This window comes from Diospyros lotus, chromosome 11, assembly GCF_014633365.1.
Source record: "Diospyros lotus cultivar Yz01 chromosome 11, ASM1463336v1, whole genome shotgun sequence".
Taxonomy (NCBI): domain Eukaryota; kingdom Viridiplantae; phylum Streptophyta; class Magnoliopsida; order Ericales; family Ebenaceae; genus Diospyros; species Diospyros lotus.
This window is the reverse complement of record NC_068348.1, coordinates 17,853,266-17,992,573: the sequence shown is the minus strand read 5'-3', so window position 1 is coordinate 17,992,573 and position 139,308 is coordinate 17,853,266. Positions and strand designations below refer to the sequence as shown.

Genomic DNA, 139,308 nt, shown 5'->3' with positions numbered 1-139,308 from the left:
AAAACATTCTACTTCTCCTAAGAATCGAATCCACACTGAGAACTTCCAAACAATCTTTCAGCTTGCCCCTTTGCCACACGACTATGCCCTTGGGGTTCTTTTTTTTATTTCTAGTATTGGGTGTCAGATAAAGTGAGATAGAGAGACAAAGGTGATATTCTTTAACCCCGTCTTAATTTATTCAATTTGTTTTTATATTATTTATATAATTATTGAATATTTTTATATTCATTATATCATAAATATATTAATAAAAGTATATTATACTATATTTTGGATCTCCAATAATGTTATATTGTCAATATATATGATAGTATATGGACATAATGTTATATTATATATCATATATACAAGTAGATTTAAATTAGTATATAACTTACTAATGCATTACATTCACATAAGTAATATAATATCAATATATTATATATTGTATATAAGAAATATTTTTATTGAAAATATTTTATAATTAAACTATTAATATATATTAATAAGTAATATATATTTGCAAATTAAAATAAACCAAGTATGGACTTAGCCTTAGCCATAATGGGCTTCTCGCTGGGCCTTCAGAAATAATGCCTACAAACGGAGTCTTTCTTTTATTACCTGGGCTAGCCCATCACTTTAATTAATTAATTAATTAATTTTTAACTAATTTATTTATAAATCATAAATAAAAAATATTAAATTTATTAGCCCTCACTTACACATGAATAATATTGCTTTTTATTTTTTTTAACCCGTATCTATTTAGAGACAAAAAAAAATCCTCCATCACTAATTCCATCAAAAAATTAACTAACCATATAAAGATATAGTTTTTATTTTTTTATTTTGTGATGAAAATACTATTGTCACTAAATCAATCTCTAGGAAAGAAATATTTTCATCTCTAAATCTTGTTTGTACGGATAAATTTAATTGCTATATTTGTTTTTATTTAGTGATGAAAAATATTTCATCACAAATTTCTTCATAAAATTAATTAAGCATGAAATTTATATTTAATTTTTCATTTAGTGATAGAATATTTCCTTTACTATATCAATCTCTGTTTACCAATGAAAAATATTTCATCAATAAATTAATTACCATATAAATTTATATTTTTTATTTTTTGATGAAAATATTTTCATTGCTATATTAGTCTCTAATTAGCGACTAAAATATTTTAATCGCTAAATTTGTCTCTATTTAGTGGCGTACATATATTTGGCATTAAATCTGTATTTAATTAGTGATAAAAAGATTTAGTAACTCATTTCATTAAAAAATTAATTAACATATAAATTTTTATTTTTGACAAAAATATTTTCATTGCTAAATTTGTCTCTATTTAGCGACAAAAAATGTTTAATCACTAACTCTATATATTAATTAAAAATTAATTAGCATCTAAATTTATATTTTTTATTTTTCATTTTGTGAGAAAAATATTTCCCTTGCTATCTAATTAAAGACGGTGTCCAAATAGGTCTCTATTTAGCTGACAAAAATATTGTTGTCGCTAAACTTGGCTCTAATTAGAGATGAAAATGTTTTAATGTCTAAATAAGTCCATAATTAGTGACGAAAATATTTTCATGGCTAAATTTATTTCTAATTCTACAAACTAAATTTTGTCATCAATATTGAAATTTCGTTCTGTAATTGATTTTTTCTTTAGTGTTAGTTGACCAAATCAATATGTGTAGTTAACTAAAATCCTCCAATAATTAAGATAAATTTTCTTCTTGATTGTTTAGTCAGCAAAAGAGAAATTTTTAGTCAGACTAAAATTGTTCAGTGACAATTAGGTTGCTTCACTGTGGAAGTGTAATTGAACAAAGTCACTAGTTTGGTTAAATAACTCTTTTAGAATACCGGGTCACCTCTCAAATTACCTATTTAGTCAACCAAACTATTGAGTTTAGGTTGTTCTTTGACATATTTTTTACTTAAGACATACATTCCTACAACACATTCTCTTTGTCCCATAATGTATAAGCTCTTGTCCATATTGATCCAAAATATCTTTTTATTTGCTAAGAACAATTAGTTCTTCTGATAAACCATTTTGACCAATAGATTATAACGTTCTTAACAATCTTGAAAATTGAGATTTTCCTCTTATAATATAAGAAATTAGTAACTCTTTAAAGACTAAATTATTGACTCTACCTATTTCTATTTTTGAGTACTAATGCTTTGCAAAATTGGGAAGTTCTCTCCCTTATATTGACAATGACTCAATAAATAATTCTAAATTTAAAAAATTTAATCTTTATTATCTCTCGAATGGTTGGAAGCTACAAAGGAGTTTAAAAGACCTTTACCTACCACTATTGAAGACACTTATTGACTCTCAATAGTTGCATTCAAAATTGAAGGTGTCCAAGAATTCAAACATCCATTTGTGTTGTAGTTAAGAGAGCTTACATTGTTTTAGAAGGGTCTTGACTTCAAGTTTATTCTTGATTGTGAGGGGATTGTAAATTGAAATTCCAAGTTTTGTATAAAAGTTAGGGTTCTTCCTATTAGTCTATAGTTGAACTTTAAAACTTTTTCTTGAAGAAGGATGATGTAAACTCTTAAACACAAACCTCTATAAAATTTGTGTGTTTATGGTTGATTGAACTTTTATTTGAATATCCATCTCCATCAACAAAGCACGCATATAATTAAATACAATATTAAAACCAAACATTTATTGGAAAAATCTTTAAATTTTTATAAAACTCGTCTTACTCTCTCTCTCTGGTTATTTTTTGAGGCAATAAATGTAATTGTTTGAGATATAGTCGAGGTTTTACCATAACTTTGACAAACTCTCAGGTGTAGCTAAGAGATGAGGGAATGTGGAGATAGGTTGAAAGCATTGTAGGTATTTTGCCAACTTTAATGGTGTTAGATAAATAATGGTTGAGAAAGTGTAATGAGATTTGCAGAATAAAAGTAGTAGTTGCAATTTCTCATACGCAATCATGTCATTTGATTTATGTCAAGCCTAGGGTGTCAAGTGCATTTTTTTCCAATTGTTATTAACTTTTTTATATGAAATTTTTAAGGTCTCAAATGAGCCGAGCCATTCATGAATAGATCAGTGTTTCGCTATACAAAACTTCATTTGAGTTCATTCGTTAATATTGATAAGTTTGAAATGCTATGGCACACGCACTCAAGAAAGGGGGGTGAATTGAATAATTTAAAAAATATGATAGAACTTAATTTTTTTTATACAAATGAGGTTTTAGTAAATAAAAACATAAAATATATATAGAATGACAAATGCAATGCTTAAAGGATAAAAAACAAGAAAAATAAAAAAACACAAACGATTTATAGTGGTTCGACTTAAATCAAGTCTAATTCACCATCTTAGCTCCTCAATAAGGATTTTAAACCAATTCACTAAAACCTCATACTTGATCCCAAGTAGACCCTTCAGTCAAAGATTAGGAAATTACAAACCTCTTACTTATACACAAGCAGACCCTCTTGTTTACAAGATAGAAAATACAAGAATTGAATAATAAAAATAGAATATAAGAGATAAATCTTTTAGTTATGAGATCTCTCAATGTAAAATACAACACTTGAATCAAGTGAAACAAATTAAGTACAAAACTTTTGAGAGAAAAGTTAAAGTACAAATACAATTGAGAAATATGAAAATAATTTGTAAGCTCACTTCACTTTATTCCCATCCATTAGCCTCTTTTAGATTATTCTTGATTTGTATTTATAGGTGTCCTACAAGCTTCAAGAGAAATGTAGCTATTTATAGCCATTGAATTTTGAAAAACTAGTTAGAGGTTTTTAACAATGAATTCGGTCGATAGATGAAGAGAATCGATTGACAGATTGAATTTAAAGCTTATGTTAGTCGACATATTGAAATCATTAGTCGACAGATGTAGTTATGTTAGTCAACAGATTAATAGCATTAGTCGATAGATTGAAAGAAAACTGGTGTAATACTCCAAATCAAAATAAGTAATATACCAAAATATCCTATATTTCGTGATGTTAGAATAGTCAAGTTTAACGATGTAGAATATAATTTAAACATTTTAAACAGTTGAATCGATTAAAGGAAATGCCCCGGAGTGTAAATGTTTAGGGAAAATGATATGGTATTGACGAACATTTTATGTAACGACCCATTATTGGGTTTAGAATTTTAGAATGATATATTAACTTATTTTAGTTATTATATAAGTTGAGCAAATTTGATTCTTAATGTTGAAATAGATCTATGGGCTTGTATGTATGGGTTTAAATTAAATGGATGGGATAATGAGTTGGGCCTCAATTTATTTAAGGCAAATGGGCTAAGAGTTGGGCTTGGGCCTTTAAGGAAATAGAAGATGGGCCATTTATTTGGGCTTAAGCCCAATACAAAAAAAAAAAAAAAAACATCCACCATCTACGCATCATTACTTCCCAACCCCCCTTTTTTTTTCTTCTTTCACCTTTTCTTTCACTTCTTCTTTATTGTTTTTCACTCTCTCTTTTACTTCTCCTTTCTTCTTTCACTCCTCCTTTTATTTCTTCTTTTTCCTTTTACTCCTACTTTCTTCTTTCACTTCTTTTTTTACACCTTCTTTTTCTTCCTCTTTATCTCCTTTTCTTCTTCTCCCTCCCGACTTCTTCTTCTTCTTCTTATTCTATTCTTCTTCTTCTTCCTCATCTAATACGCATTCTTTTTCTTCTCTACTGCTTCTATTCTGTTAAATTTTCTGTGGCAATTGGAGCTTCTGTGCGGGTGCTTCATCTTGATTTATTCATCCTCAGGCAAGTATCATTTCTTCTTCTTCTTTTATTTTTCTCCCCTTCCATGTGTAGCATCTCTATTAAATTTTTTCTATCTACATAGTATAAAATTCCTAAATATTGTGAGTCTATTTGATGTCTCAAAAGGGGTTTGATTCACCCCAATATTATTCTGTGAATGACATTTTTCACCTCCATTATGATGGGAGTTTGTTCACCTTCATTGCTCATTGTAGTGTATTTATTGGTATATCTTATATGTGAATGATGTCTGGATAATTAATGTCTATACCCGAATGTCCCATGAAATTGTGGAAAAATATCAAGTTAATGTGTGAAAAAATTCGGATGCTACAGTACCATATAGTACCTATACAGTATTTCAATACAGTACCTATACAGTATCTCAATACAGTACCATACAGTACCTATACAGTATCTCAATAGAGTACCTATATAGTATCTTGATACAGTACCTATACAGTATCTCAATACAGTACCATACAGTACCTATATAGTATCTCAATACAGTATCTCGATACAGTACCATACAGTACCTATACAGTATCTCGATACAGTATCTCGATACAGTACCATACAGTACCTATACAGTATCTCGATACAATACCATATAGTATCTCGCTATAGTATGATACCGTATTCGTACAGTATACATACAGTATCTTGCTACAGTACCATACCGTATCCGTATAGTACCCCGCTACAGTACCCACCCGAAAATTTTTATTAATATTAATTAAACATTTACTTAATGTATTAGAGCGATTGTATGGTGGAAAAATAACAATTTTTGCCATAACATTCTTCAATGGTATTAAATGTATATTGAGAACGAAAATTTAAATTTTACATTGCTGGTAAATGCATACATGATGCATACATGTACATGATGCTCATATATATATGTTCTTAGCGCACTTATTATTTTGCGCGGAAATAAAGGGTACCCTAGGAGCGCCTGACGCGGGACGAGGTGGCCATAGCCCGGCAGGTTGTGCTCGATACGTTATGTGTTGATTTACTGATATGATGATTAACGCATATTTTGCATCGTGGCTTATGAGCCTATGGGATTTATACTTATGATGTATGCACTTGTATGATTATACATGAACAAAAATTTGAAATTTATAATTCTATGAGATATGATTTCCGACTCATATAATTGAATATTGATATGAAGTCGTTGTACACTCCTCTCGGTGCCATCATGATTTCTCTTTCTTCATACTGCTCCTTTGTACTAGAACTTGCTGAGCCTTGTGGCTCACTTGATCTTCTTATGCCATTCCAGGTAAAGGTAAAGCAGTCATTAAGGGCGAGTCCAGTGGGACTACAACCCAAGGGTAGTGGTGTACAGAGGCACTCAACTCGGAGATCCTAGTTGCGTTTTGGTGAGGTAGATTGATGAGATTTTAAATTGTTGTTTTACATTAGAGCCTCATATTCGGTTTGTATGGCCTAAGAGCCTAGATGTATCAACATTGGTTTGTAACGAAAGTTATTGATATTCCGCTGCGTGAAAATAGATAAATGTGTGTGTTTATTATGAGGTATTGTTCTATATCATCCTTGTGATGACCTCCTTTCGAATGTCCTATGCTAGCGGGCACATTCGGGAGTGGGCCCTTACATTTTAAGATAGGATTTATAGTATTAAAAGAAATTGGAATCAAGACAGTTTTCGGTACCGCTTTGATTCAGACTAAAAAACTGAATGATTGTAATGAACCTTTGGGAAGTCAATGGAACCCTAAAGGGGCTCCGTTTTTACTTAAGAATCAACCCTGAAATGGTTTTGGGATGAAACAAGGGTCCTGTAAGGGCACATAAACGAAATCGTCTTTATCGAGTAAGTCTTGAATTATTAATTTTGCATTTTGAGTATCGTAATGCAAATTAATTTGATGCTTGGGTGTAATTGCAATTAGAGAATTGTCCAAGTGAAATAGAGATGAAATTGAGATTTAAATGTATAATTTCTTATATATACATTAATGTAATATATAGTGTTACATATATATATATATATGTCCGTGTTTGTGTGTGGGAGGCCATGTCTCTGCAATTTCATAGCCATGCCTTGCAACATCATGGTTGCAAGTGGAGTCTTTTACATGCAAAGAGGGATGGGCAAGGCAGTGATGAGAATGGTGGAAAGCCTATAAATAGAGCGAGAGCTTGAGAGGAATAAGGAAGAAGAAGTGGAGCAATCAGAAGAAAAGAAGGCAAAACAAGCAATGGCGGTGATGGCTGGGCCACAATAAGAGCAGCTAAGGTTGGCCTGCGGTGAGTAAGAGTGGTAGCAGTCAGCGATGAGAAAGAGCGGTGGAGGGCTGGCCGTTGTAGCAGCCATGGTAGCACATAACGATCGCGAACGGGGAGCATAAGGTTGTTAGCGAGGTCGATGGCGGCTGACGGAGGCCCAGTGGAGGCTCGAGCGGTGGGTGGCCGGAGGGCTGGGCGCAGGTGGGTTGTTTGCACGCAAGAAGAAGAAGTATGGGAGAAGGAAGAAAGAAGAAAAAGAAAAGAAAAATAAAAAAAATGAAGGAAAAAAAGGGAGAAAAATAGGAAATATTTTGAAAAAATAGGAAATTGAGGTTTATTAATTTTTCGAGAAATTTGGCTAGGAAAGTTACTCGAGACACGTAGTTTGAGGAAAAGTATGCATACCGAAAAGGTCGAAGGGGCTTCATCGAGGTAAGCAAAAATTTCTAGAAATTTTCAGAGAATCAGGAAAATTATTTGATGAATTGTTATAGAAAAATATTTGAGAAATATTTAGTTTGGATTTATCGTTAAAAAAAGTGGGAGAAAATTTGAGGAAATTATGAGAAATTTGTGAAAATAAGATATTGAAGTTCTAAAATAAATGTAATGACCAATGATCATTGATGCGTTAAGATTTGGTCAATAGTGAGATTTCATGTCTTGACACGTCAATCGAGGTCAACGCGCATTTCGAGATTTCGGTGCTAAATTGCGTTTGAGGTAAGTGGTCCGACCTTAAACCCGATCTTATATAAATGGTTTTATCATGTTGATATGCCTTGTTATGTTATACATCATATAGGTTGCATTCACATATATTGATGATGAATTACGCATATGTACACGATGAAATTATTGGTCATATATCGCATAAGGTTTGAGAGTATAGATTGACATCGCTGCTCTACTAAGGGTGCACTCATATACCTCGGTCTAGTAAAGAGACTGTAAAAATAGGGAGCAATAGTTGGGTGCGATCGATCTCAAATGAAAGGAAAAGGAAAATGACATTTTGCATATTGCATCTATGCATAAAATATGAATTTTGTACCCTTACTTAGATGATTTATCATCTAACCTGAGTTTTACCCCTTAAATATTCAAATATTCTAGATGGAGATTGTAGCAAAAATGAGAATGAAAGAGGCATAAAATAACACTTAACAAAGTGCATGATGTATTAATTGTATGTTATGTAGCCTATATATTTAAGTTTTGCTAATTTGAATTTTGAACGTTTTAAAGAACAATGATGTATAACCTTAGTATTGGTTAATGTTAAAGTTAAGGTTCGATTTTTAGCTTTCACACGTTTATGGTGATTCTCGATTCTTAGCTTTCGCATTTGATGAAGTGAATCTCATTCGAGATAGATGAATGGAGATTTTAGGATGAATAAGGAATGATACGATTTATCCGTAGTTTTGAATATAACAAATTTATTATCCTCAAATTGTCTTAAGTTATAATACGCTTGAAAAATGGAGAGTTACAACTAGAATTTGTTTTATTATATATATATATATATATGTTTGTACGCATAAAGAAGCAAACAAGTTGATCCGTTTGCGAGCAACTCAATGTTTGGTTAAGCAAAACCTCATTCAAATTCATTCGTTAATATAAACGAGTCGAACGTGAGTTTAACTTTGAAACTTAATTTATAAATGAATAAAATTTGATCTAAGTAAAGTTCACAAAGATATTCAATTGAAGACTTGTGAATATTAATAGGTTTGATTAGAATATCGTAAACATACTTAATTAGAAGTTCGTGAACAATCTCGTTTATAAATACATTAATATATTTATTTATAATTTTATAAATATATTATTTAATATAAAGTTATCAAAGTTTAAGTTATTATAATAATATAATTAAATAAAATATGCTTAAAATTATTATATATATTAATTTAGTCATTTAACATAATATAATGTATTTATATATAATAAAACAAAATAACAAATTATGTTTAAGAAAAATAACAAGTTCTGACAAGATTGAGTCTGAGTTCGGTTCATATGACTCGAGCATGAACTCGAACTGAGTTTTAAAAAGTTTGAAACTAACTTGTAAGACGAGGCTGAGCTCAACGAGGCTGGGCTAGGCTTGATTCAATTAAAACCCTAGAAATTTCTTTGTCTAAATGCAACATTATACCTTAAGGTATCATTGAAATATGTATACACACACATGTATATACATTGATGGTATATTCATATAAGGGCTCATTTGGTCCTATTTTAGTTATACTTTTTACTTTTTTAAGTTTTAAAAAAATTTGAAATAATAAAAATTATGAAAATATGTTTTTACATTTTTCATTTCACCTATTATTATTGTTACCTTTAAACAACCTTAATCGCTAAACTCCAAACATGTTATCAAACAATAAAACGGAATATAAAAACGACTTTATAACTCACTAGATTACAAACAACATATCTTTTTTAAAAGAAAATAAAATTACAAAAACATGTTTTTATATTTTTCATTTCACTTGCTATCATAACGAACTTAGTCGTTAGAATACAAACATGTTAACAACAAAATAATAACATAAAAACAATCTTATAACCCTCTCGATTGAAAATAGATAAATTTTTTCCATGATAAGTATAAATACAATATCAAACAACAAAACAAAACAAAACATGACTATATTCGAAGTCAAATATGTAAACCATAAGTATCATTGAAGGCAAATAATAGAAATATACAAAAAAATAAAGATGAATGATTATAAATAATTGATAAACAAAACAAAAAGTAAATTAGAGTTATCAAATAATATATTACACTTTTATTTTTAAATAAAATAAAATAAAATTAAAAATTAAGAATATAGGATTAAAATGAAAAAAGTTTGATAACTACAATGAAATTGTTCATAAGTTATTAATGGTTTACCTCAAAAGTAATGACTAGTGAATAAGGGAATGCCTTTGACTTGTAGCCACATTGTGTTGGATGAGCCAACAACTTTATTGGTTGTGTAATAAATTCTATTAATTTAATCAAATGTCAAGAATAAAATTAACCGTGAGATAAATATACTCGTATAAATGACAATGAACGGTGAATATGAACTTAATGTGAGAATTTTATTTTAAATATTTTCATCAATTGTTATTGTAATTTGACGAGTTGAGTCAATCCCTTTGTGCACAAACTCTTCAAATATAATTAAATGCTAAGAATTAAAACAGTCATAAAAAAGAATAATGTCAACTAACAATGAAGAGTAAATGTGATCTTAACCCGAGGATATCGAGCTATTTAAGTAATAGATCATATAATATTAAGGGTGTTCTCTTTTTTTTTTTTTTTCACTCATATATTCAAATAGTTTTTGTTTAATGCTTTTAATAAAAGAAGTATTCTGAAGATAGATAGTGCTTTAAATATGAGTAAAGGAAAAGGTTTTATGTACAGTTAACGTAAATTGCAACCGCATGAATAAATAAATATGGAAGCACGCAGCGACACCGCCACCGTAGAGGAGAAATGGCAGAAAGTAATAATAATAATAATAATAAAATATAATAAAATAAAATAATGAATAAAATCAAAAGAAATGGAAATGGTGGGCTGTTGAGCGTTCAGACCTCGGGTGCGAAATCGAGGGCCTGTTGTTTCTTCTCTCTCGGATTGCTTCGGTTGTTGTTCGCTCGATCTGTAAGTTATTCGATTTTCTGTATCGGTGTTATGGTTTTGCCCTCTGTGATGTGTTGAATTCGAGCTTCAGTTTGCAGATTTAGGAGCTTTTGTTTTTTTTGTACCTTTGCGGTTGTGTGATTTTGTAATTTTGGAATTGGAGGGATTGACAAAACCCTAGATCTTGCGTTTTTTGTTCCGGATCTTGGGGTTTTTGGCGCTTCGTATTCGAAATTTGTGGTTTTGGGGCTGAGGACGGACGGGTTCGTTTAGGTTTTGTGGCGTACTGAGTGAGATCAGGGAGGACTAAGGTTCGTTCGATGGCTTCGAATCCTCCATTTCAGGTGGAGGATCAGACGGATGAGGATTTCTTTGACAAATTAGTTGACGACGACGACGAGTTTAAGGCTACTGCGTCGTCCGCAGTTAGTTTTGCCGATGGGAATGATTCAGATGAAGCGAAAGCGTTTGCAAATTTGAGTGCAGGTGAGGTTGCTGCCGGGTCTGAAGATTCCGGCGATGAAGGGCGGAGTAAAGCTAATAAGGGCGAGGATACTCGTGGAAATGTTAATGCTGTCTCGGTAGATGGGCATGTTGAGGAGAGTACTTCAGTGGCGTCTTGCAATTCATTCGCAATGGATGGGCATATTGAAGAGGCTACTTCACTAGTGTCATCCAGTTCTTTTGGGTTTGATAATGTGATTGACTCCAATGACAGGGCAATTGTGACGGAGGGCACTTCAGACTCAACGATTAGCAAAAGGAATGGATCTGTAGATTCAGGTGTTAAGGAGGTGCAATGGACTGCATTTAACACAGATTCAGGTCAGAATGATGGTAGCGGGTTTGGATCGTATTCTGATTTTTTCACTGAAATAGGAGATGGTGCTATTAATCCAACTGTGAAGGTGAATGATAATTATAGCATGGAATCAAAGATTGGATCTGGCGGCGCAGAACTTAAAACTGCTTATGGTGACAACAGTTATGATTATGTGCGTTATCAAGAGAGTCAACCTTATGGTGCCGTCGCTACAGGACAAAATGATACTCAGGATCTAAACGATATTCAACAGTTGGAGAATCTTTATCCAGGATGGAAGTATGATACCGTTACTGGGCAATGGTATCAAGCGGACAGTTATTACACCACAGGGAATGTGCAGGGCAGCTTTGACTCCAATTCTGCCGGTGATTCAGCGGTTTCTGACAGGACCTCACAGGTTTCTTACTCGCAGCATACTGCTCAGTCATTTATGGGTACTGTGTCTGAGTCTGGTGCCAGTGGATGTGTGACTAATTGGAATCAGTCCTCACATGAGAATGGCGTGACCGACAGCTGTAGTAATTGGAATCAGGTACCACAACAGAGCGGTGTCGCTGAAGGTGTTTTTAATTTGAATCAGGTTTCGCAACAGAATGAGTACCCAGCACACATGATTTTTGATCCACAATACCCGGGTTGGTATTATGATACAATTAAGCAAGAATGGCAATCATTGGAGACCTACACCTCTTCTGTTCATTCAGCAGTTCAAGATCATAATCAACTAAGTCAAAATGGATTTGCAGCAAGTGGTACTTTTTCCCAGAATGATGATTCAAAAAAATTTAGTGACTATGGGCAAGTGGAGAATTACAGGTCTCAGGGTTTTGGTGCCCAAAACCAGGATTACAACTGGATTGGCTCTTTCAGTAATCACAATCAGCAGCACTTGAATATGTTGCAATCTGGGAGTGTGTCCAAGAGTGAGGCTGCTGCAGATGTTAGTGGAAACCAGCCATTGGAGAATGATCACGGTTCATATATTTCTGCAAGCACCCATGTCAATCAACATAAATCTTATCATTCCATGGGAATGGCTCCAGCTTATGACACAGCAACTGTGTCTCAAAATGAATTTTCATCTGGTTCTCATGGATTTGTTCATAGTGGGAACTTCAGCCAGCAGGTTGATCAGTCAATTATGCACCAGAATGAGCCAATGTATGTCTCCAAGAATTACCTTGGCAATCAAAATTCCGTAAATTTTCCACAGCAGTTCCCAAGCAGCCAACAACTTGTTCCCACTGCAGGAAGGTCATCTGCAGGCCGCCCTCCACATGCTTTGGTTACATTTGGATTTGGTGGAAAACTCGTTGTGGCAAAAGATAATAGTTCTCTAAGTGTCTCATCCTATGGTAGCCAGGTTTGCTTGTGAACTCTTCTTGCTTAGGTAACGTAAAATTCTATCTTATATTGATGCTTTATTGGAAAGCTAAACATGTTATGCTTGCTTTGTATGAAGGGTCATGTAGGAGGCTCAATCTCTGTTCTCAATTTGATGGAAGTTGTCACTCAGAAATTTGAAGCATCAAGCACAGGTGTGGGCAGTTGTGATTATTTTGACACACTTTGCAGGCAATCTTTTCCTGGTCCCTTGGTTGGAGGGAATGTTGGGAGTAGAGAGGTGAACAAGTGGATTGATGAGAGGATTGCAAGTTGTGAATCTTCTGAGGTAGATTATCGGAAAGTCGAAGTTCTAAGGTTGCTTCTCTCGTTGCTTAAGATAGCTTGTCAGTATTATGGGAAACTTAGATCTCCCTTTGGCACTGACGCTGCTTTGAAGGTAAATTTCTTATTTGAGCCTAAAATTGGGTTTGGGTTTGGGTTTATTAGGACCTAGCTATAACTGGTTACAATCAATTGCTTTCCTGTTATTGCCGAGTTTTTACCGAAATGATTTTCACATGGGCAAGTTCCATAAAGAAATTTTGAGGCAGTTGGATTGTCTATTATAGGTGTGGCAACTTCACCAGGGAACACATGTTCCCAACCCTAATAGAGCAAGTATGGGAGTCCATTAGGTTTAGGATTTGCCATGGAGGTTTTCCAAAAACTTAATGTGGATACGATTCTGGTTTGGGTATGGCATATTTTTTTCCCAAATCAATCAAATTAAATGGATATTTATGAAATTGTAATTGATTTTTGTTAGACTAAAATACTCCTCTTACATAAGACTGAAATTTCTTTCAATCTTAATAATCCCATATTTCCGTCAAGTATCTGACCTAAACTTATACTAAGTTTAGGAGTGAGGTAAAACCACCTACACCTGATCCATTTCCATAATCCATTAGAAGGATGGCAATAGCAATTCAGGGGCTGGAACATTGGTAGTTAGTGGTAAGCATGGCTGATAGCTGCCCTTGCATTTGCTTCTGGGTGACTGCCTTCTTTTTAGGGCACCTCTTTTTTATTTATTTTATTTGTTTTAATTATTTATCTTCTTTACCCCTCTTGCAATATATATGTGTACCCTTGGCATCTTTGGACTTGAAATTTCTTACTTGTGAAATGACACCAAATTTCTTTGAAACTAGCTGAAGACCTTACTATTTTTTAAGTAGAACATATCTGATATTTGGTTCATTACTTGATGCTTTATTAATTTCAATCTGTTAGGAAGTTGCATCCTTAGCTCATATTAGTACAGGTTGCAGTATTTTTTATGACTACTTTTATTAATTTGTTCACCAATAATCAGAAAGTTTTTCCACAGACCTCCTTGTTAGATTGGAAGAAAAATGCGATGAAGATAATAAGGGAAAAGAATTTGAACCCACTTGTTTATGCTCCATAACATCATTTAATCACTCAACTCTTTCTATATTTGCCTTTTTCTTCATTTCTTTTATTATTCTTTTTCTCATTAATGCTATACACATTATCAACTAAGCTGGTCAGTGAGTATCGCGTCATCTTTATAGAAGAAAGTGGCCTAAGGCGCAAGGGCAAGGGGTTGCCCCTGGATGATCCCCTTCCCTCTGTTATCGCCTATGTGATGTACATGGAAAATGGCAAGAGTTATGCTTCCATTAGCTTAGATTGTGTTGTACTTTAGGGGTCACTTTGAGCACTTACTGAGACCAATTTTTTATTATAGAAGTTTATGGTGTTCTTCGAATTAAAGAGCCCTTGCCTTTTCTTGTAATTGCTGTATTCATTAAAAGCTGTTTCTATGTCAGGTAATATTTTGTTTAGCATTTTTTTGAATTTGGTGGCTCTTGTGAGGAGGGTGGATGAAATGTAAGAAGCCTATAGCAAAAGAGGTTGAGGAAGACCAAGAAAAACTTTGTGGCAAACTCTAGGCATGATATGAGTTATAAGGGCCTTACAGAAAATATTTCCATTAATAGAGAAAATTGGCAAGTTAAAATTCATTTACCTGATCCCACTTAATGAGGTTAATGCTTGATGTGTTGTTGTTGTTATTATTGTTTTTGACTTTGATCTGACCCGCCTAGTTGGGTTAAGGCATGTGATTGTCATTATATTCTTTTGACTTTGGTATTTGTAATAGGAAAGTGGTGTTCCAGAGTCAGCGGTTGCTAAGCTTTTTGCGTCTGTAAAAAGGAATAGCGGGCAGTTCAGTAACTATGGTGCTCTTGCCCCCTGCCTGCAGCAGTTGCCATCTGAAGGACAAATGCAGGTATTCCATGTTGCATATTATGACCCTTTACTCTTATCAGTTTATTATTCTGGGCATTAACGGTTGTTGAGTTATCTTTTAGGCAACTGCTGCTGAGGTACAAGCTCTCTTGGTTTCTGGTAGAAAGAAAGAGGCTTTACATAGTGCAAGTGAGGGCCAGCTGTGGGGACCTGCACTTGTTCTTGCTGCTCAACTTGGTGACCAGGTTTTTGTCACTGTTTCTTTGTCCTTTTCATGCTTGCCAGTAGTTTTGTCAGTATAATGATGATTTTCGGATCTCTGATGCATCTATTTCTCTCTTGTGGGTGTTCTATTGCAGTTTTACGCTGATACTGTAAAGAAAATGGCACTTCACCAGCTAGTAGCAGGCTCACCTTTACGGACTTTATGCCTGCTAATCGCAGGTCAACCAGCAGAGGTGTTTTCTGCTGACACATCTAATAGCAGCATTCCTGGTGCCATGAATACGTCTCCCCAGCTTGCACAGGTATAATATGTTGTGAAATTTTAATTGTTTCATAATTTGAGTCATACTCATTTGCTTAAAATTTACAATAGAAGGTCCTCATTTATATTGTTTGAAAGAAAAAGTGAAATAATCTTTGGAATCAATCTTGTCATCCCCCCAAAAATAATGGTCATGATGATTGTGGCTTGCTTGTCACTAGGGTCAACTTGAAAATATACTTAACTATAGTTCAATTTAGCTCACCATCAGGACAAATATCTTGCTTGTAAGTAAATGGAGTTGACTGATAAGTGTTGCAGGATAAAACAACGAGTCTTTCAGTTTTATTAGGATATAGATCCTGCTTGTAGATAAATGGACCTGACTGGCAAGTCATTCAGTTAAACATATCATTAGGACATATATCCTGCTTGTAGGCAAATGAAACCAACTTCGGCAACTCATTAGTTTAACGTATCAGTAGTACATACACCCTGCTTGTAGGTAAACGAATCAAAGCTGACTCTTTAAGTGTTACGAAGATAACAACAATAGCAACAATCATAAGCCCTGATCCCTTTGATCATTACAAGATAATTTTAAAATATTTGAATCTGCATTAAAGTTGTCCATACCTACAAAGTGTTGGGCCCATCAAGAATCAACCGGCTTCTTCCATGTAGACAAATTTACTAGATTTAATGTTATCATCCGTGGACTTGAAAAATGTAAAAAAGGTCTAATGTCAAGAGACTTTGTGAATAGATAGTAGACACTATGACGGGAATGACACAAGCTAACGCAGGAGTTTTGACATGAGAAAAGCTTTCTTCAGAAGCCATGTATAAGAAAGTCAGATCATACATAAATAGTTTTAAAGGATGTCCCCAATGCATGAATCTCCTTACCTTGTGAGGTTGGGAGAGGGTTACTTTTGTTAGCAACCTTACTCTTAGTCTTGCCAATCCCAAAGCAGCAACCTTACTATTGGTAACAATGCTCAAAATCGTTTTACATGAGGTGTGATATTTACTAATGAATAAGTTTTTTTTGATAAAAATATAAAATGGACAAGTTCCACGCAAGAGTGCTCTAACCATAGCGAAATTCAAGAATGAACTGATGTACATAAAAAGCTGAAGGTCAGAAGCAACCTTGGACTTTAATTGTCTATTGTTGGCCTCACTAATGTATAGATTAATCCATGTGTATTGGTCCCATGGTATTAACATGCTTCTGGTACTAGGGTCAAACCAAGGTGCAGCACTGCTAACATCTCTTGTTCACTACAATATTCTATGACAAACCCTCCTTAGAAAGCAAGCTCCATATCAAAATCGTACCTCCAAATCAAATCCATAGTTCAAATATATTAAGAATATCCCAAACATCTATAGCGTATCAAATTCCAACAAATCTTCAACCTGCAAAGTATTGAAATTTCCCCATGTCTGAATGACATATTTAGTCTTGAAGTCCAATGATCAGAATTTGCCCAGTATGATTTTCAACAATGCAAGGTTCCATAATATAATCCTAGGTCTAAGTTTATATAGTATATGTTTGTAATTTAATCCATATGTAAAACTTGATTCTCTTATGATATGGAAATGAGGTAAGGTGTTTTGTATCAACAATATATAAAAATACATGCATGAATATAATTGAAAACCTAAAAACATGTTCTAATGGGGCATTATCTACTTACAGTAATGTGCTCAATTTTGTGTGTATGGATCCCCAAGGAGAAGCTTGCAAGGAATCTGAGAGATCCAAACAAGAAGTTCATACATTAACTAAGGGAATCATTAGTCTAACTCAACACTAACACTAATACTAAAATCCTCAATTCGAACCTGAACAAACAAAGCAGGGGAACACCCTAAGGAGAAGTACTCAAATGAATAATCCTTATCAGCAAGTCTTGCAACTGGCTCTTAAACTACTTCAATTTTGCCTGTCATGTATGCAATAGGGAGTTATGGATGAGGGATGACTGTCAAGGAATTTGCCAATGCAAAATTAATCTCTCTCTCAGGGGGAATTCATCTAGAAACACCAGAAAATTTCCTAATACTCCAAGGTTGTTGCTTGCAAGTGAGTATCTCTAATTACTACTAAATACCTTTAACATCCTTTCCTTAATCATTCTCTAGCACCCAAAGGAGAGATCAATTTTCAGTGTGCTGTACTATAATCACTTTGAATTAGAAATAATGACTTTTTGGGAATATTAAACATATCAGTTTTAATGTGGCAATCATGAATGGGGTGGCAAGAAGCCTGCCAACTGTTGTTTAAAATCATGTCAAAGTAATACTATATCCAACCCCATCTCCTACTAGCCTCATAAATTTTTTAAGATTTATATCCATACTTAACAAGCAAAGACTCCCTAATAGGTGTAATTACCAAAAAATTCTGATCTAACTATATAGTTTCTCTAGAATCTCTAATGTAACACATGAATGTGTTGAACTCAGATTAACTAACGTGTGCATTGAAGGAGTAAGCCAAGACGTCACCACAACATTGGAAGTATGGGTATCCTATTGAGTAAGGGCCTGTTTGGTATTGCTGTTCTTTTGAAGCACAACAGCAGTGTTTGGTAAAGTGTTGTGCTTTTGAAGAACAGCTGCTTTTAAGTGAAAGCAGGTCCCCCCCCCCCCCAAAAAAAAAAAAAAAAAAAAAAACACAAATTTGTGGGAGCCATCACTTTTAAGGATTGTATTACAATTTTGCCCACAATCTTTTAACATATTTTCGGGTAAATAAAAAGTCATTTCAAGGTTTATCTTTCTTCCAACAATCTTCTTCTCATTTTCTAATCTCTGCAAATCTCTCATAAGCTGCCAGCCAGGTATGTTTTTTTCCTTCTGTTCTTGTTTGCTTTTTGACCTTTCTGGTAAGTGTCCAGATGTAAAACTATGATATTAGAAACAAGTATCATAACATGCAATTTTTTATATATTGATATAAAATAAAATATTAAAGAAATAGGCATATAATTTTTTGGATTTTGATATGCAACATTTTTTGCTTAAAGATATTTTACTTATAAATATTTTTTGTTAAAACAAATAGAGCCTTAGTTTAAAATATTTGTTTAAATGCTTAGTGAATACTAGTGTCCTTTTTTGTCATTTTGTATATCTACAGCACAAACAGCAAATTAACCAAGCACTTGTTACGTGCTTTTAGCATTAATAAATACAGCAGTACACTCAGTTACCAAAAGCTACTTTTATTAACACTGATTTCACACCACGGCACAGCAGCACCAAACAGGCCCTAAAGGTGTAGACGTGCCTGGCTCCTGCATGCCGACTCTGTTCTCTCAGTACCCCTACCTGTCTTGGCATCTATTTTCCTTATGGGCTGGGTTATAATAGGGATAGATAGTAATGTTGTTTGTATTGATTCCTGATTAGAATCTCAGTATAACTGAGGATGATCTTTTATTGTTCGACTAAGCTTATTCATATTGAAAACAAGTACAAGTCTCCTTGTAATGCTGTCTAGAAAGCAGTTTCGTACAAGTATGACATTTTGACAAATTATACTGCCTTGAGCTCTGCTGGACAAGGCACTGCTGGCCCGCTTGTAAAGAATTCCTGTGATTTGGTCCATGTCAAAGTATTGACAGTGGATTGTCCAGTGGATCCCAACCCTTGCTATGAGATTTGTTGGCATGTTGAATTCCAGGTCCTCAAACTCCATTGATCTTAGCTTTCTTGTCCTACTCATGGCCAACGTGGCTCAGCATTCCCATCATCTCTAGCAGCCATACGCAGTTCACTGCAGCAACATAGGTCCCAAAGGACTATGGTGGCAGTGGCACAGCTCTACTTATATATCATTTAACCTTCATTTGCTTAGTGACAAAGTGTAGAGCATAATGGGAGAGCTATCTAAAATGGACACTATACTGGAATATATTTATAGTAGGAGTCTAAACTAGAGTTTCACACTTTCTAGCCATCCTATATTTTGTGCTTCTGGAAAGAAAGTCTGCTGGAAAGGAAGTGCTAAACTCATCCCAAGCTAATAGATGTAAGGTTGCTATAAATCTGACTAATCTACCGTGTCTAACACAACCTCTAGGCACATGGACTGGAGGCCTAGGTATCATTGATTGTTGGCCGACAATTGTAAACCAATTCAACTTGTGTTGGCCATCATTGCACATGGGATTAGCAACACCCTGGCTAACTAGGGTTGAACCAAGGTGCACTAAGGCTAACATATGTTAGCTACAGTATTCTGACAAAGCCTCCTTCCAAAATCAAGTTTCATTTCAAAACTAGATCTCAAATCCATACTTTAGATGTACTAAGAATATTCCAAACCACATTATAGTGTATGAAATTCTAATACATGTTCAAAGTTTAAAAAGGGTTTTCCTAGTGCACAAAGCTTCCTTCTTCCAGAGGGCTGGGGTAAGGTTTTGTATACAAACTTACCCCTGATTTTCAAAGAAATTCTTTCTACAACTTGAATGCAGAACCTTTCATTCACAAAGGAACAACCTTACCACTGCTATCTGGGCTTGCCCTCAATAAATCTTCAAGGTATAAAGTGTCAAAACTTATGTTGGCTCAAATCATAGTCATAAATTAGAACAGCAAAATTTATTTAGTATCATTTGCGACATATACAAGTAATTCAAGGATCCATTAAGTTCTATAGCTATAACCCAAGGGGATAAGTAGAAGTGATTGGCCCAGGAGTACCTATAAAAACATAATAATTAAGATAAGTTTGTATGCAATATTATATAATTTAATCAAAATTTAAAACTTAGTTCCATCATGATATGGAAATGAAGCTAATGTACTTCACATTGACAATATATAAAAATATATGCATGAGGATAATTTGAAAACTGAGAAAATGCCATAATGGATATTATCAACTCAAAACAGAGTGTATCCAATATTGTGCATTCAAGCAGAACCTGAGAAGTGGAGTTCTTCAGAAATTTAAGGCATCCAAAATCATGAGAAACACATAATTTAACTAAGGGAATCATAGGTCAAATTCAACAAAAGTACAATACCAAATTCCCAAAGCAAACCTAAACTTACAACATTTCTTTTTAACCCGACACAATTTATATGGAGTAACCACCTAACATGATTATGAGGCCTCAACACTACCTGAGTGAGCAACAAGGATGGCATTCATTAGGTTTCTAGAGATTGGGTTGAATCTGTGTTGCTTAGAATTGAGTTGTTTTTTCTGTTCACCTTCTTTCTTGGCAAGCTGCATCAAAGAAAGAAGTGGAAACCTTGCCCCCGGGTGGGGGGGGGGGGGGGGGGGTGAGGTTGGCATGGAATAGAGAGAAAAGGAGGTTTACCTGCAGTTGACTGGGGCCAATTGACAGCTTCTCAGCTCTCTCTCTCTCTCTCATGTGATGTGACCCTCCCTTAGAGAAAGCAGATGGTCCCCCTTTCTAAGACAGGGCTGCCCAGCCCAACCCTTTGGTTCGCTTCCTTATCCCCTTAGAATAATGATTTGAGTATCCCATTAAGCTGGGCTTGAAATAGGCTGTTTTTTAAAGAATATATATTTTTTTTCTTGTAATTATTGTTGCTACTTTGTCTCAACAAATTTACAACTTTTTTAGAATATTTTTATAGTTTTTTTAGTCTTTTACAAATCTTATCCAGTGTCCTGATCATTGTAGCATATGTGATAGATCTCTGCCTCTTTGTATGTTCTTATTGTGTATTTGTTTAATGTCTCTGTCTCAGCAAATTGGAAACTTATTTTTTCCTTTTGTGATGTTAACTTCAGTATGGCGCAAACTTTATGCTAGATGATTGGGAAGAGAATTTGGCAGTAATAACTGCTAACAGAACAAAAGATGACGAACTTGTGCTTACTCATCTTGGAGATTGCTTGTGGAAAGATAGAAGTGAAGTATGCCTTCTATGAAAAACCCTTTTAAGACTTCTTCTCATTCTTTGTAGGAGTATTCTAACTAGTCATGTGGTATGATGTGAAAATTATGATCCAGATATTTGCTGCACACATTTGCTACTTAGTTGCAGAGGCAAACTTTGAGCCTTATTCGGACAGTGCAAGATTGTGTCTTGTTGGTGCAGATCACTGGAAATTCCCCCGAACATATGCTAGTCCAGATGCTATTCAGGTGGCACTTCACTCCTGTTGTCTGTTCAAGTGTTTTCTTTTTTCAGAAAGATTGAGAAACATTGATTACATCTTTTAACCTGTCATACATGTTTCTGTACTTCTCCATTCTTCAAGTTTGACAAGTATTTCTAGTCTTCTAGATGAGACCTGTTTTTGTTTGACCACTGTTGATTGTTAAAATGGATGATTTTGGGGGCCACGTGGTCATATTCCAGTATTGTCCTTGATTCATGCCACAGTTATGGAAATCCTTTATTAAAGCATCTGTAAATTATGTGATTCTGTAAACTGACTTCATTGGCTTGTTGGTTAATGGAACAGAATTTACCCTTGTCCTCTTTGTCCCCTGCTCACTTCCCCTTGTTAGTTACATGTTGGGAAATCCTTGGGCATTTTTTGCCTTTTCTTCAATTGGTAGACCTTCAATCTATTCATCTTGTTTTCTTGCAATAGGATTGGTTGGAAATGGCATATGATGTGACCTGATAGTTCATACCCCTAGGCCTTAACATGAAGCATGATTGTGTGGGACCAATTCATCTGAATGTATGACATGATTACCATTACCATTTGATATATACTGTGGCTTTCATTGTTCATATTGACTATAGGTCAACTTGTTTGTATCTTGGCACTAGCCTTGTTTAAGAGATCAGATGAACGTATGCTGATAGGTTCATTAAACATTTTACTTATTGATTAATATATAAATAAAGGAGTTTCACTAACCTTCTTTTTGTTGGTGGGTGTTAGAAACCGAGTTCATGCTCTTAACTTTTCATGTAACTATAACAGAATGTTTTGACACTTGGTACTAATTCTGGTACATCTTTTACTTGAAATGAATCATGCTCCTAACATTTAGTGTAACTATATCAGAATGTGTGGTCCTAACCCCCCCTCAACCCCCCCCCCCCCCCCCCCCCCCCCTTTTCTTTCTACTTCCCTTCTCTTTCCCTTACTTTTTTCTTTGCTCACTCTTTTCTGAGTGTTGAGCTTGACTGATTGTTTGCAAGTAATTTATGAGAAGGGTTAGCTATAAAAATTAGCTTAAAACAATATCATCTAGTTGGAATGAGAAATTAGATCGTTCATATGAGAAGTGAGCTCACAAGTTTAGGAAAAGCTCATTAGTTACTAAGTGGCATTTACTTGATAATTACTTGATAATTGGGGTTTTATCGATGCCTTCACACTTTCTTTTTTCTTTTATTTTCCTGTTCACTTTTGCTACAAATTATATCTATATAGTTAAATATTTGTTTGCATTCTGCAACTTTTGGCACTTTGTATGGCAAGTCTTTTAAATCTGGCAGGATTGCATAGTGTTTTGTGCCACTTGTTAAGCCTTTGATAAGCTAAAAGGGTGTGCGATGTTTAACAATTTTCTTGTTTACTGATCGTGATGATCCATCATGCGTCATAATCCGTCATGTGCTGCTTTTATTGAAAGGGAAATCTATTAATAAGCAAATTTGACAGTAGCTACTCTGATTCAGAATTTCCTGCCAATCTCTCTCTCTCTCTCTCTCTCTCTCTCTCTCTGTCTTTTAATGAAGAAATCTTATTTATATGATCTATTGGGTTTTTTGACAGAGGACAGAATTATTTGAATATTCTAAGGTGCTTGGGAACCCTCAGTTTACCCTGCTTCCATTTCAGCCATATAAGCTTATATATGCACACATGCTTGCAGAAGTGGGAAAAGTGACAGAATCACTTAAGTATGTACACAAGGACTATAATTTGAATGTTTTGTTTAGCTTTTGGTCTCTTAGCATCATGAATTTAATTCAGGTACTGTCAAGCAGTATATAAATCTCTAAAAACTGGCCGTGCACCTGAAGTGGATACATGGAGACAATTAGTGTCATCACTTGAGGAAAGAATACGAACTCACCAACAGGTATCTGTCTATCTCTTGCTTGGTATTTAATTGATACAAATACATTTTCTGATTCTTGAATCTGGACTTCATGTTAGGGTGGATACTCCACAAACTTGGCTGCAGGAAAACTAGTGGGTAAATTGCTCAACCTTTTTGACAGTACAGCTCATCGTGTTGTTGGCGGTCTACCTCCACCTGTACCATCAGCATCACATAGCAATATACAGCCTAATGTACATCATTATGAAACCATGGTGCCTAGAGTATCAACTAGCCAATCAACCATGGCAATGTCATCACTAATGCCTTCAGCATCAGTGGAACCCATAAATGAATTGACAGGTGATGGCAGTAGAATGACAATTCATACTAGAAGCATTTCAGAGCCAGATTTTGGAAGAACTCCACGACAGGTTGCAATTTCTATATCAGAATATTGCTTATAAGTTTCTTGATGTGTTCTTGGATATTCTTTGGAAACAAATATATGATGTATTCCCAACTTGATGCAAGATCAGGTAGATTCATCAAAAGAAACAACCTCATCCAGTACAAGTGGCAAAGCATCAGCCTCAGGGCCCCCATCACGGTTTGGTCGATTCAGTTTTGGTTCACAGCTCTTGCAGAAGACTGTTGGGTTAGTCTTAAAGCCCCGTCAGGATCGTCAGGTAGTCTCTTGAGTTGTTTTTCTTTGCTTGTGGTTTCTTTGTTTGCTGAGTTCTTGTTGTATCTAATCTAATGCTTGGTAACTCAATGAATATTTCATTTCATTCTCCTTCATCACCTCTTTCATTCAATTGTTTTGAAGGCAAAGTTGGGTGAAAAGAATAAATTTTATTATGATGAAAATCTCAAGAGATGGGTAGAGGAAGGGGCTGAACCTCCTGCTGAAGAAACTGCATTGCCACCTCCACCTACATCTGCAGCACTCCAAAATGGAATGTCAGATTACAACTTGAAAAGTGCATTGAAAAGTGAAAATTCGCCCAGTAATGGAAGCCCAGAATTTACAAGCCCTACAATGGAAAGAAGTTCAGGAATTCCTCCCATTCCAACTGTGCAAAATCAATTTTCAGCCCGTGGAAGGACAGGTGTCCGGTCAAGGTAACTTTATCAGCATTCTCTTGCTAGTCACTTCAAAACTGCATTAGAAAGTTTGCACGTGTGTATCAATCCACAAAAAAAGTATGTTATGAAAGTATATGCATAGGCTCTGTTCTAGTATTAGTTCCATGAAAGATATTCATTGGGTATAGAAAGAGGTAGCAGCAAAAATTGTTGGATGTTCATATCATGTAAACCAATGGAAAATGGATCTAGATTCTGGCTAGCTTGTAATCCTTGCAAGCTAGCATGATATCCTACTGATAGGGTGTGGTCAAGTTTATGGAGTTTAAATATTTCAGTTGTCTTCAGTTTTGGCAGCAGTGTTCATAGTTAGTTGATCTCCTGCTTATCTGAGCTTGTGCTATATGTGTGAATTCCACTCTTCTAAGCTTTGAATGTTAGTATATGTTGGATTAGTATTTCAGAGTCAGGTTGACCATATTAATTTTCCACTAAAGATTCCAAAAGCAAAGCAGTGACTTGGTCCCAATATATGGGAAAAGTCCCCGTAGAATATATCTATGCGACAATTTTGCTATGATTGATGTTAGTATTTAGCTGTATGGTTTTCGTTTCCATCAAATGTGTTCAAGGTGACCTGTCATATAACTTTGAAACCACACCACGTGGCCCAGTATTTGCAAGGTTCTTTTCTTGTTTTGAGAAATGATTGTTTCATAAAGGTTCTTCCTGTGCAGTCACGTTTGGCAGAAACTATGTACAAGATGGAAGTTACATTATGATTAAAAAGAGTTGATATGAGGAGAAAAATATATAAGATTTGGTTCCTAGTGCTCTGCCTTGGTAGCTTAGTGGCAAGAGTTGCTGAATAACTCTTTGAGTTTCTTGAGGAGGGCATCAGTTTCCTGACCTGGACCAGTACTTGTAAAGTTTTCAAGTTAAGAAATAATTGTTTCATACAGGATCTTCTAGTGTAGTTACTTTGGCAGAAACTATGAATAGGTGAACTTATGATTACAAATGAGTTAATAGGTAGTAGAACAAAAATGTGTGGGATTTACTGCCTTATGATGGTAGGCTTAATAGCAAAATAGCTGAATATCCTGTTTGGGTAGTAAAGTTGGTGACAAATTTTTGAATGGGTTTTGTGGCAGGTATGTTGACACATTCAACAAAGGTGGTGGCAATCCAACGAATTTGTTCCAGTCCCCTCCAGTTCCTTCCGTTAAACCTGCTAGTGGTGCCAATCCAAAATTTTTTGTTCCAACGCCAGTAACCACAAGTGAACAAAATTTTGATCCTATGGCAGCTAGTGTGAAGGAACCTGCTGCAATTAATCAAAATCTCTCTTCTCTGAATAACTGGACCGATTCTCCTGCACCTTTGTCATCAACACCTGCCATGCTTAGGTTTCCGAGCGTGGACAACATCTCAAACAATGAGACAATGGTCAAAGGCAGTGGCTCCCTTTCAGCTCATTCTCGACGAACAGCCTCATGGAGCGGCAGCTTTATTCCTGAGCATAAGGCTCCACAGAAGACCAACCTAAGACCCCTTGGTGAAGTACTTGGAATGTCCCCATCGTCATCTATGCCCAGTGAAACTTCTTCTCTGCCCCTACCATCCAGGGGTGGCAGTTTTGGGGATGACCTTCATGAAGTAGAACTTTGAGGGCATAGGAATATACACAAGAAATCTGTTGCTTGCGATCACTAATACAGTGCTCGGCCAAATCTGCAGTGTGATCTCCCGATGCGAGAAGATGGTCGTAGTTGCAGAGTAGAAGGGACAGAGATGTTTTTAATTTTTTTTCTTTTCTTTTCTTCCCCGCCCCCGTTTTTGCCGTCAGGTTATAAATGTGCGCTTATTCAATGATGTTTTACTACTGTACTTAGGAGTAGGTTTTTGTTTATTCAACAGGGAGTTGACACCGTTTACTGCTTGCTGTAAGGAGCTGGTGTTTAAAGTATAAAGCAGCAAAAGCGTGCAGTGCAGATGCCCTATCGTGTACAGTTCATTTTTTCATTTATTGAGCAAAGAAATGCCCCTTCAAGACATCATATATCAAGACATCATACACACATACACAGGACTTTTGACTCTTTACTGTTTACTGCCTTTGGGAGAAATGATGATATTTTAGCTTCCATTCTTTTCTATTGCATCCAGATTCGATTTTAACCTTCTTGCAGGGTTGGAGATATGTATGTAGTAGGACTGACTAGCCATCGCATGCAGAAGTTGTTGCAGTGTGTTTGGGAAGGGAAGGGGATGGAATAAATGGAAATGGGTGGTTAAGGGCTCATCTTGTTACTGTGCATGCATAAAATCCAATTCTATTTTTATTTATCTGTGTATTATAAGGGAATTGTTGTTATTTTTCATTCCATCTATATAACTAACCATATTCATAGCTCTCTCTAAATAAGAACAAATTATTTCATTAGGAAAAGACAATTATATTTTATAATTCTATTTCACTCTTTTCAATTATATTTATTTTCATTCCATTAGAAACTTTGCCATGAAATTTTTATATTTTTATGCCCTTGATGTTCATGATTTGTACCCAACTTCGTAAAGGTTTTTATATCTTATGAAAAAACAAGATCAGTGAATGATTGATAATTATTAGCACTTTTTCAGGAGATTTGATTAATATTTTATGATAAACATAAAGTTATAAAATTCAATTTTTTTATACCTTTTAGTGTCAATATTTACAGTTTTTTTATAAACCAAAATAAAATGTGCACTTAATATGATCCTTTGGAGGAGAAAATTTGTTACAAGTATGAAATTAGATAACTTTTAGCTAACTTTAACAGATGAATTAATTTTGATAATGATATTTAATTTTACAAAATTTTAAATAAATAGTCGTGAAATTCTTATTTTGAAGTTAAATATCAAAACTATCGACTGAGTAATGTTACATATCAACTCATTATTGTATTATTTCCTAAACAAAATTTTTAACAGTTAAAAATTGTTGACTATTGGGTTTACATGTTCTTGATTGTTTGTCGTCGATCAATACTGCATTATTTCCAATTGAAAGTTTTAGGAATTGTTGATCGGATTTTGTAAACTATCGACTAAGAAGATTTGGGACTTTGAGAAATAGTTGACTGGTTGGAAAAATAATTTAGATTTTGTCGCAAATCTTTCAATTGCTAAATGTACTTGATTTCTGCAAATTAATTTTTTTTCTCTAACGGTTCTCTAATGATTATATATTTAAGAAGGGGCGGCAAAGCTTATAAATAGAGGAAGATTTGAAGTTTGATAAGAGAAGTTGATAAGTAGGTTTATAAATTTTACATAATTCATTCTTGAGTTTTATAGTGCTTTATTTTTACTCTCATTTTTCTATCAAGATTGTTTTATTCATTGTAAAGATTCATTTAAATCTTGTTCTACAAAGATTGTTGAGAGATTTGTATCTCTTAAATTTGTTGTAATTCTTAACGATTTACTAAAGGATTTACTTGGTTATAGTATAAGGTTGTACATTCCTAGTAGTTTGCTAGAGAGCTTACATAGTTTAAGTAGGAGGTTATAGTTGATTTTGAAATTTCTAGTGGGGACTTAGAGTAGTAGATTAGGTTAGGTTAAGTCGAATCACACTAAATTTTTTGTATCATTTGCTTATTTTGATTTATATTCTCTTACTTTTAATTTACTATTTTCATATTTCTCTAGCAAACATTATAAACTTTTAAAAATTATAAACATTCAGTTCACCCCCTCAAACTCAACAATTTGTATTAGAGCTTGATCTCCTTTTTTTTACCCCCCCCTTATTTTCTGAAGTTTAATCACCTAAGAAGGATCCTAAGATGACACAATTCATTCTTAGGTATCAGATTTCAAAAATATGGAAGCCAAAGCACCTCAAAACCACTATTCTTTGATGGATCAAACTATGAAATATTGGAAGATAGGGATATCTTCGTATTTGATGTAAGATTTTAATGTTTTATGGTACCATCATGAATGGGATCACAATCCCTCCAATGGAAAGAATGAAGGAATCGATTGAAAAAGAGAAGAGGAATGTCGAGATAAATGCCGAGGCAATGAACATCCTCTTTTGCACTTTCAACCCAAAAAAATTCAATGAAGTATCCACATGCAATACCATCAAGGAGAATTGGGACAAATTTAAAGTTACTCTTGAAGTTCCAAATCAAGTCAAGGAAACAAAGGTAAATTTATTTATTCATAAATGTGACATTTTTTCAATGAAATCTTGGGAATCCATTAAGGATATATTTATTAGATTTAATAATATTGTCACAAGTTTGGAAGTTTTAGGAAAAACTTACTCAAATGGGGAGAACGTTAAAAAAATTATTGGAAGTCTACCTAATGAGTGGGGTCCCAAGGTTATGACCATTCAAGAGGCTAATGATTTAGATGTATCTTTTGATGAGTTGATTGGGTCTCCCATGACTCATGAGATAATGATGAAGAGAGAAGATAATGAGGAACTGAAGAAAAATGATAAGTATCTTACTTTCAAAGCTTCAAAATTTTCAAGTAAAAAAAAAAAAAAAAAGAGATGATGAGGATAATGATATAGTAATACTCACTAGGAAGTTCAAGAGATATATTAGAGGGAAAAAGTTGGTGAAAAGAATAAATCCAAAGGAGAAGAAGGATAAGTTTAAGGGTGATGAATATAAAAGAGAAATGAAATATTTTGGGTACAAAATATTTGAACATGTTAAAGCCGAATGTCTATTAATTAAGGAGAGTGAGAAGAAATCCGAGAATAAAGTTGTGATGAAGATTAATCCACTTCAAGTAATGAATTAAGTGATGACAATATATGATTGATAGCTCAACATGAAGATCTTGAGGTAAACTTTTGATAGTTTAGAAGATAATATATCTTTTGAAGAATTACAAGTTTTTTTTTTTTTTGAGTTAGCTTATGATTTTAAGAAATTAAGTTTGAAAAATAATTTGTTGAAAAAGAAAATTTGTCTTTAGAAAATAAAGTGAATTCTTTGAAAAATAAGAATGTACTTTTGAAAACTCAAAATGATGAACATCAAGAGAAAAACTAAAGTTTAAATATATCTCTTGAAATTGTCAACAAAGAAAATGAAGAATTGAAAAATGCCCTTAGAATAAAGAAAAGATTTTCATAAAAAAAGGAAAGGGCAAAACAATTTTATAAAAAGAAAACAATTTTTTTTTTTGCTTCACAATCAAATATTATTTATCATTATTGTGAAAAATGTGGGCATATCATCAACAAGTGTTTTATAAGAAACTATCACACAAAATTTAAATAAATATGGGTTCCAAAGGAAACTCTTTAAGCTTAGGATGTTGGATTCAAAATGGTTTGGGTACTAAAATCTAGTGAATAATTTAAAATTGTAAGTATGCTTGACATCCAAATGGAGAAGTAAGGTCAACGTATTAATAGATGAATCAATCATGACGAAAAGAGGGAAGTAGGAAATTACTCCTCAAATGAAGTACCTTGATTGTCAATGTAAGAGTAAGAAGTTTTTAAAATTCAATCTTGGATGTGATATCTCTATTCCTCAACTTTCTATGCATGTGATAATTTTTATGATTTTTGGATGATATACTTGTCTTTATGTTTTAGCCAACAAGACTACTTTCTATACTTTAAAATCATTTTCACTTTAAGAGAGAGTTGTATTGTCAAAGTTGTTCTCAAATTTTTATGTCAAAAAGGGGGAGTTATTTGTTTTTCCTCTAAGGGGAGTTATTGTTTACTTTTTGATTTATGACAAAAAGGGAGAGAGAAGTGAGTTTAAAAAAATTAATTTTGCAATATCTTTATTAAAGTTTTGTTATCATAAAAAAATGAGAGAGTATTATATTAATTTTGATGATAATATTTTGTTTTACAAAATTTTAAATAAATAACCATAAAACACTCATTTTAAAGTCAAATATCAAAACTATTGACTAGGTGATGTCACATATGGACTAATTATTGTATTATCTCATTAACAAAACTTTTAATAGTTAAAAAATGTTGACTATTTTTCAAAAACTATTGACCGTTTTTTACAAACTGTTGACTGGTTTTTAAAATTGTCGATCATTTAGTTTGCATGCTTTTGTTGTCAACTGATACTGCATTATTTCCAATCAAAAGTTCTTGGAATTGTTAATGGTTTTTGTAAACTGTTGATCGACTCTTTTAGATGTTTGAGAAACAATCAATTGATTTGAAAAGACAATCAACTAGTTTTGCTGTAAATTTTTCAATGGCTAACTGCACTTGATTTCTGCATGTTGGTTGTCTATAAAGGTTCTCTAATGGCTATATCTTTAAGAAAGGATGACAAAGCTTTTAAATAGAGGAAGATTTGAAGATTGAGAAAAGAAGTTGACAAACGGGCTTACAAGTTTTACATTATTCATTCTCAAGTTTTATAGTGCTTTATTTTTACTATCATTTTTCTATCAAGACAGTTTTATTCATTGCAGAGATTCATTCAAGCCTTGTTCTAGAAATATTGTTGAGAGATTTGTATCTCTTATCTTATTGTAATTCCTAGCGGTTTGTTAAAAGGTCTACTTGGTTATAAGTAGAAGGTTGTACATTTCTAACAGTTTGCTAGAGCGCCTACTTGCTTTACGTATGAGATTATAGTGGATTTCAAAATCTTTAGTAAAGAGATAAAGTAGTGGATTAAACTAGGTTGACCCAAACCACTCTAAATTTTGTGTCATTTGCTTATTATGATTTATATTCTCTTGCTCTTATTTTACTATTTTCTATTTGTTTTACAAACCATTATAACTTTTTAAAAATTATAAACATGCAATTCACTCCCCTCTTAGGTGTGTGGTGCCACTAAATTATATAAACCCAACATCAACAACTTTTTAAGCCACCTTATTACCCCTTTACCAAGACCCTCAATATCAAAGTTAGCACGCCAACCTTCAATCATATTCATAATACAGGAAAGAAAGAACCAACAATCTAAGAATCTAAAAGGTTTCAAACCCTAATTAACCACTTTAGTTTCCATCAAAAGATGAGAATAGTTGTGTGCATCCTAATGTATTTGTTTGAAAGGACCTCATCTACATGTTTGCCCATTAGACACATGCAAAACATAATTTGATGTGTTTCCTAGCCATGTGGTGATCCATTACTAGGCTAGAATATCCACTCACATTAAGGGTATAATTAACACTTTATTTTCGTTACTTTATCGTTTTTCTTATTTCATTGTTTATTCAACACAAAGTGAACCTACTCTACTCTTATTTATGTTCTATTCTTCTCAAATAAAGGACAGAAAACAACCTTTAGTTACTTTAATAAAGGACAGAAAACAACCTTTACTCTTGTAAGAAGTATTTTAATAATGACAAATCATATACCAAAAGAGTTCAAACTCAAAGTACTTTCTTCTAAGTGTCTCAAACTTAAACTTCAATGTTATCCTATGGTATACATGTTCAAAGAGTATTTGTTATATTTCAAGAAGTTTTTTAATTAATTCTCATCAAAGAATGCTTTAAGTCATGTTTTAGGAGATTGAAAAAACAAAGCATTATCATTTAAATTATTCTCCAATCATGAGAAACAATGTTTCTAAGATTCAAAAAGAGTCAAGTTAAAAGAATTTTTAAATAAGCTTTCTCTAAAAAGCTGTCAATAAAGGATCTAATTTTTCATGGCATCTGTCGACTAAAAAATGCATTTTGTTGACTATCAGTATTGTGTATTTTGTATTTGTCAACAAGACTTTCATTTTGTCAACTATATTTTTCTTGCTTTCGACTATCAGTATGCTAGCTCTATTCTTTGCATTGTTCTGTCGACTAAGGCATTGGTTCTATCGACTAACTTGTGTTGCTGTTGACTAAACCCATTGCTTTGTCGACTAAGCTTATTATTTTGTTAACTATCAGATTGCTTATTTTTGAATCTGTCAACTAATAGTTTTCATCTGTCGACTATATTTTAAATTTGTGTTGTATATCTGTCGACTAACCATTTTATCTGTCGATAGTTTGTTTCTCTGAAACAAATAATGGCTAGTTTGTGGCGCATTAAATGCTAACCCAACTATCGTCAAAGGCTCAATTTTTGTCTTTAAGCTTCATCATCTATAAATAGGTGGTTGAAAGAACATTTAAGGTTGCTAAATCACATTCAATTTTTTACCTACCGAGCATTTAAGTTACATCGCGCTTTAAAACTTTATTTTCTCTCTGTTATTCCTTGTGTGAGGCTTCATTGTTAATTTATAATATTCATTTTAAGCCTCTTATCTTCTATTGAGAGAACTTATAACTAAGAGTCTTTACTCTTAGAATCTCTTACTTCATTGTATTCAATTTTTACCTAGCAGTAGCTAGATGGCCTACATGTGTAGGAAGATTGTATTTCTTCCTAGTTGCGGACTAGAGGATCTACTTGTTTGAGTAGACGGTTTTATATAAATTTGATTGCAAAATCCTCAGTGAGAAGTTAAGGTAGTGGACTAGGATTAAAAAAAAAAAAAACCACTATAAATTGTTGTCTCTAGTTATTTCTTCTACTTGTCATTTCAGCTAACTTTGATTTTTGATATTCACATTAAAAATCATTTTACATTCAAGATCTTTTGCAAACTCAGGTTAAGAATTTTTTTTTAACCCAATTCACCCCCCTCTTGGGTTTCGGTGCCATTACTATACATTTATATCAATCCCAACCTTCTCTTAGTCAAGGCATTAAAGGTATAGTAGCATCTTTTACAACTAATATTTAACTTTCTTAGGATGAAAATTAATAGACAAAGTTTTGTTTTCTTTGTAGGTGAGCATGGTTTGCATATTGTTTCACGTGAGTAATGAATTTACTTGATCTGCACTTAAAGTAATGATTAGAAAATCTTCTTAGGGGGCTTTTGTTAAAATGAGCAAGATAAGAGGCATTAAGATAAACTTGGAATGCTTTCTGAATCAAGATATGGAATGGTCAAGATAAGGCTGGGAAGCATTCTAAGATTTCTATTAGACTATTGGTTAAAATTTTTAGAATCTACTGATAATTGTATTTTTTCTTTCTATGTGTTTGTTAATGCATATGATAAGTACCACGATAAGAGTTTTTTTTTTTACCAAAATATTCCTATTACCGAATTCATTCAAAATTGTTTGTTAACATCAACATCAAATTTAAGATTAAAATTGTTGCCCAGAAAAATTCAAGAGGGGGGTGAATTGGGTTTTTAAGAATTAATTAATAATTTTTAACTTTTTTAAAAACTCATAAATTTGTAATTTTAATATGTGGTGATTGCAATAGGATTAATAACAATAAAATCACACAATCATAAGGAACAAGAGAAATTTATAGAGGTTCGGCTCTAAAGAGCCTAATTCTCTCTCTCAAGACTTAACTTGAGGCTTTCAAAACTTAGATTGAGGTTCCATTAGGGAAAATCAACACTACCTTTTAATTGGAGCTAGAACCAACATACAATCACTTGCCTAAACAAGAACCACTAGCATACTATTAGCAAATATAATCCTCACACAACAAGTGAGTAAAATAATTCCCTCATACAACAAGTGAGTAAAAATCACGAACTTATAACCAGAGACAATTACAAACAAGTTACCAACGGTTGAGAATTCTACTAGCCAGCACTTCGAATCTTCTCACTTTTGTTTGAATGATCTATCAAGTTTGTTCTCCACCTTGAGCCTCCATACTTACCCTATATATATACATTTTCAAAACACACTGCCTATTAAATAAAATGTTAATATGAAGTTTGAAATTCAAAAAATGTTTAGACTTTCTCAAATAATAAGAAAACATGTCTCACCTTTAATTCAAAATAAATTTACTTTTTGCATGAGAAATCAAGATTTGAAAATTCAAATATAAGCTTTTGAGATATAAATGATTAAAGCAAAAAAAATATCTAAAAGCAATTCTTCTTTAATTAAAAATAAATTTACTTCTTGCATGAGTAAGAGAAACACATGTCTAAAAATAATTCTCCTTTAATTTAAGATTTGAAAATTTAAATATAAGCTTTTGAGAAATAAATAATTAAAACAAGAAAACATGTTTAAAATCAATTCTCCTTTAATTCAAAATAAATTTCTTTTTGCATGAGTAAGAAACATGTCTCAAAACAATTCTCCTTTAATTCAAAATAAATTTAGTTTATACATGAATAAGAAATGCATTTATCAAGATATAAAAATTTAAACATAAACTTTTGAGAAATAAATGATCAAAACAAAGAAACATGTCTAAAGACAATTCACTTTTAATTCAAAATAAATTTAGATTTTACATGAATAAAAAATACATTTATATCATAAAAATATTTTTATTATCATCAAAATCATATTTACTTACGCTTGAACTTAACAAAAATAATATTTGATGATTAATAAGAATTGTCAAAAAAATAAAATTAAAAATAATGTTTTATTTTCTAAATTCATGTCCAAAAATTAAGGGTGAGCATTCTGTTTAATCAAACCGAACTGGCTGATTTTTAGCTAACCGAACTGAACCGTTTTTGCAAGGATAACCGAATCGAACATCTATACTAACTGATTAAACCGAAACTAAAGTAACCGATAGTAAGCTTGATGTAATCGAAACGAGAAACTGAACTGATTAATCATAGCAATAACCGAAAAAACCGAACCAATTATACACAAAACCAACATAACCGAATTCCTACAAACAAAACCGACGTTGGTTCATTTTCTCACATGAAACTTCCAGTTCCAACCACTGGCCTTTTGTTAAAACCTCAAAATTCAGTTCAAAATCAAATTCAAAATGGAGCCGAGCAAGTATAAATAAGAATAATGGTAGTAGCAAATATGATTCTTTGTCATTTCCTACTAAAATTGAAACTCCCAACCAACAAAAGCCTAATAAAACGGAATGATTCAAAGATAGTATGAATAAGAATAATGGTAGTAGCAAATATGATTATTTGTCATTTCCTACTAAAATTGAAACTCCCAACCAACAAAAGCCTAATAAAATGGAACGATTCAAAGATAATATATCCACAAATTAGCAATCAGAGAAAGTGATAAGATAAGGATTGTTGTCAAATTTTCTAGCAGTAGTTGACCATTGGTTTTTTCTTATATAAGATGACAAACTTGAGCTGAGTACTACTACTAGCACAAAAAAGACATAACAAAGACAAATGGCAATGGGAAACCCAACAAAACAACAAGTCCTCATTTTCCTTTGTGTTATCTTAAATAAGAAGAAAACACAGAGAAAAACCTGGCAGTTTTGCTGCTACTGCTATGCCTATGCTATCTAAAATTGAATATATAAGCTAGCAATGTAGCTTATATATATATAACCTAAGCAAGTAAGTAACAATGTGAGTGTGAACTGACAAAAAATGAACTAAAAAAATTCAGTTCACATAAATTGAAGCCTTTATTCCAAATACTATTGTCTCTAAGATTGAATGATAGAAAATGAAGCAAAACAAGATACAAATCAAGCAAATCAATAACAAAATATTTTATTTCAGTTCACATACAAAAAAGTTTATGTTGCTACTATCTTTAGAGTTTGACAACATATCAAACCCAACTAAACATAAAAAACACAAAATACATACATTCATTGACAAATCAAAGCCAACTAAACATATCCAACAAAATACATACATTAACATATATTGTTTCCTGTTTCCACAATTGTTCAGTGAGGCATACCTTGGAAGGTGAGACGATTAACGATTTCATAAACTGCTCATTCAAATTAATTTAAAATAATTTCACACCTAAAAAATGGTTGAAGAGCAATGTTGATGCGGTCACCAATCAAGACTCGGCCCAAGGCCGACCTAACCAAACCGGAACAATGTCACCAAAATAGTAGTGCCATAATGTTATTTTAATATTTCTTAAGTTTTAGAATTCTACTTGATTTAGGATTCTACTTTATATTTCTACTTGATTTAGGATTCTATTTCATGTTTCTACTTGATTTAGGATTCTATTTCATGTTTCTACTTGATTTAGGATTCTACTTCATGTTTGATTAGGGTTTTATTTTTATTAGGATTCCAGTTAACTTTTTTTTATGATTTATTTCTATTAGGATTCTAGTTGGATTTTGTTTTCCAAATATTAGATGGATTTGGATTAGCCAAATACTATAACTATGCCTAGGATCTAGAGTTTGTAATCAAGTTTTTATTAATCAAATTTCAGCAACCTATTTGGGTTTTCTTAGCAAAACAATCTTGTTTTTGCGTCTTCTTGAAAGCCAAGCTTCGGCCATTGAAGTTTGGTCTTTCAAGATTTTATTTTGGTGTGTTTTCTTCACACTCGCGCTACGCGCTGCGTCAGGTGGTATCAGAGCGGTTAATCAACCAATCAGATGGTCAATCTTGAAGGTAACGGTAGCAACCAGCCTCATGACGGTGATCAGGGGTTGTTCGCAGTTTGGAGAGCAATCGAAGAACAGCGGGAAGTAACTCGTACTATCCAGTAACGATTGGAGTAACATAGCAACCAATTGGGCATCTTACTACGAGTTGATGATGACATGAACCTGAATAATGGGGTGAATCAAGCCGGAGCGGGAAGACCACCCATTAATCATGTCCTTGTTAATCCTAGAAGACCAGTGATTAAAGATAGCGATGAAGATGATGATTTTGGTCGAGCAATAGCTAACCCTGGTGGTAGAGGGGTTAGGAGGAATGCGCATCCGCACAACCACTGGGGCAACGATTAGTATAAACTAAAAGTTGATATTCCTACTTTTAGTGGAGATCTTAATATTGAGGGGTTCTTGGATTGGATCACTGAGGTTGACCGTTTTTTCGAATACATGGAGATCCCAGATGAACGACAAGTAAGATTAGTGGCTTACAGATTGAAGGGCGGTGCATCTATTTGGTGGGAGCGATTAAGAGAGACGAGATTGAGAGAAAGCCGACAGCCAGTTCAGACATGGAGACGAATGAAGCAGCTGTTAAGAGGTATGTTTTTGCCCTGACTATGAACAATATATGTTTGAAGCTTATCAAAGATGTGCACAGGGAATGAAGAGTGTGAATGAATATATCTCTGAGTTTCTGCGATTGGCGGAGAGAAACCAATTGTCAAAAAGTGACAATCAACAAGCAACTCGTTACTTGAATGGATTGAAGCTTGCTATTCGTGATAAAATTGGGGTTTAGATGGTTCTGAGTGTGCAAGAAGCAAGGAACTTAGCTTTAAAGGCTGAGTTAATGTTGAGTGAGAGATCTCGTAATGAAAACTATCGTCAGTATAGTGAGAATGAAAATAAACAACCAGCTTTTGACAAAGGCAAGTCGGTTCAAAGAACGCAACCCTCTAATCCACCCCATACAGTCAACCCTAATAAGGCTACAACGGGGGAAAACATTCGAGGTACTACTTCTAATCTTCCAAAATCCCCTAATCCTTACGCAAAGCCTATTCTTTTAAAATGTTTCAAGTGCAATGAGGTTGGGCATCAATCTAGTGATTGTCCAAGGAGGAAAACAGTTAACATTGTAGAAAATGAAGAGGAAGATGTTGCTGAAGATGAAGTATATTGCGGGCTTGATGGGGAGGATGATGAAGAAGATTATGGACATGGGCAATATACCTGTGTAGTGAGGAAGTTAATGCTATCTCAAAAGAATGAAGATACTACTCAACGGCGTAAGCTTTTTCGCACGAGGTGTACGGTGAAAGGAAAAATCTTTGAGTTGATTATTGATAGTGGAAGTCAGGAGAATATCATAGGAAGAGACGTGGTGGCAAAGATGCAGTTAACTCCTGAAAAACATTCAAGCTCTTACATGATTGGATGGATCAAAAAAGTTAGTGGCATACATGTGGATGAACGTTGCAGGGTGCCTTTCTCTATTGGTAAGTACTCTGACGAAGTCTATTGTGATATTGTTGATATGGATGCTTACCATATTTTATTTGGGAGGCCTTGGCAATTTGATGTGGATGCTACGCACTCGGGTAGGAAGAACACATACCGGCTTGAGAAAGATGGTGTGCGTTATACTTTGTTACCCATAGTGGAAAAGAATCAAACCAAAGCTTCTAAAGTGGAGCTTGATTTCGAAGATTATGTTGTCCCAACAACCTCAACGTTTGCAAACTCAGGTCTGATTTACGCTGCTAACATGACAGAAACTTCAAGGTTATTGACTCATATTGGGGTATTTTCCAGTCCCGATGGTTTAAGCATTGCTTCGCAACCCAAGGATGGTGGTGTTTCCTCTGATCAACTTGCGACTGTAAAGGAGATGGAGGTTATGGTAGCACATCCTTCTACAGTTTATTCAAGCTCTAGCATGGTTGAATCGAAGGCAATAAGATCTACCAGATTAGAGAAACGCTCAAGATGGAAGGCTCAACGTCTTCAATCTAACAGTAATAATACAATGGAGGCGGAGGGCAACAAACATGGTGATGGTTGGACCCATGCCAACGAAGATAGGGCTAAGAGGGGAAGGAATGTCTTTGCTTATGTTCCCTTAGCAGAAAAGTTCAAGCAGTTCAAGAAGACGTGAAACAAAAGTTGCACAAATAAGAAGTACAAGGCAACAACTGACAAGCATATGAAGCACAAGGAATTTGAGGTTGGAGATGAAGTCATGATATTCTTGAAGAAGGAACGGATTCCAGCAGGAAAGCAGAACAAGTTCAAGCCAAAGAAGTATGGTCCTTACAAGATTCCAAAGAAGACCAATGACAATGCTTATGTTGTGGATTTGCCTAATCATATGGGTATTTCTAAACATTCAAAGTGGCTAATCTCTCTTCGTACTTATCGGATGTGGATTTGTCCAAATAGGATCAAAATTCGAGGTCGAATTTTTTCTCAAGTGAAGGTAAATGATGCGGTCACCAATCAAGACTCGGCCCAAGGCCGACCCAACCAAACCGGAACAATATCACCAAAATAGTAGTGCCATAATGTTATTTTAATACTTCTTAAGTTTTAGAATTCTACTTGATTTAGGATTCTACTTTATATTTCTACTTGATTTAGGATTCTATTTCATGTTTCTACTTGATTTAGGATTCTACTTCATGTTTGATTAGGGTTTTATTTTTATTAGGATTCCAGTTAACTTTTATTTATGATTTATTTCTTTTAGGATTTAGTTGGATTTTGTTTTCCAAATATTAGATGGATTTGGATTAGCCAAATACTATAAATATGCCTAGGATCTAAAGTTTGTAATCAAGTTTTTCTTAATCAAATTTCAGCAACCTATTTGGGTTTTCTTAGCAAAACAATCTTGTTTTTGCGTCTTCTTGAAAGCCAAGCTTCGGCCATTGAAGTTTGCTTTTTCAAGGTTTTATTTTGGTGTGTTTTCTTCACACTCGCGCTACACGCTGCGTCAAATGTCATTAGCTAAGTGGACATTTACTAATTTACAGAATATAAAATATATACAACTAGAAAGTAGAAAACATATATACTTACAAATGCACAAGATCTTCAAAATCAAAAATCTAAATTTTCATATTGGATGTTGATCTGCTGCTATTTATGATAACCTTTGACAATTCTAAAATCAATATGCAAAATGAATTAGTTAATATCAAAGTAACATGTATTGAACTAACTCTTGAGTAAATTTAAAAAATAGTAAAATTGAATTTTACCTTCTTCAAGTTTTTAACATGCTCCAAATCTTCTTTAACATTTATTGGGGTGGTAGATGACCTAAGCCAATGTTGCGTACAAATCAAGCTTTCAATCACTTTAAAAGATAGAGAGCTCCCAAATGGATCAACTACTTGACCTCCAGTGCTGAATGTAGACTCAAATGCAATAGTAGAAACTGAAATTGTCAACACATCTCGAGACATCGAAGATAGAATATGAAACCTATGATAATTTGCTTTCCACCATTTCAAAATGTTGAATTCTTTAGCTAGAGACTCACGCATTTCACTGAAATATTTATCCAATTCCGAAGGCACAATTGTAGGTTCACTGCCATCACCACACTTATGTTTTTTGAAGCGAGAGAAAAAAGGGTTTCAAAGTCGTCATCATCATTCGTGACAACAGTGGGAGTAGACACTTCAGATGGCTCTCTAGCATCATCTCGAGGTTCCAACTTTTTCTTATATTCCTCATATAAAGCATGTAGGGAATTTTTTAATAATAAAACTATACCAATTACTCTCTCAACCTGATACATCTCTTTCAGTACATATTCCATATATTCTAACTTATATCTTGGATCAAGCACCACAACAATATTAATTAAGTGATTTGTTTTGTGCGGATTCCCCTAATATTTATCAAACTTTTCTTTCATTTTTATCCCCATTTCCACCATTTCAAAATCGTCACTCTTCAACCACCCCTGTAAGAGACAATGCATCTTACCAAGCTCATGAAAAAATGTGTTGGAGGTGGCATATGATGAACAAGATACTCGCAAAGTTAGCTCATAAAAATGTTTCAACACGTTGACAAAAAGTCTGACCTTATCCAATCCTCTAGCTTCGGTCTCCCATCGATAGTAATAACTTGGTTTAAATCAGTATTCCAATTACTTGTATTAATATCAAGTTTAAAACAAGAATCTTCTTCATCAAATCTCTCAAAAGCCCTCTCAAACTTTTGAGCGGTCTCTAACATCAAGCAAGTGGAGTTCCATCTAATTGCAATGTCTAACGATAACAAGCCCTTACATTCAATTTTTTCCATTTCAACACATTGTTTGAATTTTCTCAATCTTGTTAGGGATTGTCTAACATATCTCACTGCATCCCTAACTCTTGTTACCGATTCATTTAGGTATTTCAACCCATTTTGTACAACTAGATTTATAATGTGATCCACACACCTCATATGCAAATATTGCCCATTCATAATGCTAATACCCCATTTTGTCATTATTTTCTTGAAATTAGACATAACAACATCATTGTCAAAGTAAAAACTCTATCAAGTTCTCATCCCATGAGACATTTCTCAATTGCCATAGTAATGACATCACCCATATGACTAGATATTGGAGAAAAGTTTAAGATTTTTTTTCTTCAAAATCCAAGTATTGTCAATATAGTGCGCTGTCAAGCACATATAATTCATCTTTTGAATTGAAGTCCAAGTGGTAATGGTTAACCAAACTCTTTGATAAGAATTTTTTAACTCATTCACCATGTTCAACCTCTCTTCATTGAATAACTCAAAACAATCACGAGCCATATTCCAATGTGAAGGAAACTGAAATTTTGGACAAATAACATTCATGTGTTAAAACAGGTAGATTCTATGACACACACCAAGAGAGGGGGTGAATTGGTTATTTTAAAAACTTAAATGATAGAACATCAATATAAAAACTTTTTGATACAGATTGAGGATTTAGAGTTTTAAAGCGTAAACCATAAAAATGACAAATGAACAAAGATAAATATGAGAACCGAGGAGGAATAATGAAATGCTTGGAAAGAAAAATATATCAAAGAACACAAGCATAAGAAAACACAAGGATTTATAGTAGTTCGGCTTAACCAAGCCTAATCCACTACCTTAGCTCCTCACTAAGGATTTTTCAAACCATCCACTAAAACCCCTACTTAAACCAAGTAGGTCCTCTAGTCCAAGACTAGGAAATACAACCTCTTGCTCATACAAGCAAGCCCTCTAGCACCTAGCTAGGAAAAACAGCCACTTGCTTCAACGAGCAAGTCTTCTAGCACAAAGCTAGGAAAAATTTAGAAATATAGAATATGAGAGAATCTAAGAGATGAATCTCTTAGTTACAATGTCTCTCAAGATTAAACAAGGCTTAATTGAATGGATTTACAATGATAGAACAAAGCCTTGAAGAGAAAATACAACAGTGAAAGCGCAAAGATTGTAAGCTTCGAGTAAAAATGATTTGAACTCTTTAGATCAACTCGTTCCCATCCATTACCCTCTCCTTGATCATCCATGTGTTGTATATATAAGCATCCATAAAGATTGAAGAAGAAACTAGTCGTTTTTGTGATCGTTGGAGTTGAAAAACTAGCCGTTATAAAATTCTGTGAAACACAATAGTCGACAGAGAAAATGATTAGTTGACTATTTTTACATGTAAAGCAAGAAATAGTCGACAGACAAAACGAATAGTCGACTATCTTATAAGACAAATTTTCAATAGTCGACAAACACATTCCAATAGTCGACAAATGCAAAAATGTGAAGAAAATTTTGAAACTTATGAACAAAAATAGTCGACAGACCAAAAGGCATAGTCGACTATCCTTACTCGATAGTCGACAGATGCTAAAATAGTCGACAGATGCCTTGAATAGTCGACAGATCAAACAGAATAGTCGACTATTTTCAGGCATAGTCAACAGAATGAAAAACATAGTCGACTATCCTTTTGAAAAGATTGAAAATTTATCAAATTCTCATTTGATTCTTTTGAATCCTCATTTTGATTATTTTGAAAGCTCATTTTGATTATTTTGAAAGCAAGTTGAGATTATCAAAAGTATATTTTGAAACAAATCTCTCTCAACAAGCCATACTCAATATTTCCTCTATAGGATTTCATATCTTGCTTTGAGACTTATATATTAAAAATTCATTTTCTCATTCATATAATCCACATAGATTGATTTTCATATATTGATTTTTATATAGTCATTATTAAAACCATTTTATTACTCAAGAGTAAAATATCATCATGAAGTGTCTAAAATCCTCACGCTCAACAAACTTAAAAGGTAGCTTATCTACCATTAGCATACGACCTAAAGCCTTTCTTGCGAGCACTCGATCAAATTTCCAATTAACCACTGCAACAACATTATCACCACCCTCTCTCTCATCCTCTGTTGCAGTTGATTGAAAATGTAATTTCATTTGACAAGATTCTATAGCATGAGGGTGTTTCTTACAAGTTCCCATATGATTCCATAAACTTGTAGTCCCATTTTTTGGGGGATTACAATGGAACTCCTTAGAACAATAGTTGCATCTCCCTTTAATCTCATCTTCTGAATTTGTAAACTTAGTAAAATGATCTCAAACCTCTGACCTAGCTCTTATTGGTTTTCTCTTTGTCTTCCCAAATAATGTTTCACCTCTATCATTTTCTAATTGGCTATCTTGGGTTGGTGCTATTGGTGCAAGCCTTAAACTATCATCCACACTAGGGATATTTGTGGTGTGACTCATGTCTTCTTCTCTTGCCATCTAAAATTAGATTAATACAATTGACAATTGTAATTTTAATTTAAATGTATTTAAAGACTAAAGACTAAGGAGTAATTTTAATTTAATTTAAATGTTTTTAAAGACTAAAGACTATAGTTGGAAAGGGCATCTATGTACATAAATTAGGAAACCCAACACATGAAAACAAGGATCAATTACAAAAATACCATATAGGAGTATGACTTTAAGTACATTACAAGAGGAGAACGTTGAGGCTGCCATTTCAAATGAAGTACCAGTGTAATAACACTTATACTCCTTGTTACATTACAATAATATTATCAAAATTAGTCTCTTTCAAATAATAGCAATTTTATCATTACTATTATTTGAATGGCCTTGGAAGGATAACCTTAGTGGGGTTTAAATAATACCACCACTAATATCCATAGAAACCTATGTTCATAAGTAGTATACTGTTTTGTGCAATTGTGCAAGCATATTCTGCTATTATAAATTAATGATGCTGTTACTTGGATGATTTTTGAAGGATAAATTAAAATACTGCTATTAATTAAATGTATTCTACTGTTAATAACTTAATTAAATAGTGTTATTAATTAAATGTATTCTGTTAGATTACACAGAAAGAGAGAGCCAAAAAGAAAATAGAAAGTAGAAAATTCTAGTTTCTAGTTCTAATGAGTTCTTTCAATTTTACATAGATTAACATAAATCATGCATATCGATTGATTATAAATGAAGTCGGACGCTAAACTCTAGTTTGGAAGCAGAGAACAAATTAGGAATGTAAACTTTTCTCATCAATAATGAATCTCAAGACAACACAAAATAAAGAAATAAACCTTTAATTCTACCCAACCAAACACAAAAATTCCACAACTATAACACATTTTCATTGTTTGATCGGCATAAATGGATCACAACAGTGTATATGAAGTTGAGTAGCATATCAAAACTAAAACGGCAAAACCAAAATAAATCAAAAAATTCCTAGAAGTGGACGGATGATGGTCGGAAGGCGGACAAACAACAGGCAATCGGCACTGATATCTACATAATCAAAAACAAAGTTAAATACCAGAAAGAGAGACTAAGAGAGAGCAAGACGCGATGAGACTCACCTATTTGACTATGTCGACATCTAACAACAAAGGGAAAGGCGACGGACAGCGGAGGTGATGAAGGAACCGAGGGCGACTGATGGCATCAACGGTGACAATTGAAGTTCGAAAGGGGGTTAGGGTTTCGCTCTCTCTCTGAACTTGGGAAGTCTCTCAAATGGAAAATGGCAATGGTGCGTGAACTAAATTGGGGTTGGGGTATATAGTATTCAGGGTTCTAAACGCAAAGTGACGTCGTTCCATATATCGGTTGGTTTGATTTTTTCAGGTAATCGATCGAAACTAACTGAATCGAACTTCCACCAACCCTCTAACCAAATCGCTAACCGATAAGCTAAATAACTGAATCGAACCGGCCGATTCGATTCAGTGGGTTCAGTTTAATTGAAAAATTGCACAGGCCTATCAAAAATAGATTTAAAAAGAATTGAAAAGTAAAAATAACTATTATTGGAATTACAATAATTTCACCTAGATAATTAAAAATGGCCAAAACATATTTTCATAATAGATAATAAAATATAAAATTGAATAAAATAATTTAAAAATTGGTGAAAGGAATTGTATTAGTTAATAAAATATATCTATAGAGAGAGAAATTTAAATTTTAAAAATTAGTGAAATGAATGATGTCATTTAAAATTGTCAAAACAAATGATAATTTAAAAATGTATTAAATAATATTAATTATAAGACTTAAATAAATAAGTTCCTTTAATAAATTTAAAATTTTAAAATGTATTAAATGGCATTAACTATCCTATAAATGGTATATAGGTAATTGAGATTTATCTACAAAATGTAAGATAAATTTATTTGATGGGGGAGGTTAGACAAATTTATCTTGAAGGAGGGAGATAAGAGATCATGTGAGGGTTTTTTCGAAGATGGTCAGATAAGTTTAACAAACACGTTATAAAAGTCAAACATCCGAAATGTTTCCCATATCTGACATTTTCTCCCTTTTATCTTGGTCAGCAAACAACCCCTTAATAAAAAACTAGTTAGTTTAAATAAATCCAGTGCTTGTAAATTTTTAAACATCACTTCATTTTAATTTTATATTAGCAAACTCAATATGTCGTAATAAATTTAAATGTTAATTAGGATAAATCTTACATACAAAAAAGAATTGTTGCAACTCATACATTTTAAAACACCCACAAATATTTCCAATAAAATCCTTTTAATGAATATGGTACTAGACCATGTAGAATTAAAGCATAATGTTCCCCTAATGATAGGTATAGATCTTTAGTTAATACTGAATAAGTAATAATAATATAAAATAAAAATAGAAGTTGCAAATTTGTATATAAAATATTAATATGATTTGTTGATAATGATATATGCAAACTAGAGATGACTAGGGGTGTGCGAAAAATCGGATAAATCGATTTAATCGAACCTAACCGATCGGTTCGGTTCGGTTAGCCATAATACACGGTTCGGTTTTGGTTATTATTTTAAAAAAAAAATGGTTTTTCGGTTCAGTTCGGTTCGGTTATTTTGATAAAAATAGCCCAAAACCGAACCGAACCGTGGAATAAACCAAACCCCCCCTCCCCGCGGGAACTGAACCGTGACCCTTCTACGCGGGCGCAGCACCTCATGTCTTACTGCCATTTCATTTTCTCTTCGTCACTCTTTCTCTTCCTCTCCCTCTCCCTCTCTCTCGCCATTTCATTTCATCCCAGATCTGGCCGCTGGAGAAGACGTCGTCGTCGCCGATGGAGAAGATGAAGACGAAGACGAAGACGAAGATGAAGGCTCTTGCTATTCGAGGCTTCGTACTTTGTAGATCAGAGAGAATAGAAGACCCAGAAGGCGGAAGGACCGAACTGATCCTTGGTCCTTCCGTTTGCTTGCCCCCATCGTCTCCGACTCTCCTACACGGCGGCACCATCGCCCCCTCCGATGCCGTCGTCAATGCCGATGCGATGCTTCCTCTTTACCTCTGACGCCGACTTGGACCTCTGACACAGTCACACAACAACGCTGACTTCAACACCTACGACGAGTGCATCTCTCTCTCATCCGATTTCCACTACTGTGCTTGCCCTTTGGTAAGTTTTTGGCAACTTTTATTTTTCTAGAAACTTGTTTGAGTTTCTTAACCATGGAATTAATTTTTAGATCTACAAAAAACCAACCGTCCGATTAAAGTCATTTTTTGATATATGAATCACCATGGTTGGGGGAATCCAATGATCGGTTCCAATCATTGGAATCAGCAGCCGGCCAGGTGGCCGGCGGTAACAGATGTTTGGACTCTTTATGGCAAATGGGCTGGCTCGCCTCACTGCCCGGCCAGGTATTGTAGTAGACGGGTTGGGTTGGCCTGCCTAGCAAAATGCTGGTCATGCCAGGCCAGCGATATGTGGCCTGCAACCCGGCCCGACCCACCAAAAAATTAAAAAATTAAAAAATTATGTTTGTAATTAGTAATTATAAACATATTTTAAACATAATAATTAAAAATTATGTTTGTAAAATGCAAAAAATATTTTTTAAAATATGTTTATAAGTAAACAATGTTACTTATAATTTTTATGTTTGTAAAATTATGTTTATCGTAAACATAATTTTACAAACATAAAAATTATAATTATGTTTACATGTTTTCAATAAAAATAATATTTACAGTAAACATTATGTTTGTAATACAGACATAAAAATTATAAACATATTTAAAAAAAATATTTTTTGCATTTGAGAAAAAAAAATTTAAAAAATTATGTTTAAAAAATTAAAAATAAATAGCCCACGGGTCGGCCCAGATAGCCAGGCTCACGGGCCGACTCGGCTCAGCAGGACCACAGGACGGTCCGACAAGCCCCAGCCTGGCCCGGTCCGCCTTGACCCATTTATTAAGGGTCATGGGGCCGTGCCGGGCCAGAGTTTCCATTACCCCACCCCGGTCTGGCTCTCTTGTAGGCCAAATTTGGCCCGACCCACCAAATGGGTGGGCCAAGCGGGAGGCGGGCTCTCTCGCAGGCCAAATTTGGCCCAGCCCACCAAATGGGTGGCCCAAGCAGGAGGCGGGCGAGGCCGGCCCGCCCATTTGCCATCTCTAATGCAAACACACAAAAATTATATAAATATATAATCATTATATTATTTTTTTTTGTAGGTAAAAAGAAACCAACCATAGTAGTATTGTTAACTTAATAAAATCCCGTGGTTACCGGTTAAGAGGGTTGGTTTATTGATTTCTATGGGGTGCGTCCATGTGTTCACATTCATAATAATTTAGTTTGATGATCTAACTGTATATTGTTTTGAAGTAAAATTAATGTTTAAGGTTTTTTATGATAACACCAAAGGCTATCCTTTTATTAAACCCATAAATTGTATGGCTATAGAACAAGCATGGTCACAAGGGACAGTGAAAATGGTGCTCCAAAAATTCAAATATTTGACTTTGAGAGCTCACCATCCATCATTAACCACATGACTGCATGCTTTATCATTTTGATAGTACTTTGTCACTATTTATATTTTTAAAAAGAATAAATTGCAATAAACACCCTTGAGATTTGTCGTAATTTTAAAAAATACCCTTTGCATTTTGAAATTAACAGGGATCACCCCTACCATTAAAAATGAACAAAATTTGACCATTATACCCCTAATTCCCTCTCTATATTTCTCTCTTTTCTATTATCTAAGTTTAGGAAAAAATTAAAAAAAAAAAAAAAAAGCAGTGGTCTTTTGGACCTCACCACTAGTGTAGTTGATGGTTAGGATTCAACAATCTAACCCTATTGATTAGGGTTTGATTGCTAAACTTTAATAGTTACTTTTTGTTGTTTAATTTCTAAATTTAACAATCAATTATTAGAGTTTTATCGTAGTATCATCGAACATAAAGGAATAGTCATAAAAGGAAAAAAGAAAAAAAATATTAGACAACTTATATTCATCATTAGATAAACTCTCAAAATCACATTCCATCTTTACAAATCAAATTTAGGGTTTGAATTTGCATTTATTTGCAACAAATTGAATCTTAACCTTACACAAGAGATATACATAGAGATCGGTACATATATAAAAATAGAAAAAGAGAAAGGAAAAAGAGGATAGAGCAGGGAAAACTATGGTCATGAATACGATTGTTGTCGATAAAACATAAGTTGTTGATGAGAATTCGACAATACAAAATCCTATATCTATATTTAAAACATATAGAAATTGACGAATTTTAGATATAAAACCTATTGAGGTTTGATTTGATGATAATTGAAAAATTGGATTCATAACAAATCCACGTTTGATTTTCTTGACAAATTGAACCCCACGACAAACAATGGCAACGGAAAATGGCGAGCCTCAAGGCAACAACTATGGCGTTTGTTATCAAATAATAAAATAAGTTGTGACAATGAGTAGTGATGACGAATGATGATGATGATGGCATTGATATAAGAAACTCAATAAAAAGAGAGTTGTGACAATGGAGTTGATAGAAAGAGATAATAGTTTAGAAAAATGATTTTTTGTGGCTTATAGTGGTTGGTGGGAAAACAAAGATAGAGAAAAAATCGAAAGAGAAAAAAGAATGAGTGGTAAGATAAAAGAGAAATTTATTTTTGTATATAAAGGCATTTTGATATTTTTAAATAAATAATTAGAGTTAACTAAAAGTAGAAGGAAATTTTATTTTTAAACGCATTTATCGCACATTTTCAAATGCGTAGAGTACTTTCTACATTTATCCAAAATTAGAGTAACCGAACGCAATTCTCCTTTCCAAGGAACGTAGTAGTAGAAGTAGAAGTAGAAGTAGAAGTAGGAGTGGAATATATTAATCAATAATAGTTTAATACAAAGTCGTAAATAAAATAAAATAAGGGCTAAGCTATAATTATTAGAATACGAGTTTGACAATTAAGATTCAAAAATAAAAACGGTGGGGGCGGTTGTTGAATGCTGATCGTACAGACCTCAGGTGCAAAATCGAGGGTTTGTTCCCTCTCTTCCGATTGCTCCGCGTATTGTTCGCTCGATCTGTAAGTCATTTTGGCTTTCTTTATGCGTCTTCTGGGTTTCTCCATTGTGTTGCGTTGAATCCGTTCTCCATTTTTTCAGATTTCCACGTTTTCGTTTTTTACCTTTTGCTTTGCGGATTTATGGTTTTGGAATTCGAGGGATTGCTGAAACTCTGGATCGTGTGTTCTTTTTTTTTTTTTTTGCCCCGGATCTCAGGTGATTTCCCGTTTGGCGTTTAGTGCTCGAAGTCGGTGGTTTTGGGTCTGAGGAGGGGCTGGTTTCGAAGAATCTTGGTCGAATTGAGTGAGATCAGAGAGGATTAGGAACCGCTTGATGGCTTCCACTCCTCCATTCCAGGTGGAGGATCAAACGGATGAGGATTTCTTTGACAAATTAGTTGATGACGATGACGAGTTTAAGGCCTCGGCGTCGTCATCCGGGCATAATTTTGCCGACGGGAATGATTCAGATGAAGTCAAGGCATTTGCAAATTTGAGTACAGGTGAGGCTGACGGCAGGTCTGAAGGTGTAGGCGGGGAAGGGCAGAATGAAACTAATAAGGGCGAAGGCACTCTCCATAAAGTTAATCCCGTGTCGGTGGATGGGCATACGGATGAGAGTAGTTCAGTGGTATCATCCAATTCATGTCCGGTGGATGGCCATTTTGAAGAGAGTAATTCACTAGTTTCATCCAATTCTTTTGCATTTGATAATGTCATCGAACCCAATGGCATGGCAACAGAGACAAAGGATACTCCAGATCCAACGATTGACAAAGTTAATGAATCTGTAGGCTCAGGTGTTAAGGAGGTGCAATGGACCGCATTTAACACTGATTCAGGACATAATGATAGCAATGGGTTTGGATCGTACTCTGATTTTTTCAGCGAGTTAGGAGATGGTGCTATTCATCAAACTGGGAAGGTTGATGATAGCATCAGTATGCAACCGAAGATTGGATCTGACAGTGCAGAACTTACTACTGCAAATGTTGACAACAAACATAACTATATGGAATATCAAGAGAATCAATCTTTTGCTGCCACTATGGGACAAAATGATGGTCAGGATCTAAATAATACTCTATACTGGGAGAATCTGTATCCAGGGTGGAAGTATGACACAAGTACTGGTCAATGGTACCAAATTGATGGTTTTGGGACTGCAGGGAATGTGCAGGGGACCTTCAACTCCACTACGGCTGGTGATTCAGCTGTTTCTGATGGGAACTCACAGGTTTCTTACTTGCAGCAAACTGCTCAGTCTTCTGAGGGTACTATATCTGAGAGTGGCACCATGGGAAGCGTCACGAACTTGAATCAGTTGTCACATGAGAGTCGTGTGACTGGCAGCAGTACTTACTGGAACCAGGTGCCACAATGTAGCAGTGTTACTGAAGGTGTTTCTAGTTGGAGTCAGGTTTCACAGCAGAATGAGTACCCAGCACACATGGTTTTTGACCCACAATACCCAGGTTGGTATTATGATACAATTTCCCAAGAATGGCGATCATTAGATACCTATACCTCACTTGCTCAATCAGCAATTGAAGCACATAATCAACTAAGTCAAAATAGTTTTGCATCAATGGGTGCATGTTCCCAGAGTGACGATAAAAAATCTTTCAATGACTACGGACTAGTGGAGCATTACGGGTCTCATGATTTTGGTGCCCAAAGCCCAGATTACAACTGGGCTGGCTCTGTCAGTAATTACAATCAGCAACCCCTGAATATGTTGCAAGCTGAGAGTGTCGCCAAGAATGAGGCTCCCACAGATTTTAGTGGAAACCAGCAGTTGGAGACTGATCATGGTTCAAATTTTTCCACTAGCACCCTTGTCAATCAACAAAAGTCTTATGTTTCCAGGGGAATAGCTCCAGCTTATGAGACAGCAACTCAGCCTCATAATGAATTTGCATCTGATTCACATGGTTTTGTTTCTAGTGCAAACTTCACCCAGCACATTGGTCAGGCAATTATGCAGCAGAATGAGCAAATGCATGTCTCCAGCAATTATTATGGCAATCAAAATTCAGCAAATTTTTCACAGCAACAGTTTCAAAGCAGCCCTAAACTTACATCCACCGCAGGAAGGTCGTCTGCAGGCCGCCCTCCACATGCTCTGGTTACATTTGGGTTTGGCGGAAAACTCATTGTGGTGAAAGATCATAGTTCTCTAAGTACCTCATCCTATGGGAGCCAGGTTGGTGGATTTTTTTCTAGCTTAAGTCACATAAAATTCTATCTTATGTTGCCGCTTTGTTAAAACCCAAACATGTTGTGCGTGCTCTGTGTGAAGGGTCATGTAGGAGGCTCAATCTCTGTTCTTAATTTGATGGAACTTGTCACTCAGAAATTTGAAGCATCAAGCACTGGTGTGGGCAATTGTGATTATTTTGACACACTGTGTAGGCAATCTTTTCCTGGTCCCTTGGTTGGAGGGAATGTTGGGAGTAAAGAGTTGAACAAGTGGATTGATGAAAGGATTGTGAATTGTGAATTTCCTGCTGTTGACTACAGGAAAGGTGAAGTTTTAAGGTTGCTTCTCTCATTGCTTAAGATAGCTTGTCAGTATTATGGAAAACTTCGATCTCCGATTGGCACTGACACTGCATTAAAGGTAAATTACTAATTGTGTTCTAAATTTGGTTTTGGATTTTGGTTTATAATGTAGCCGCAACTGGTTACAATTTAATTTTTTTGTTGTTAATGTCAATTTTTTTTTTCCCCTCAAATCACTTTTACTCTGCCAAGTTCCATCGAGTATGTCATGGGAAAGTAGACTTCCCATTAGGAGAGATGCTAGTAGCATTTTAGGGGCTGGAGCATTGGCAGATGACAATAGTATTTGGTAGGCGGCCACAGAAGGCCATCCAGCCTTTTTGCCTACAGTTTGGTGATTGAGTAGGGAGGATCCACAAAACTTGAGGATGAGTTTTTCTCCCATCGGGGGAGATTGATAGGATAATTTTGTTTAGGTTTTAGAGTGATTTTTTTGTTTAGATTTTAGATTCTTAGACTCTTATCTTCCATGTTGTTGAGATAATCGTTGTTAGGATAATTATGTTTTTAGTTAGGATTAGATTTTAGCCTATAAATATGCTTACGATGTATTCAGAAATTGATGGTTTTGATACTGAATAAATCTGGTGATTTTTCACTCTGTATATTCTCTATTTCTCTTTGATTTTCTACAATCTTTTTTCTGTTCTGCATCACTGCCCCCTTTTTTGTTTTCAGGTGGCTGCACTCTTTCTATCTCCTTTTTGTTATACATTTTATTTTTGTTAATTCTCTCCCTCTCTCTTTTTCTTTCTTCTAATAGGACATGTTCCCTTGGCTTCTTTGAATTTAAAATTTCCTGCTTACCAATAGAAATGGGTATATTTCTTTGAAACTGCCCGAAGACCTTATTATTTTTTTATCAGATTGTGTCTGATATTTTTTTGGTTAGTTCTGTGACATTCTATATTCGCACCTGTTAGCCAATCACATCATCAGTTTTTTCTAAATGCTGGTTGGAGTGTTGTTTATCATTACTATTATTGTTTAATCCCCCAGTAATTAAAAGCCTTCCTCAGTCCTCAAGAGTTTCTGATAAGGTTGGAAAGAAAATTCAGTAGAGATAATAAGGGAAAAAACTCCCACTCACTTGTTTAGATCTATGCTGACACTTAGTCACACAACTCTTATCTATCATCATCTTTTTCTTCATTTCTTTCATTCTTCTTCTTGTTCTTCTTTGCTTTAATGCTGTACAAATTGTATCTAAAATCTGATCATGGAGTATCATGTCGTCTTAATAGAAGAAAGTGGCTTAAAGCTATCATCAGGGCTTGCACTAGTTTTGACGCAGCGTGTAGCGTGTGTGTGAAAAAAACACACCACAATAAACCCTTGAAAGAGCAAATTTCAATGGCCGAAACTTGGTTTTCAAGAAGACGCAAAAACAAGACTGTTTTGCTAAGAAAACCCAAATAGGTTGCTGAAATTTGATTGATTAAAACTTGATTACAAACTCTAGATCCTAGATATATTTATAGTATTTAGCTAATCCAAATCCATCTAATATTTGGAAAACAAAATCCAACTAGAATCATAATATAAATAAATCATAAATAAAAGTTAACTAGAATCCTAATAAAAATAAAATCCTAATCAAACATGAAGTAGAATCCTAAATCAAGTAGAAATATGAAATAAAATCCTAAATCAAGTAGAAATATAAAGTAGAATCCTAAATCAAGTAGAATTCTAAAACCTAAGAAGTATTAAAATAACATTATGGCACTATTATTTTGGTGATACTGTTCCAGTTTGGTTGGGTTGGCCTTGAGCCGAGTCTTGATTGGTGACCGCATCATTCACCTTCACTTGAGAAAAAATTCGACCTCGAATTTTGATTCTGTTTGGACAAATCCACATCCGGTAAGTACGAAGAGAGATTAGCCACATTGAATGTTTGGAAATATTCATATGATTAGGCAAATCCACAACATAAGCACTATCATTGGTCTTCTTCGTAATCTTGTAATGACCATATTTCTTTGATTTGAACTTGTTTTGCTTTCCAGCTGGAATCCGTTCTTTCTTCAAGAATATCATGACTTCATCTTCAACCTCAAATAACTTGTGCTTCCTATACTTGTCAGTTGTCGCCTTGTACTTCTTATTTGTGCAACCGTTGCTGGACATTTTCCTGAACCGCTTGAACTTTTTTGCTAAGGGAACATGAGCAAAGACATTCCTCCCCTTCTTAGCCATATCTGGGTTGGCATGGGTCCAACCATCGCCATGTTTGTTTCCATCTGCCTCCACTGTATTATTACTGTTAGATTGAGGACGTTGAACATTCCATCTTGAGTGCTTTTCTAATATGGTAAATTTTATCATAGGTCCTTCTATTTTCATCAGCTTTTTTGATTTTGACGACTCAACAGTTTCCGAATTCATCTGTAGATTTTTCTTGCCTGGAGAAGTATTAGTTTGCAACTGTTTCGAATAAAAGCTTATTCCATGACTACCAGCAGTCTCTCCATCACTTAAAATATTAATGCTTGAATCCTCCTTTGGTCTAAGCACTTGATCAGCTATAGCAGCAGTTGAGTTAACTAGCCTAGGAGATTCAACACCCCTATCCACAAAGAGACCCATGTGACCATCTTGCTTTTGCAATTGCAAAGGTGAATATGTTCTTATTGCCTTAGATTCAACCATGCCAGAGCTTGAATAAACTGTAGAAGGATTTGCTACCATGACCTCCATCTCCTTTACAGTTGCAAGTCGATCAGAAAAAACACCACCATCCTTGGGTTGCGAGGCAATGCTTGAGCCATCGGGACTGGAAAATACCCCAGTATGAGTCAATAACCTTGGAGTTTCTGTCATGTTAGCAGCATAAATCAGACCTGAGTTTGCAAACGTTGAGGTTGCTGGGACAACATAATCTTTGAAATCAAGCTCTACTTTAGAAGCTTTGGTTTGATTCTTTTCCACTATGGGTAACAAAGTATAATGCACACCTTCTTTCTCAAGCTGATATGTGTTCTTCCTACCCGAGTACTTAGCATCCATATCAAATTGCCAAGGCCTCCCAAATAAAATATGGCAAGCATCCATATCAACAATATCACAATAGACTTCATCGGAGTACTTACCAATAGAGAAAGGCACCCTGCAACGTTCATCCACATGTATGTCACCAACTTCTTTGATCCATCCAATTATGTAAGGGCTTGGATGTTTTTCAGGAGTTAACTGCATCTTTGCCACCACGTCTCTTCCTATGATGTTCTCCTGACTTCCACTATCAATAATCAACTCAAAGATTTTTCCTTTCACCGTACACCTCGTGCGAAAAAGCTTATGCTGTTGAGTAGTATCTTCATTCTTTTGAGATAGCATTAACTTCCTCACTACACAGGTATATTGCCCATGTCCATAATCTTCTTCGTCATCCTCCCTATCAAGCCTGCAATATACTTCCTCTTCAGCAACATCTTCCTCTTCCTTTTCTACAATGTTAACTGTTTTCTTCCTTGGACAATCACTAGATCGATGCCCAACCTCATTGCATTTGAAACATTTTAAAAGAATAGGCTTTGCATAAGGATTAGGGGATTTTGAAAGATTAGAAGTAGTACCTCGAATGTTTTCTCCCGTTGTAGCCTTATTAGGGTTGACTGTATGGGGTGAATTGGAGGGTTGCACTCCTTGAACCGACTTGTCTTTATCAAAAGCTGGTTGTTTATTTTCATTCCCACTATACTGATGATAGTTGTCATTACGAGATCTCTCACTCAACATTAACTCAGCCTTTAAAGCTAAGTTCCTTGCTTCTTGCACACTCAGAACTATCTGAACCCCAATTTTATCACGAATAGCAGGCTTCAATCCATTCAAGCAACAAGCTACTTGTTGATTGTCACTTTCTGACAATTGGTTTCGCTTCGCCAATCGTAGAAACTCAGAGGTATATTCATTCACACTCTTCATTCCCTATGCACATCTTTGATAAGCTTCAAACATATATTGTTAATAGTTAGGGGGCAAAAACCTACCTCTTAACAGCTGCTTCATTCGTCTCCATGTTTGAACTGGCTGTCGGCCTTCCCTCAATCTCGTTTCTCTTAATCGCTCCCACCAAACAGATGCACCGCCCTTCAACCTGTAAGCCACTAACTTTACTTGTCGTTCATCTAGGATCTCCATGTATTCGAAAAAACGGTCAACCTCAGTGATCCAATCCAGGAACCCCTCAATATCAAGATCTCCACTAAAGGTAGGAATATCAACTTTTAGGTTATACTCATCGTTGCCCCAGTGGTTGTGCTGATGCGCATTCCTCCTAACCCCTCTACCACCAGGGTTAGCTATTGCTCGACCAAAATCATCCTCTTCATCGCTATCTTCAATCATTGGTCTTCTAGGATTAACAAGGACATGATTAATGGGTGGTCTTCCCGCTCCGGCTTGATTCACCCCGTTATTCAGGTTCTTGTCATCATCAACTCGTAGTAAGGTGCCCAATTGGTTGCTATGTTGCTCCAATCGCTGCTGGATAGTACGAGTTATTTCTCGCTGTTCTTCGATTGCTCTCCAAACTGCAGACAACCTTTGATCATCGTCACGAGGCTGGTTGCTACTGTTACCTTCAAGATTGGCCATTTGATTGGTTGATGAACCGCTCTGATACCACCTGACGCAGCGTGTAGCGTGTGTGTGAAAAAAACATACCATAATAAACCCTTGAAAGAGCAAACTTCAATGGCTGAAGTTTGGCTTTCAAGAAGACACAAAAACAAGACTGTTTTGCTAAGAAAACCCAAATAGGTTGCTGAAATTTGATTGATTAAAACTTGATTACAAACTCTAGATCCTAGACATATTTATAGTATTTAGCTAATCCAAATCCATCTAATATTTGGAAAACAAAATCCAACTAGAATCATAATAGAAATAAATCATAAATAAAAGTTAACTAGAATCCTAATAAAAATAAAATCCTAATCAAACATGAAGTAGAATTCTAAATCAAGTAGAAACATGAAATAGAATCCTAAATCAAGTAGAAATATAAAGTAGAATCCTAAATCAAGTAAAATTCTAAAACTTAAGAAGTATTAAAATAACATTATGGCACTATTATTTTGGTGATACTGTTCCGGTTTGGTTGGGTCGGCCCTGGGCCGAGTCTTGATTGGTGACCGCATCAAGTTTTGTGAGTGCACAATTATGTGTGTAAGCAGTATATACATATGTGCCAAGAGATTCTTGCTAGGTGATCAGTGAATATATGTACATATATTGATATATCCATGACCCTGAAGCTTGTATTCTATAAGATAAAAATGTCTGTTATGTTGCAAAAGGTATTGGCTCAGATTACAATTTTTAGGTTTCAAGTGTTCAGTGCAACTTCCATACCTGAAGTAAATTTTGAAGCTTATTTTTAAGAAAATATAATGAATATAAATCTGGAAAGAACTATTTCAGTTTGTGAAACATATATATTTACTATGGTATGGACATTTAGTATTTATGTTGCTTTTCATTTAATTCTACTATTGCAGATAAAAAAATATGTAATGAATGTGTGCATCTTTGTGATAAAAATTAAATATGGTCTATAGTTTGACAAATACTATCAGCATGAATTTGTAAGAGAGACTGAGCAAACAAAAGAGAAGTCATTCTTGGCTAAGATTTTGAATTCCATTGCTATAGATTAGGGGAAAGAAATTTCTGATAGAAATATAGTTTTTGTTTACAAATTAATTAAAAATTTTTATTGAGGTGCTAATTTTAATGAAACTTCACAAAGAAGAGATAAAAATAAAAAATTGATTAATTGAAGTTTGCAAAATTAGAAGTTCAAATATATAACACTTCTAGATTCCCTTTCAGGAGGGGGTGGGGGTTTTGTCTGGGTCCCTGTCACTGGCTACACAATATGCACAGCAAACTGCAGGGTCATTTATCCATTAACTTGAATTCCTAAACCTTAGTGGTCACTTTGAGCTTTTACTGAGTCCGATTTTTTGATGTAGAAGATAAGTTCTTGTGATTGATATCAACCTGTAAAAAAGGGTTTTTGTTTTTTTCCCTAGTTAATATATTCTTTATGAGCTGTTTCCATGTTAGAAAATTTTGTGTAGCATTCTGTTGACTTTGGTGCTTCTAATAGGAAAGTGATGTTCCAGAGTCAGCAGTTGCTAAACTTTTTGCATCTGTAAAGAGGGATAGTGCACAGTTCAGTGACTATGGTGCTCTGGCCCACTGCTTGCAGAAGTTGCCATCTGAGGGACAAATGCAGGCATTCCATTTCTCATTTCCTGGACATTTACTTTTACTAGTTTTGTATTCTTGCCATTAATGGCAGTTGGCATATCTTTTAGGCAACTGCTGCTGAGGTACAAAGTCTTTTGGTTTCTGGTAGAAAGAAGGAGGCTTTACATAGAGCAAGCGAAGGCCAGCTGTGGGGACCTGCACTTGTACTAGCTGCTCAACTTGGTGACCAGGTTTATGCCTGTTTTCTTTGTCCTTTTTTTTTCATGTTTGCCTGTAGTAGTTTTGTAAATACAATGATGATCGTCAAATGTCTGATGCATCTCTCTCATTCTGGGATGTTCTATTGCAGTTTTATGTTGATACTACAAAGAAAATGGCACTTCACCAACTAGTAGCAGGCTCACCATTACGAACATTATGCCTGCTGATTGCAGGTCAACCAGCAGAGGTGTTTTCTAGTGAGGCATCTGATAGCAGCTTCCCTGGTGCTCTGAATATGTCTGCACAGCCTGCACAGGTAATATTCATTGAAAAAATTTATTTCATTCGCAATTTAAGTAATTTCCCTATTTTCATATTCAAGGCCTCATTCATAGTTTCTGAAAAGAAAGAAGTAAAATAGGTTTGGAAGGACTTTTGTTTATTGTCCTGATCATTGTAGAATTTTTTGTTTTTCAATAGGTCTCTGCCTTTGTATGTTTTGGTTGGTGCATTTTTTTTAATGTCTCAACGTCTTTTTTCTTCTGCTGTTAACTTAGGATGGCTCAAACTTTATGTTAGCCGATTGGGAAGAGAATTTGGCAGTAATAACTGCTAATAGAACAAAAGATGATGAACTCGTGCTTATTCATCTTGGAGATTGCTTGTGGAAAGATAGAAGTGAAGTATGTCCTCCATGTGAAAACCCCTTGAAGACTCTGTCTCATTCTTTGTACGTGTTTGCTAATCCAGTCTTGTGGTATATTCTTACATGAAAATTATGATTCAGATTGTTGCTGCACACATTTGCTACTTAGTTGCAGAGGCAAACTTTGAGCCATATTCAGACACTGCAAGATTGTGTCTAATTGGCGCAGATCACTGGAAATTCCCCCGAACATATGTGACTCCAGAGGCTATTCAGGTGCCACTTCACTGCCATTGTCTCCTTAGGTGTTTTCATATTTTTAAAAAATGGGGAAGCATTTATTACATTTTTTATCCTGTCATATATATTTCTGTACTTATCCACACACCTGACAAGCAATTCTTCCCCTCTATATCTCTTTTAGTTTGACCACACTTGATTGTTAATATGGACAATTTTGGGTGTTGCAGGGTAACATTCCAGTATTGTCCTCAAATTATGCCGTAGTTATATAAATCCTTGATTAAAGCTTATGCTAACTTTGGCTTACCATTCTCATCCTTTTCCCTCCTCCCTCCCTGCCCCTTTTTACTTTTTGGGATCCACTTGGGTTCTTTTTTTCTCGCCTTCAATTGGTAGACCTTAAGGCCATTTAGCTTTGTTTCCGTTGGACTAGCCATCGGAAACTTAACTTGAACTCTGGAACAACATATGATGTGACATTAGATGTTCGTAGCCCTGGACCTGAATATACCTCAATATGCTTGTGTTGTGATGCTACTAGCCTCATGTAAGATATATGTAACCATTTGTCGCTGGCCTGTAAAGTAATTTATATGATGTCCTTAGAGCAGTTTTGGAAAATGTTTGAGAGAAGAAGAGAGTGCAAGTTGCTTGTATATGAAGTGAGAGCTTCAAGGTCGAACAAAAGAAAAGTCGAGATGAAGAAGACCTCAAGCAGATTGATATTGAAAACAAAAATATTACAATCAACAAATGACGAAGGACTTAGACTGTCCTTATATACAAACTGAAAAACACAACGACCGCCTAACAGAAAACAAAGCATGACTTAACTGTTAACAGAATTTAAATAAGAAACACATACAAGAAACAACAGTAACTACTCTTCCACAGTATACGGCTCATTAAAGATTTATATTGTGCAATAGAAACTTATTTTAGGATTTGTGGTGAAGATACAACTACAACTACATACAAAGCCTGTATCCTCCTATATGGGGTTAGCTACATGCATTCTAGATCTCCATTCATTTATATCTGTGGCTTTATCTTTTGTAAGTCCCACAAAGATAATATCAAACCTAAATGTTTGACATTAAGTTTTTTTTTTTGTTTCAGGTCTTTTTGTACTTGTTTTGCTAAATACTTGTTCAATTTCAACCACTCTCCTCATAGGAGCCTTTATTGGTCTTTTTATCACATGATCAAACCATTTTTATCTCAGGCATCTTATCTTCAATATGAGCCTCTTTAATCTTATTACAAATAATTTTATTTCTAATTTTATTTTTTTTTATATAACTGGACATCCATCTTTATCGTTGCCTATTATAATGATATTTTGCTCATCTTGGTGCTTTACTACCCAACATTTTGTGCCATACAACAAAGCTAGTCTTATTGTTGTTTTATAAATTTTTCCTTTTAGTTTTAATGGAATCTTACTATCACATAAAATCCCATATGCACATTTCTATTTTAACTATCTTGTCTTAATTCTATGGGTAACATCTTAAATCTCTCCACCTTTTTTGGATGATTGATCCAAGATACTTGGATTTTTCTTTTCTTGGTATGACTTGATCTTCCAATTTTATCATAACATCATCCACACTTGTATTTTTATTAAACTTATATTTCATATATTTAGTTTTCACTCTACTTAATTGTCAGGTCCTTGGGTCTAACAACAGAAATTCTCTTATGAGGATGAGAGTTAGGGTAGGATTTTGAGGGAAATGGGAGAAGGATGCAGAAAGGAAGAGAAAGAACAGAGGGAGACGAGAGAATAGAAGGATTGAGAGGGAGAGAAATTGAGTGAGAGAGAGAATCAAATGCTATGAATATTCATAGGTGCCTTCTTGTTCAGTTGAGTTAGGTTTTTATAGCTAATCCTTGGCACCAAATGAACTGCCTGTTAGCCAAGGTACAACTCCAGTAGCTGCTTGAGCACAATAGCTACTAACTACCTTACAGCTGGAACCAAAATGACAAAGTTACCCCTAATACAACCGTAGGGTCTTGACAATTACCCCCCTCTTAAAAATTTTTTGTCCTTAAGAAATGGGAAGAAGCTGAGCTGCTTGAGGAAATTGTTGCAGCAAATCAGGGAGGTAGGTATTCCCAGGTGTTGTTGTCAGGGTGGAGATGAGTCCATTGAACCAACACTTGAGTGATAGGGGCCCCTTGTCTATGGATTGCCCGTCTATCCAATATGAAGGCTGGTTCCACCAGCAGAGGAGCATAATTAGGCAGAGTAGGATTAACCAGCTGGGCATCCATTGACTTCTTGAGCAAGGAGACATGAAAGACAGGATGTATGTGAGAATTGGCAGGCAGCTGAAACTTGTAAGCTGCAGTCCCAAATTTGGCCACAATAGGGAAGGGACCAAAGAATTTAGGACTAAGCTTAGAAACCTGTCTGTGACTAAGAGCCCATTGGTGGGAGTGTCTCAACTTCAAATAAACCATATCTCCCACCCAAAACTCCTGTTCACTATGCCTGTGGTCAGCAAACTGCTTCATCCTGTGCTGAGCAATGGCTAATTCCTTGCATAACACTTGTAAAACTTCCTGTTGCTGCTGTAAATAGTCACCTACAGCATCTACAGAGGTGGACTCCAAAGTGGCAGGAAGCAGTGGTGGTTTATAACCGTACAAGGCTTGGAAGTGGGACAGTTTAATGGAGCTGTGGTGATATGAATTATACCACCACTGGGCTAAGGAAAGCCACTTGTGCTAGACCCAAGGCTGAACAAAATAGAGGCAACGCAAATAGGTCTCTAGGCACTGATTCACTCGCTTCGTTTAGCCATCCGTCTCAGGGTGGTAAGCAATAGACATGTGCAATCTGATGCACACAGACAAACAATTCTTGCCGCAACAAACTAGTAAAGACCTTGTCTTTGTCAGAGACTATGGTCTGTGGCACTCCATGTAGATTGATCACCTGATCCAAAAGCACCCTTGCCACCTCTTGTGCTGAAAAGGGATGAGAGAGGCCTATAAAATGGGCAAATATAGTAAACCTGTCCACTACCACTAATATGTAGTCCTTGCCCTCTGATTTTGGTAGCCCCTCTACAAAATCCATAAAGCAACATACCCGGCCTGCATCGGCCTTTCCAAAGGCTGCAATAATCCAGGTGTTGCCACTGTTTCATGTTTACAACTCTAGCATACCTCACAGGACATCATATACTTCAGCGCACTCTTCTTTAAGTTGGGCCAATAAAATGGCTACTTAACCTTGTGATAGGTGTTCCTTATGCCCGAGTGACCTCCCACTGGTGACCCATGTAAGGCTTGCAGAATTTTGGACTTAAGTTGGTCACAATCCCCTATTATCATCTTGCCACAAAATCGGATCAACCCGTTAGTCACAGTGTAGTCCGGTCCACTAGAAGGATTAATGAGCAGTTGCTCTAACAACTCTTTTGACCAATCAGCTAGAATATAATGACACGACCCTAGGGTTTAGAATGGGATTTTGAAAGAAATGGAAGAAGAAAGAACATAATGGAAGGAGAAAACAGAACAGAAAGAGGGAGGAATTGAGAAGAAAGGGGAAGGGTATAGACAAGACGAAGAGGAGGATAAAACTTGAGAGAAATAGGATAAATTCATTCAATCAATCAATAACCCCTATTCTCCATTCAACAACCTATTTATAGGCTGTTTACATCCATGTAGTTATCACCCAACTAACCAACTAACAAACTAACAACTCAAGTACCACTACACACTAAGGGAAAATACAAACAAGAAACAATTACAACTAAAATGCCCTTCGGGTCTTGACATTTTCCCTCTCAATGAGAAAATTCTTGTCCTTAAGAATTTACAGCAACGACTATGGTTCAACCAATCCCTGCTTTCAATACTTGCTGCCTCTCTCTCATTTCTCTTTTGTTTTTTCCCTTTGAGTAGTAGAAGGGTAGTAGCGTTCACAGCCTTTGAATGTTCTGCCTCCGCCTTAGCCTTCCTTCAAACAAAATAGCCTATATAGAATGCAACTGTGACTCCTCCTCAGTGATTACCTTGTACTCATTGGTTTCTTCAAGGAAAACCACATTTTCTTCTTCTTCTTCTTCTTCCTCTTTTTCATCCAGTCTTTCCATGTTCAGTAGCAGTCTTTTGCATTGGTGGCTTGGACAAATGTTATCTCCACATTTATAACACGATCCTATTTGCCTCCTCTGCTCTGGCATGGAATTTTTGACTGTATAATGGTTAGAGTTAATCTTGGGATTTCCTTCCAGTTGCTTACTGGTGGGAGGATTATTACTTGGCAGCATTCCATGCTTTTTGAAGATTACTTCTAAAGTAAGCTCCTGTAACTTTGCCTTCTCAGTTGCCTGTTTCATCATTATAGGCATCATCATCTTGAGTATAGGCTGTAATTCACCCTTCAATCCACTAATAAAACTCGACACAAAATATGACTTGATTAAACTCGATTGCGACATCTTCAACAACGCCCTCAATTCTTCGAACTTCACCTAGTAGTCGATCACTGAACCCTCATTCTTCAATTTATTAAATTCTTCAACCACATCTGACATATTTCTTTCTCCAAACCGGTCACACAATTCTCTCGCAAATTCCGACCAATTCAATGTCTTTCCCCTATCTAGCGCCCACCCTTGATACCAAGAATCAGCTGTATTATTGAGATATGCTGTTGCTAATGTAACCTTTTGTTCTGACCTAACATGGTGGTAGACAACCTAGCAGACATGCCATGAAAACTAGCCGCGAATTCTGGAAAGCAGCACCAGAAAGTCCGCATGAATGCTGGAAAGATACCGCGACACATTGGAGAAAATTTTGGATGTAGCTGGGATCGAGATAGCCATCGCGAAAAATCCGGAGACGAGTGAACACGTGTTTGAGTTTATGTAGAAATACTATAATGATGTTTGATATAATATTTTGCCGTTATATTACAATACTTTTTGTAACAATATAGATAATTGTTGTATAACTTTAAGTTTTACGTTTTTTGTCATCGTTGTTCGCCCCCCCTACTTAAGTATTCTGGCTCTGCCCCTGGTAGAGTGGTTAGTTTTTATCAATTATAAAATCCCTCTAAAGCTAAAAGTAAAATGGTTTATTGAAGGCTATAAGATGAACAAAATATGACACATAGTATTGGGTTGGGTGGATGGCTTTGGAGAATTTGAGCATGGCTAATATGGAGATGTTGCAATGGATGTGTGGTCATATAAAAAAAGACAATTAAAAATGAAGCTATCCATAATAATGTTGGAGTGGCATCTATTAAAAGATAACATGCAGAAGACTTAGTTCAGATTGTTTGGTCATGCAAGAAGAAGACTAGTAGATGCTTCTCTCTCTCCCTCTCTCTCTCTTTTCTGCGTGCATGCATCTACACATGAGCTTAGGTGGACTAGATGGACATCTCACTATCTGATCTATTGGATGTTTGGACAGAGGACAGAGTTATTTGAATATTCTAAGGTGCTTGGGAATCCTCAGTTTACCCTGCTACCATTTCAGCCGTATAAGCTTATATATGCACACATGCTTGCAGAAGTGGGAAAAGTGACAGAATCGCTCAAGTATGTAAAAAAAGTCTATGATTTGACTGTTCTGTTTAACTTTTGGTCTCATAGCATCATGAATATAATTCAGGTACTGTCAAGCAGTATTTAAATCTCTGAAAAATGGCCGCACACCTGAAGTGGATACATTGAGACAATTAGTGTCATCTCTTGAGGAAAGAATACGAACTCATCAACAGGTATCTCTTAATCCATTGATTAGTATTTTTGATTGATACAGCACCTCTTCTGATTCTTGAATTTGATTCTCTTGTAGGGCGGATACTCAACAAACTTGGCTCCAGGAAAACTAGTGGGCAAATTGCTTAACCTTTTTGACAGTACTGCTCATCGTGTTGTTGGAGGCCTACCCCCACCTGTACCATCAGCATCACAGGGAAGCGTACAGGCTAATGCACTTCATCATGAACCCATGGGGCCTAGGGTATCAGCTAGCCAATCAACCATGGCAATGTCATCACTAATGCCTTCAGCATCAGTAGAGCCCATAAGTGAATTGAGGGTTGATGGCAATAGAATGACAATTCATAACAGAAGCATTTCGGAGCCAGATATTGGAAGAACTCCACGACAGGTTGCAATTTCTATTCACATGAACAAAATCTTGATTACAAGTTTCTTGATGCATTCTTGCAGTCTCTTTTAAAGCAAATAATGAGGTATTGCAACTAGATGCAGGATCAGGTAGATTCATCAAAAGAAGCAACCTCATCCAATGCACAGGGCAAAGCTTCAGCCTCAGCTGGGGCATCCCGATTTGGTCGATTCAATTTTGGGTCACAGCTTTTGCAGAAGACTATGGGTTTAGTCTCAAAGCCCTGGCAGGATCGACAGGTAGTTTCTTGAGTTGTTTTCCTTTGCCAGTTGTATGCTATATCTGAATAAATATTTTTCTCTTGATTCTCCATCACCTCTTTTTATTGAATTGTTTTGAAGGCAAAGTTGGGTGAAAAAAATAAATTCTATTATGATGAAAAACTCAAGAGATGGGTAGAGGAAGGGGCTGAACCTCCTGCTGAAGAAGCTGCCTTGCCACCTCCACCCACATCTGCGGCACTCCAAAATGGAACATCAGACTACAACTTGAGAGGTGCATTGAAAAGTGAAAATTCTCCTAGTAGTGGAAGCCCAGAATTTACAAGCCCTAGTCCTCCAGAACAAAGTTCAGGAATTCCACCTATTCCACCTGTGCAAAACCAATTTTCTGCTCGTGGAAGGGCAGGTGTCCGTTCTAGGTAAAATTTTAATCAATCCCTTGCTATTTACTTCAAACTGCATTAGAAAGTTCATACTTCTGCACCTATCCACAGAAAAAGTATGTTATGAAAATATATTAGTCGTGCCCCGCTCTAGTATGGTTCTGTGAAAGCTATATGTTTGTTAGACTGATATTTAGCCAACCAGTGGAGAATGGATCTTAATACTGGCTGCTTGTAAGGATTGCAGCCTGCATGATAGTCTACTGGTTTAGTGTGCTCAAGTTTCTTGAGTTTGAATATGTTCATTGTCTTGAGTGCTGGCAGCTGTGTTAACAGAATTAGTAGATATTTCTCCTGTCCTGAGCTTGTGCTGTACACCTGGGTTCCGTTTTTCTAAGTTTTTGAAAATTAGTCTCTTATGTTGGATTAGTATTTTGCAGTCAAGGTTGACCCATGTAATTCTCCCTTAAAAGATTCTGAAAGCAAAACACTGACTTTGCTGGTTAGCTGCCAACTGCTTTCTCTTATAATGTTCTTGAGCCCAAGCCCAAGACATACATAAATGTCCCGTTACAAGATATGCATGGATAGTTTTGCAATAGCTGATATTGTTAGAGATACCCAAGAGATTACTGTCCATATTCAGGGATTGATATGGATTACATTCAGTTGATCTATATTTCTATGCTGAATCTTCTTCCTAGGAGATTGTTTCTGGACTATATTTTCAATTGTATCCTACATTGTAAATATTTCTAAATCTAGATTAGAAAACTGTCTAATTAGGAAACTGCCTATATAGGAGAATAGGTTGTATATATATTTCTTGTAACCTTACAATGAAAGTGTAACTGGATTTTCTATCATTTTGGTATGGTGTTAGGGCCATAGGTTCATACCCTTAGGAGTAAGTCAATTTTTGGCTTCTAGTGGTTGTAGCCTACATCAATCCAATCTCCTTTCACAACCTTATAACCATGACAGACTTCAGTGAATCCAGTAGCATCAGAAGTTCCTTTTGCTGAAAATTCCAGCAATGGTGCAACGTCTGGTGGAGAGCTACAGAACATCTAGGCAACCTATAAGTTGAATGGAAAAAACTACTTGAAGTGGTCTCAATTGATCAGGACATTCCTGAAGGGCAAAGGAAAGCTGAGTCACTTACTTAGAACCGGGCCTAAGGAGGACGATCCTATGTATGCAGTCTGGGATGAAGAGGACTCGTTGGTTATATCTTGGCTTTGGAATTCTATATTGCCCGAGATTAGTGACATTATCATGTTCCTAAAGACTACTAAGGAGATTTGGGATGTTGTGAAGCTCACTTACTCTAAAGTACATGATGTTGCTCAGATCTATGAGATCAAGACCAAAGTAGCAGTCACCGAGCAAGGATCTCGGTCTATCACCAAGTATGCAAATCTTTTGCAAACTTTGTGGCAATAATTGGATCACTACCAATGCATTCAGATGAAGTGCAGCGAAGATGCTACTATACAGAAAAAGTTTGTTGTAGGTCTAAACTTGGAGTTTATTGCAGTGAGAGTCCAAATACTTGGAAAGGCAGATTTGCCTTCTCTAAATAAGACAATATCAATTGTACGTGCAAAAGAAGGACAGAGAGGGGTGATGCTTGAGACTACTTCTACAAATAGTTTAACACTCATAACCTTGAGGAGTTCTGGCCGGGAGAAACAACCTAGAGAGGATAGGAGGGTTTTTGATTCACCCAAAATAATGAATAAGGACACCTTGTGGTGAACATACTACAAAAGGCCCCAACATATGATGCAACATGTAGCGCGTGTGTAAAGAAAACACACAAAGCTCTTGAAATAATAAGTTTCAAGTACCCTTGAGAGAACAAACTTCAACAACCAAAGTTGGACTCTCAACTAGGCATAAGAACCGAAGCTGCTTGTTGGAAAAAACCGAATTGGTTTGCTGGAATTTATTGAATAAAAAAACTGATTACAACCCATAGCTTCTAGGTATATTTATAGAGTTTGGTTAATCCATCTAATACTTGTAAATAAAATCCAACTAGGATCCTAATAGAAATAAAACCCTAATCAAACATAAAGTAGAATCCTAAAACTTATGAAGTTTCACTACTGTTTGGGCCGCTATTGTTTGGGCCAGTTTTGGGCTGCTTGGTTTGGGTCAGGTCGGCCTTGGACCGGGTCTTGATTGGTGATCGCTTTTGGTGCATGCGGAAGTATAGTGGTTTTAAAAATAAAACTTTTGAGAGAACCACAAATGTTGGATAATATTGCAGAGCTACATCTTCTTTTTTTTTTTTTTTTTACTAAATCTAATATGGTTTCTCATTTCTTCTCTTTATATAGAGCCAAGCAACCATAAAGGCTAATCAAAGCATTTACAGTAGCTTTGGAATACACAAAGACTCCTAGAGAATTAATGCTATAAATGCTATATTGGAAAACAAAAAGATTCTACTATAAAGCCTTTAATAATACTTTAAATGTTGTGTATTTAAATGAAACCACTTTAGATGCTCCTTGATATGCTGAAAATCATAAATTATCTCACAAATTCCCCTCTTAATTTGTGATTTTCAATTGAGCTTTGAACTTCTCGAACTTTTCTGAACTGATTGCCTTGGTGAGCATGTCTGCCGGCTGCTCATTTGTACTCACAAACTTCAGTTGAATTTCACCCTTTTGTACTAAATCTCGAATATAGTGATGTTTGAGTTCAATATGCTTGGTCCTAGCGTGAAAAACAGGATTTTTTGTCATAGCAATAGTAGACATATTATCACAACAAATTATCGTAGGCACCTCTTGCTTCTGGCCTAGGTCAGCAAGCAATTTTTTCAACCAAACAGCTTCACAAGCTGCTTCCGTAACTGCAGTATACTCGGCCTCTGCTAATGATAATGCAACAGTTTGTTGCTTCCTTGAACTCCACGAAATAATGTTACTTCCCAAGAGAAACACAAAAGCCGAAGTGCTCTTTCTATCTTCCAAGGATTTTGCCCAATCACTATCAGTGAATCCATTTAAAAAATACTCTGATTCTTTATTATACCCAACTCCAAGTTTCCTGGTCACATTAAGATATCTTAGCACCCTTTTTGCTGCAGAATAATGCAATGTGCTCGGGCTACTCATGAATCTGGATAGCATATTTATAGCCTGCATAATATTTGGCCTAGTGTGGGTTAAATATAACAAGGAACTAATCAGACTTCTATACAACCCTTCATCTACCTTCTTGGACCCATCAACCTTCAGCTTCTCATTCAATGCCATAGGAGTGGATACAGATTTTGAATTCAACATCTGAAACTTTCTCAGAATATCAAGGGTGTATTTTTCTTGGGAAATGAAAATTTCCCCTTTTCCTTGCTTCACCTGTATGCCAAGAAAATACTTCATAACACCCAAGTCAGTCATTTCGAATTCATGCATCATTGACTGCTTAAAATCAGCAAGTAACTTCAGGTTATTTCCCATGTAGATCAGATCATCTACATATAAACATATCACCATAAAATGCTGTCCACTCCATTTCACATAAAGTGATGGCTCATTCGGACTTCTATGGAAACCACTTTGCTGAAAATAGGAATCTATCCTGCTGTTCCAAGCTCTAGGGGCTTGTTTAAGGCCATATAAAGCCTTCCTCAGCCTGTAAACTTTTTCTTCTTTACCCTTCAGCTCATAGCCTGGAGGTTGCCCTACATAGACTTCCTCTTCAAGCTCTCCATTAAGGAAAGCTGACTTCACATCCAGCTGATACACCTGCAACTCTAATTGGGCTGCTATGGCCAGTACCATTCTGATAGTTTCAATGCGTGCCACTGGTGCAAAAATTTCATTAAAATCCACACCGGGCTGCTGGACATACCCTTTTGCAACAAGTCTTGCTTTATTTTTTTGCATGCTTCTATCTTCATTATACTTGGTCTTAAAGACCCATTTCAAGCCAATCACTTCCTTTCCTTTAGGAAGGTCAACCAGCCCCCATGTTCTATTTTTTTTCTATTATTGCAATCTCTTCATCCATTGCCATCAGCCACTTGTCTTCTTTTACTGCTTCTTCAAATTTCTGTGGCTCACAAGAAAAAGGAGCAAATTTTGCATTTTCATTGTCTGAATAACTCCTGAAATCACCATACCTTTCAGGAGGTCTTCTAATTATACCTGATCTTCTTAAATTAGGGGGTGGAGATGAAGATTCTATTGAACTTGTGGCTCCAGAACCTGAAACCTGTCTTCCAGAAGTACTTCCAGCTTCTGTATTTGCTGGATTTTGTGTCTGATTTGCCTCTTCAATCTCTGTACTTTCTACAGGACCATAGTCAGTGACTTTAATTGAGTTTTGAGAGCTGGAACTTCATTGCCACACTGCCATTTCATCAAATATAACATCTCTTGCAACAATCAACTTGTTAGTTTGAGGATTTAACAATCTATATCCCTTGGATTCATCACTATATCCAACAAATAACAACTTTTCTCCTTTTTCATCAAACTTATCCTTGTTAGGAGATTTATTCAGGGAATAAGCAGGGCAGCCAAATACTTTCAAATTACTTACATTTGGTTTTCTCCCACTCCATGCTTCATAGGGAGTTTTATTTTGAACTGATTTTGTAGGGGAATGATTCAAGATATAAGCTGTTGTGTGCACAGCTTCTGCCCATAAGCTGTTAGGTAGTCCTTTTCATTTTAGCATGCTTCTAGCCATCTCCATGATCGTTCTATTCCTTCTTTCAGCCACTCCATTTTGTTGTGGGTTGCGGCTTACTGTAAGTTGCCTTTGTATCCCCTCTTTCCAGCAATACTCCATGAATGGGTGATATATGAACTAACCCCCCCCCCCCCCCCTCGGATCAGTCCTCAAGGGTCTTTATTTTATATCCACTTTGCTTTCTACAAGAGCCTTAAACTCAGGAAATACAGAAAAGGCATCTGATTTTGCATGGATAAGATAAAGCCAAATCATCTGAGTATAATCATCAACAAATAACAAGAAATATCTCTTATTACCAAGAGAAGGGGTTCTTGTTGGGCCGAATATATCGGCATGTACAAACTCCAGCAGTGCTTTGGCTCTCCATGCTTTTTTTGGAAATGGAACATGATGCATTTTCCCAAAAATATAACCCTCACATACATGATCTTTCTGCTCAATTCAGGGAAGTCCCTTCACCATCTCCTTTTGCTGCAAAAGCTGAAGTCCCCTCTGATGTAGGTGTCCATGCTACAAGTCCCAAAGTAGGGATTCCTCAATGCTTTCTCCCTTGAGAGACATGTCATTAGAATATGACATTGCAAGTGGAAACACCTTGTTTTTGGTCATTTCAATTTTTGCCATGATAATATTCTTTTTCTTGTCAATAACCTTGCACTCATTGTTGTCAAAATGAATTTGATAACCCTTTTGAACAAGCTATCCAACACTTAAGAGATTGTGAGCCAAATTTGGAACGTAAAGTACATCATGAATATACCTTTTCTCTCCCGATTTAGTATGGACAGCAATGACTCCTTTGCCCTTAATTCTTTTTGCCTTGCCATCTCCAAGGATGACAGAATTTAAGACTCTCTCATCAATCTCCACAAAGAGCTCCTTATTCCCTGTCATGTGATTACTGCACCCGCTATCTAGGAACCATACTTTGTCCTCCTTGCTTTCTGTATTTAAACAGGTGTAAAAAACTTGTTCTTCATTATTCTCCTTAGAGAAATTGGTCTCAGATTTCTCAGTGTTTTGATGCCAGCAATCCCTTTGAGAGTGGTTAGGGATTCGGCACTTTTTGCATTTGTGGTAACAATCAGCAGCTACATGATTGGTCTTCTTGCAAATGATGCAATAAGGGCCTTGGTTGTTCTGTTTTTGAGGCTGAAAGCCTCTTCCACGGCCTCTACCTTGACTTTCTGGGACTCTTCCTTGCTGAAATTGGCCTCCTTTCTTCTCTTGATCCTTCCTTTTTAGATTCACCTTGGATTGAAAAGCCTGCTCCAAGGATTGACTTGAAGACTTCTTGATCCTTTCTTCGTGTGCTTCCAAAGAACCACTAAGATCAAACATAGTGGTCTTTGATAAGTCTTTGGATTCTTCGATGGCAGCTGTTGCATGATCAAATTTAGGAGTTGAACTCCTAAGAATCTTCTCCACAACCTTCTTTTCATCTATCTAATCTCCATAGCCTATGATTTGATTCACAATGTCAGAAACCCTTGAAAAGAACTCCTTTATTGATTCGGAATCCTTCATGGATAAGGTGTCAAAACTTTTACAAAGTGACTGCAGCCTTATGGAAACAACCTTGTCGTTACCTTGGAACTCCTTCTTCAATGTTTCCCAAGCAACTTTGGCCTTTGTGATACCGTAGATGCGAGGGTAGATGGACTTGCTTTACGCCTTGATGTAGATATCTCAAGGCTAGGGCGTTCTTCTTTGTATTCTTCTTGTGTTGGGTTTGATTCTTTGCAGTCCAAGCTGTATTCGAGCCTGCAGCTAGTGGTTCTTCATAATCCTCTTCAATCAATTCCCACAAATCTTGGGAGATGAAGAAGAACATCATTTGATCACTCCAATATCTATAGTTTTCACCCTCAAAGATGGGAACTTGGCTTTGAGAGTAGGAGAACATAGTGCTTGATGTAGATGGAGGATTGGAGGCCATTTTGAAACTAGCTTGATGTAGATGGAGGATTGGAGGCCATTTTGAAACTAGAATTTGGATGTTGGCTTTGATACCAAAATTTGTTGGTGCATGCAGAAGTATAGTAGTTTTAAAAATAAAACTTTGAGAGAACCACAAATGCTGGATAATATTGTAGAGCTGCAATTTTTTTTTTTTTAACTAAATCTAATATGGTTTCTCATTTCTTTTCTCTTTATATAGAGCCAAGCAACCATAAAGGCTAATCAAAGCATTTACAACAACTTTGGAATACAAAAAGACTCCTAGAGAATTAATGCTATATTGGAAAACAAAAAGACTACTATAAAGCCTTTCTTAATACTTTAAATGTCATGTATTTAAATGTTTCTAGAAACCACTTTAGATGCTCCTTGATATGTTGAAAATCATAAATTATCTCACAACCGCTTCATTCACCTGCACTTGAGAAAAATTCGTCCTCAAATTATGATCCGGGTATGACAATTCAACATTCGACAAATACAAAAAAAGATTAGCAGCATTGAATATTTTGGAAATACCCATATGATTAGGCAAATCCACAACATAAGCATTGTCATTAACCTTCTTTGTAATCTCGTAAGTACCATACTTCTTTGGCTTGAACTTGTTTTGCTTTCTTACTGGAATCCTTTTCTTCTTCAAGAATACCATGACTTCATCTCTAACCTCAAATACCTTGTGTTTCCTATACTTTTCAGTTGTTACCTTGCACTTCTCATTGGCCTTGTGCAACTTTTGCTTAACACCCTCTTGAACTGCTTGAACTTGCTCGGCTAAGTCACTTGCTGCAATACTGAAACCTGATACCTTGGTACTTGTGGCAACTTTACCAAATCCAATGCATGATTAGGAATTTTCATGCATACAATGGAAAATGGTGATATTCCTGTTGAACTATGCACGGTGTTATTGTAGGCAAACTCCTCAGGAACCACATCATGAAATTCCTCTAACAATCCCTACACCTCCACTAGAATTTGATTCACCTTCAGTGGCTCACTCACGCTCTCCCCTTTTACAACCAACAAGTGAATCTCTTGGGTATCCTTACACTCTCTCATAAACTCAAGAGTATTTATGTGTGATGGTAAGAAAATTCCTCTCCTTCACTTTAGAAGCTTTGGTTTGGTTCTTTTCCACCATAGGTAACAAAGTATAACGCACACCCTCTATCTCAAATTGATATGTGTTCTTCCTATCCGAGTGCTTAGCATCCACATCAAATTGCCAAGGTCTTCCAAATAAAATATGGCAAGCATCCATATTAACAATATCACAATAAATTTCGTCAGAGTACTTACCAATAAAGAAATGCACCCTATAACATTCATCCACTTGTATGCCACCAACTTCTTTGATCCATCCAATTGTGTAAGGGTTTGGATGTTTCTCAGGAGTTAGTTGCAATTTCTCCACCACATCTCTTCTTATGATGTTTTCCTGACTTCCACTATCAATAATTAATTCAAAGATTTTTCCCTTCACCGTACACCTCGTGCGGAAAAGCATATGCTGCTTAGTAGTATCTTCATTCTTTAGAGATAGCATTAGCTTCCTTACTATGCATGTATACGCTTCATGGTCATACTCTTCTTCATTATCCTCCCTATCAGGCCTGCAATAGACTTCCTCGTCAGCCACATCTTCCTCCTTCCTTTCTACAATGTTAACTGTTTTCCTCCTTTGACAATCACTAGATTGATGCCCAACCTCATTACACTTGAAACATTTTAAAGAATAGACTTTGCATAAGGATTAGGGGATTTGGGAAGATTAGAAGTAGTACCTCGAATGTTTCCCCCCGTTGTAACCTTATTAGGGTTGGCTGTATGAGGTGGATTGGAGGGTTGCGCTCCCTAAATCGACTTGTCTCTATCAAAAGCTACTTGTTTATTTTTATTCCCACTATACTGATGATAGTTGTTATTATGGGCTCTCTCACTCAACATTAACTCAACCTTTAAAGTTAAGTTCCTTGCTTTTTACACACTCAGAGTCATCTGAACCGCAATTTTATCACGAATAGCAGGCTTCAACCCATTCAAATAACAAGCTGCTTATTGATTATCACTTTCTGACAATTGGTTCATCTTTGCCAATCTCAAAAACTTAGAGGTATATTCATTCACACTCCTCATTCTCTATGCACATCTTTGATAGGCTTCAAACATGTATTGTTAATAGTCATGGGGTAAAAACCTACCTCTTAATAGCTACTTCATTCGTCTCTATGTTTGAACTGGGTGTCGGCCTTCCCTCAATCTCGTCTCTCTCAATCTCTCCCACCAAACAGATGCACCGTCCTTCAATCTGTAAACCACTAACTTGACTTGTCATTCATCTGGGATCTCCATGTATTCGAAAAATCGGTTAACCTTAGTGATCTAATCCAGGAACCCCTCAATATCAAGATCTCCACTAAAGGTAGGAATATCAACTTTTAGTTTATACTCATCGTTGCCCCAATGGTTGTGCTGATGCACATGCCTCCTAACCCCTCTACCACCAGGGTTAGCTATTACTTGACCAAGATCATCCTCTTCATCGCTATCTTCAATCATTGGTTTTCTAAGGATTAACAAGGACATGATTAATGGGTGGTCTTCTCGCTCCGGCTTGATTCACCCCATTATTCAGGTTCATGTCATCGTCAACTCGTAGTAAGGCGCTCAATTGGTTGTTGATTTGCTCCAATTGCTACTAGATGGTACAAGTTATTTCCCGTTGTTCTTTATTGCTCTCCAAACCGCGAACAACCCCTGATCACTGTCACGAGGCTGGTTGCTACCGTTACCTTCAAGATTGACTATCTAATTGGTTGATTAATCGCTCTGATACCCCTTGAACCAGCGTGTAGCGTGTGTAAAGAAAACACAAAGAAACCCTTGAAACAATAAGTTTCAAATACCCTTGAGAAAACAAACTTCAACGACCAAAGTTGGATTCTCAACTAGGCGCAAGAACTGAAGTTGCTTGTTGAAAAAAACCGAACTGGTTTGCTGGAATTTATTGAATAAAAAAATTGATTACAACCCATAGCTTCTAGGTATATTTATAGAGTTTTGTTAATCCATCTAATACTAGTAAATAAAATCCAACTAGAATCCTAATAGAAATAAAATCCTAATCAAGTATGAAGTAGAATCCTAAAACTTATGAAGTTTCGCTATTGTTTGGCCTGCTGCTGTTACGGCGCTACTGTTTGGGCTAGTTCTGGGCTGTCTGATTTGGGTGGGGTCTGGTCGGCCTTGAGCCGAGTCTTGATTAGTGACCGCATCAACATACCATAGAGAAGTGCTGGAAACTCCATGGTAAACCAACTAAGGGTGGACAACAAAAAGGCCAAGGGCAAGTATTTTTGGCTAGTTGTCTACAGTTTATTGAAGAAAAAGCTCAAAATCAAACAGATACAATGGAGTTAAACTAGGAGGAGATTGAGAAGCTAAGAAATCTGTTGGGGTCACTGGAAAATAAACCTGGGAGAGGTACTTGCACTCTAGTCTTCATAGGTATATCTTCCTCTTTTTCTTACCTTTCATGCTTCAGATGTAACCCTTCCAAATACCTGGATACTTGACTCCGGAGCCACAGACCATGTGACATGTTCTTCACACCAGTTTTTATTCTATATACCATGTTCTAGCACAAGGAAAATAACTATGGCTAATGGATCATTAACAACTGTAGCTAGCCAAGGAGATGTCCTTATAAACAGTAACCTCATCCTAAAGAATATTCTCCATGTCCCTAAACTTTCCACCAATCGTGTGTCCATTCAAAAACTTACCACTGATGCTAATTGCCGTGTCATCTTTTATCCCTCCTTTTGTGAATTTCAAGCATAGGACACGAGGAGGAGGATTGGGCGTGCTAGGAAAAGAGAGGACTTTACTATCTTGAAGATTTTATTGGATAGATTGATAAAAGGAGAGTTTCCCCTGTTTCATTCCTAGTTAAGTCCAATAAAGGTAGGCTTTGGATTCATCATTTTTCGTCATTGTCACCCATCTTTTAGGGTTCTTAAATTGTTGTTTCCTTCATTATTAAAGGGATTAGATGTTAGGGAATTTCGTTGTGATGTGTGTGAACTTACAAAACATAGGAGAGCCTCATATCCTCTTAATAATAACAGAAGTTCTCTTCCATTTACATTGATTCATAATGATATATAGGGTCCTTCTCCTGTTCTTAATATTTCAGGGGCTCGATGGTTTGTCTCATTTGTGGATGATTTCACACATGTAGTTTGGTTATACCTATTTAAGGCTAAATCTAAAGTGTGCACAATTTTTTTAATTTTCTATAACATGATTAAAACTCAGTTTGGGGTTGAAATAAAGAGAGTTCAGTCATACAATGTTGGAGACTATTTTTAATTAGTCTTTGTTTTCTTCCAAAAGAGGGGTATAATCCATGAGTCTTCTTGTGTTCATACTCCTCAGCAAAATAGAATGACTTAGAGAAAAATGGTCACCTGTTAGCTGTTACAAGAGCTCTTCTCTTTCACAATAATGTTCCAAAATAATATTGGGGAGAAGCAGCCTTAACAACCACATCTTATTAACCTGCTACCTTCTAAAAATCTTGATTCCCGTAGTCTGATTCATCTCCTCACAAAGGTCTTTCCTGGGTTCAGCACTTCTAATGGTTTCACCCTCAAAGTTCTTGGCTGTCTAAGTTTTGTTCATATTCACACTCCCAATAGAGACAAACTTGACCCTCGAGCTCTCAAATACATGTTTCTTGGGTATTCCTCCGCTCAAAAGGGTTATAAATCCTTTCACCCTCTTATCAAGAGGTTTTTTGTTTTAGCTAATGTAAGTTTTGTGGAGAACAGTTCCTACTTTAATCATCCTTACCTTTGGGGGAAATTGCCGCCTTGGAAGATAGAGACAGGAGACTTGTTCTTTCTTGATCTTCCTTCTTCTTCCTTGCCTCCTCGGGTCTCTATCTCACAGGATTCACGAAGCATGATACAAGGGGAAAATCTACAACCTTTTTCTGGTCCCCTACAAGTGTATTCAAGGAGAAAGGTACTAGCTCCTCCACCTATGCAGGCTACAATATCTGAACCAAGTCCAGAACTTTGCACTCCTATTGCTAAACCTAATTCATCCTCCATCAAACCTACATCGATACCTGATCCTGACATGAGTGCGTGTGATCAACCTGATCTTAGTGATCTTGATCTTCCTATTACCATCAAAAAGGGAACAAGGACCTGTGCCAAACACCTTCTCCACTTGTTCATGTCCTACTCAAATTTGTCTTCTGGGCATAAAGCTTTCCTCACTAGCCTAAACACCATCTCATAAGACTCACAAAGCATGATACAAAGGGAAAATCTACAACCTTCTTCTGGTCCACTATAAGTGTATTCAAGGAGAAAGGTACTAGCTCCTCCACCTATGCAGGCTACAATTATCTAAACCAAGTCCAGAACTTTACGTTCCTATTGCTAAACCTAATTCATCCTCCATCAAACCTACACCTACACCTGATCCTGACATGAGTGTGTGTGATCAACCTGATCTCAGTGATCTTGATCTTCCTATTGCCATAAAAAAGGGAACAAATTCATGTCCTACTCAAATTTGTCTTCTGGGCATAAAGCTTTCCTCACTAGCCTAAACTCCATCCCAATTTCGAAGACTTTTTTTGAAGCATTAGTTGATTAAAACTGGAAGAGTGCCATGGAGGTAGAGATGCCAGCACTGGAGAAAAACCAAACCTGGGAATTGGCCAGATTGCCAAAGGGAAAGCAACCAATAGGGTGTAAATGGGTGTTCATCGTGAAATATAGATCTGATGGGTACTTAGAAAGATACAAAGCGAGATTGGCTACTAAATGATATATCTAGACTTACGGGGTTGATTATCTGGAGACTTTTGCTCCCGTAGTAAAGATGAATATAGTAAGGGTGTTATTGTCCTTAGTTGCTAATTTTGGCTGGCAACTATAACAATTTGATGTAAAAAATATTTTTCTACAGGAGGACTTAGAGGAAGAGATTTATACGGAAGTGCCACCTGGTTTTGGTTTAAAAACTAAGGAAAATGTGGTATGTAGGTTAAAAAAGGCTCTCTATGAACTGAAATAGTCACCAAGAGCATGGTTTGGGTGTTTCACAAAAGTTGTGCTTGGTATGAAATACAAACAAAGTCAAGGTGATCATATCTTGTTTGTACATCATTCGACAGTAAGGGGAGTAACTGCATTACTAGTTTATGTGAATGTTATCATTGTCACTGGTAATGATAAGGAAGGAATAGAAAAGTTAAAAGGATGCCTGATAAGAAATTTGAGATAAAAGAGCTAGGAAAATTGAAGTATTTTCTGGGAATTGCAGTGGATTTTATCCACTACCAGTCCCAAGCCCGGATGAAGGAGGTTTGTGTTAGGTAGCCGACAGCCAACGTAAAATCTAGTCGGATTCAAAACATGAACTCTAGACAAACTATGAAAAATCGTTGGGGCGAAACCCTTCATAGCGACGCTCTACATGCCCGCGTGTAGTGTCAAGTGAGATAGGGCCGCTGCATCGGCGCCGGGATGTAGTGACAAATGAGCAAGGGTCCCCTCATTTGCTTGGATGGATGTGGGTAAAAAAGCTAGTCCAAAATCAAAACCAAAATCAAAATCAAATTCAAAGTCAAAGCCAAAACCAAAATTATAGATTGAGGATTGGGTCATGGAACATGGGAACATTAACAGGCAAAGCTATGGAAGTGGTAGGTGTGATGATTAGGAGAAAGATTAATATTATGTGCCTTCAAGAGACGAGATGGGTAGGAAAAAAAAATAAAAACTTTATCAGAAACTGGATATAAAATATGATACACAAGAAATGATCGAACGAAAAATGAAGTGGGGATTATTATGGATTAAAGCTTAGTAGATGAGGTAGTGGATGTAAAGAGAATAGGGAATAAGATTATTATGGTGAATGTTGGTCTAGGAAGAATGATTATGAATATCTTTGGTACATATGCACCACAAGCGAGGTTAGGTGAGGAGATAAAAGCAAAATTCTAGGAGGACCTAGAGGGACTCATACAAATGATACCAAGATGAGAGAAAGTGATTATAGGAGGTGATTTAAATGGTCATGTGGGTAGAGACAAAAACGACTATAGAGAAGTACATGGAGGGTATGGATTCGGAGAAATTAATAATGAGGGTAAGTTTATTCTAGATTTTGTTATGCCATATCGGCTCATCATAACCAATACTAGGTTCAAAAAACGAGACGAACACTTGATCACGTATAAAAATATCACATCAAGCACCAAAATAGATTACTTCCTCATGAGACTAGATGATCGATTATGTTGTAAGGATTGTAAGGTGATACCGGGGGAGTGTTTGACTACTCAACATAGACTTTTGATACTTGACGTCCAAGTAAGAAATTGGAAGAGAAAAAATCACATAAAACAAAATCCAAAAATTAGGTGCTGGAATTTAAAAAGGAAGAAACAACTAATCTTCAAAGAAAAATTAAGGGGTAGAAGGGAATGGAATGGAGAAGGACAGACAAACCAAATGTAAAGAAAAATGGCTACTGCCCTGAGAAGCACGACAAAGGTAGTCTTTGGAGAGACAAATGGTAGAATCCCAAACCTTAAGGAGTCTTGGTGGTGGAATGAAGAGGTACAATTGAAAATTGGAAATAAGAAAACTTGCTATAAGGTTGTATATCAATGTAATAATGAAGAAAATCTAAAAAATTATAAAGAAGCGAAAAAGACAGCAAAAAGAGCTGTTAGTGAAGCAAGATCAAAAGCATATGAGAATTTATATAAACGACTTGATACAAAAGATGGAGAAAGGGATATATATAAATTAGCTAAAACAAGAGAAAAAAAAACAAGGGATCTAAACCAAGTGAAATGCATAAAAGATGAAAGCCAAAATTTATTAGTGAATAAGGAAGCGATTAAGAAGAGATGGAATGAGTATTTCACAAAATTATTCAATGATGGTGGGGACACAAGAGTTAGGTTGGGATATTTTAGTAACTCCGAATGGAATGTGAGCTATACATTTTATCGACGCATAAGTCCAAATGAAATAAGGCAAGCATGAAAAAAAATGAAAAATCATAAGGCAGTGGGACTGGATAATATACCAATAGAAGCATGGAAATGCATGGGAGAAGAGGACGTCTCTTGGATAACGAAATTTTTTAACACGATCCTTAAATCAAAAAAGATGCCCGATGAATGGAGGAAGAATACTTTGATTCCTATATACAAGAACAAATGAGATGTTCAAAACTATGAAAATTACAGAGGAATTAAGTTAATGAGCCATACCATGAAACTCTGGAAGAGTAATAGAGCAGACGCTCAGAAAAGAAACAGATGTCTTGGAAAATCAGTTTGGTTTCATGCCTGATAGGTCAACAATAGAAGCTATATACCTACTGATGCGCCTAATAAAAAGGTATCGGGATCATCAGAAGGACTTGCATATGGTGTTTATAAACCTAGAAAAGGCCTATGATAGGGTCCCTAGAGAAATATTATGGAGGGTTTTAGAGAAGAAAGGAGTCTGAATAACCTATATACAAGCTCTAAAGGATATGTATCTCGGTGCAGAGACAAGGGTCAGAACATGCGAAGGGGATACTGAACAGTTTAAAATTACAATGGAACTGCACTAAGTCCATACTTATTTTCTTTAGTAATGGATGAACTAACTAAACACAGTCAAACAGAAGTGCCATGGTGTATGCTATTTGCAGATGACATAGTGTTGGTGGATGAAACAAAAGAGGGAGTGAACACTAAGCTTGAGTTGTTGAGAAACAACTTAAAATCTAAAGGATTTAAATTAAGTAAAAGGAAAACAGAATATATGAAATGTAAATTTAGTAAGAATGCAAGAGTGGAGGATGTTATAATAAAATTGGAAGACAAAATCTTACAAAGAAAAGACTATTTTCGATATTTGGAAAAAATTAGTTTGGTTTCATGCCTGATAGGTCAACAATAGAAGCTATATACCTACTGAGGCGCCTAATAGAAAGGTATCGGGATCATCAGAAGGACTTGCATATGATGTTTATAGATCTAGAAAAGGCCTATGATAGGGTCCCTAGAGAAATATTATGGAGGGTTTTAGAGAAGAAATGAGTCTGAATAGCCTATATACAAGCTCTAAAGGATATGTATCTCGGTGCAGAGACAAGGGTCAGAACATGCGAAGGGGATACTGAACAGTTTAAAATTACAATGGAACTGCACTAAGTCCATACTTATTTTCTTTAGTAATGGATGAACTAACTAAACACAGTCAAACAGAAGTGCCATGGTGTATGCTATTTGCAGATGACATAGTGTTGGTGGATGAAACAAAAGAGGGAGTGAACACTAAGCTTGAGTTGTTGAGAAACAACTTAAAATCTAAAGGATTTAAATTAAGTAGAAGGAAAACAGAATATATGAAATGTAAATTTAGTAAGAATGCAAGAGTGGAGGATGTTATAATAAAATTGGAAGACAAAATCTTACAAAGAAAAGACTATTTTCGATATTTGGGATCAATGATTCAAAAAAATGGAGAAATTCATGAAGATGTCACGCATAGAATTAAGGTAGGTTGGCTAAAATGGAGAAATGCATTGGGGGTGTTATGTGATAGCGAAGTCTCATTAAAACTGAAAGGAAAATTCTATAGGACAGTTATAAGACCAGTCTTGTTGTATGGCTAAGAATGTTGGGCAATCAAATATCAGCATGAGCAAAAGACGAGTGTAGCAGAGATGAGGATGCTAAGATGGATGCGCGTCCATACAAGAAAAAATAAAATTAGAAATGATATTCGTAATAAGGTAAGAGTAGTGCCAATCGAGGAGAAGATGAGAGACTAGACTAAGATGGTTTGGTCATGTGAGAAGGAGACTAAGAGACGCTCCTGTGAAGAGAGTTGATGAAATGGAACTAGTCAAAAAAAGAGGTAGAGGCAGACCCAAGAAGACTTTGGGAGAGACATTAAAGTTTGATATGAAGTGTATGGGCCTAAATGAAGATATGACAAAAGACAGAAATACATAGAAGTCTAAAATTCATGTAGCCGACCCCACATAATGGGATAAAGACTGGATATATTGTTGTTTGATCTGTTAACTGACACTAGTATACTAGGTAGCAACGCTATTGACACTTCTATTGAGTCTAATCATAGGTTAGGTGATGTTCCTGAAGATGGTGCAATAGACAAAGAATCTTATTAGAGACTAGTGGGGAGATTCATTTACCTATCACATACATAGCCAGACATTGCTTATGTAGTGAGTGGGACTAGTCAGTGTATGCAATAGTCCTAAGGAGACTCACTTAAAGGCTGTGCATGGGCTCTTACATTATCTCAAAGGGACTCCTAGTAAGGGTATATTATTCAGAATGGGGGAAGAGTTGTTTCTCGAAGCATATACGAATGTTGATTATGCAGGATCACTTGTTGATAGAAGGTCTATTTCAGCATATTGCACATTCCTAGGAGGTAATCTTGTGACTTGGAGAAGTAAAAGTAAAATGTTTTGGCTCGGTCTATGTTGAAGTAGAGTTCAGGTCAATGGCGCTAGGAATGTGTGATGTGTGAATTACTACGGATTAAGATATTATTGGATGACTTAAGGATCAAGTGGACAGTTCTTGTGAGACTATTGTGACAACAAATCAGCCATTAACATTGCACATATTCCAATTCAGCATGATCAGACAAAATATGTTGAAGTGGATAGGCATTTTATCAAAGAGAAACTAGATAGTGGATTGATTTGCACTCCCTTCGTACCTACGGAAGATCAGCTTGCAAACATCCTAACAAAAGGTCTGCCCAGCCATGTGTGTCAAAGATTACTAAGTAAGATGGGAATGCATAACATTCACTCACCATCTTGAGGGAGTGTTAGAGATACTCGAGAAATTACTGTTCATATTCAGGGATTGATATGGATTGAATTAAATTGATTAATCTTTCTATATTTCTACATTGAATATCTTGACTGTATTTTCAATTGTATCTTAGATTATAAATATTTCCAAATCTAGATTAGGAAACTGTCTGATTAGAAAACTGGCTATATGGAAGAATAGGTTGTATATATATTTCTTGTAAGTTTATAATGAAAGTGTGATTGGATTTTCCATCATTTTGGCAGATATTAGTATTTGGCAGTACTATTTTTGGTCTTCTTATCAATATCAACTGTGTTCAATGTGACCTTTCATAGAACTTGGAAATCCGGTCATCCATTTCTGGACTTGATCCAGTATTTAATAAGTTCTCATTTTGAGAAATGAATGTTTTGAAGGGGTTCTTGCTGTGCAATTCGTTGGCAGAAGCCATGATTAAAAAGGAGTTAAGATATGAGAAAATGTATAGGATGTGGTCCCTCGTGCTCTGGCCTGGTAGGTTTAATTACAACGTTGGCTGAATAACACTTCGAGGTCCATAAGCAGGCTATTCGTTTCTACACCTAGCCAGTAATATGAGTGCTCGTGCCGAGGAATAATCATTCCATAAGGTTCTTCTTCAGTTAGTTTGGCATAAATAATGAATAGGTGGAATTGACAATTAAAATATATTTTAATATTTTATAGTAGAAAGGTTCTGTGTGTTGGATGTATGCCTCATTCTCTAGAACGGTACACTTGATGGCGAATGGGTTGAATATCCTGCATTTCTGTCCCCTTTAATGATTATATTTGGTGACACATTTTTCAATGGGTTTGTGGCAGGTATGTTGACACCTTTAACAAAGGTGGTGGTAATCCAACAAATTTGTTCCAGTCATCTTTGGTTCCACCCGTTAAACCCGCTGCTAGTGGTGCCAATCCAAAATTTTTTGTTCCCACGCCGGTATCCTCAAGTCAACAGAGTTCTGATTCTATGGCATCTAGTACGCCAGAACCTGCAGCCTTTAATCAAAATTTGTCCAATCTGAGTAACTCAAGTGATTCTCCTGCATCTTTGTCGTCAATGTCTACGTTGTCAAGGTATCCAAGCATGGACAACATCTCGAACAAGGAGACAAAGGCCAACCCAAGTGCCCCTCTTCCAGCTCATTCACGGCGGACAGCCTCATGGAGTGGAAGCTTTAACGTCGATAATATTTCCCCACAGCAGACTGAAGCAAAACCTCTTGGGGAAGTAATGGGTATTCCCCCATCGTTATTTGTGCCCAGTGAACCGTCTTTCCCACCCTTGGCAAACAGTGGCGGCGGTTCTGGCTCTGGGGAGGACCTTCATGAAGTAGAACTTTGAGACGAGGAAGAATATGGAAATCCAGGGTAATCTCTCCCACCCAATGCAAAATGGTGGTGGTAGCAGCAGATTGAAGTAGCAGAAGTTTTTGATTTTCCTTCTAGCCCCCAGGGGTTTCCCCAGGTTGTATGTGCCCTGTCTTTTCTAATGTTTACTGTACTTGTGGTAGGTAGGGATAGGGTTTTTTCTTTCTTTTTATTCTACAGGGAGGAGTGGAGTTGAATTGACACCATCTGATGCTTTAAGGAGCTGAGCTGGGTGTTTAACAGAATAAAAGCAACAGCAACGGCAAAAGCACAAGCGCAAGCGCAAGCGCGCTATATATTTTACAGTTCATTTTTTCATTTTATTCGGGAGGTAAGGTAAAGCAGTCCCTTGGTAAAAATGTAGAAGAAATACATTGTTGAACATCCATGATCCGATCAATCCATCCCAAAATGATGGAATTAATCTTATATATAGTGCTGTTAACATGGAAATTGAAGATATTATTTGTCATGTCTTCCATTCTTTCAATTGAAATTGAAATGCTAATGCAAATGCTCTTAGTTCTCGTAATTTTCTTCCAAACTGCTTCATTTCTTCAGAATTACAAAATTCTCTTACAGAATCCACTCGTGCAAACATATCTGGGTGACCAGAGCCTATTAATACTTTTTCTTCATTTCAAAGTGCCAAATCAAGCTGTGTGGGTGTCTTCAGGTACAGATTTGCAGCCACCTCGAGGCTCTCACCTTATATTATATACGTATTGCATATTATGCAAATAAATCATTTATTTTGCAACCACAGATACAAGATCTCTTTACGCATGCCCCTCCATAATAGTACAAAATGAAGCATTTATGGTGTAATAGGTGGTTAAAGAAACAGCATCATGATCCAACCTTCCGCCATTTACTTGTGCCTCAGCCGAACTTCAATCCTCCTCCTATAAATCTCAATTGCGAAACAGGAGAAGGTAATTGTAAAGAATATAAATTGACCAATATATATAAGATTAGAACAAGACACAAGACACCTGGGAATCACAACGAACACGGTCACCTATCAAAATTCAGCTGATCCAGGAGTCCGCGGGAAAGGTATTGCATCTCTTATATTCTCTATCCCAGTTGCAAACTGCACAAGCCTTTCAAAGCCTAATCCGAAGCCCGCATGGGGAACTGGAAAGAGAGGAAAACAGGACCATAACATAATTATGTTTAAGGCGTGACATGGATTTACCCGAGTTCTTGATGAACATACAAACATAATAACACATATAGCTTCACATCAGCCTCTCCTACCTGGCTGCTTCTGCTTACTATGGTTGAGTTTTTTAAAACCCCTAGGACTTGGTCAAGGGTGGAATATAGCCAAGTTCATACTCTATTTAGAAATAAGAGGGAGGCAACATTTGCTATTCCTACTAATTTCTCTTGACATATTTCAACCACCAAGCATAAATGGCAAACAAGTTTTCCAAGAAACATAGAAATGTTTAGGAAACTGCAAGGCAAGAAAATATCAGAGCATATGATAAAGAAATTTGGCTGACCTGAACCATAACGCCGCAGATCAAGATACCACCAATAACTTTCCTTGTCGAGCTTTAACTCAGCTAAACGATCTTCTAGATATTCAAGACGTTCTTCTCTTTGGCTTCCACCAATAAGTTCACCAACCTGACAAACATGACCACTTTTGAAGCAATTCAGAGAGAGAGAGAGAGAGTTAACCTAGCAGGTTGGTGAATTGGAAAAAGAATTCTGTTTCATTCTATTTTTATTTATATCCCTAAAGGAATACGGCTTAGGTCCTCTGAAATTTGAATTTTGCATACAGCAAGATACAAATGACCATGTCCAGCATGCAGAAAGCAGGATTTGAATTAGTTAAATAGAAGATTAACATTATTACTTGTTTATCAGAATCTAAATATAATGATTAACAGTAAAATAGAAACAGTTTGGATCAGATAATTTATACAACTTAAGATACTACAGCTCACAAAGGGTACAAAAGGAAGTATCAGAGTAGAAGACAGAAACTTTTCTTAGTAGCTATATCATATTTGACCAAATTAGTTTTCAGACTCCTTGGTTTCTCTTCTTAATGTTTGCTCAATCACTCTCCCAAAGTTCCATAGTGGCTCATTAGCTTTGAGCCTCTATAAAAGAGAAAAATTAAACACATAAAAAGAAAGAAATTGCACCATTAGATCAAACATCCAATATGTGAAGGCAATTGGTACTACCATGCATAATTGAGGGTGAACTGGTTGGTTGCAACTAAATACTGTACGGAGTAACTTTTTCAGCAAAAGAAACTTATAAAAGAAAAAATTTGAATGATTGGCAACCAATCAAAGTAGTTGCTTTTCTACTATTTTTTGTTTCATTAGACTATGTCAATTTTAAATGGATACTTTCGTATTTTATGATTTTGGGTGACATTGAAGTTAGAAAGATTATTTCCTGGAGCAAGCCTGCTCTGCTAGTGCCAATATGCAGCCAAAAACCAAAAAGTTTTATGCTTTTTATAATTTAAAATTTATAAACCTGTGTTCACACCCAGACACCTCAGTACTAGAAAACAAAAAATCTCAACAACAAAGCTTGTCCTAAATGAAACCCAAACCTTCTTACAAAGACAAGGTGAATTCAAAACTTCCATTCACACTATTGCGACATCAGTATCATAAAAAAACCAAGAGAACAAAGATATAGTGATGCACACGAGCCTTGGTTTACAGTTCCATCAACCCAACTATCTCTCCTAACGAGGAGAATTTAGATATTGTTGCAATCCTCTCTAACTGTTTTAACAACTGATAAGCTGTAAATTGGTTGAAACCATGTTCTTCAATGAAGTAAAAGTGTATGTGCACTACATCCAAAGGATGGTTTACCTTGATATAATAGAAAATATATTTAATACTACTTAAGGTGATAGCTCTACTGGTGATACCCCTTGCACCGAGACTTGAGGTATCAGGTTTGATTCTAATACCTAGTGATTGATTGGGTGGTCCCTGCCATACAGTCCACAGGTTTAAGAGCAAGAGAGCTAATGATGTTGTCTTGGATGGTTCCTACCAGTCAGATGTCCTGGATGACCAGTGAGTTGATCCTCACCAGGTCAGAAGGCAGCACAATGTGTCTCTCCAGTCACCCAGATTTCCCCTTACTAAAAGCACTAACACATAAGCTTTTTATACTATATTATTGACATGCAAAGGTTGATGATAGCTTCAGTAATTGGTCTTTTAGAGTCATGGACTACAGCTTGCCCCAATGCAAGAAAGTTTTGAGCTTGGAAGAATATCACTTTCTGTATTATGAGGCACTTTGGGGTGAAAGGAATTCAAAGCAGAGACTCAAAATTTTTCATCTTAAGGAAACTATTCTCATCTCTCTTTCATTTGTGACATAGGGATGATTGCTTTTAGATTTAGGAAGTCTTTTCTGAGTTTTGTCAATGATTTGTCTTACTGCATTGCTTGATTTCGTTCTGGAATCTGGCAATTCTTTTTCTGTTTGTCCTATTCTTAATATGCAGTATTTATCCAAAAACAAAGGGCAGCAGTGCATAAACACATTCATGTACATACATAAACACATCTTTGCATGTATAAAGCAAATGTGTGGACATCCACATATAGATCTTATCTTGCATGAAAGTAATTATACATGAAGCTTGATGAACATCCATCCTTCACTTAAAGTAGAAGTGATAATACAAGCACACATGACACTTCTCATGATTATCAATATCATTTGTAGCTCAACAAATTCCAAGCACACATGATACGTACATACACACAGAGAGAGAGAGAGAGAGAGCATACCCGAGGAACCAACATATCCATGGCTGCAACAGTCTTTCCATCATCATTTTGCCGCATATAAAATGCTTTTATCTCCTGCAGGTAAAATAAATTAGAGTTCTGAAATATCAGTTCCACTGCAAGTTTATGTGTAAACAGAAGCAAATAGAAAAACAAAAAATACCTTGGGATAATCTCTTATTATTACGGGACATCCACCAAAGGCCTCTTCGGCGATGTATCTTTCATGCTCACTTTGCAAGTCACAACCCCATTTCACCTAAGGAAATGAACAAACTGGTAGATGTATAAGTTACACACACACACATATTTTTTTACGAGTACTCAGCAAACTTCCAAACACACTAATTATGAAAAGGAAAATTGATGCTAGCCCTAATCACTAATAGTGAACAAGTTGGCAAGCATACTACAAAACTATAGGAAGGTAAAACTGAACTTCCATATGATCTGCATTACTTTTAATTTATCATTACAACTTTATCTGGAACTAATGTCTCCATAGTAGCCACTAATATCTCACTAAGCTCACCAAAATACTAAAAAGTTGACTGCAGAGATATGCAAAGGAAGAAAGAGTACCGGGAATTCAAATTTCTTATTTGCTCTTAGAAGAAGCTCAATAGCATCAGTATATGACAACTGTATGACATTCTTCTCTACCACATCCTGTCAGTTCAACAAGAAATTATAGGCAGATATGACCAATTTATTAAAACACAACTGGAGGTATCCAGGAATTTAGTGATTAGGATAAGTTACGCTGTAAAGTCATACACTCAATCGGTTGATAATTCCTTTCTCAATCCAAGTATTGAAGAAATCCATGTCCTCCTTGCAGTGTTCAAGGACGTATTTTACCTTCCATCAATGTGCAAATGATATATTATTCCAGCAGTAACTTTATAAGGAAAGATTAGCCATGAAATAAGAAATCAATGCCAAAACATCTTAGTAAAATAAACTGACACTAGATGTGAAGGTAACATACTACATACTGGAGATAGGCTGTCGCACAAGCCATGTCATCATTCAGGTCAGCAAATGCAAGTTCTGGTTCAATCATCTAAGAAAAGGGCAGAACACTTTCGTATAATGCCATACAATTTTCTCAACCCATAAAAGTGTAAATAAAGAAATTGAATATCAATAGTTTAAGCCAACAATTACCCAAAATTCAGCTAAGTGTCTAGAAGTGTTAGAATTTTCAGCTCGAAAGGTGGGACCAAATGTATACACCTAAAAAGTCAATAATTATGTGAAGATAACAAATTCAATGGCAAACATTTATGGTACTGTAACAGTTGCATAAAGTTCAGGACAAGAGTGTGGTAAGAATGTTTACATCAGAAAGAGCAGTGGCATATGTCTCAGCATTCAGTTGCCCAGAGACAGTTAAAAATGCTGGTTTACCAAAGAAATCCTGATGAGCAAAAAAAAAGAGGGTTAATGCCACAGTAATATTCCAAAGTGAAAGGATGAAACTGAACCCCCACAACTTGACTGAGATTAATATTGGATCATTGACACAGGTAACACTGAAGAATGATGTTCCCAACTCCTTTCCATGAAAAGCATGCACAAAAACAGCATGATATTCTTTAGAACATGATGTTTGAAAAAGGAATTAACACAAAAGCCTCGCCTGAAGATATGCTCAACACTAATAATAGAGCTAGATGTTTCCAGAGAAATCAGCAGGAGGGCACCGTATCTAGACATGATCCGTATCCAATAACTTCTAGTGTGGCACCAAGGAGGAGGAGAGCACAAAGGGATAACAACAGAGGAGGAAACCAATATTTGTATATTCAATAATCATAAAAAAAATCATAGGTATTCCTATTAATCATTTTTCTATTCAACAGGGGGTAAATTACCTAAAAAATACCCAACTTTCACCTTGTTTTCAATTTTAGACTTAACTTTTAATTTTATCAATTGGGATATCTAATTTCAATTCTATACTATTGTTTATTGTTATTACATATTATCACTGATTGCTGACAAGGCAAGCTATGTTAGATGACTTGATCAATAATGTTACAAAAACTTTACCCGTCAACCAAAACCATGTGGGCTTTGCCACCCAGTTGACCAAGTCATCTAACCTAGCTTGCCATGTCAACAATTAATGATAAAATGTAACACAAAAGTAGAAACTAAATAAAAGTTGGATAATCCATTGATAAAATTAAAAGTGGAGTCTGAAACTGAAAACAAGGTTAAAATTGGGTACTTTTATAATTTACCCATTCAACAACTTATTAAACCTTAATCTCACTAGGAAGGGTTAGTTACATAAATTCTAACTCGCCAATCATCTCAATTTATAGGCATACAAAAAAAATGTTGTCCAACTAGAATAAAAAACCTAGCATCCTACTACAGGTAATCTCCAAAAATCTGAAAATAAGAAATAAAATAAAAATTATCCCTAATCCTAATTTATTAGGATTTCCACTCCTGATTAATACATTTTAATCCCTTGATCCCAACAGTAATGACCAAGGTATTGTTCCAAAAGTCCAAGATCCAAATGATTGAACTCATCTTTGCAGATCCAATAAGTGTCTATCTGGGGTTGAGGTCTCCAACACACAAGAAAGCAATGATGACCTATCTGTAGGCAACCCCAGTGCACAAGGCTCTCTGCTTAGCTAGGGTGGAGAGAGAGTCATACTTGAACACAGCCTTTCCCTTGATTTTTCACAAAGAAGCTGTTTCCACAACTCAAACCTGTGACCTTCCAGTCAATGTGACCTCCATGTAGTGAACCAAGATCTTGTGCCTCATGAACCTTTTGAATCTAATCATCAAAAGTCAGGTAATTGAAGACACAATACGGTAGTGAACCAACCAAGACCAACTTGGCCAAGTAGAGTAGTTACAGGATCACATTTCAGAACATCAAATGTCAGGTAATTAAGGCAGTACATGCTCCAATATGCATAAAGCCATTGTGCAACATTGTGGTTGCAACACAGGTTAGGCAAATTAATTGGATATGAATTGACTCACCTGTGACCAATCAATAAAACCATCTTTTGTCTTTGGTATAGCATCAACAGGTGAATTACTGGGCTCTTGACAGCTTGGAATCTGGATCAATCATAGTGTAAAGGAACACAAAATAACAAAACAATTTGCGTGGCTTAATAGGAAATTGCAGATATTACTGGCTGACAATCCATTAATGAAGGTGAAAATATTCCATACCTTCACATTGTGCATTTCAAAGTTCAAACAAATTAGGGAAGAAAGGGAAAAAAATACAAAAGTTGAATTCAGAAAATTACTGTCCTAGAAAAGAATAAAAAACACTATTCTTAATGCATGCAAGAGTATAGTAACCCTGCTAATATAATATCAACCACCAATGCTTACAAATACATGTCCAGCTTAAATAATCAAACATAAACTACAACTTGATCTATTACCACAGAACGCTCCACAAAAACATGCAACGTCTACACGAAAGTCTAAACCGTTACCTCTTTGCTCTAATGATAGTCTGATAGATATGGCTGACCTCCTTAAGAAAATCCAAGAATAAGTGCCTTGGTGTATATTTTTTGCAGATAATGTTGCTTTAGACAATAAAAAAAAAAAAAAGTCAAAAGTAGGGATGGCTTAAAATCCAAAAGTTTCAACTCGAGCAGGTCAAAAACCAAATATATGAAATATTTGTTTGGTAAAAATAGAAGTAGATTATGTGGTAATGAGACATGAAGATCAAGTCATTTTAAGAAAAAAAATCAACCTAGATATCTGGAATCAATTGTAGTAAAGTTAAAACGGCACCTATATTAGATGTGATGTGCAAAACATGATTAAGACAGTGTATAGAAGCAAAAACAAGACCAATTGATGCACCTGTGAAGAGGGTGGATAAAATGGAAATTCATAACAAAAGTGGTAGAGGAAGACCAAAGAGAACTTAATGGAGAAATCAAGAAATGACAAAAGATATAATGCCCTTAGATATAATAAAGTCATGGGTAGAGATGATTAGCAAACTAAAATCCATGTAACTGACACCAACTAATGGGACTAAGACTTGGTGGTGTTGTAATAGGAGTAGTATCTAAAAACAATGTGCATAGAATCACTTAGCAAAAGAAAGTGGAGAAAATGCAGCCATATAGGATATGAATCAATGAAGTTGAAAAATTAAGCGGTGGTGATGTTGATTAGACATCATCCTCATCCACTGATTGAAGAAGAATCTTCTTTAAGACAGAACTTACCAGAGTGGTCACACAGAACTGTTCACCAGCTCCTTCACAATCTGAAGCAGTGATGATAGGACTTGAGATCCAAACAAAACCATTTTCTTGAAAAAATTTGTGAGTAGCATAGGCCAAGGCATTTCTTACCCTTGCAACCTAAAATCAGCTTGCACCATGAGCATAACTATGATAGATCAAAAGAAGATAACTGAAGGTGGAATAAAATATCTCTTTGACAAGAAAGCAATACCATACTAAAGACTAAACCAGTCGACTTGTAGATAGTAAAACAGAATAAGGAGCCAAAAAGCAGAAAAGAATAACCCGTGGTAAGAAATATGGTTAGGAGGCATATGCATCTAGATTACTAGAAAATATGCATGAAAAAAATCTCTTTGGGTAAATGGAAATCAAGCATCAACACAGTAATTTCTTTTACAAAGAGTGATCAAGTTAACCTTGGACTTGAATAAATATGATGGCCTACAGTTTGCATTTCAGAAAGGATACTAACAATGAACAGATATTACCAAAGCCATAAGTCTTCATAAATTAGAAATGGTACAAATCAATGTTAAACAAGATGTGGTTTTTTATGGTAAATCATATCTCACAGGCCTGCACATCAAATTTTTTCCCACTACACCAAATAAGAGGGGCAGGTTTAATTGGAACACTATTCTGGCATCATGGTCCCCTTCAGAGCAGGGTACTTGTGATTTTCCCTTTGCATATTTTTATGCTAACTTAATTTTTTAGTTTTTCTATTACATGAGTTTTTGATTCTAATTTCCTCTATTTTGGGATCTGGTGTCTATGACAATTTGGGCATAAACACACCATCTCTGGTGTCATGTGATTGCAATTCCTTACAGGTGTTGCATTCCCCATTAACACTGCAGTAGGTAAAGCAATCTGATCTAAACAAGTCAACATGATCAACTTATCAAAATCTGGCCTTATGACAACTGTGAACAATAATTTTACTTTTGAGGGCTGTTCATTTTTTATTGAAGTTAGAACATCCTCCTCTTTGCCTGTGAACAAAATAGAAATGAGATTGAAGAATATTCACACTGAAGTAAATTTCACCATCCACATGAACATTGTGCGGTTACATATATTCTTCATTGGTTGTACTAGATTATCTATAATTCCATCCTGAACATGCAACATCAGGCATGCAAGATTGACATACCATAAGTTCTTATAAAAAATTATTGGTGGGTGAGTATGACTCCATGAAGCACATATAGTATTTAGTTGCATCAGAACTTCAAGTATATAAAATTAAAAATGTAAGGAAAATGTTTTACTAGTAGAATCAGGTATCAAAGTACTCTCAAAGGACTGCTACCCACTCTCAAAGGACTGCTACCCTGAAAAAGAAAAGAAAACCCAAAAACCAACATCTATCCCTCCAAATAAAAGGAGGAAAAAGTTATAAGTCAAGACCTGAAAACTTAGAAGTATTTCTAAATGAAGAAATCCATTTTGAAATTAGAGAATAAAGATCTCCCATATTTGAAACTTGTTACACATTTTCTTGGATCTCCAAACTAGTTATGTCTATTGATGACATCTGATTTTGAACCAGTGACCTTCCAACCAATACCCCCTAAAAAAAATAGAAAAAAACCCATTCATCAAACACTCTTATACTTCTTAACACAGTTTATCATTCTCCTGGAAAGTATGGCAGATTTTGATAGATGACATGAAAAAGATACATCAAAATGTCCACTATAACCATTTCCACCAAGAGTTACTCACAAGAAGGAGAGCTCAGATTTCAACTACCAATGAAGTGAAGGTCCTCTTACTCTATAGACTACCCCCATCTCTTACTTTATGTTACAAGTCACAGAAGTATGACCTTCAGATGTAGAAATTAGTTGAGAAAAATGACTGGCTAAACTCTAAAGTAAGCATCAAAGTGATGTGGCTACCAAGCACTAGAGGTTAATCATGCCTCTTGTTGAGTCAAAGAATCATAAATAATAGACCAAAAAAATTAAAAAGTGAATGAAGGTATGAAAAGTGATGAATGGTTAAAGATGCAGAGTTAAGTTCAAAAGGGCATTATTTATATTTGTTAACCAATGCAAATAAGAAGTACATTATCAGTACTTAACCAGCATAGCATATCTAATGAAAACTTTTTTTTCTTAATATCATGCATAACAGTATCAGCTACCAAGCAAAGACATTCTTTCTAAGCAAGCTCAAAAATCCTTCCAGGCCAATTAAGTAAAAATGAACTTTTTCTTTAAACTCATTACATATTCCCCACAAAAGTGGAACTCATGAACAAATATGTTTTTAGCAGGATGCCCCTAAAGATAGAATAAAAGTGAACCTAATTGACCAAATAAGTTTATAAAAAATGTTACAAAAGGAAATGGATAGCATCTTCAGTAAAAAAATAAGCGAACAATACCGCCCCAAAAGTGTTTGTTCTAGACCGAAGATGAGCTTTCAATCTTAAGAATTCTCTGCTGACCCTTTTCTTTTGGATGGGAAATGAAGGATCACTCTTGCCCACCTACAAAAAGAACAAGTGATCACAAGCAGCATCTAATGTGTGTATGCAATATACAGGTTAGACCTAAAAATTAATAGACACGTATAAACAGAAGATACCCAGTTCCAGATACATGCAGCACCTTCTTTATTCTATGATATTGGATTCTACATTGAAATATTTGATTCTCTGTTTAACTTATCAAGAAATAGGGGGAAAAAAAGGAAAAAAGATTATCCTGTTTAAAGCAGTAGTTGCCAGAAGAGTCTTGCATAATTAGCTTCCTACTATATTAAACAGGATGAAGGAGATCTCTGCCTTCAATTTCCTAATAAAAAAATAAAAAATTAAGTATGTTAAGAACAATGGAATGAAGAAACAAAGACATCAAAGATTATTCTCAGTTCTAGCAACTAATTGAAACTCTGCTTGCGAATTCCCATTACCAATCTCTAGTTTGGATAAAAGAGGAGGCTTGCATTAGGTAGCCGACAGGCAGCTTAAAATTCATCAAATCAAACATCCCTACATAGCAGGATTAAGGCTTGATATGATTATGTTATTTTTAGCAACTAAGAGCACATAGCAGGCAATATTTGTGCATGCACTGTTGATAATATGCAATTGAAAAGAATGGCAAAAATGGTAAAGGGCAAAGCATTTCAAGTTACTTGCTTGTAACTCGAACAAGTATTATGCCATAACTAAAGCTTTCCAGTTGCTACAGCTACAAAGATAATGTATAGGCAGTCACAAAGAAATTGCATCAAACTTAGACCATCTATTTTAACAGAAAGGGGCAAGAATTTATTTACCGCCTTGAGTTTTTCCACTTTCAACTCCACTTTTTGCTTTGATCCTTGACTTGCTACTAAGGTCCCTTGCACCCATATTGAAGCACCAGTAGCAATTAAGCCACTTTCCCACTATCAATAAATTCTAGGGTTAGAGTAGAAAAATTAAATTAATACCATTTAAGCAAATAAACATTTCGTGTTACTGAAAAAAGAAAAGTGTGCATACCATCTATAAATTACTAATAAACTATTTTTGATATATAAAACTTCACACTAAATGCAAGAAGTACATACTTTAGCAAGTACCGCCCATGTTTTAAAATTCCGAACTCCTAAATATTTCAACAACTGTGAGAAGAACTGCTCCTTGAATAAATTAATTGATCAAAGAACCACTTGATTCATTCTTCAAGAGTCCCACAAAGTAAGCAAATGGGATGAAAAGAGGTCGCACTATGCCAAGGATCCCCAAGGATAGACTAGTAATACGCTACTGTAGTGTATTTAGTTTATTTCTCTTTTGGTTGTAATGTAGGCTGTTGTAGTGTCGTACCTTCAATTTAAGGCCTATAAATAGGCTAAGGTAGTTAGAAAATGTATGTTTGAATTGATAATTGAATTCTCTCTCAATTTCCCTCTAAACTCTCTCTTGATCCCTCTGATTTCTCTTTAATCTCCTCTCCTTATTCTGTCTATAATCCTTCCCCATTTCTCGTTGCATTTCCTTCCCTTTCAGTCTAATTCCCCCTTGATTTCTTCCAATATCAGATCAAAACCCTAGGTATATGACAATTTGGTATCAGAGCAAATGATTCTCGCTGTGATTCCGTCAATTTTTGTAGTGAATTCAGCTCAAGTCACAGGAAGCAGAGCACAACAATAATCGACTCAGTATTAAAGAAGCAGTTTCAATTGATTAGAAATTCTTGTTCAAATTTCGAAGATGAGTGACCACCGGCCAGTGGTTAAGATTGCAATGAGTAAGAAGTCATGGATTGGAGGAAAATCTGAGTCATCAAGATCCTAGCAATCGCGATCAAATCAGCAAATTGTGGTGACCCACCATGATCGGCTTGGAATTGTGGATTATCGATCCACAACAGGTGGTGCGATCGGAGTCCATCCATATAGGAGACAGTTCAAGAGGCGATTTCCTAGCAACGATTGACCGCCGATTCAACATAAATTATCAAGCGACGTGTGAAGGAAAAGCAAAGCCGGTGATCCTCATCCATTGAATTGTGATTGAGGCGAGTGCAGATTCCAGAGCGATTGTTGATCAACGACAATTGCGATCATAGGCAAATATTTGGCTAACTTGGAGGCGATCGATTATCAATAGATCTAGGCGAATCCCTCCGACTTCTCTTTTTGATTTCCGATGCTCTAGGTTGCTAATCTCTATCAGTAAGATTGCAACAGATCATAGGCGATTCCAATCCAGTGGTCTCGACAGCAAGTGAAGCTAGGCAAATTCCGACTGCGATCTAGATTGGCAGCTCTAGCGAAATTCCTATGACTCAAAGAAGCAAGTTATGAAGCAGATTTTGTTTGTTTCGTGACCATCAACTTCGCCTACTCCTGATTCAGGTTCAACTGTTGAAAGGCAACAGGAAAGAAGTTTGATGATGCAATCAGTCAAATGCGCGAGGAAATAGGCAGTGTGATACGCGAGGAGATGCAAAATGTTGTCGTGATGTCTCAAATGTATCAGGTCAGTATTCCAGCTAAATTTTTCTGTAAGTTGGGAGGAGATGTTTTAGATAACTACGACTGTAACAAAGAACTCTTAGATGAGAAAAATGTTGAAAGTGAACCTCGAGAATATTTTGGCAAACAGAAAGAAAAATATGCTGATGGAATAGCATTGGATCAGGCAAATCCGACTAAAGGACCATCCATCTGTGCAAATATTGGTGTTGGAGTCCTTTCTCAGATTTTGGACTAATTGAAAATTGAGGAACAATCCGATTTGAAACGAAACATTGATCCATTCGATAAGTTGGTAATGAAACAACTAGAGCTGAGATTGGCAATGCTTGTAACATCTATCTTAGGCTGGGTCAAGATTGTGATGGTCCACATGCAGTTAAAGAAGGTCTAATTGAACAATTAGGACCTGAACAATCTTATATTAGCTCTAAGGAAATTGATCCCAAGGCTGATGAACTTGGACAAGCATTCAACGAGGACTTGGACCAAAGGAAGAAGCTGGAGGTTGAGAAAAGGCATTCCTTTGTTGGGACTTCTGTTGGGAGGAATGATTTTGGGGAAGAAGGTCCTAAGGATATTGTTCCTTTGCCTTTGGTTCAGAAGCAGGCTGAGTCATCCACAATCCCTGGTGCTAGTTTTTGGTAGGGAAGGAACAACTTAAGCGGATGGAATAGAAGGAAGGCCACAAAGTCTAGGAAAGGATGGAAAAGGAGGTTGCTACTAGACTGCTTATTATTACAACTCACTAGCATAATCTCTATATAAAGACTCTCGAAGAATACATTTTACATTTGTAGGAAAAGCAAAATAGAAGGAACATAAAAGTGAAAAGGAAGTGGCTTAGAAGGAGAAAGAAAGAAAGAAGAATAAACCAAATAGAGAAAGCTGAGATTGGATGAAGAGCAATGGCTACTCATTGTACGTTCTCGGGGACAATAACTCTTTCAAAGAAGAGGCAATTGTCACAACCCCAAAGATCCAAGGATAGATTAGTAATATGCTACTGCTGATAGTGTATTTAGTGTATTTCTCTTTTGGATGTACTGTAGGCTGCTGTAGTGTTGTACCTTCAATTTATGGCTAATAAATAGGCTAAGGTAGTTAGAAAATGTATGCTTAAATTGATAATTGAATTCTCTCATTTGCCTCTCATGAATTCTCTCTAAATTTCCCTCTGAACTCTCTACTGATCCCTCTGATTTCTCTCTAATCTCCCCTCCTTGTTGTTTTGTCTGTAATCCTTCCCCATTTCTTACTGCATTCCCTTCCCTTTCAATCTAGTTCCCCCTCGATTTCTTCCAATTTCCTATCAAAACCCTAGATAAACCCTACGTACATGGCACGCTATGGTGTGAGCTCCACCAAGAACGTTCCAGAGTTGACCTTAATTGAGGTGATATTCATGTTCTGCCTTCAAGAATTTTGAATGCAATAGTATTGTATTTGATTTTCCAAAACTAAAGTTATCTTAAAAATTTCATGCATGGAAGGCATGAATGTACAGAAGCCTCTAGTTTCTCCTTTATTAGAAGTTTTAGTGAGTCACTTTGTTGATCCTGTCGTGTGTCAAGTTGTCAAACCTATACAAATATCATCATTATCAAAATAAGCTTTAAATCCCACTGAGCAAAGTCGGCTACATAAGTTCTAATTCTCCAATCATTTTTATCTATGGTCATATCTTCTATAAACCATTATATCTCATGTCATGTCTACTAGATGCCACTTATTGCATCTACTCGCCCAACAAGTGCATCTATCGGTTTTCTTCTTATATGCCCAAATAATCTTAATCAAGTCTCTCGCTCTTATCTTCTATGAGCATCACTTCAACCTTATTATAGATAATTTCATTTTCAATTCTTTCTTTTCTTGTATAGTAAAAAATCCATCATTACATTCTTATCACTATTACACTCCTATTTTGTACATGTTAGTACTTTTTACCCAATTTTAAGCCATAAAAAGAAGATAGTCTCATAAATGTATGTAAAACTTTTCTTTTAGCTTCTTTATCTTGCCATTGATTCAATAGTAACATCCTCAATAATCTTCTCTATTGTTTTAACAATTAATCCAACATATCTGAACTAATCTTTTTTAAGATTGACTAAATCTTCAAATTTCACGGTGACATCATCCAAACTTCCAATTTACTAAATTTACATTTTATATATTCAATCGTTTACCTTTTCAACATGAAACCTTTAGATTTTGAGCAGTTCCTTCATAATTCGAACTTAGTGTTGAGAGAGTTTGGATTGAATAGAAAATCTCTCTTAATTATTCCATAAGTATGAAACCCTATATATACAAGAAGTATGCTAATAAATCTCCTAAAAACTAGGAGAGGATAACAATCTAATAAGTAGGAACAATAATCATCTATAATTTACAGATTTATATAAAATACTTAAACTTGATTTATCTTCTTAGACTTCATGCTTCCTTATCTTCTCATCATTTAACCGCCACTCCTTATCTTCTAAATGATAAGGTTCTTTATCCGTAACACTCCCCCTCAAGATTGAGAATGGATGTCATCAATTCCAAGCTTGCTAATCAACTTTTGATGCACAACTGTAGGCAACCCTTTAGTGAGAATATCTGCAAGTTGTTCACAAGATGATATATATGGAGTACATATTAGACCACTATCCATTTTTTCTTTAATGAAGTGTCGGTCCACCTCAACATGCTTAGTTCTATCATGTTGTACCGGATTGTGAGCAATATTGATTGCTGATTTGTTGTCACAATATAGTCTTATAGGTTCCACCAAAGTGATCTTCAAATCATCTAACAAGATTTTTAACCAAAGTAACTCACATACCCCTAACGCCATGGATCTGAACTCTACCTCTGCACTTGACCGGGCTACCACATTTTGTTTTTTGCTTCTCCAAGTTACAAGATTACCCCATAGAAAGGTACAATACACGAATGTAGATCTTCTGTTCACCACTGATCTTGCATAATCTGCATCAGTATAGGCTTCAAGTATCATACTCTGTCCCCTTTTGAACATAATACCTTTCCCTGGTGTCCCTTTCAAGTAATGAAGTATTCAAAAAACTGCTCTAAGGTGAGTTTCTTTCGGAAAATGCATAAATTGACTTACCACCCCCACTGCATATGCAATATCTGGCCGGGTGTGAGCTAGATAAATTAGTTTCCCTACTAGCCTTTGGTAAAATTCTTTGCTCACCTCTTTATCTTCTGGAACCTCCCCCAATTTGTGGTTAAATTCAATTGGAGTAGTAGCAGCCTTGCAACCTAGCAGCCCGATTTCTTTTAGCAAGTCCACAATATACTTTTGTTGAGAAATAAAGATGCCTTCTTTTGAGTGTGCAACTTCTATGCCCAAGAAGTATTTCAACCTTCCCAAGTCTTTAATTTCAAACTCTTTAATTAGGCATTCATTTAATCTAGTTATACCTTCTTCATCATTTCCGGTCACAACAATATCATCCACATATACCAATAGGACTGTTACTCCCCCTGTGGCCAAGTGATGGATGAAGAGGGTATGGTCTCCTTGACTTTGTTGATACCCTAAGGTAAGCATCACATGGGTAAACCGGCCAAACCAGGCCCTAGGAGACTGTTTAAGACCATAGAATGCCTTTTTTAGTTTGCACACTATCTGCTCGCAAGTATCTGTACTATAGCCCGGTGGTAAGTCCATGTAAACTTCCTCTTCTAGGTCTTCATGCAAGAAGGCATTTTTTACATCATATTGCATCAACGGCCAGCCTAGGTTAGCAGCTAGAGATAGAAGAACTCTCACTGTATTTAGCTTTGCAACTGGAGCAAAGGTGTCTAGATAGTCAATGCCATATACTTGAGTGTATCCCTTTGCTACTAGCCTTGCCTTATACCGATCTAGGGTTCCATCGGATTTGTATTTGAGTGTATACACCCATTTGCATCCTACCGGTTTTTTCCCTTTGGGTAAGTGAACGAGTTCCCAAGTGTTGTTTTTGTCAAGGGCTACCATCTCGACTTCCATGGCAGTCCTCCAATTCTCATCCCTTATTGCTTCGAAAAAATGGTGAGGAATTGGAATGGTATGTAGGCTAGTTATGAAGGTTTTGTGTTGGGTAGACAGTTTAGAGTGGGATAGGACTAAGTGTAAAGGATGCTAAGTGTAGGTCCTGGTGCCTTTTCTGAGGGCTATAGGCCATTCCAGATCACTGGGGGAAAAAGTAGGAGCATTTTGAGGTGTGTGATGTTCAGTTATAGATGCAGTGGAGTCAATAGGATTATTACCTGCTGGTGTCACAAGAGAGCTGTTGGTGCCAGTGTTGTTAACAGGTTCAGAGGAGGAAGGAGATTCTTGGATCTGTACTGGGCTAGTAGCCAGCTTCTACTGCCTTGAGTAGACCTGTAAGGGAGGGAGTACGTGGTAAGGTTTCCTCTAGAGTCTTGTCTGGTGTATCTTCTGTCGTAACCGGATCTGGTGAGGAGGGAGTTTGAGGTGAGGGATCTAGATCAAGTAGAGACATAACTGGATTTCCTTCAGCAGCTTTTGTACTGTCATGAGAGTGATCAAAATAGGGAGAATTTTCCACAAAAGTAACATCAGCCGAGACAAAGAATCTTTTGGAGGGAGGGTGGTAACACTTATAGCCCTTTTGGCTGGAGGAATATCCAACAAAAATGCATTTAAGAGCTCAGGGATCTAATTTGCCTCTATTAGGGTTGTGAACATGAACAAATGATACACACCCAATTATTCTTGGTTTCCAGCAACTAGATATATGTAAATCAGGAAAATGACTACTTAAGAGTTGAAGAGGGCTATAGGATTCAAGAGTTTGAGATGGCAGTCTATTAATAAGGGTAGTGGCTGTTAGGACAGCCTCTCCCCAATAATTTTTTGGAACATTATGGTGGAGAAGTAGTGCCCTAGTCACAGCTAATAGATGCCTATTTTTCCTCTCAGCCACCCCATTTTGTTGGGGTGTGTATGGACAAGATGATTCATGAATCATGCCTTTTTGTTGAAAAAAATGTGCGAGGGATTGATTGAAAAAATCTTTGGCATTATCAGTCCTTAGCCTCTTGATTGGCACTCCAAATTGAGTACTAATCATGTTATAGAAGTTAGGAAAAATAGTGCTTACTTCAGACTTATTTTTTATAAGAAACAACCACATTACCCTAGTGCAATCATCCACAAATATTATGAACCACCCAGAAAGATTGGGAACAGTTGCAGGGCCCCAAATATCACTTTGGAGAAGACAGAATGGACTAGAAGTTCTTTTATTGGATGAAGGGTAAGACACCCTTTTATGTTTAGCAATTCACAAATAGGGCAATGAAAGTCTTGAACATCACAACTCCTAAACAAAGTTGGAAACATAACTCTAAGAGTAGAAAACGAAGGATGACCAAGACGATGGTGATGTAACCAGATCTAGTCCTTATTAGATTGCACCAAACAAGACACAAGATTCACCTTGTCCTTGTTTTCTTCCCCATTTGATCCATCAAAGTAGTATAGGCCAACCCTAGCTTTAGCAAGCCCAATCCTCTTCTTCAACCCCTGTTCCTGAATTTCATAGTAAGTAGAAGAAAAATTAACACTGCAATTGTTATCTAGGGTAAGCTTTTGAATGGATATGAGGTTGGTGAAGAGTTTAGAGACATGGAGAACATCTTTAAGAGTTAGATGGTTATTAAGGATAATATTTCCTTGGCCAGCAACAGTGGTCAAAGAGCCATCTGCCAGTGTTATCTTTTTTGAGCTTGAACAAGGACTATAGGTGGTGAAATAATGGGATAAAGGGGTCATGTGATCTGTTGCCCTGGAATTAAGAATCCAAGAATTAGATTTGGTTATTTCCAAAGCATGTGAGGTGAGAGAATGAGAGAACATACCTGTAAGTGCAAGAGAACAAATACCTTTTTCTTTCTTTTCAAGAGAGTCTAGAAAGTTTCTTAGCTTTTCAATTTCTGCCCGGTTGAAGTCCAAGCCATCTGCCTGCTCCTTTTGTTCTCCTTGCTTGTGCTCTGTCTGCTGCTGTTGACTGCTGGCTATATAGGCTTGATTTTGTACCCCAAGTTGTCCTCTTTTAGATGGTTTTCCATGTAGCTTCCAGCATCTTTCTATGGTATGCCTTGGTTTCTTGCAAAAGGTACACCATAGTGAGTCTCGAGAATCTCTATCGCTGGAAATTTTATCTCCAGCAGACTTCCTTTCCTCCTCAGGACCCCGGTTAGGACCTCTCAACGCTATTAATGCTAACTTTTCTATAGGAGCAGTGTCTAACATTACTCCTCTTCTCCCTTCTTCAGCCCAGATTAGAGAGATTATCTCATTTAGAGAAGGTATATCCTCTTTGTCAAGTATTTGAACCTGACTGCATCAAACTCCATATTTAGACCTGCCAAGAAGTCATAGGTTCTCTCCTTTTCCACAAATCTTTTATGTAAGGCTGCATCTTCACTACATTTCATCTTTAGACATTGATAATGATCTAATTCTTGCCATAGAGTTTACAACATATTAGAGTACTCAATAACAGATCTTACCCCTTGTTTGGTTGCTGCAATCTTAGTTCGGACTTCATATATTTGTGCTGCATCCTTCACTTTAGAATATGTGAGGTTGACAGCCTCCCAAATATCCTTAGCGGTTGTTAGAAACATTATCGTATCACTTATCTCGAGCATCATTGAATTCCAAAGCCAAGACATAACTAAAGAGTCCTCCTCATCCCATGCAGCAAACATGGGATCTCCTTCTTTAGGGCCAGTCCCTAAGAGATAACTTATTTTACCTTTTCCTTTGAGAAAGGTTCGGATAAGCTGGGACCATTTTAGGTAGTTTCTCCCATTCAACCGGTAGGCCACTTGGAGATTTTGTAGTTCTCCTCCATTACTTGAGTTGCTAGATCCAATGAATGGAGCTTCTGACGAGTTGCTTGTTTCAACCGCTTCTGATGTAGGATTGGTGTCGGAGAAGGTAGACATCTTAGGAAAACTCGGATGATGAACCAAACGAATGAAGGGAAAAAACAATGAGAGAATATCGGGTGAAGAAGAAAGTCGTAACCGACTTTGATTACTTCAAGAAACGGAACAAAAAACAGGCCGGAATGGTACTAAGCAGGGAAAAAATCGGCAATGAAGGCCTAAACAGAATTCCCTAAATACCAGGCTCTGATACCATGTTGAGAGAGTTTGGATTGAATAGAAAATCTCTCTTAATTATTCCATAAGTATGAAACCCTATATATACAAGAAGTATGCTAATAAATCTCCTAAAAACTAAGAGAGGATAACAATCTAATAAGTAGGAACAATAATCATCTATAATTTACAGATTTATACAAAATACTTAAAGTTGATTTATCTTCTTAGACTTCATGCTTCCTTATCTTCTCATCATTTAACCGCCCCTCCTTATCTTCTAAATGATAAGGTTCCTTATCCATAACACTTAGTATTTAGAATTTTGTTGTCTCGTTCATTAAGACAATATCATATGCAAATAACTAACATTCTCCAAGACATCTCTTCTTAAATATGAGTTTATCCATCACACAAACAAACCAAAGATCAATGTTAACCTTGGTGCAATCAAATTATAATTAGAAAAGCCTTAGTGCCTCTTTCACAAGTCTTAACACACATCTCAACTTGATGTTACCCATCTTTAATAACATATGCATAAGTAACTAGACCGCTTTCTTCTCTAAACTACAAGTTGTCCCTAAGAACTTTGTTGTAAGCTTTTTTTCAAGTCTGTAAACACCATGCAAATCCTTTTGTTCGTTCAAGACCTTTCTATTGAATGTCTCAGTAAATAAATGGAATCAATGCTGACCTACCAGACATGAAACTAAATCAGTTTTCACATATCTAGATTTCTCTTCTTAACCATTGCTCACTCACCATCTTCCAAGGTTTCATAATATGACCCATTAGTTTGAACCCTTTATGATTTTACAACTTTTAACATTTTCTTTATTCTTGTAAACAAACATTAAGCTGCTTGTTCTCTATTCATCAAATGTCATTTTTTATTTTAAGATCAAAACAATCATAAGCCTTAATCCCACTAGGTGGGTTGGCTACATGAATTATAGGTCTCCAATCATCTCCATGCATGGCCATATCCTCTATAAGGTCATTATATCCTATGTCATATATAAGAGTTTCTCTCCAAGTTTTCTTTGGTTTTCCTCTCCCTTTGTTGCCAAATATTTCCTCCATTTCAACCACTCCCCTCACAGGTGTTCCTATCGATATTCTTTTCACATGTCCATACAATCTTAATTGCGACTTTGTCATCTTATCTCCAATAGGTACCACTCCAACCTTATTACACATGATCTCCTTCTTACTTTGTGTTTTCTTGTATGGTTGCAAATCCATCATAACATTCTCATCTTAGCTAGACTCATATTTTGTACATATTGGCACTAAACTACCCAACATTCTAAGCCATATATCAATGATGGTCTTATAGCCGTCCAATAAAATTTTCCTTTTAGCATTAAACGAATCTTATAATCGCATAAAATGTTAATGCACATCTCCACAATTAGCCATTTTGCCTTACTTCTATGAGTAACATCCTTCATAATCTCCCATTCTTTTTGAACAATTGATCCAAGATATCAAAATTGATAAAATAGTTTGATCTCCAAGTTTCACAATAATTCATCCACACTCATATTTTTTTACTAAATTTATATTCTACATAAGCCAATTTTTGACATACTTTTTTTTTTAAACCTTTGGATTCTAAGGTGTTTCTCCATACTTCAAGTTAAATATTCACGTTTTCATTGTCTCATCCATCAAGCAGATATCATCTATAAATAACATACACAAAGGCACCTCTTCTTGGATGTGTTTTGTGAGTTCATCCATATAAGCAAAGAGATAAGTGCACAATGCAAATTCATGATATAATCCAATTGCATTTAGGAAAGCCTCAATATATCCTTCACAAGTCCCACCGCATATTTTTGTTTGATTATACATATCCTTATTCCTTAATAACTTGTATATAAGCAATTCAAACTCTTTTCTTCTGCAACACCTTCCACAAGACTTCTCTCAGTACTCCGTCATAGGATTTTTCCAAGTCTATAAATACCATATTCAAATCTTTTAGTTTATCTCTGGACATTTCCATTTGGCATCTGAATAAGTAGATAGTTTTTATTGTTGACCTACTAGGCATAAACCAAATTGGTTTTCAGAGATTGTATTCGATTTTAAAAGACAGTAGTTTCTCTCAACTTTTGCTCAATTACTCTCTCCGAATGTTTTATCGTTTATTGTGTGGCTCATTAGCTCTATAGTTTTATCAGCTCGGAATATCTCCTTTATTCTCATAAATAGCAACTAGAATGCTCTTTTTCCATTCATATGACATCCTTTTTTATCTAAGGATTACATTAAATAGTTTCATTAACCAAAAAATACCCTTTCTCCCATGCATTTCCATGCTTCTGTTGGGATATTATCTAATCACTACTTTATTATTCTTCATTATTTCTTAATGTGTACTTTCTGCATTTGGACAAATATGTCTATAGAACCTGTAATTCTTATCTCTTCTTTAGAGTTACTAAGATGCCCAACATAATGTCACGAACCTAGGGTTCGTGATAGGTTAGAAGAGAAATTGGGGAAGAAACTGAGAAGAAATGAAGAGGGAAATTGAATAGAATTAGGGAGAGAAGGAATGTAACAGTGAAGAACGAGAGAGAGAGAGAAATTGTAGAGAGAATCAGATATTCATTTTCATTAATTTCTTGGATAAGGAAACAAACCATTACAACAACCTTTTATAGGCATATTTGCCTTCTAACAGCCTAGCACATGCTCCCATGTGCATCTAACCAGCTAAAATATCTAAAATATCTTCTAACAACTATCATCAACCTATTACTATATTGCCCTCTATAGAATCTTGGGTCATGACACATAACACTTGTTTCTCCACCATCATTAAATAGGTTCAAGAAACTCTAGATTAAGATATCTTTTGTTGAACCCAAAAGTCATTAAATTAACTTAACTGTATGACTAAGAAACCTCTTATTGGACCCAAACCAATATAATTGTGCTTAAAGTTATTGGCTGATGATACTTAAGATGCAATTTCACGTCATTGGCTCATGTTTTCAATATCTCACCACTTGCCAATTCTACAGTATACCACTATAAACTATCAACCATGAGTTGCATATAGATTTCAAGGGATGCACTAAATCACTAATATGATACCATATCTTGTTTTTGAGAATTGTAATGTAAAAATTTTCACAGGCCAAGAAATAGACATACATCAACGAACAAAAAGTATGCCACAATACATTATTGATTGAAATATCCGAATGATATTTTATATTTACTTGTTCAGTATTTGATATAATTGCATTTTTGTCCCGCTAGAGTTACAGATACAAAAATGGTTCAGAATGTCAAATCTTCTACGTATACAAATACGGATAAACTCATATACGTAAACAGAAGAATTAATACTCAAAATGGAACCTGATCATAGCCCTCAGCATCTGAATTCATCACACATTGCATGTTTGAGAGGCACGAACCATCATTAACCTATGAAAAAAAGAAGAAGCTTATAAAATACTTTCAATAAAGTGCCATTCTCTCAGTTAAAACTCGCAAATTTTTCGTTGGGACAAATGGGGAGAAATTTATATCAGTACCTCGATGAATGTGACACTGCTCTGCCCTCGAAGTGTCCGAACCCAACCTTGCACGACCAGAGTCTGGCCCAGCCGATCCAAGCCCTCGTCAGGCCCTCCCTTTATATCCACAATCCTCAACCTTTTCCGGAATTCACCGACTTGGGAGGAAGTTTCGGTTTGCTTCTTTTCGAGAGGCTCGGTAGTCGGATTCTCCACGGCCCCGCCGGAGGAGAAAGCGCCGGCGACAACGGCGCACAAGCTCCGCCGGTGGGATAGGAAAGCTGTTTTGTCGGCGAACGGGAAGGGAGTAAGGCAGCGAATAGGTTTTGGCGGGATTGGAGGATTGGGAGTGAGGGCATTGAGTTGGGCGAGGACGGTCCAGGTAGGTTTCGGTTTGCGGAAGACGGAGAGAAAGCGGACGGCGGAGTAGGGGTTGAGGCGGAGAGAAGAGGCCGGCGATAGAGCGGCGGCCATGTGGCTACCGCTAAGGAATCGAATCCACTAGGCTAGTGTAGTGGAGGGTCGATTGAGGGTCACTTCTTTTCTCTCTGTCTCGAGCACTCTTTGGTTCTCCAATTTACAAAATCTGTTAAAGATAGTGTGGGTTAAGTAAAATATAGATAAAAATAAGTGAAATACGAAAAATAGTTTTTATTATATTTATTTTAAAAAAATTATGTAATTTTTTATCTTAAATTTTTTAGATAAATTTATCTTTCTTTATTTTTGAATAAATTATTTTAAATATTACAAATAAGTTATCTTGATATAATTTTATTTTACTGATTTTAATAAACATCAACTAAATAAATTGATTTATGTTTTCACAAAAATAAATTAGTTATTATATTTTAAAATGAGTTAAAATTTAATTATATTTTTAATTTTGAATTCACTATTATTAATTATGATTAATGTGTTTTAATATTCTCAATTATATTTTAATTCCATTGACTTCGGTTGCTAGCAAATACCTTACAAATACCTGTAATCCATTGCATTTGGAATCTATTTTTTTACTTCAGATTTGAATGAGATATAATTGATGCCATTGATGGAACTAAAATGCCATTGATTTCATTTCAATAACATTTACTATAATGGCTAAATATGACTATATCTAAAAGGATAATAGCATATTTGACTTTTTTTAAAGTATAGTAATCAATTTGACATTTTATTTAACATTTTATCTTTAATTTTAAAAGGACATGCAAAATAAATAATATTATTCTTTTTAAAAAAGTAAAATGATTTTGGTGTTAAGATTGAGTCACCCTTTTGTTTGTGTTTTGGCATTTTTGGCAATGAAAGTAATTTTGACCTAGTTGGGCAACTCAATTGACTAAATGAATAGACACCAAAATTATAGTTCTTTTGAAAAAAGAAAAAAAAATGACCTTTACCCACCAAAAAAGCAAGCAACACCTTTTAAAGTTTGGCCTAAATCCAAACAACACCTTAAAATTATTTTCATTAACCCTTTATCATTGCTTAACCCCAATTAAAATAGTAACCACTTCTTTTTACTTTAAAAACTTTTCAATAACCCCCTATCAGTGCTTAATCCTAATTAAAAATTTCAAATAACTAAAATATCTTAATCTTCTATACTCTTTCACATATCTTTCTTCCTTTCACTTCCTTTCTCCAATTTTTTTTTCCAACAATGGTTGAGGTGACAACATCAATAACTTCTCCTTCCATCTCTTTACTTTGCTCTAACCCTAGGTACATCAAATCAACACTAACAAGATCGATCACCGTTGAGTTTTCTAGATTTCTAGATCTCAAATCATGTTAACTTGTTTACTAAGTCATCTTATTATAATGAAATGTAAAAGGAAGAACCAACCTTCAAGTGTCCAAAATATGGAGTTTTTGTTGAGTTTGATGACCTCAACCGAAGTCAACCTATTGAATGATGAATTATAGAGAGGCCCAAAAAGAGAATTGGCCTTAAAAGTCAATTCAAGCAAAAACTTAGGAAATGAGATGTGTTTGAGTTATGTTTTGATGATGATGAAATATTAGGCAAAACTTTATTGAATTTAATGTTAAATTAATAATCAAGTTAAGCTTTGTGTTAATCGAGTAACATGTTAACCTACTTGAGTAAATCTATTTGGTAATCGAGTGATTGTGATCAGGAAAGTTAGTTTTAACCAACTTTCAAAACATCACTCGAGTATTCAATTTTAGTATTGAGTATATCAATTTTTGTGCTTACTATTTATCAAGTAAGGAAATGATGAGTTGACTGACAAATTGTCATACTCGACTATCTTAATGGACAAGTAGAATACTACTTGTAAAGTATTAGACTAATCATATATTTCATATTCAATCGAGTATATATCTGTTGCACTCGAGTAATGTATTGAAAAATATTTCAATTGAGTGATTTGAGTTACAACTAAGTTATTGGTTGAGTGAATATACTTAGTAATCGAGTAAGAAACAGAATTGAAATAGCAAGCCTATGTACTTATATACTTAATTGATTGAAAGAAATTAATAATCGAGTATATCATCTTTTCATTTTGAGTGGTTCATATCATGTTGTCACCTTTGATGACTTAATCATCATGTGGTGTGTAATATTTAGTGTTTCTTTTAATCTTTCAACCTTTATCTTCAATAGAATATACCAAGATGCCATAAATAATAAATATACAGGGAAAGTAACTTTTGGCATGATAATCACACTCCTCTTGAGCAAAACTCAAGGATCCATTCAAAATGAAAGATATATTCCACACTCCCACTTGACACCTACTCAAAACAAACCTTGATTAAAATGAAAATAAGATGCATTGATGGCATATAGATGATGCCTCCAAATTGAAATGAAGGAACCAAAAGAGAAGAAGTAGATCCATCACAACTTGCTCACCCAAACAACCCATCCACATCAAGTTAAAGAGGTCCATATTTCCAACTAGCATCATCGAGCCAATCTCTTCATACTACAACTCAAGAAGATTCCAATCAATTCATCATAAGTAACTTTACAAAGCTAATATCTCAACGAGATGCTCTAAAGGCCAAGATGACAAGAATGGAAGACAAACTAGAAAAAATAGAGAAAACTGTTAAAAGACCAAGAAGGTTCAAGACCACAGCTCTAAAACTCAGACATTAGAAGACAACTATTAAAGATTAAACTAAAGAAAATCCAATGACTGAATCAACTGCACCTACTAAACCTGCTGCATCAATTGTGTCTGCTGGAACTAAAGGAGATCGAGAAGCCAATTAGGAATAGCATCTAGAATTAGAAATGAATTTGGATTGAGTCATTCTCTTGTAATATCTTTTAAATATGAACGATCCTTGTTTATCCTTAATTTGATGTGTCTCATTGACATGACTTTTTTTTATATGATGTGGCATCTTACATTGTGTAGATAATGGCTCCGCTTACTCTCAATTACTATAAAGGTTTAAAACAACAATTTTTAATAGTCGAGATACTAAATTTTGACATTTTGCACTTCATGAATAAAATGTTATATTTTTTAATTATTAAATGATCATCGTATATATTAAACTGAAAGAACATAAGGAAAAGAGAGGAACATAGAGAGAGAGAGAGAGAGAGAGAGATAGTGTGTGTGTGTGTGTGTGTGTAATGGTCATGTGGTCATTTTATTTTATTTTTTTAATAATAGGGAAGATAACTACGATTTACAAAATATAGGGGGGTAGCCTTTACAATTATAGTAAACCTTATGAGTAGTTATTGCAATTTTCTCTTCTATTTTATGGCTGAAATGAGATCATCTTAATTTTATGTGTTAATAACATTAACCTTAATAGTATTGTAAAAGTTTAAATGTGTCTTTAATTTAATCACATTCCATTTGTAATATCCCAAGTCAAAATAAGTAATATATCGTTAATGTGTGAAATATTCCATATTTCGTGATGTTAGAAAAGTCAAGTTCAAAAATCTAGAAGACAGTTTAATAAAATTTAAATAGTCGAATCAATAAGAAAATTTAAATAGCCGAATCAATGGAAGGGAGTACCTCAAAACGTAAATGTCTAAAGAAAAGGATATTTCATTTATGAGCGTCTCGAGAAAAAATTTATAACACTGAAAGAAATCAAAACGGAGATAATTTTTGGTATAGCTAAAATACAACCCATAAAATTGAAAGGTCAAGAGAGACATCCGGGAAATAAATAAAATCTAGAGAAGGCTTGAATTTTATAAGTAAAAAAAACCCTAAAGTGCTTTTGGATGGGAATTTTGAAATGATAGGACTAAGTATGATTTTTGGGCCTAAGTGTAATTTATGAATCTTGGCCAAAAGTGGTAAAACGAAACTTAGGGGATAAAATGTAAAAGAGAAAATTCAAAGGGTCATTATGAAATTTTTAGGAACTTAAGGGGTTGCATAGAAAGGCTTAAATGGAATTTAGAAAATTGAGATGGGCAAAGTGTAATTTTTCAAAAGACTAGCAATATGAACACTGCCAGCCACTGGCCGCCTCTCCCATTGCTGATTTCGCTCATGAATAGGTCTCTAACAAGTTGCAAGAGCTTCAGGGATAGGCCTAGGGCTATCATGGCTAGCCCTTGGATGAGAATCGGCCATGATGATGGCTGATTTGACCGTAAGGTCGCCGAAAAAAATCAAGATAATTTTGAGGCAAATCTTAGCTATATCAGGGCAATTCAAAGCCATTAAATGGCTGTAATAATGATAGGGGTCAAGGATTTGACAGGAATAGATGTTTTGTGGCCAAGAATTAGGTATAAATAGGGGGTAGAGATGGCCAAAAATATATAAGTTTAAACTAAAAAATTTGAGAGTTTGAGGAAGAAGGAGGATAAGGGGCTTTTGTGTCTTGGGTCAAAAGGATAATTTCAAGAGAATTTGAGTAAGGTTCGTCAAGGTGTAGGGGGTGATTCAAGCTTGGCCAAAAGTTGCAGCGGTTATTAGTATCGAGGCTTTAAGCGGCCGATCAAGGGTCTTTCGGTTGGTTTTTTAAGTAAAGGAGTGCACCATCGTGATCGGCTTGAAAATATCTTCAAGGTGGTGTGATCGGGGAAATTTTTCGATCGACGGCGGCGAGAGGCTCGCTTGAGAAAACAATCAGCACGTGTAGCACACATGCGGGTTTCACACACAGGGCATGCGCCAGGCGCGCAAGGTTTGGGTAATTTCTGAAATTAAATTTATTACTTTTTAAATATTATTTTATGAATTATAATGGTGGAAAAATTGAAAAAATATTTGATGAGGTATTTATTTTAGAATTATTGAGGAAAAAATAGGGAGAAAATAAGAAGAAATTATGAGAGAATTATGAAAAAATAGATATTGATACTCTTTTGAATAAATATGATGGTCAGGATACATTGAAACTCAAAATTGAATAATAGTACGATTATTGAGACTTGACACAAAAATCGAGATTGGACACGAGAACCGAGATATCCTGAGATACGTTCAAGGTAAATGTTCCCACATGAAACTTGGTTTATTGTATGTGATTCTATCCAAACTTAGCCTATCTTATAAATTAGCAGATTCGTATATGCAAGTACACTTCACAATCTGTTTGACATATTGACATGTCTTGATATGTACATATCATGTAGTTTGCATTTATATGTCATGATGATAAGATATATATATATATATATTCACGATGATATTATTGATCATGCATCGCATATATTTGAGAGTATGGACGAGCATTGTTGCTCTATCACGGGTGTTGTACAACACCTTAGTCTAGTAAGGAAATTATAAAATAGGGAATAACATTAAAGTGTGATTAATGCCTCGTCGGCTCAAACGAAAAGAATGAGGACATTTTGCATCTTGCATACATGCATGAAATATGAATTAGGTACCCTTACTTAGATGATTCAGTATCTAATTGGATTTTGTCCCTAAAATATTCAAACGTTTCAGATGAAGATGTAGCAGAAGCGAGCAGGGAATGAACAAGTAACGACACTTAGCAAGAGTGCATGTTGTAATGGCTATATATTTATGCAGTCTATGTATTTAAATTCTGCTATTTTGAATTCTGAACGTTTTGAAAGATGATTATATATAACTTTATTTATAGTTAATGTTAAATTTTAGGTTCGATTCTTGTCTTCCACTATCAATTAAGTACCTAGTCTAGTTTATATGATGTATGAATCTCATGCTAATTGGGTAGATAAAAATTGTGTTAGGTTGTGATTGTTAAAAAAAAATAAAGATCAAAATTTCTTAAGATATAATACGTCTTGAGAAGCGGGGTGTTACACTATTTTCTCATTACTCTCTTTTCTTTTTGTCATTTTCTTGAGGAGAAAATAATTCTTCACTTAATCCTTTAAATTTTGGAATCCTACGGAGAATCCATTTTGTTAATATTTTACGATTGTCTTTAATCCATTGAATAATTAATACTAACAACTACAATTATGTTCTTAAATAATTTTTGTAAATAAAATAAAGATGTCTCTAGTCCACATATCTAATCCAATTCTCGAGGTATATTACATTCTTTACAGACCCTTTAACACATGTTTGAATTTCTCATAATAATGCAAATCTAGTATTTTATTTTTCTTTTCTATAAATTTTTCTCGTAAAAGGAAAGAATTGAATAAAGAAGGAAACCAAAGAATGAATTAAATTACATGTAAAATGGAAAACAAAACATAAAGAGTACGTATGAACGAACTAAGCATCTTGGGGTAGAATCCAATGACGACCATTAACAAAACTCTTGACAAGGAAATGATGTGCTGATTCATAATCAAGCTCTCGAGCCCATGAAACTCCTCGCACTGCTGCTGCTCCTGGCCCCCAACAATTATACACTCCAAAAAACACCGTTCTATCCAAATAAATACACAAACATAGTTAAATTTCTGTCAAATTAACTAACAATTATAAAAAAAATTACTGTGTTATTTTAACTTATGCTCTAATAAAACTAAAGGGGTGACCTTCACCCCTTGTTATGCATTTGTAATTAAAAAGAAAAATTAAAATAAATGATCGCCATTAAAGAGTAAAATTTGGGGGTTTCCATTTAGTTTTTAAATTTTAAACAAATTTCAAATGAAGATAAGTTTTAATGTAATGATAAGATTGTTCTTATTCCATTATAACTTAAAAATGTCATATACTAATATTTTCTAAGAGTAATGCTATTTATGTAGACTGGAGATGGATCTCTAGTTTAAATGACATCTTTTCATTGGATAATAAAATTGTGTACAATAAATATTGACACTTGCATCTTTTTATTGTCTAATAAAAATATACCACTTAGATAGAAATGAATCTCCAGTCTAGATAAATAACATTATTTCTCTTTTAATTGTTATGTTTATTTTCTAAACAAAAAAATATATACAATATTTTGGGAAATTAAAAAAACACAAAATCTATCTTTTTTTTTAAAAAAAAATGCTTAATGTGGAATGAAAAAAAAAATTCATTTCAATTTTACGAATTCATTCTATGGTATTGAATGCAATTAATTTAAATTTTATCAAAATAGGTGAAATTTACAAATGTACTTCACAAAACTCGAACTCAAATAAACAAATTTTATTCATAAATTAATCTAAAACTTTAAATTTCTAAATGAAATTTTAATTATGAATTTATTTTAAACATAATTTTATAACATTTAATTAAATTTTATATATTAAATTATGTATATTTATTTACAAATAAGTTATATATAAAATTAATTTATAAATAAATTTCTATATTCCAAACATGCATGGTGTTCGTGCTGAAGGGAAGGGATGTTACTTGTTCTTGTTGCTGACGTGGTCCCAGTCATCCCAGCCACCGTGTGCGACCACGTCATCGAAGTAGGTGTAGGAGAATACAATCCTGGAGTACTGGCCCATGGCCCGGCCCACATACAATGGGCCGGTTCCGGTGACGCGGCAGCCGACGAAGGCGAATCCGGTCTTCTCCTCCGGCGATTTCCTGTCTTGCGCCGCTATCGAACCGAACCTCGTCGCTATGGAGTGCAGCTCACAGTCCTGAAGAAAAAGAAAAAGAATAAGAAGAAATTAATATAAATCAAGAATGAAATTAATGAAGAAAGAATGTTAATTGATTATTAATTACAGGTGCTGACTTTGTACATGGATCGGCCATTGCCGAAGATGAAGTCTATGGAGCCCTCGATGTAACACTCCTTGAAGTAATGGCGGCCGGCGTCGTCGCAGAGCGTGTCTTGGGCGCCGTAGAATCCGCAGCCGGAGAAGTAGGCTTTGTCGCCGGAAATCCGGAACGCCGCCGCCTGCCACCCTTGCATTCCTGGCATTGGCGCTGGCGCAGTGTTCTGAAACGACGACGGAATTCATTAACATGCGAAATGGAGAAGATAGATATATAGTAGTATTAGGAGGAAGAAGAGATTAATATTGGGGGGGCGGCGCCACCACCTTGAAGCTGATGTTTCTGGCGGAGAAGAAAGCGGCGTAGACTGTGACAGAGGCAGTTTGATAGGTGCGGAGCTGCTGGCCGTCCGGCCCGCGGTCGCTGGCTCGGTCGTGCCACTCGATCACCGTGGCATCCCGCCCCGCTCCCTGAAACGTGATGTACGGTTTCGACGCTGGCACCACCACCTTCTCTCTGCTCGATCCCCCGCCACCACCAGGTACGACCACGCATATATATATTGTTAATTCGAACAATGAGAAAAGACAGAATAACGAAATAACAAAGTCCATGTTTAGGTTAATTAGGTTACATCTTACATGTAATAGCCGGCGGCGATCTGGATGAGGACGTTCTGGCTGTTGTTTTGGGGGACGGAGTCGACGGCGGCCTGAACGGACTGGAAATCAGCGAAGCTGTCGACGTTGACGTCGACGGTGATGAGGCGGTGGCCGGAGGGTCGAACCCATTTGTGCTTAGAAGCTGAAGCTGAAGCTCTGAACAGTAGTAGTCCATGCAAGGAGAAAAGGAAGAAGGCAGCGAAGAGAGAGTACACGGAAGAAGCCATTAATAAAATAGCATTAATTAATTAGGTTCTGAGAGAGAGAATAATGTGTGGTTGGCGGAGGAGGGGATGATTCATCAGTACAAGGATATATATATATATATATAGAGAGAGAGAGAGAGAGAGAGAGAGAGAGAGTGCTGAAAGAATCTGGGTGAACAGAGAAGCATGGGTTCAATAATTGAAGAGTACATACATTCTTTCTTCCTCAGTCCTCAGGAACACAACTCCAACGGTCACATTTTTTTTCTGTCTTCCCTCGCTGGGATCATATCACATGCATGCCTCTAGGCCGCTAGCTAGCTAGCTGAACCGTGGAATGCTGGAGCCCCATTTTAACACCCAATTAATAAATTCTAAAAACAAAATAGAAAAATACTATTTCTATTATTATCTCATTATTACATTACATTAATTTAATTTATTTTTGCAAAATTAAATATCATTATTAAAAGAAATATATACATTATGATAATGTAGAAATAATTGGATTTTATTTTTTTAGCTGGAAAATATTATCCTCTATATTGGTACACTATCATTTAGGGTTTAGAATTAAGGAATTGTATCTTAAATGTCTTATGATTATATATATATATATATTATGTGAAGTCCAAAAATAAATAGCCACGCCTATATGTAACCTAAATAGATGAAACCCGAATAAAGACAAGATTATGCTTAAACTAATTAAAATAAATCCTGTACCCTAAAAGAGAAGTTAGAGAAATTTTTCTTGGAATCTTGAAAATTTTTGTAGGTGTAGCCTCCAAAAGTCAGAGGGAGTGGACCCCCTGCTTTGACGGCGGTGCCGGGGAATGAGGGTCATATATATATATATATATATAGCAGCATAATATACCCTTTTTATATTTCTTTCTTTCTTTTTTTTTTAAACATATTTTAGTAATATGACACAGTTAAAAATCTCACTCAAAGTGACACAGTTAAGGGCGCGTCAATTCAGCAACGGATTAAATTGTTTAAATTGAAATGACCAAACATATGTTAAAAAGCTTAACTGAATTGGCCTAATAAATTATCAAATCTCGCTCACCTTCTCCTGCGCCAGCACATGTTAGTATCACCAACACCCCGACTCAGGTTCACACGGGGTTCCACAACGCTTTCGCGTGTCCACGTGACACTACCCACGTGTCAAGAAAAATACTAGAAAACTCAACGAGTTTATCGATGGATTTATCGAAAGAGAGTAAAAAGATAATTTTATCCCCACTCCCTACTCTCTCCCTCCCCCTCCTATGGATTCTCCCCTACTCTGCGCGTCTCCCTTGCCTGGCCACCGTCGCGCCTCGCTATAGTCGCATCGATGATAGTCGCTGCATTGATTGTCGGCGAGGCGAGACGAGGCAGCGATGGCAAAGAGGCGAGGCCAGGCAACGACAGCGAGGCACGATAGAGAGGTAAGGTGACGGCCATGGCAGGGGAGACGAGCAGAGCAAGGGGGATAGTGGCTGGCTTTGCAAATTTGCAAAGTGGGCGGGGCAAAATCATCTTTTTGCCCTTTTTCTGTGAGTCGCTCGATAAGCCCGTCGGGCTCTGTAGAACGACTCATGTGCCAATGCCTTCGATAGACTCGGTCAAAATTATTCCCTCGAGACTCAATCAAAATTACCCTGCAAGACTCGGTCAAAGCCTTTTTCGAGATCTCATCAAACAAATCGAGTCATCATCATCTTTAGTGTCTGTCTCACTTTCCTCCTCTTCTTCAATCACCTGAGTTACTTGCCGCTTCGAAGTCAAAGCCGACGTTGAACTCGATTGTAATTGATGTTTTTTAATACATTGGGTCTTTTCCTACTTTGAGGCAGCTCCTCCTCCTCATCATCATACTCTTCATCAAATTGAAAATCATCATTTAACGGTGTCATATTTTGCTCATTCATGTTATTCTTCTTCTTTTGCATATACTCTCTAATATCTTGTTTTATTGATGGAAGATATTTTGGACAATCTTTAGTACTCTCCACAATCAATAAACACTACAAGTATACAATCAAGAAAATGTTTTCATTTTGAAAAATGCTATTTTTCTAAATCTGGAAGATTAACGCATTATAAGGAGAAATATAAGAAAATATTTTCATTTTGAAAACTATTTCCCGGTATTTTGATAACTAATATTCATTGTTGTTAAAATAATTTTTAATAAATTTTTCAAGAAATAATAGGTATATATTTTTGGAATGGTAAAATTGCTAAATTTTGAGTTTGTATTAAAATCAAAATTTTATTTTCTTATCATTATAGATTTTGATTTTTTAGATATTTTTATTGAATCTAAATGGGGATATTTTCTTATTTATATTTATGTATTAAAGTAAATAGAAGATAAAATATAAATAAAAAAAATATAAATATTTACTTAAACTAAAGAAATGTAAATATATGTTATAATGTATACCTGCTAAAACTGAGAAATAGAGAGGAATTGGGCTGCCTAGGTTTTAATTAAAACCTAAGTTTCATATAATTGGATGGTGTTTATTTAATTTGGAATATATGAAAATCAAAATACTTCATTGGATTTCAATGGTTATAATTTCTAAATATAAGTTGACTGAATAGATGATCTATATTTGCAGCTTGGCTTATAATTAAGATGGCGATGAGATAGATGCAATGCTTAAGCAACAGGGTTCTTGTTGCCAGACCAGATTGAAGGGGGTGGTTAGTAGCAACATAAGGAATCTGTTTTTAATTAATACATACATATAAATAAGAAAATTATTTAAGTAGATCCTTTTACAATAACTAATTATTACACAAGTCAATTAATTATATAGTTGTGATCATGTTATAGAAATGGTAAGAATATATATGATTAATTATTATTAATAGATGTAATATTTGCTTTTTCCCACACTTTCGATCATTGATATATGTGACAACCATATATAGGGTAGTTAGTGTATTTGAGCTTTAATTATGACGCACACTCTAAACATATTTAGTGGAAAATACAAAGTACAACAAGATATATATTTGACTAATACCATAAATAATAAATAAGATTTACCTTAATTATTTTAATTTTTAGTATTAACTAAGAAATCAATCAATCAATCAATCAATGAATACTTTATTCTCTTATAGCCAAGATTTATCTTATTTAGATAGAAAAAAAAGGCACAAATCAGTCAGTCAGTCAATCTATCTATCTATGTGGTTGTGTTGAAAAACATTAACCATGGCATGTATGTATAATTATCAAAGCAACACGTACGTCACAAATTGATAATTTGTTTAAATGCCATTCTGCTTTTTGGGCAAGAATCTTCCTAGGCACCGAATGGAATGGATGAACGTTCCTGGGTATAATTAAAATAATAAAAAATTTAAGTGTCTGAATAAAAGAAAATATATATACAGTATAAGAGACTAAAATATGTATGTACTTTGCCTAGGCACCGAATGCTGGTAAGATTTGTGTTTTCCAGAACATAAAATTATTCTAATCAAGCTTAATTGGCAAATTGAAATTTAGTGTACGGCCTTGATCCTAAATCATTAGATACTGAATTCAGTGTACTGGATGTCTCTTATGCCAAAACTTCCATCTATGCGTCTGATACCATGTGAATATTTAGAGAAGAAGATGATGATATGGAAGAGGAAGTCTCACGTTGCTGCAAAATCACTATTCTCAATATCAAATGAAGAATACAATACTCACGGCTCTCATAGTGCAGCTGCTAACTGATTTGTAACATGCAAGTGTTAACTAACTAATCATGCCTTAACTAACTACACTAAACTAATACAAGTACTTGAGAGATAAAACAAACACAAGCTAAACACAAAACTGAGTCAAGCTAGACTGCAGCAGCCATATTTGCCTTTACTTTCCTAGCATTGTGGATTATCCACGAACACTAACATGCAGGAACCAACCACTAATGCTCTAGTAGATACACAAAACAAAAAAAGAGAAAATGCCTATTAACATACAGGAAATACAAAACAAAGCAGCATCTGAAGAAACTCAAAAAAGGTTATGGAGGAGAGAGTATGTTGTTTCAATTATGATGAACAAAAGAAGCCTGATCTACAAGTTCCACAACTATTGCAATCAGCAGATAGAAACCCTCTGCTATACTAAATCATTCAAAACAGTGCACAATTACAAACTCATGCCATGTGATCCAATTTTGTCACATACAAGCTAACAATAGGGACCAATTGTCACAGAGATTCTACTGGAAGTGATCTAGAATGCAGTAGATGATCCAAAAATCACCTGTACAGTAAAACCTCTGTTGTACATTTTTTATGGGATTTGGCCAATTGTAGTGTTTTTCTATGATAGGAAAAACTATTTTCTTTTTGAGGGATGAAAGCAGAAATTTAGAGCACTTGAAGCAAAAAATACTTTTTAAGATAAAATTCCAAAAATCAAAAGTAATTCTTGCAAAAAACACTTTTCACAAAAAGAATTCTTGCAATAGCAAAAACAATTAATAGCAATTCCAAATAGACACTTGCGAGCTAGAACCAAGTCTATGGAGTCTTGGGAATGCAGTGAAAAAGGTGATTCTGAAATCAAATACTAACCTCGAAGTAAACAGAAACTGAATCAACTTCAACTCCAAGTGATGTGATCCAAGACCGAAATGTCTTAGAGGTTTCCATGGGCAGGGACCAATAGTTGTATCATGCACTAAAATTACAAAAAACACACAGGACCCAGTAAATCTTACAAGGAGAATGACCATCTGATCCTCATAAGACCATTCAACAATCATTTCACAGTACCTTTTTCTCAGACAACTCTCTCCCTTCTGCCAATTTCTTATGTTCTAAGTTTTCTTCTCTCTGATGCAATAGAAGGAATAGATGGATGAAAACTTAAAAATATGACTATAATTATTACGGAACACAGCTGTAATCATATTATCCAACTAAATTACAAGAATTAACTCGCTCATGGGTGTGAAAACTAATTTTGATTTTGATTCAGGATGTTGCTCTCTTATCAACTTAGACAGCAAAACAATTAAACACTAGCAGAAAAACTATTAAAGAAACTAAGAAATTGTAGAAGCTATGAATTATATTGAAGTTACAATTAGATTTCTTTTTGGGTTTTTAGGAGAAAGTGAGCAAGAAAAAAAACAGTGGCAAAAGAAAGAAACTAAATAATAGAAGTCAAGTGATGTATCTGCCTAAATCTAGAAAATGAAGATATTGAACAGGAAAAGATGATCAAGACAACCACGCTGCATTGATTTTGAAATACATGACTAAGAGGAACAACAAAATCAAGGAACACCGTAATTTGCACATTATCTTCCACATAAATATTGAATACCACGTACAATCAAACTTTTTTTTTTTTATATAATATGAGTTGAATCGAAATAACTTGTTTCAAAAAAGAATTGAACTCAACTTGGTCCATCAAAATAAATGGTCAAGCCGGAGGTGGGTCAGATCGACCTTACCATCCTGCCCATTTAACATATCCATGATAGGTTTACTAGAGTCCAAACACTATTGAAATACATAGAATTCATTTCAAATCTCATAGAGTCCTCGTATCTTCCCACATCCATATCAACCATAGACTCTTGGTAGTTAGTAGGATTAGCTAGATGATTATCGTCACCCACACGAAAAATTTTCAACTTCTTTCCACGTTGATGTAAATATAGGTACTTTTTAGCTAATCTAGATTTCGTATCAAACCTATAGAAAGGTTGTTCAATAAAAGGTTTTGCTATTATTTTTCATATTTTTTAACATGATAAATTATAATTGTAAAAGTAACATATCACATATATTAATAATTATCTTAACAATAACATTTTATATATATAAAAAGTTAAAGTTCATGTTTACCAATAATTTAATTGGTAAAAAAACAGTTCAATGTGCATAATATTTCGAATAGTAATACAAAATAATAATAATAACTAGAAAGTGAGAACAAAGATACACACTAAAATGAATTATAATTATAACAATATATATTACTTTTTCAAATTTAGTCAAAATGAGAGAAATATGTATGAAATTAGGCATCCTTGTTTCAGCAGCTTTGGAGTGGCCATTGGGCTCAAACTTGAGGGATTTTATTTTATTTGCAGCCATTAAATATTCAAAATATTTACTAAAGAGATTATAATTATTATGAAATAAAAATAACCCATCAATCATCGACAATATTTATTTTGAATTTCTATTAATAAATTACAAGAATACATCGCCACGTAATTAGAGAAAATTAGTTACCATATTGATTCCCATTTGTGAAGGAAACTTACTCATGCATAAGCATAAGAACACAATGTTATCTCCATATTTAAGAAACAAATATGAATTTACACATAATATTTTCTACATTTACTTATATACAAGTGATCATTATTGGTAGACTATGGCATAAGTTCAATCAACTTACTTCATTTATATATTAAAGGTGTGACCGTGCCATACACATACATGTTAAAAAAATACAATTTATATTGTTTCACTTAATTTTTTATTTTTTGATAATATTTAAATTAAGATATATTTGAGTGTTGTCAGGGGTGTTCAAATTCTAGATTAGATCGATACCTATCTAGTCCTTGGGCCCATTGTTGGCTGGAATTGGTTTTTGGTTAGGGATCAATCTAAGATCAAAAACCAATTAAGGTTATTTATTTATATATTTTAACTTATAATTTAAAATAATAAATAATTTAATTTATTAATAATATAAATATATTATTAAAAATTAAAATTTCCATTCCATCTCCTTCTTCTTTCATCTCCATCACTAATTAATTGACAACCTTCAGTGATGGATAGCCGAAATCTTCATCTTCATCTTCATCTATCTTATCTTGTTGTTGCTGTTGTTGTTGTCATTTGTAAGTTTGGATTGAGTAAGCACCCTTAGGTGTAGTGGTAAAATTGTATTTAAATTGCTTACAACCCTTATATTAAGCGATTTTAGGGTTCTGCCAGTGACGATGGTAGTTGTCGATGGAGTCGCAAGGAGGAAGAAATCATATACGTCTTTGGTCATCAGGTTTGCAATAGTCTTAAATGTTGATGAGATCTTGGCCGATTTTATCGATGAGATTGTCATCTTGGTGCATCGCCTTGGTGGGAAAAAGTAGGGTTCGAGAACTTAAGGTACAAGTATGGGCTAGATTGAGGTCGAGATGGCCTATTTCTGGTGGGATTGTTCGTGTTGAAGAGTTTTCGCCAATCTATGCATTGATAAAGTTTGTTGTCATGTTAGATTAAACATTGAATTAATAGGATGCAGTGCCTCAGGTTGTTGCCATGACAACTCTGGTTACTATGGATGAAGGTTTGAGTCAGACGTCTATTGTGTTTAGTTATCCATTTGTTTTGGATGTTAGCTTAGGGGCACTGGGTCATCGCGATTTAGTTGGTGATCACTACAGGAAAAAGTGTCATTGGCGGCGAAGTTTTACCGGCGGTTTTAATAACCGTCGGGAAAACAAGACAATTACCAGCGGTTTTTTGAACCGCCGGTGATGGGTCAAAATTACCGGCGGTTTTAAAACCGCCGGTAATGAGATACACATCTCCGGCGGTTTTAAAAAAACCGCCGGTGATTTTGAAACACAACCGGCGGTTTATCAAACCGCCGGTTGTGTGTAACCATCCTCGGCGGTTTTAAAACCGCCGGGGATAGGATTATATAAGCCCCCCCGCGCACCCAGCCCAATTCTCCCCCCGCGCGCACTCGGCCCAATTCGATCTCTTCCAAAAAACCCCCTGCAAACCCTAACATTCTATAGCTCGCGCCTCGCTGCCTCCCTCGATCGCCCTCGCTGCCTCCCTCGATCGCTCGCCTCACCTCGCCTCGCCCTCCCTCGATCACTCTCACTCGCTCTCGCCCTCGGCCTCGCCCTCCCTCGCTCACTATCACTCGCTCTCGCCCTCGGCCTCGCCCTCCCTCGCTCACTCTCACTCGCTGTCGCCCTCGGCCTCGCCCTCCCTCGCTCACTGATCAGTCGCACATGCAACCAGAGAAGTGTTGATTGGAATTGGGGTAAATTACAGTTCGATTGCTCCGCGATAGTTGTTCTTCCTTGATCAGGTTTGTCCCCAGCTTGTGTATAATGTATCTCTATCGTTTATTTATCTGTCTATACGTATGAATCTTGCGTGTTATCCCAGATCCTCTGTTTATCGGTTGAGATTTAGATGGCACGCAAATAATGTGAGAATAAAGGCAACAGACTAAATGCTGTACAAACTGCACGTTACCAAAATTTCTCAGTTGCAAGCGTTCAGCCCGAGATTAGAGGAGATTGCATATACGCACACACAATGGCTATATCTGAGATGGAGATCCGGTTTTGATTAATATCATGTTTATATATATATATGCAGTTGTTGAATTAAGCCAGTTGGTGTAGGTCTGATTTCTGATTGATTTGGTCCTTTAGTGAATGAAGATCTGGAGGTAGCATAGCATATTGGCTTATCAGGGTGAAGACCAATTTCACAAGGACTTTGCAAGCTGTCAGTTGAAATTACACTAGTATAAAGCCTACTAAAATTCACCAAAGTAGGAAAGAAGAAAATAAAATATAATCAGGATTCCTTAAAATATACCAGTTAGGGCCGTGTGTCTAATAATCTATGATCTGTATCCCAGAACAAACCTTTGATTGATGTTTGAACAATTGCTCTAGCTAGCAACTGGATGACTAGAATTGGCTATGACTATGCTAAATAACTGAAACTAGCTAGGCTGGAACCTCTTCAAAGTTAACTAACCTCAAGTCGGGATTTACCTATTCATGAGTTCTTCCGATCGAGTCCCAAAAGGCATTATTAGTTTTAGCATTGTTTGGCCCTGAGAGAGACAGTATAAGCTTGACATTTTTCCCAAGTTCCCATCGATAATTTCAGTGGATCATCAGTTTCCAGGACATGCATACACCACCAGCTGGGGGCACAGAAGCTAATTTAACCAATCTTTAGGCATGGTGACATACTGCTTGGACAATATTCAAGATGACAATAATGGGAAGGGAAAATATATATATAGGCCTAAAGCTGCTCTGCTATTAGGTTCCTTGAACCAATTTGGCGAAAGAAGTTAATTCCAGTTGTCAATTTGGAGCTTTAGTAAACATACAACTGATTTGTGTCAATTGTTTTATCCATGCTTATAATATTTAATTATAAGTATTAAAACTCCCATCCTCTAATAAATAGGGATAGTATTTTTAATTAGATAGATGCACAAATATTGTCTAGCCTCTCTTCTATATGGCTCGTTATTTTTGTCTAGATTAGTTTTAATAATTTTGTCTTGTGACTTCCAAAACATAATAGATTGACCTAATTAAGAATTAGCTCCACATAAGAGTGTTTTTTATAATTAGTTTCTTTTATAAAACTAATTTAAAAATGATAGGAACACTAATTATAAACTAGCTAGAATTTGGAGTTTGATGCCACTGTTTATAATGGCATTCAAAAATCACTTATTATATATAGTTGCCTACAATTACTCTATACAACTCACAGCCTTAAATATATATATCAGCGCCTCACCTAAACTTTTGGCCCCATATATATCTCTCATTACTACTCAATGCACATTAGCAGGCAATCCAAGTCTGTGTTTGTACCCGTCAACTGAATCAACTTTCTCGGCATTATGTGACCAATGATATATCTAATCAAAAAATTTCAAACAAGCTAGCTACTTAAATTTTTAAACATTTTAAAAAATTTAGTCCTTTTAAGAAACGTTATCATATTTATAAAGATCAAGATAAATTTATCCGAATGATTTGAAGACTATTTGTTAACAAAGGTCATTATTTTCAGCAAACAGTAATTAATGAATAAATTTAATTTATTTTCTGTTCAAATGGTCAAAACATGGAATTCTTTACTAATTTACCATTTTAAAAAATGACAACACCACCACCACTTGCAAAATAAATTATACTTGGTTGTATTTTGTTTCTCTTGTGATTGTATGACTATTACCGATTATATTAACTAAAACTTTAATATATTATAATCCCATTCTTAGAGCACCCTTTGAATCCTTATTCTTAGCAGGTTTGATATATAAATTATTCTAATGGAGCTGAATAAGAGTTGGATTAACATATCGAACAGGCTAGATCCTCGATACGAACAAGGAATTCAGGAGTTCATTCAGTTTGCCTATAGACATAAGTCTCCTGGGGCAAGCATATATTGTCCGTGTATTAAATGTGTTAACAGATATTTTCATAAACGAGATGTTGTGGAGGAACACCTCATTTTGAATGGGTTTGACACTAATTACATAATATGGACGATTCATGGAGAGTTATATGTGCCTCATCATAGTCGAGAAGAATTTCAAGATCAGGAATGTAATATTGGAGATGATATGGTGGGAATGATACATGATGCACATGGAGTTCCCATAAACAATGTTGGAAGTAGTGAAGAAGCTACGAGATTTTATGAATTGTTGGAGAAGGCAGAAACAGAGTTATGGCCTGGTTGTAAGAACTTTACGAAATTATCGTTTATTGTTCGTTTACAACACTTGAAGGTATTGGGTGGGTTGTCGGATAAAATATTTGATATGTTGCTTGAGTTGTTGAATGAGGCATTTCCAGAAGGAGTGTCATTGCCACGATCATATCGAGAGGCTAAGAAATTGAGTGAGGATTTAGGTTTTAAGTACTATAAGTACGATGCATGCCCTAACAATTGTATGCTCTTTTGGAAAGATGCATCAAAGTTGGACAGATGTACTTTTTGTGGGGAGTCAAGGTACAAAGAATACGAGGTGCACGTAGACGACGATATAACGAAGATGAAAAAAGTCGCTTCTAAACAAGTACGACACTTTCCTTTGATCTCGAGACTGCAAAGATTGTTTATGTCTAACAAAACAGCATCGTTAATGAGGTGGCATGAAGAAGGTAGAACAAAGGATGGTATAATGAGGCACCCTGCTGATTCATTGGCTTGGCAATCTTTTGATGAACAACATCCGAAATTCGCTGAAGATAGTCGCAATGTTAGACTTGGGTTGGCTTCTGATGGGTTTAATCCGTTTCGAACAATGACCATTAGCTATAGCATTTGGTCAGTTGTGTTAATGCCATATAATCTACCACCTTGGTTGTGTATGAAACAACCTTACTTCATCTTGTCTTTATTGATTGATGGACCTCGTGCACCAGGAGACAATATTGATGTGTTTCTGCAACCGTTGATTCAAGAGTTACAAGAATTATGGAGCGAGGGGATAGAAACTTATGATGCTTCAAGAAAAGAAATGTTTCACATGCATGCAGCATTGTTGTGGACGATTAATGATTTTCCTGCGTATGCTAATTTATCTGGATGGAGTACTCGAGGAAGAGTTGCTTATCCTTGTTGCATGAAAGAGACGGAGTCCAAATGGTTAAAACATGGTGGTAAGTTTTGTTATATGGGTCACCGTAGATTCTTGGAGGACACGAGTCATCATTTTCGGTTAGACAAGAAGAATTTTGATGGAACCATTGAGAACCGTGTTGCTCCTCCTCAGTTATCTGGCCACGATGTATTCAAAGATGTTGAATTTGTTAAGAAGATGTATGGAAATCGTGAGAATTCTGGCACTAGTGTTGGGAGAGGAATGGGTGGTTGGAAAAAACATAGTATATTCTTTGAGCTTCCATATTGGCAAGACAATTTGATCCGACATAATCTCGACGTCATGCACATTGAGAAAAATGTTTGTGACAACATAATTTGGACGTTATTAAATGTTTCAGGTAAAACAAAGGACAACTTGAAAGCACGTCTTGATTTGAAAGAACTAGGGATAAGAAAAAAGTTACATCCTGAAGATCGTTTGGGTGGGAAGAAGTATTTACCTCCTACATCTTTCACGTTGAATCGAGAACAAAAACATGTATTTTTAAAAGTATTGAAAAGTATAAAATCACCCGATGGATTCTCATCAAACATATCACGTCGTGTCCAACTCAAAGAACACACAATGAGTGGACTTAAGAGCCATGACAATCATGTTTTGATGCAACATTTGCTTCCATTGGCAATTAGGAGGGTGTTCAAGAGGAAGTATGTCAGTAAAACTTTGATTGAATTATGCAATTATTTTAAACAGTTGTGTTCTAAAAACATTACAGTAGACGAGTGTAACCAATTGAGGTCACGCATTATATTGGTGCTCTGTCACCTCGAGAAAATATTTCTATCGAGCTTCTTCAATATAATGGAGCATTTAGTTGTTCACCTGCCTGACGAAGTCCAAATTGCGGGACCGGTAATGTTTCGGTGGATGTATCCAGTCGAGAGGTATATTAAGCCATGATTTTTTTTTATTTGTGAATTTGTTTGTTCGTTTTTAAGTAAATATTGTGAATTTACTTGACAATGTAACTTATCATGTAGGTTCTTATTGACATTGAAAAAGTATGTAAGGACTAGAAGTCATCCAGAAGGATCTATTGCTGAAGGTTATTTGGCAGAAGAGTGTTTGACTTTTTGTGCAAGGTACTTGGATGATGTGGAAACAAAGTTTAATAGGCCGGTTCGAAATTATGAGGGTGCACATGGTCAACCTATCCCAAAAAAAGGGAAATTAGTCACATTGGATGAGATTTCATTGCAACAAGCCCATCGTTATGTGCTAGCAAATTATAGTACAATTTCGTCTTATCGAGAGTAAGATTATTATAACTTAATCTGGTTGATCAATTTTATTTCATAATAAAAAAAAATTATACTTTAATTTCATAATTCCTATCATTTGCATACAATGCAGGACACACTTACAATCCATTAGATTGGAAAGAAGAGGTGCTAGCAATCGTGAAATTACACAAAAACACCATGAAAACTTCCCATTATGGTTTCAAAAACATGTAAGTGATGTCTTAACATGCTGCCACCACACCCTAAACATCCATATCTAACCATCTTAGAATTTGCATATATTTATTTGCGTAACGAATTATAAACATGTTACAAAACAGGTTTATGAATTGCAAGTAAGTGGTCACAATGTACCCAATGAAGTGAAAACATTAGCTGCTGGGCCTCACTCATGGGCATGGAAGTATTCTGGGTACATCGTAAATGGATTCAAATTCCACACGAGGCGTCGAGAAAGGAGAAGAATGACTCAAAACAGTGGAGTATTACTAACTGCAAATACTGAAAGTTATGCTAGTTCAAAAGATAAACGTCCTATCAGTGGTGATGTTACCTTTTATGGAGTCCTAACAGATGTTGTTGAGATACGATACTCTAACGAATTCAAATTTGTTTTGTTTAAGTGTGATTGGGTTGACAATAACAGAGGGATGAAGGTTGACAGTTTGAATTTCATAACTGTAAATTTTAATTGTTTAATGTATCAAGAGAATAAACCAACAGACGAACCTTTTATACTTGCAACTCAAGCATCACAAGTGTGGTATGTGGCTGATCCTCTTGATGAAGAATGGCACGTTGTCATGAAGATGACACCTAGAGATTTGTATAACATGGGTAAAAGAAATGTGACAGGGAGTTGTGATGAGGAAGATGCTTTAATTAGTAATCATGTTGAAATCAACAATGATCAGTCCTTACATGCAGAGTTAGGAGAATCTGATGAAGACTACTCTTCTGGAGAATCTGATGAGGATGGTATGCTAGTTGATATATCAGATGACGACGACAATTCCATTCCTTATACTGCACATAGTGATGATAATGATTTCTAATATTGAAGTGGCATGTATATGTCTTCCTTGCATAATATTTAATGATGTGGTATGTATATATGTTTATGTTTTTAGCTTTTTATGTTTTGATTTGTTATTTTTGTTTAACCTAAATTGATATGCTAACAGATTGTTTTTTACATTCAAATCAATAATAGGCAATTACACTGATGGCACCTAAGAGGCAGACTCGTTGGCCAATTGGATTCATGTCACGTAGTACAGATTCACACCACAATGATTCACAATCAATTCCATCCCATCATCCAACCCCAAACCCAGTCCCGCCACATCCCCATCATCCTGAAGAGGACTTGATCCACTCACAATCCAACTCCCAAAACTCACATAGTCAGCAAGGTAAATACCAAAAATTTATATGAACGATAATAAATTATTATTCTTTCCTAATTCAATCTGAATTTATTGTGTTATTATGTTTTAGCAGGTACAAGCTCCATGTCATCTACTGCCAAGAAAGGAAGAGGAATATCAAGACAAATTTCAAAGTGGGGAAAGGAAAAGATTCATATTGAATTTGATGCTGAAGGACAACCAGTTGGGGAGATGGCAACTAAGTTGGAAACCCAACTAGGTGTGATGGTAAGGAGTATTGCTCCCCTTACATTTACTGATTGGAGATCACCAGGGATGGAACCATATAAGGAGTGCATCTGGCAAGAGGTCTTGGTGAGTAAATAACGTCTCTCTGATTCTTAGTTATTTGACTCTAAACTTTTATACTCTAATAAGGATATCATTGTAGGATAACACTGATGTACCTACAACATGGAGATCAATTTGCTTGCAACATGCTTCCAAGAAGTGGAGAGAATACAAAGCCACCTTGAAGAGGCATTATGATTGCCATGAGACAGATGAGGCTCGCCTGTCAAAAATACCGCCTGGGGTGGACCCAGAACAGTGGAAGGTTCTTGTGGAGTATTGGGGATGTGAGCAAGCACAGGTATGTATGATTTATGTATGGGTGGATATATCAGATGGATTCTCTATGCCTAGTTCTAATATCATATTACAAGTAGGAACGTAGTGTGACAAATCGTGCCAATCGAGATAAGCAAAAGATGGGTCACACCAGCGGTAGGCGATCACATCCTCAGGTTAGACACCAGGTAAGAATAGAATGGATATTAGTTATATATATTTATTGATAATTTAATTAGTAATGCCTAAACTTTAAACATTTAATATATTTCATATCTTATATATGTTTTTAGATGACTATTGAAAGTGGAGATGAGCCAGATAGAATCAAGCTCTTTAGAAAGACACACACCAAAAAGAGCGGAGAGATAGTAGACTCTACATCTTCATATATAATTGTATGTATTTTTAAAATTTGAAAGTTGTAGATATATTTTGTTTCTTTTACTTGTCGACTGATGTAACTAACTTGTGAAATGTTTCTTGAGGAACAAATGGATGAAAGGTTGTCACAAATACCCACAGATGAACAAACCCCAGATTCGGTAGAAGATGTCTTTACTCAAATACTAGGCAAAGATGGGCATGGCAGGGTAAGGATGGGAGGACTTGGAACATGCCCAACTAAGGTTAGACAAAGACAACAGTATCAAGTGCCTCAAGAGCAATATGACCAAATGCGTGCGCAAATTACTGCCGAGCTAGAAGAAAAATTTCAAGTTCAAATCCAAAGTCAAGTTCAAATGCAAGTTCGTGCAATACTTGAGGCAATGGGACATATACCACCAGCTCCAGACAATACACCACAACCGAGACAGGTATGTCGTTCATTAGTGCATTTGATTTAAAATTACATGTTTACTATATATATTAACTAAACTATTTTGAAATATAGCCATCTTCATATGCTAGTGCTTCTGCCACACATGCAAGCACACCATCACCCGAAGCTGAATGCGCAGGATTATCGATACCAGAATGTGATCATCATTTAGAGGTAATTCGCTACCAAATAGTTAATATACTTCAAAATCAAATGCACTATTGATCTTGCCCAATTCCTTGCAAAAACCAAGCCTGCCACTATTAAAACCCATTAACTTTAATCATGCTTTGATAATCTGTGCTTGTGGAAATTTGGTAATTTTGATTTGTTTATTTGGCAATTGGATTTCACTTTCGTTTTGGTTTGGATGGAGGGGCTGAAGAACACACTTTTAGTTTTCTGCATTAATGTGATGCTGTTTATGTTTTGCACTTTTCTTTTTGGACTGGTCATTGAAGTGGCGATTTTACCAATTTACATGGATTTGGAAGTTCAAAATTAGACTATATTAAGTTAACTTTTAAATAGTACTTATATTTTTTAAATATAATAAATGCATGTATTTAAACACCCACAAGTTCTGTTTATGTTTTCTTCACAAGGATTAACTCACACATTTATTTTTAGAAGTCAGGGACAATTTAACACTTTTGAATGAAATTTCAAATTAACCAATGTATTTGGTTTTAGTTTTACCAGTTCATGAAAAAACAAGTTCTGTTTATGTTAATTTGAATGAAATTTCAAATTAACCTATTGACTAGGTTGCTTTGGGTGGAGGGTTAGTCTTGTAATCCTTTGCTCGGCTCTAGTGAGCTAGCGTTAGTCTTTGCATCTGTGCTTGGTGCATGCTCTCTTCCGGGGCAATCTTCTTCTTGGTGGTTGTCAATGCTTTGGTCTTCATTTACTAAAAAATGAACACAAAATGATATAATTTTTTTAAAATTTTAATTTAATGTACAACAAAGATAGAGAACATGGCAAGAGTACTTGATTTTGAAGGAGTAGAGAGTGAGGACAAAGCAAACTGAGCGTGTCAATGTGTTGGGTGTAGCCATTGCCAATGCTTTTGTGCAGAAAAAGAAGTGGATTTTGATTTCTGCCTAACCCTAATCCTAACCAAGCAATTGTAACAGTTGCAACGTTGGATTGATCTAGTTTACCAATAAGCATAAGGTTGTCTACAAACATCAAATATATATTTGAGTATGACACCCTTGCGGTTAGGCCTAATTTAAGGCACCTCCTTTTAATTTTCAAATATTATGCTAGGTATCTCAAAGATTTAAAAAATGGTAATACACAACTATTATATTAGTAAATAATTTTATCTTAGCTGCTAATGTATATTTCCTTCTTTAATACAAATTTTCATATTCACACGCTTAAACTTTTACAGTCACCAAATAATTGCATATGGGAGTTGTCAAAACCATAAGAGGGAACTTCACATGCTCCAGTTCAGCTAATTTATCTGGATTGTTTTTGCTTAAAACAAGGTTGAATGTTGAAATGTTTGAACCCAAGTAAACTTGTAGCAGAACCAGTTGCCAAATTTAAAAAAGTATTTGCTCAGTCCAGTTATTGGAAACTTTATAACAATGGAAAACGTACTGTGTACTATCTACATGTTCCATTCCTCTCCTAGTAATAAACAGCTCACCTCTTCTCCTTTAATCTGTTTCAAGCTTGTGGTACTGATGATGTTTATATATCTTTTGTTCAAATTTAAAACTAAAATAATTTACCATTCACATGGAAGAAACAGTTTAATTAACAGAATGATTTATAGTTGTGAAATTGAAGTTTATATCAATACACTATTGCCAACAGCCCATTGTAAGTTTGAAATTTATGTTCTTTTTGAAACAGCAATAACAACATGACTTTGCCGTTACTGTTTTACAAATTTTGTATAATATGCAATGTTTATCCCATTATTATTGTGTTTATTTCTGTGTTACACAAAATTGTATTATAAATTATATTGTTCATTATTGATAGGGGATAGAGTGGGTAGCCCATTGGAGATGGTGTTGGGATTCAAGATTTCTGTCCCACCAGGGCACATGAGTAAACAACGAATGGGGAGCACAAAAATTGAAAATTAGCACCATCCCTATTTAAAATTACAAGATAGAAAGCATTTGGTTTCTTATTCAATGAACTAATAGGCAGTGATTCTGAATGGTCCTTGGAGATCAAGTGCCTGTTTGATTTTGTTCTTAATTTTCACGTATTCATTTTTAGTTTAAGTTTTCAAATTTTGTGTTTAGTTTTTGTTTTCAGTTGGAAAAATCAAAACTGAACCTTGCTTTGTTCTCATGGATACTCATGATATTATATACTAAGTAATTCTTATTATTCTGTATGATCAGATTAGTGAATTTGTTCACTTGATGAATAGACGAATACCTCGCCACATTGTTGCTGAGGCAATTATTGTGTCCATTGATCCGACCAAGTCTGTAGGGGGAGTAGAGCTAGGTAATGAATTTGTTGAAATTAGTATTCAGAAAGTGCTTAAGCCTTTATATCCATTGCCTCGACAATTTTCTGGGATGCGTGTTTTGAGGGATGCTAATAACAGTAAAACTACGATACCATGGAGGGTCTCAGATGTAAGTGTTTTTATATATAGTTATGCAATTTTGATCATGTTTTATGCAATTTCATAGTTAATGTCCATACTTATAAATCTATTGTTTTTCAATGCAGATCGAAAAAATATGATATACAATTTTGGTTGGAGCAGCATGGTGGTGTAATAAATAGTTATCTGAGGTCACTTGGACATGTTTTAGTTCAGGGTTGATTTGTATGTATAAAAATGGTATTGTGTAATGAGACGAGATAAGATCGATCTTTTAAAATTGTAATGGTATTTAAATAGACGAGATAAAATGGTTATACTTATTGTGTAGTGGGTGAATCTTTTAAAATTGTTGGTAGTTTTTTGTTATACAGGTTTTGCATTTTATTAATGTACAGTGTATAGGCTGTAAAAAAAAATTTTAAGATTACCGGCGGTTTTTAAACTGCCGGTAATAATGTTTTTCGGAATAGAATTACCGGCGGTTTTAAACCGCCGGCAAAGGAAAAAACTCTGCCGGCGGTTTTCAACCGCTGGTAATGTTATTTTACCGGCGGTTTTATACCGCCGGCAAAGTAAGAAATTTTACCGGCGGTTTTAAACCGCCGGTAAAAATCATTACTGGCGGTTTTTAAACCGCCGGCAAAATTAAAACTTTGCCGGCGGATTTCTAAAACCGCTGGGAATTCTTATTTTTACCGGCGGTTCAACAAAACCGTCGGTAAATTTTTTTTCCCGGCGGTTAAAAATCGCCGGTAATATTTTCCGACGGAGGTATTTCTGGCAGAATAATTACCGCCGGTAAAAATTTTACCAGCGATTTTTTTACTTTTTCCGGCAGTTTTTTAACCGCCGGAAAAACTCAAATCTCTTGTAGTGGATGGGACTCCATTGCAGGCACAATCTTAGGCTCATTGGGCTTTTAACACTTCGATTCTTAAAAAAAGGATCTAGATACGGTTCAGATTAATAAGGATAATTAGGTTCCAACATTTCTGTGAGGTAATTTGAGGGTAGTCGGTTTAGGCTATTTCTTGATGGCCTTAGGCATGGAACTTTCCTATGATGAGGTGCACTATGGTTTTTGAAGGCAACTTTATTTGATTTCAGAGGGTTTTCCTTCTAGTCTTGGGAGTGTGATGGAATCGTGGGGATTGTAATACTCGAAAATTTGCAAAGGGTTCAAGTGTAAGTTATCTTGGGTGAAAATTAAATTTTTAGAAGATTAGGGCTATAATGTAATTTTCAGTACAATTATGAGTGACCGAATCGACTGCAGGAAGTGCCATGGAGTCGAGATATCTAAGAAAAATGATATGGTATTAACGAGCATTTCGAGACATAATTTATGCCATCGAAAGAAATTAGATCAGAGACAGTTTTCGGTACAACTATGATTTTGGCTGAAAAACTAAATTATCGTAAGGGACTTCTGGGAAATCAATGGAACCCTAAGGAGGTTTATATTTGGTATGAAGAACATCCCTTCAGTGGTTTCGGGAAGAAACAAAAAGGTTTACGGTCAAAACGTAGATTCGGGTCTAAGTGTAATTTCTTAATTTTACCTGAGGAAGGTCAAAATGACGTATTTTTGGAATCTTCAAAAATAAAATGGAAAGGTTAGAACTTGTGGGTGGTAATGACACTATTGGGAAGCTCAGGGGCTTCAAGAAAAGGTGTTAAATGCAATTTCAAAAGTTAAGAGGGGCTGTAGTGCAATTTCCAACAGATTGGACACTGCCATGGCCGACCAAGCTGCTGGCCAGACCTGCCATCGCCGCTTTCGGCCATGGGGAACTCAAGGGAGTGGGTTGAGGGGCCTCAGGGCTAGGCCTAGGCCGTCCCTTGGTCGACAATCAACCGTGTTGTTGACAGAAATGGCTAAAATCTCGGCCGAAAGATGGCCAAAATTTTGGGCCTTCGAACAGCGAGCGTGGGGGCTTTTATTGAGGGTTTTGGACTTATCTAAGGCAGGTAAAAGCCTAAGGGAGGTTGTATTGACTAGCCATGAGCGTTGCAAGACTTGGGGTTGCCTATAAATACTTCAAGAAAATTAAACTTGGAGATCCGAGAGTTTGAGGAAAAATTGAGAGAAATGGATAGGGGGCTTTTGTTCCCCATGTCTAGCGGATCGTTTTTGGAAAATTTGAGCGAGTTTTGTTAAGGTTTGAGGGAGATACAAAGCTTCGTTGAAAAATCGGGGTTCACCGGAAAATGGGTTTGACTAGTCAAAAAATGGCTTCGATCGAGTGATTTGAAGCTATAATCCTATAGAGGATGAAGAGATGAAAGCGTAGGTTTAAACGGGAGGCAAAATGGAGCTCAAACGAAGGAGAGAAAGCTAAAAAGCCAAAGTTGGTCGCGGCCATGCGTGAGGAAGAAGACTGACACGTGCAGTGCACACGCTAGCTAGCCCCTACGTGTGGAGGCGTGTGGCTGATGTTGAGGCGGCACGTGAGGGCACATCCGGCGGTGAAAAATTTTGAGAAAATTTCCAAAAATCCTAGAAAAATAAGAAGAAGATGTTTGTGCAAAAAGATTTGGTGTTTGCCTTTCAGGTTTCTTGGATTTTGTGCAAATCAGCCTAGTTATACGTGCAATCAAAGTATCGGAATAAGTTTTGAAATTTTCTTTTAAAGTTCTTAGAATATTATGAATTGTTGTGGAAAAAGATTTGAGAAAATAGTTAAGGAAGTATTTA

General features: G+C 35.6%; 5 protein-coding genes and 1 long non-coding RNA gene across 9 annotated transcripts; 4 read left to right on the top strand and 2 right to left on the bottom strand.

Annotated features, from left to right (window-relative positions):
- Positions 1–10,622: 10,622 nt before the first annotated feature.
- Positions 10,623–26,903, top strand: LOC127812881 (protein transport protein SEC16B homolog). The gene is made up of 13 exons (XM_052353422.1): positions 10,623–12,897; positions 12,997–13,317; positions 15,055–15,183; positions 15,266–15,388; positions 15,503–15,670; positions 21,431–21,556; positions 21,654–21,788; positions 23,387–23,514; positions 23,588–23,696; positions 23,774–24,091; positions 24,197–24,346; positions 24,487–24,782; positions 25,901–26,903. The coding sequence occupies exons 1-13, from the start codon at positions 11,029–11,031 to the stop codon at positions 26,415–26,417; spliced, it is 4,389 nt and encodes a 1,462-aa protein (XP_052209382.1). The 5' UTR covers positions 10,623–11,028; the 3' UTR covers positions 26,418–26,903.
- A 23,035-nt stretch (positions 26,904–49,938) lies between these two features.
- LOC127812880 (protein transport protein SEC16B homolog) lies at positions 49,939–86,200 on the top strand. 3 transcript variants are annotated; one of them, XM_052353420.1, is made up of 14 exons: positions 49,939–50,095; positions 50,292–52,280; positions 52,377–52,697; positions 58,764–58,892; positions 58,975–59,097; positions 59,217–59,384; positions 59,626–59,751; positions 59,856–59,990; positions 65,415–65,542; positions 65,616–65,724; positions 65,802–66,119; positions 66,224–66,379; positions 66,482–66,780; positions 85,184–86,200. In XM_052353420.1, the coding sequence occupies exons 2-14, from the start codon at positions 50,409–50,411 to the stop codon at positions 85,707–85,709; spliced, it is 4,410 nt and encodes a 1,469-aa protein (XP_052209380.1). In that variant the 5' UTR covers positions 49,939–50,095; positions 50,292–50,408; the 3' UTR covers positions 85,710–86,200. The 3 variants fall into 3 exon arrangements, with proteins under 3 accessions (XP_052209380.1, XP_052209379.1, XP_052209381.1); XM_052353419.1 differs by having other exon boundaries at positions 66,218–66,379; XM_052353421.1 differs by lacking the exon at positions 58,764–58,892 and having other exon boundaries at positions 66,218–66,379.
- Positions 86,201–86,258: 58 nt separating this feature from the next.
- On the bottom strand, positions 86,259–110,067 carry LOC127812882 (asparagine--tRNA ligase, chloroplastic/mitochondrial). Of its 2 annotated transcripts, none has more exons than XM_052353423.1 (16): positions 109,517–110,067; positions 109,338–109,406; positions 97,113–97,223; positions 96,214–96,318; positions 93,792–93,929; positions 92,563–92,643; positions 90,887–90,964; positions 90,712–90,780; positions 90,533–90,607; positions 90,319–90,402; positions 90,124–90,210; positions 89,705–89,800; positions 89,542–89,616; positions 87,250–87,376; positions 86,731–86,875; positions 86,259–86,640 (listed from the first exon to the last, which is right to left on the bottom strand). In XM_052353423.1, exons 1-15 carry the CDS (start codon positions 109,970–109,972, stop codon positions 86,760–86,762), a joined length of 1,767 nt encoding a protein of 588 aa, XP_052209383.1. In that variant the 5' UTR covers positions 109,973–110,067; the 3' UTR covers positions 86,259–86,640; positions 86,731–86,759. The 2 variants fall into 2 exon arrangements, with proteins under 2 accessions (XP_052209383.1, XP_052209384.1); XM_052353424.1 differs by having other exon boundaries at positions 86,757–86,875.
- A 6,134-nt stretch (positions 110,068–116,201) lies between these two features.
- On the bottom strand, positions 116,202–118,549 carry LOC127813511 (probable pectinesterase 68). The gene is made up of 5 exons (XM_052354512.1): positions 118,254–118,549; positions 117,939–118,128; positions 117,629–117,835; positions 117,292–117,530; positions 116,202–116,359 (listed from the first exon to the last, which is right to left on the bottom strand). Exons 1-5 carry the CDS (start codon positions 118,499–118,501, stop codon positions 116,203–116,205), a joined length of 1,041 nt encoding a protein of 346 aa, XP_052210472.1. The 5' UTR covers positions 118,502–118,549; the 3' UTR covers position 116,202.
- A 10,048-nt stretch (positions 118,550–128,597) lies between these two features.
- On the top strand, positions 128,598–132,243 carry LOC127812757 (uncharacterized). Its single transcript, XM_052353284.1, has 4 exons — positions 128,598–130,375; positions 130,925–131,026; positions 131,298–131,397; positions 131,509–132,243. Exons 1-4 carry the CDS (start codon positions 128,598–128,600, stop codon positions 132,241–132,243), a joined length of 2,715 nt encoding a protein of 904 aa, XP_052209244.1.
- Positions 132,244–133,014: 771 nt separating this feature from the next.
- Positions 133,015–134,142, top strand: LOC127812457 (uncharacterized). The gene is made up of 4 exons (XR_008025920.1): positions 133,015–133,210; positions 133,287–133,376; positions 133,482–134,006; positions 134,084–134,142. It is a non-coding gene; the product is annotated as an uncharacterized LOC127812457 (long non-coding RNA).
- Positions 134,143–139,308: the final 5,166 nt, after the last annotated feature.

Bases quoted from the DNA above. Each gene is read 5' to 3' on its own strand.
- LOC127812880 (XM_052353419.1), top strand. From the start codon at position 50,409: ATGGCTTCCACTCCTCCATTCCAGGTGGAGGATCAAACGGATGAGGAT. The intron at 59,385-59,625 runs GTAATATTCATT...CTGTTAACTTAG, and splicing joins TGTCTGCACAGCCTGCACAG to GATGGCTCAAACTTTATGTT. The intron at 65,543-65,615 runs GTATGTAAAAAA...AATATAATTCAG, and splicing joins AAAGTGACAGAATCGCTCAA to GTACTGTCAAGCAGTATTTA.
- LOC127812881 (XM_052353422.1), top strand. From the start codon at position 11,029: ATGGCTTCGAATCCTCCATTTCAGGTGGAGGATCAGACGGATGAGGAT. The intron at 21,557-21,653 runs GTATGCCTTCTA...ATTATGATCCAG, and splicing joins TGTGGAAAGATAGAAGTGAA to ATATTTGCTGCACACATTTG. The intron at 23,515-23,587 runs GTATGTACACAA...AATTTAATTCAG, and splicing joins AAAGTGACAGAATCACTTAA to GTACTGTCAAGCAGTATATA.
- LOC127813511 (XM_052354512.1), bottom strand. From the start codon at position 118,501: ATGGCTTCTTCCGTGTACTCTCTCTTCGCTGCCTTCTTCCTTTTCTCC. The intron at 118,129-118,253 runs GTAAGATGTAAC...GGGATCGAGCAG, and splicing joins ATCGCCGCCGGCTATTACAT to AGAGAAGGTGGTGGTGCCAG. The intron at 117,531-117,628 runs GTCAGCACCTGT...CTTTTTCTTCAG, and splicing joins ATGGCCGATCCATGTACAAA to GACTGTGAGCTGCACTCCAT.
- LOC127812882 (XM_052353423.1), bottom strand. From the start codon at position 109,972: ATGGCCGCCGCTCTATCGCCGGCCTCTTCTCTCCGCCTCAACCCCTAC. The intron at 92,644-93,791 runs GTAAGTTCTGTC...TGATTGATCCAG, and splicing joins AGTTCTGTGTGACCACTCTG to ATTCCAAGCTGTCAAGAGCC. The intron at 90,403-90,532 runs GTATGTTACCTT...CATTGATGGAAG, and splicing joins CAGCCTATCTCCAGTATGTA to GTAAAATACGTCCTTGAACA.
- LOC127812757 (XM_052353284.1), top strand. From the start codon at position 128,598: ATGGAGCTGAATAAGAGTTGGATTAACATATCGAACAGGCTAGATCCT. The intron at 130,376-130,924 runs GTATTTACCTCC...CTTATCATGTAG, and splicing joins GATCGTTTGGGTGGGAAGAA to GTTCTTATTGACATTGAAAA. The intron at 131,398-131,508 runs GTAAGTGATGTC...GTTACAAAACAG, and splicing joins CATTATGGTTTCAAAAACAT to GTTTATGAATTGCAAGTAAG.